General features: G+C 40.6%; 3 protein-coding genes across 6 annotated transcripts; 1 reads left to right on the top strand and 2 right to left on the bottom strand.

Moving 5' to 3' along the window:
• Nucleotides 1-11,062: 11,062 nt before the first annotated feature.
• SNAP29 (synaptosome associated protein 29) lies at nucleotides 11,063-20,979 on the bottom strand. Of its 2 annotated transcripts, none has more exons than XM_074843993.1 (5): nucleotides 20,575-20,979; nucleotides 18,823-19,019; nucleotides 17,974-18,059; nucleotides 16,802-16,906; nucleotides 11,063-15,085 (listed from the first exon to the last, which is right to left on the bottom strand). In XM_074843993.1, exons 1-5 carry the CDS (start codon nucleotides 20,794-20,796, stop codon nucleotides 14,928-14,930), a joined length of 768 nt encoding a protein of 255 aa, XP_074700094.1. In that variant the 5' UTR covers nucleotides 20,797-20,979; the 3' UTR covers nucleotides 11,063-14,927. The 2 variants fall into 2 exon arrangements, with proteins under 2 accessions (XP_074700094.1, XP_074700093.1); XM_074843992.1 differs by having other exon boundaries at nucleotides 16,802-16,909; nucleotides 20,575-20,978.
• Nucleotides 20,980-21,306: 327 nt separating this feature from the next.
• On the top strand, nucleotides 21,307-83,609 carry PI4KA (phosphatidylinositol 4-kinase alpha). 2 transcript variants are annotated; one of them, XM_074844469.1, is made up of 55 exons: nucleotides 21,307-21,528; nucleotides 24,122-24,238; nucleotides 25,437-25,530; nucleotides 26,223-26,311; nucleotides 26,793-26,865; nucleotides 27,193-27,452; nucleotides 28,126-28,192; nucleotides 30,185-30,333; nucleotides 30,945-31,010; nucleotides 32,043-32,139; nucleotides 32,532-32,723; nucleotides 33,468-33,568; nucleotides 34,288-34,417; nucleotides 35,471-35,603; nucleotides 36,267-36,362; nucleotides 37,108-37,291; nucleotides 38,024-38,127; nucleotides 39,083-39,251; nucleotides 42,378-42,428; nucleotides 55,023-55,131; nucleotides 55,664-55,800; nucleotides 56,719-56,852; nucleotides 57,891-57,973; nucleotides 58,250-58,320; nucleotides 58,439-58,563; nucleotides 59,032-59,113; nucleotides 59,823-59,906; nucleotides 60,271-60,360; nucleotides 61,545-61,664; nucleotides 63,216-63,308; nucleotides 63,660-63,816; nucleotides 64,092-64,219; nucleotides 65,466-65,624; nucleotides 65,884-66,035; nucleotides 66,551-66,658; nucleotides 67,318-67,445; nucleotides 67,526-67,645; nucleotides 68,293-68,372; nucleotides 68,513-68,706; nucleotides 69,441-69,531; nucleotides 70,330-70,497; nucleotides 71,044-71,097; nucleotides 72,343-72,463; nucleotides 72,760-72,889; nucleotides 74,810-74,880; nucleotides 75,721-75,793; nucleotides 75,903-75,973; nucleotides 76,565-76,674; nucleotides 77,276-77,380; nucleotides 77,848-77,973; nucleotides 78,295-78,415; nucleotides 79,090-79,249; nucleotides 79,970-80,059; nucleotides 80,934-81,017; nucleotides 82,919-83,609. In XM_074844469.1, the coding sequence occupies exons 1-55, from the start codon at nucleotides 21,307-21,309 to the stop codon at nucleotides 82,968-82,970; spliced, it is 6,375 nt and encodes a 2,124-aa protein (XP_074700570.1). In that variant the 3' UTR covers nucleotides 82,971-83,609. The 2 variants fall into 2 exon arrangements, with proteins under 2 accessions (XP_074700570.1, XP_074700571.1); XM_074844470.1 differs by having other exon boundaries at nucleotides 21,338-21,528; nucleotides 35,474-35,603.
• Nucleotides 45,370-53,663, bottom strand: SERPIND1 (serpin family D member 1). Of its 2 annotated transcripts, XM_074844471.1 has the most exons (5): nucleotides 53,549-53,663; nucleotides 51,428-52,299; nucleotides 47,381-47,654; nucleotides 46,273-46,417; nucleotides 45,370-45,876 (listed from the first exon to the last, which is right to left on the bottom strand). In XM_074844471.1, exons 2-5 carry the CDS (start codon nucleotides 52,281-52,283, stop codon nucleotides 45,685-45,687), a joined length of 1,467 nt encoding a protein of 488 aa, XP_074700572.1. In that variant the 5' UTR covers nucleotides 52,284-52,299; nucleotides 53,549-53,663; the 3' UTR covers nucleotides 45,370-45,684. The 2 variants fall into 2 exon arrangements, with proteins under 2 accessions (XP_074700572.1, XP_074700573.1); XM_074844472.1 differs by lacking the exon at nucleotides 53,549-53,663 and having other exon boundaries at nucleotides 51,428-52,425.
• Nucleotides 83,610-122,664: the final 39,055 nt, after the last annotated feature.

Here is a 122,664-nt window from a genome sequence, read left to right as displayed (position 1 = left end):
CACTCCCAGCTGGTCAAATCCTAATTACAACATCCCATAATTTCCGTAGTAAAAAAAGCATCTCACTTTATGTAAAAGTGCTTTGCCACACTTTCATCTGCTGATGTCTTTCTCATTTGTACCTTCTTTACGCTGTTGTGTTTAAGTATCTGTTCTAACGCCTGGCTTTGCTGATCACAAGGGCTAGATTCTTTGCAAGCGTGATCAGCTCTGAAGAGCTGATAGCATTTGAAGTATTGACACAAATCAGAAAAATGGGAAAAGTGTTTTCCCATCTTTTCTCCACTTTGCAACTAGCTGAGCTTCCATAGCTAAAGAAACTGACCTCTGTACAGTCACCTGTGTGCATGGATGTTTTACCGGAGTCTCTTAACCTTGTTTTCTATATTTAGTTTGAGATCTCTCAATGGAAAGGCACTACTGGCCTTATTTAAGGTATTTCTCCTACAGTCTATAGTCTGTTAAAAGGAAAGGGCCTCAAGTCTCTAATTGTTCACTGTGCTAGTACCCCTCTGATTACCTAACTGCTACTCTCTCCCTCCTTTATAAAAGGCAGAGCCATGGCACTTAGCAGATGAGAACGGTGTAATCCCTAGCAATCCTTTAACAAAGCAAAGGGAAAAGCTCCTAGTAAATGTTTCTCTTTTTTCAGAGGTTGCTCTCCTCCAGATGTTCGGTTTTCTGGCTCCTCCTATGGATGGCAGCCTGATGCTTTCTTTCAGTCTTTGAGAACAGCCCCAAGAAGACCTGCATTTTTGCCTTGGAGAGGGTGTTATTTATATGGAAAAATGTTGTATGTATTGTGCTTGTTCCTAGTCTTCTTCCCACAGAATCAGCTGAGGAAGCTTCACTGGAAAAGCAATGTGCATTTCTCTTAAGTGTTCCTCTCAGAGTCTTGCTCCACAACACCAGTTCAAATCACAGTTTAACTACAAAAGTGTTCAATTTGCAAATGTTTGGCCACTTTACTGTTTTGATTAAAAAAATAAAATGGCACTAGCACATACTCAAGCCTGTATGAGAGAGCATCTACTTGCTGACAACAGGAGAGCTGCCAGAGGGTGAATAAGTAAAGCTTCAAGTGACCTGGAGTGCGTGGGTTGGACTTGCACGTCCTTGCGGCTGACCACTACAAACTGCTGGAGAGCTGATGTGCGTGGCACAGCACTGAACGCAGAATGTTTGATCCCCATCTGTTCCCAGCTGTACGCTGACTGGTGCCATCTGAGTGTCAATGTTTTGCCTAACAGATAAATGCAAACCTTAGGAATGCTGTATCAGCAGTTGCAGCACGAAGATGTTGTGGTGCAGCAAAGACAGAGCATCACAACAACTCCAAAAGTTCTGATTTGGTCTCTCACACAGAAAATTGACATTTCGTACATCTTAAGGCCCTCACTGACTGCACTGTTTGCTTCAGGATCCAGTTTGAAATTGTACTCCTTGTTTTTCAAACCACACCCTCACTCGTTGGACTTCTTTCCAGTTTGTCTCCTGGAGACCGTGGAGCCCTCCCCTTTCCTCCTGGCTGTCTCTTCTCTCTCATTCCAACAGGCTCCCCACTGCTGAATCAAGAACTGGCTCCTCTCGTCGTCTCCCATCCAGAACTGACTCCTTGTACATGTCCTGCAGTAATTCTCCATTTTAGTTCAAAATTCCATTCAAATAATGTTATTTTCCCCTGTAATTCAATTCTCCTTTTCCCATCTGTTGTTCTTACTGAATGCATAACTCTGGGTCATACAAAGCACTCTGAGGCTCTGGATGAGTTTCTTCTGTGGTTTTTGTTAAGTCATTGCGCAAGCTCCTGGAAGCAGACTGGTAAAAATTGTAATGTTTTTGAAGAAATTACTTAAAATGTAAAGATTCTGTTGCAGAGTCGTATAATATGTAACTGTTTAGTGTTTAGATTCCCTCTAGTTCATTCTCTGGCAGGAGAATATCTTCGTACACGCTTTGCATTTAAAGGAAATCCCCTGCTATGGTGGATTTAACTCCTGACATGTTCTTGATAAAGGTCACTTTATGAATTTTGTTGGTATGTGAAGCCCCATCCTGTATTCCCCACGCATGGAAAGCTCTGCTGGAGATGATAAATTCTGATGGCATTTAATGTCAAAATGAGCAGAAGTGTCTAGAGGCAGTAGCAGTGCAGGCTGGAGGTCTTTAGATTCCCCACAGAGCTAATGCCATGATGATACATAATTTACTTGTAACTTGCAAACAATATGCCTGTCTTTCCTCCCAGAAGCATTTCCATTTAAAGAAGCCATTTCTGTCTGTCTTTGTGCAGTGCGCTGACATTCACGCTCTCTGTGCATTCATACAGTCGTTTGGTCCTTCTCTGGATGCTTGTGTTCTCCAGGGTTTGCAACACAGATGCTGAATTACTTGCACAGTAGTATATTAGCTGAAATTGCAACTCCTCCAGCCCAGCCTTGTAAAAACAGAGGTCTACTGGTCAGTGACGCAAAGCTGAATAAAGGGCATGGGAGTCAACGTCTGTCTTCAAAATCATGACAGATGGGTCAGGGCTGCTTGCTACGTCAACCTTTTTAGAAGCTGAATTCCTCCAGAGTGTTTTCTCTGGCAGCTCATCCATCAAGCGGATAGAGGGTGAACATATTCTTTGAAAATATAACTAATGGAAAGAAATGAGGTAGCTAATATAAATCAAGTGTGCATCTAATGCTAATTTCACTAGTTCTGGAGTGACAGAAAACAAGCTACACTTATAAATAGACCAAGTAAAATCTAAGCCTAAATGGTCTGAGTGGTTAAATATTATTTAGGAGCATAACTAGTAGGTGTACATAAATAGGATATGAGAATAAATGTCTGGAAAGGACCTGAAGGGGTCTTCTGGTTATAACCTCCGTCCTACAGCAAGACTGAATGAGCCAATGTTTTCTAATTGCAGATTAATAGGGTGATTTGGGAAATGCTGAATATATTGACTGTTAGAGCCTTTTAGCTATTTCCTTTGAAATATACCCTTGACAGGGAAACCTCAGTGTTCATTTTCTTAACATTATTATATTATCCAGGAAATAGAATAAAGCCAAGAAAAGCAGAACCCCATTACATTTTAGAGTATAGTGGTGAACCATGCAGATGGTAAACAGACTTTTAATTCTCTATATGGCCTTTACAATATATTTCCCCTTCTCTTAATCCTGGAAGGAAGCACTCTCTAAATTCATAAGCTACAAATTTCCCCCATCCCCAGAAGGAAACAAGTCTTTCATGACCATGCTTTCCCTATGTTTGCCTGTTTCCTTTTCCCCACTGTAGTAAGTTTTGAGACTGTTGGCCAAATTCAGCCATATGTGATGAAGAGGAATAAGCTCAAAGATACTAGATTTCTGCAAGTTTCATGAAAATAGGCAGCCAGAGAGTGGAGAGGGACTTTTATTTAGAAGGAACAGCTGAAGTGGGAGTTCAGCCCTTACTGGCAAATCTATGAAGCAGTCAACCCAAATCATGGAAAAAAAATCTTTGACCACAGTCTGCACCTTCTTGAATTAGTTTTATTGTTCATGAAATATTTTTGTTCCCTTTCTTTATGCGCAAATTCCTGCTTTTGTATGAATCTGTACCTTTGTCTGCATTAACTTTAAAGACAGGTTCAGAAATCCCCTCCTAAAAACACCATTATTTCCTGAACTATGTTCTCCCCTTCAAAAACAGGTTTTTATTAGACCCTGTAATGTTATTTTATGTAACACAAAGGCCCTGGGTTTTTTTTTCTATCAGCTTGTAGGATTTCAGGAAGCTGAAGATAAAAGTCACCCTAATTTTCTTTCTCACTCTTGGCTTTCACTGTCTTGAATTGTTTGTGGAACAGGTTTTAATGGAAGTTCTCTACATTTCATTGTTCTTAATGACAACCTGAATATTACAGACTGGCTTTTCTGGAACTTCAGTCTTAACTAGAATTTTCAAGACACAAATACAACAGAAAGATGTTTCCCAGAGAGGTTCAACAACCATACATGTTTGCTACCTTTTAGATTTTTGAGAAAATAACAGGCAAGATGGCCAAGCTAGAATAAAATGTAGGTAAGCACAGACTTACATGCTCAAAGTCCTCATAATAAAATGTCTAAATTACCTTTTAAAAAATTCCTACCAGTGCTTGTAGAAGCAATATATAAGCACTTTTGCTACCCTGTCACTAGAATGAATTTAGATGACACAAGATTGAGACAGCTGTGCCCCTTAATGCCAGTGCTTTCGGTGTAACTGATACTACTTGTATGAGGGATGTTAAATAAAGGGAGAAAACTTCTTGTGCAGAGGCAGCCTTAACAAGCACCAGAGGGAATTTACACTCCTATCTTTTTAGAGTCTAGTTAATCTTTTTAGAAAGATCTTCCTGAATTTAAAGAGTATTTGGTACTTTCTGCTTTTCTAAAGGCCTGAGAGGTGTCCTATGACATAAAAAAAGTGACATCAATTTTTGGCAAACTGTGCTGTTCCAGATGTGTAGCATATCTTTAGCAAACGCAAAAATTAAAGGGGAAACATACAAGGTGCTAGTTAAACCACTTATTTAGCATTTTGTGGTCATATTTCTTTGCAGACTTTTGATCCTCATCATGGAAAAATATGATCTAATAAAGTACTGATTTCAAAAAGAATGTGTGGAGGTCCAGTTACGCAGTAGCTTTTAGTTGCCTCCCTCTTTCTGCACCATGCAATATTGCATTCAGGAAGCAAAAGAATGATTTCTAGTCCCAGTGTCAGAGTTTTCTCTCTTCCATCCTAGCTCTCCACAAGTCATTTACTCCAACTCTACCAGAGACTAGTGTGAACATGTTTAAAAGTCTGGATCGAGTAAGGCTCTGTAGCCAGAGCACATCAGAATTGAGTCGGTTTTGTGTGTTTCTATCCATTTCCATTTCATAACTGTTAAGAATAATAAGCAGCCCTTCTTTTGTGTCTTTGGTTGTGCTGGAAGAGGAGAACTAAAGAATTGAAAGAAACAAGTTTAGTGTTAAGAAATAACCACTTTCATGGGCCCTTCCAAAGGTCCTTAAATATCTGCATGTTTCTCTTCTAGCTCAGGAGGTGACTGAGGCAGCACATGATGCCTGATGCAAGAACTATGTTCAGTTAATGCATATTGCCAAGTTTGTGTATGCAAACAGGAGCTTGATTTGCTATGTCTGGGCTGTGACTGATCATACTCATTCACAAAGCGAGCAAACAAATGGTTTTATAAGTGTCTGGTAGAATACAGGAAATGGTGTTGAGCTTTTTGATCAATTATTCCAAAACAAGGATGATCAAATATAGGCCATAGGATTAAAACACAGCCTGAATCTGTCCTCATTTGTAATACAAAGTTAAATATTTTGGAATGATCTATCCCTTCCCAGTCCACCCACTCTTGTTAAAAAATGTTGCAGTTAGATTTGCTGGTGAACCAAAATTCTAGTAAGCTATCGGCATGGTCTCTGTGGTTAGTCAGGGCTTCCTGATTTGTTTCACTGGTTTGTTACCTCCTCAGCTGTTGGGTTACGAAGCAACAAGGCAGCATCTATTATACTGCTTCTCTCAGATATCACTTCCTCTCTATTCATCTCCATTCATAGTTACATACGACATGCAATATTATTTTCAGCTATATTTGGCTTGCATGTAATCCAACTTTCCAGCTCCTCTCTGTATTATGTAAATACAACAGCAGGGAGAAGCAGCCTTTTGTCCCCTTGTGCCAGGAGGATATGCCGAACATCAACATGGACATGTTCCTGAAGACCAAACTGTTTTCTGGAAGTCTGCACACAGATTTCATAATCCATCTGTTTTCTGTAGAATGCAGTTATTTAAAGCAACAAAGTTCACTTCAGAGACATTGTACAGTAGCTGCTGTTTATGTTGATATTTCTGATGAGACTCAATATTGTCTATTTTCCATTATATCTCAACACTGCCTTTAATTGCCTCTTTCCACCAGATTTACATATTATCCCTCCCGGCTGTTCACACACAAGACTTCCTTTACTTGGCAATCTTCCAGTCACTCTATACTACAGACAGAGGTACTAAAACAGCAGAGCAGTTGATGAGAGTCAAAATAAAACTACATTATGTTATAATACATAGCCTACAGATGACTGAACAATTAAACCACAGAGCATCTGAGACTGTCATCAGAAGTTGTCTTCCTTTTCTTAAGACTTCATTTTAAGTATTTTCAGGCACGTATGTAACAAGGTTGTAGAGGCTTAACAAATATTTCTTCAAATGTTAACTAATTCCATTACTTATCACTACTCCAAGGAAGGGTAAGTCAGAATTAATGATTCTCTCGAATACAAATGAAAATTGTTCTTACAGGAATTGGCTTCATAACCCTAACACCTGAGACACCTGGGGAAGCAGAGACATTCCCTGGAGATCCACACAGATCATTAACACAGCCAGACTGACTCAGCAATACATCTACATGTGCCTAACTGCAAAATTATAAGGAAGCTTAATGGTTTTAGTGTGACACTCCACATAAATATATGCCTATTTCTTGAGTAGGTACATTCTTGAATTCAGGCTCTAGCTTCTTGCTTTCTAATGCACCCAAACCCCACTGCTCTGTCATTGCCACTAGCTGCTGGTGTCCAGTGATACATGGAAACCAGCAACATGCTGCTGTACCCCACAGTGAAGAGCTGCTTTGGCTGTGCTGTTCCTCTTACCTCACTCAGGCACAGGTGAAGCCCCCAGGCATCTGGCAAGCTGCCACTGTAAACCCAGCATAGTGCATGTTAGCTTGAGTGGGGAATAAGGCCTCAATATTGCATTTCAAACACTGATTAGTAAAGCGGGCAATTGAAAAAAAGTGTTTATTTAGCTTATGGAAATTGCAGAAAGGAAAACAGCTCCAGAAATTCAAAGCTAGAAATGCTAGAGCAGTGTGGTACATCAGATTCCTAAGAATGAGCTTCCTTCCCACCACCTGCAGCTGCAAGGAGGACAGTCTGACCGCAGTGTCTTTCTCAGACACTGTGCTGGACAAGCAGTTGAAATGCAGCTCAACAAAAAAAAAAAAAAAACATTCAAAAGGGTCAAGAGCAAGGATTCAGGCAGAAAAATAAACACCTGGAGATGGAAAAATCCTTCTCCATTTTTCCTCCCACATATTTTGGAATCATTGTGCCAGGAAATTATTAAATCACACAAATTTCAATAATGAATGCATTGCTTGGATGGCACATGAAATTGCTGAGGAGTATGGTTAAGGAAAATAAAAACTTTCCAAAGTCAGTAGTGATGAAAGATCAGACAGAGGGGCTAGACTACAACTTATATGGACTTCTGAAAACAGTGCTGGTATGGGATGATACTCCCCTGCTTGATACAAGTGAGCATTAAGAGGAAGCGTGTGCATAAAAAGCAGAGGAATCTGTTTAATATTTCATGCTGTAATTCAGCACAAAGGTTCCCCATGGTATTTTTGCTCAACTGAGAAGACTCTGCCACCTAGTTAGGAGAGGGAGAAAGCAGACCAGCTAAATCACTTCTGCATCTAGAAGGCCATTTTTATGTCTTTTGAGAACAAAAGTAGCTTTTGAGCTACTTTTGCTGTGACACAAATGCCAGTTTGTAGCATACTAGAGTTGTTCCATGGCTTAAGGTTGGTGCATTGGTAACAGGACCCTGACAAGGGTTTTCTCACCTGCACTTTGCTTAATGTTGCAGCTCAGTTTTAGTGCATTAGATCTTGCTAAACATGTACTAATAAAAATTAACCCATCACTGAATTATTGCAACTATGTCATTTAAGAACGAACATCCTTCTCTCCGTATCACAATAGAGTATGTTCTAACAAATATTTTCTATCTGGCTCAGTCACCACTGAACACAAGCACGTGAAGGCGAGGTGGGAGGTGGCCCCTGTTTGCAACACAGCAAAACAGGCGGCTGCGTTGTCACTGACTGTGCTTGTGTTGCCGTTCTGAAGCACATGGGGTGAGGTGGGGAGAATCCCAAAGGCGGGCACTGAGGATTAGCACTCGCAAATGCTGCTAGCTCCTATCTATACTATATGACTGCATGCAGTTTGGGGAATAAAAATAAATGCCAGAAATGTCAACAGCCTGTAACACAACAACATATGATTAAGCAGATAAAATGACTCACAGGTCTCCTCTGCAGTGTGGTTAGCAGCCTAAATATTTTCAGGACAGAAGGCTGCAGAGCTTTGAATCTTGAATTGTCTCAGTCTCCATCAAATTCCTGCCTTTTAAGGGTTCTTGGCTTTCCACAAAAGTCAAATTACAAGTCCTCAGACATTCAGTCCTGGTCATCCTGCATGCATTATTCCAGGAGGAAAAATACAAGCTGATGCTGTCCCTCCCTCACAAAGCTTTCTCCATGGGCAGGTGGATGCAATCAAGTTTTAAGCTTTGCTTTCTTACATGACAATTTTGTAACCTTTCTATTTATATTGTACTGCTGGATTTCTTGGCTGCCTCTCTGCCTAGACTTCACTCAGAGAGGAAAGGAACATCCTGTCATCATCATCCAAGAGGACCAGTGGACAGAGATGTAAACAGATTGGCCAATCCAGACGCAAGGCAATGGTTAAAATAGGGCAGTAAAGTTAAAAACTATCAAGACATGATGTTATGAGCGTCCTTATGCAGTAACTTAGTACTGACATTACTGTGGGTCTTACTGGAAGCCAAGAGCAGACTGCATCTCCACCCTTTTCAGTTGCTTCACACAAGGGAATTCCTGCAGGAATTTTTCTTCAAAGGCACCCAAACATGCTAGCCAGTTAACACCCTCTAGCCAACAAACATCAGATGCAAACACTGGGGTGGCACAGTAATTCCAAGAGAAATCTGGGGCTCAAATCTTAGGACAAAGCGAGTCAGATTTTAGTACCTAATTTGAACTCAATTAAGACTGGCAAAATTAATACTGATGAGAGCTTATTGAAGAAAAGCTCTTCCCTTAGCTTTTTCTTTCCCATAGGATGGAGAGTGAGTGAATTTAAAGGGTGAAAGTACAAGGAAGAAACTGGTGAAGACACAGGAAATGTTCAGTGAGACAAAGCAAACTGATTAATGTCTTGAACGTAGGGAAAGACTAAAAGTCAGGAACGAAGAACCTAGACTTGACCTATTTTACAAAATACATCATGTCAGTAAGAAAGTTTGAGTCAAACCAAAGGAAAATAAACTGTATATTTTTTCCCAACAGATGTAACATGCCTGTCCTTAAATTGTAAACTTTTTTGGGCAGTGTCTCCCACTCTCTAGGGCTGTCAGCACCCAACATACACATTCCAAGCTGTATCATTTTCTTTCTACACTGAAGGGTTAATACACAGAGCATGGCCTTGGTGGCACACTTCATACTCTTGCTGTCCTAGCTGACCCTGGAAGGCTGCAAGACGCACTGGAGCAGGGCAAAGGTTTCTTCTTCCAAGCGACAGAAATTCTAGCAGCTTTTCAGAGTACTGATCTGCAGACAGAGCTCACCATCGGCAGATGACTGCTATGCATTAACAGAAAGAGCAGATTTACAATTAATGTGGAGGAAAAAGAAGGATCATCTAGAATGAAGATGCCAAGGAGATCCATTGTTTTCCCAAAAGTATCCACAGCTAGAGCTGGAAGCCCATTTTCTAGAAGGTTCTACCTCACCAACAGCAAAGTCACAATCCATCTAGACTTTTTATAGCTGAGGCAGGGCTCCAAAGTCACTGTATTTAGAAAACCCTGCCTGGCATTCAGGGATCTTCCTGATTTGGCAGTCTGTTTATTCTGGGGGAACCTCCCTGCTTTCTTTCAAGTGAGCCTTACCAAGCCTTGAGTGCTGGCCCTAATGCAGATCTTCATATTTTCCCACTTTGGGAACATGTAACATTTATTTGGAAGAAAACAAACCAACGAACCACCTACTAAAATTAAATGAAAACTGTAGAACTCCCTCCTAAAAACAAACCTCTGTTCAGAAGCAGGGAAAAGGGGGAGAGGCAGGCAGAAGCATGAGGATCATTCATTCCAACAGCACCTGCTCTTCCTGCTTTTACATGCATGAGCATCTTTTACCTCCCCTTCCCTCTCTCACTCCCCAGAAAGGCAGGGACTGTGCTGTAAGCAAGAAAGTCCTTGAGAAAATGGGTTGAAATGCCTGACCAGCCATAAACAGATTTGTGTTAGACACTCTCTCTTCTAAGACCCAGAAGCTGATTCTCCATGCAAGCAGAGCAAGCTAATAATATTCCCGGCAGAGATCCAGAATCCACTGCACTGCTCCATTCTCTACCATCTTCACTGTGCTCTTTGCATTATTTTGATTTTTCTATTTGCAACAATAAAGTGCAGAGATGGAAGAGCTCTCAATTCCCTTTTGTTGAAGAACTCTTAGTACAAAGGCAGCAAAACAAAGTTATCTGGATTTTTAAAAAAAAACTGTCAATCTCTTTAGCTTTTAGACTTTCCCTTTTCAGAGCTTTTGTACTAGCACTTCTGCATCTCTGCTTTATGGTATCAAACAAAATTAAAATCCACTACAAAAAAAATTTGAGAAGCCAAGTTCTTCCCTTCATATACAGAGGAGAACCTAACTGAAAGTCAGGACATTCTGAAGTTTTCTGCCATCACCAAATCCAGGACCACACAGGAATATTACATACCTGTTGGTTTAAGTTTTCAAGCAGGTAAACATTTTTTTGCCTTACTCCTACTCCACCTGCTTTATTCATGCATACATCCAGTTTAGATTGTTCCTGGTAACACCAAGCACTATGGCAAGATTACTTTTCAAGCAACATCTTGAATTATTTTATCATCACAAGTTTTACAAAAATAAATGTCTGTTTGCATTCCTCTTTCCGGATCTAAAAGAATCTACTCAAGAGTCAAGTAGAAATGTAAATACCCTCTTTTTATTCTCAGAAATCAAAACCCACCACCTGCAAACTTATTTCCATTCTGGCACAAACTTAAAGTAGGTCCAGCATTCTAACAGATCACAGGAAAGAAGTGTCAATGAATTTGTAGTCAAAGAATGTTGGGAAATAAATGCAAAAACTCTCCATTAACAATAAGCACCTTTATTGACCGTCTTACCATTCAACATTCATTTAGTTCAATCTCCTAAATTGCTAACTACAGTCCAGTTTAGCATTTAATTAAAAGATTTCAGTTTGACTTGTATAAAAAGTGTCATACCTGGGTGGCACAGAATTAAAGTACTATTCAAAAAAGCCACAGACACAAATAAATAATTGCTACCTGTGATTTTGAAAATTAAGCTCCATATATTTCAAAGTCAAAATTAACACATATCCTCCATATGATGTTATGCTTGTAAAAATGCCTACAAAAATGTTTGTTCAGAAGGCAAAGTGGTTGGAAAGTATTTTCTATTTCACCATTTAACAAATGACATCACTTTACAAAAACTACTAGGCAGCAAAATATTTCAGATAGATTTCACACATTAAAAAACCAACCCAACATCATACGGTGTCCCAACAATTTCCATAGGCCAGAGTTCAGCATAGCAACAAATCTGTGTAGTACAGACTAAAATTCAGCTATGCATCATGTTACAGTAATCTAACGCTCAGGAAATTTAAAAATTAAATCACCTAGGAATCTAGTGGTCAGATAATGGTTATTCCCACCTCTTTTTTTTCCTCGCTGTTTTTAGAGTATGTCTTCTTATATCTTATGTTAGGAAGGGTATGTGACTTCCTGGCATTTAAAACCGCTTCTAAAATTTATTAGCAAGTTCTCTGAGAAGAAAATCACCTTTTATAGAGATGACTTAATTATTTGGTTTTTTTGCTATCTTCTGTCCTCAATATTAAACTTCTACTCAAGCCAATAAGAATAAAATCAGAGCTATTTTGCTGCAAGGACACCAGTTTCTATGCCAACATGAGTATTTAGGCAAAATCATTTAACTTATCAAGTTAGCGGTTGAGTATAAATTAAATTTCTTCTGAAAGTCCTATAACCTTACACAAGGTAAGTTTTTCAACAATATCCAAGAATTAAAACTCTATCTCAGGAAACAGTAAGAAAAGCTACTGAATTAAGTCCTTCATAACACATGCAAAATGACAATTCCTTTAAATTCCCCCTTTCTGCAGGATGGAAAGTTACTCAAATAAGAAAAAAGAAATTCATCACTATTACAAAATAGTGTTGTCTCATGTCAAGTTCTTTATCAGCATAAAGCATCTGTATGAAAGCTGAGAAAAGGAATTCAGTTTGTAGCAGGAATTCATTTATACCCATGCACAATCTTTTTTCCCCCCACAAAAGAAATCCAATGTGGGAAATAATCCTTTAAAACAAGGCCATTAAAACAAAAATAATAAATAGAGCAGGAAAGCCTAAGCAAAGACCTATATTACTGAGACAGTGAATGGGATCATTAGAAGAGATGAGAAGTTAGACCTCTGTATAACTTCCACACAGCTGAGATCCTGGTTTTCTAGGCTGCTTGAATCATGAGGTTCTTAAAGCAGAAACAGGGTTTTAATTTTTTATTCCCCTTCCCTGCCTGTGTTTCTGAAGGCATCAGAGATCTCCAGGATGCAGTAAACATTTCATAAGGCTAATACAACTAAACAGTTGACCAAAAACTTGAGTTTGTTTCATGAAATAATTTATACTAAAAAAAAAAAGAAATAGCTTATATCAAAAAGGCTACACGCTTCACTCTTAAATCAACAAAAAATTTGGCCTGGATTCAAGCTCCACTTTTCTTACACATAACACAACCAGATCTTCCAGCTACATTTTTCCTCCATTAGCCATAACTTAATGTAGAAAGTCTCAGTGTACATCCTAGTTACTAGTCTTACTCTGGAAAAAATTTAGTTATGACATAGTTGCATTCAGGTGAAGGCAGATTTCACACTAAAAGGAGTAAATTACCAGCAATTTTTGGTATTCTCTGTTCTGGAGAGAATTTAAAGAGCCTTTCTAAGGTGTAAGCGTTTCTGTTAACCAGCACTGGGATAGGAAAAAATACAAGTCTTTTCACCCTTTTTATTAAAAGGAGAAAGTCAAATAAGAAACTAAACCAGGTATAATTAAAATGTCAATCTTCTTTCACTGAGGTACTTAACATTTTGAAAACTAATGATTGTATCATTTACTAAATAAATGTTATCAACCATCCTGAGACATCAAATCATATCATAAATACTCTAACAGAGTAAGAATTAATCATGGTATACACCCAAAAAGTTAGATGATACATTGATATTAATAAGGTTTTTTATGGTTCCAAATGAGCATAAATGACACAAAGTGAAAATTAAAAAGCAATTAAACATACTCAATAGCTCAAAGTTTTATGCCCCTGCAAAACACATTTTCTTAGAGGCTGAAATCAATGACATCAGTAACACAAGGCGAAACAGAGGCTCACCTTAAATCTAATTCACAACTCTACTTTGCTAGTAATCCCAGGAATAATAATTTTTTCCACAATACCATGTCCAAGAACTGTAGCTTTTTTAGCTATTTACTTTTGTTCAGGTGAACTTTCGTAAGATGCAGTAAAACAAGAAAGGCTCAACATTTCTTTTATCTCCTTACCACCTGGGTGCGCTTTGTAGCAAGTGAGCTCAAGGCAACAAATCCCTTGAAAAAAGGGAAACGGGAGGGTGTGCATGTGATGTTCATGAAGGATACAAGCTTGATAGCCCTGAACACCAAGGTCATCCTTTAATTCACAAGATAATGTGGCACCAGCTCAGGAAAATAACTCTCCTCTTAGCCACTCATTATAATTTGTGATAGCGAGCGTTGCAATACTGACACAGGTCCCTCGGTCTCTCCAAACCAAAATAACTTACTTGTTTTCAAGACAGACAGCAAGTTCTCATTGTCATGTCTTCAAGCTGGAACAGAATTGTAATTCTTAAAAACAGTCACGTTACCTAGGAAAACGCAGCATCTGCTCAATCCCTAATCACATTTGAAATAAATGTTAAAGAATAATCTCCTATGATCTGTTTGTGCAGTATCAGACCAACTCTCCATTTCTAAAATGGAATCTATTTTTCCAATAACCACCTAACTGAATAAGCTGAGGAAGAACAGAAAACAAAAAACCAGATGCTGACAAGTTCTACAAAAGAATCTTTAAGAGCACGTATGTTTAAGTCCTCATTTGTTATCCAAACTTTTTGGATCACTGTCAACCAACATTTTTCTCAGACTGTAAGATACCCGTAGAGATCTTCACTGAAAATACTGTAAAGGTGATAGCATTTAGTGACCCAAACACAAAAACCACAGGTCGTGGATCTACCGTTTGGCAGAAGTCATCTTCGGAAAGGGAACACCCACAGAATATTATCATTACTGCATGACACCCTTGATATTTTACAACTTCCACAGAACAGTTCGTTCCTTAAGCCCCAGAAACGCCAGAGAACAGTCACTTCGAATTATTTTTACAGCTGGATATCGGCATTTTTTCAGAATTTAAAATAGCTGTAGGTAAACAGAATTAGCAACATTTGTTCTGAACAAAGAAGCACATTCTGTTCCCCCTGCCCCCTCCCCAAAACAGAGGCAAAATGCAGTTACTTTTCTCATGACAGCTCCCAGGCCAAGGACACTGAAGCTTTGTAGATTGCAAATTCCTCCATGCACATGACACACAGTTATACAATTGAGCAGGGTATCCAGCACAAAAGCATTTACCAAGTGCTGAGAGATTTTACTCAACATGCACTTTTCCCATGTACATTAAGAAGAAATTTAAGGTATTATGCTGCACTTAAGATTATGCAATTTTAATGACAACAAAATCAATAACTTAGCAGAAAAAAAGAGAAACAGATACTGTCCAAGATTTTTTTAAGAGATTGGTTGAGCTAAGACATCCAAGAAGAACTGACGCTGGACAAAAAAATTTCTAAAAGCTTTTAAAGTTGTCGGACTTTTTTATCAGTGCTTTTAATATTGACGTCCAGTGTCTCTACTTTTTTTGTTAGCCGATCGAGCATATCATCTTGCTCATCTATTTCTGTCTGCAGACCAAGGGCTAGGTTTTTCAGACGACTCAACCCAGAAGACATCTCATCTGTCAACAAAGAGAGGGACCATAAGGAATCAAAGCAGTATAAAGCATGTTGTTTAAATGGACACGATCGGGATTCCTCCTTCTCCAAACCCCCGGGTTAGAAAATGTTAGTTACAACTGCGCAAGTCTGAGTGTTCTTCAATAGTGGAAGCACCAGTATTTTAACACTTCTACTGCATTTCTACCAGAAATAATCGCTTCCTCCTTTTTCCATTACAAGTTAACTACAAATGCTTAAAACCGAACTGGATCGCAAGTGACATACCCTGTAATGCAGTGTTTACTTTTTTTCAAAAAACGTATTTTATATAAAATTAGGTACATTGTTTCTCAGCTCAGTACATGCAATATGCTCATTGCCTCAATTGTTTTTCTTTAAACTTCATGCAGAGACGTGGGCAATACACTGAAGATTTAAGCAGTCAGTTATTTAACATAGATGGAAAAATCCCATTTCCAGATTTTCTCATCTGGTTACAAGGAAACCATTTCAGTGCAAGGCTGATTGGTATAAATGCTTCTGTAAGCATAGTAAGTTTTGCACAGCTTTGGAGTAGAAGAAATGTGCTTCCACTGACTCTCATGCTTGACTATTTCTCTTTGATCTATTCCTTTCTGATTTCTTTCCAATCTCTTCTTTCTAGGTCAGCTAAACAGTGACACATGTAAGCAAAGAGCCACTTTGTATATATGCTGCAGAACAAAGGAAGAGAAAGTCAGCTGAATGGTTTGGGGAAGTAATAAAAGAAATGCAGCAAATTCACAAATTAAATATTCAGTGCCTTTCGATTCTTCTATTTTCTGCAAAACATGTTTATTTCAGAAGCTGCATGCAGTTGTAAATTCTTTGGGTCCAAACTGATGTACATTTTAATATCTAACTATCAGGTAAGCTGAATGCATCCTTTGATGTAAGTGGTAAGCTTTAGAAAAAGAGGTAGTAAATATCCATACCGGTATAACCTGATCAATTTGAAGCAGTATTTCCTTATTAATATCACTAGTGCCTGCTTAATAAGATTTTTCAGAATGGATGGATAAGCCTTGTTATCCCAGTGATATTCCAGTCAACTTACAGAACGAATCAAATAAACATTTTCATATCTTGAATGCAAGTGTTTTGGGATACTTCAGCACCGTCTCCTCATTCAAATGACGGAGACTTGTTAGCATACTCACATTTGGTAAGAGCGTTTTTCTTACTGTCAATATATGATCTATGGGGACTCATGCTTTTAGTGTGGGTCTTTTTCCCCTGGTCTCTTTGTTCAGGGACAGTTCAAAATCTAACCATTTCTAAAGCACAAGCATGTTGCAGAAGAGTTGAAGTATTGATGCCAATCATGTATTAGTTTCCGCAGTAGATTTATACTATTCCAGGCATCCTAGCCAGTTTGTTTCCAGCTGGTTTTGTGTGAAATGCATTTCTAAGTCATATGTGTTATTAATATTTGCAAGTAGTTGGCCCACAGACATCCCACAGCATTCTACCATTCAAATAATGTAGATTTCAATCAAACTCTGAATTCGGCCATGTAGATAGTTCTGAAATGCAGAATACAGGCAAATGATTTTTTTGGTTTATATTATCAAATTTCACATGTGAACTAAACAAAGAAGTGTTGGTTGGCAATAATTACTTAGTAATTTTCTCTGGCTTAAGAACCAAATACTGAAAATTGTATTACATCAAACAGCTTCAATTTTCTCACTCACCTAAGTTGTTATCAATTTTCTGGTGGTAAGCTCGCAGGTGTTGGTTCTTTGGATAGGAATCCCTTTGCACCGAAGAAACTACATCTGCTTTGTTGAAATCATTGTCTGCTATGAGTATAAAATACAGAATATTATATAATAAAAAAGCTAGCAAAAAGAGGCTTTAAAGTTTTAGAAGGGCTACTAAAAATTAGTCTGACCACAGCTGCCATGTAATCACGTAACTTGCTAACAGGAGTATCAAAAGTAGCCCAACACCACTATCTATAGGGCACCCCTCAAGATGAACCATTATTAAGCTACAGTTATTCTCTTTTGGGATGCCTTTTGTAGTTCTACTAGGCAGTTGAGAGAAAAAAAGAAAAAAAACAGCCACCCAACAGAGCAGGTAGGTTGGTAACCTCTACCAGCAGTTAAATGTTCCCCCAGGTCAAGCCACCAGAGAGTTATTTGTGCCCTCTACTGTACAGACTTGTAATATTATGGGGAGTGGAAGTGATACTAGTGTCACCAAATAGCATTTCTTTACTTATAGAACTACAACTATAAATATATCCTACTGCCTTCTCACTCTTTAACTAAGTAATTGAACCTCACTTAAGGAAAGGAAATTATTTTGTACATAAAAGTCACTACAGACGTTAACACATTGTGAGAATGGGGAACAAGACCAAACCCTGTGCGCTTCCTTGCATATATCAAGTAATGACTTCTGTATGAAGGGTTAGAGTCTGTGCTTGAAATAACAAGGAAAACATATCTGAAAATGATGGTTAAAAAGGAGAACCTCTGAATGTGTAAGTTAACATTTTGGCAAACACAGGACAAGGTTGCCTGCACATTGTGTGGATTCTTGATTATAGTCTTCTCTGTGCAAATATAAGCATTGGCTGCTTTTAAAGGCTTTAGTGGATATAGCATAAATCCCCCACAGGAAGGGCTAAGTGAAATCTGTTTCAAAGTAAAAGTTTCACAACTTCACTATGACTATAAGGAGTTTTAGGCGAAACAATTCCCTAGAACTCACAGCCATGAAGGCTGGGATACAAATCTCCAGATGTTAGGCAGCTACATAAGTCAGCAGTTGGGCAGGCTGAAGGGTCTCTGCCTTCACCACTGCGCAAGTTTGCCCCATGATGATAGACATTCAGTGTAAAATAAAGTTGACAAACCTGAATTATCCAGCTTCCTTAAATTTGGATGAGTTTCTTGGTATTTTGACTCTTGTTCTTTGCTAGACATCATTGCTTCTTTTAATCTAGTAATAAAGACAATAAAAAGAAAACATTCCTATGGGCCACAGGCCTCATTCTGAATCTGTTAAACAAGAACAGGTTCAAATTTATACAATAAGAGCAAATTTGTTTGACCTGATCCAGAATGTTCCTTTAAAATGAACTACTGGCATTCGTCATCAGTGAAAGCAGAACTGGTCACTTTAGTGCAAAAATAGCATATGGAAACTTTGATATCAGAACTAAAACTGTATCTTCCATCTTGGAGGCAACATATTCCTTTCCTCTAGTGGAGGATGGAGGGAGGAGGGAAGGAGGAAATCAATCCATGCAGCATTACCAGGTTTTACATAAGTTTCTCAGCTAAGACAGACAAGTACTGTTAAGACACAGTAATTTAACTGCAATTAATCTTTATTTTCAGCTTTTAATAGAAGCTAGAGAAATACACATAATATTTAACTGGAAGCATGTCAATGCTATAAATCATGATTTCCTGATAAGACTCAAGTAAGCATAATAATTCAGGAGACTGAAGAATTACTTGTGCAATTTTGTGTAATTGTTGTTTGAAGTAATTCCCCACAAATACGCAGTTATTCTTATCACTACAAATATAAAAAAGTAAAAATATTTTTCTCAGAGTTAAAAGAAAAAGGGAGCTAGACACTATCTCAGGACTTTACTTGACAAAATCAGATCTTTTAATTTCTCTTCTGATTTTCTGGTGACATTTCAGAGATGCTGTGGGAGATAATTCCCAAGCAAAATGTTTATTTTACTCACCTACTGTTAGCATAATATTCAGGGGTTCCATTCTGCTCTGGCTTGCTCTCTGGAGGTTTGGCTTTGAAGTAGTTTACCAAGCCCCCCCAAACACTCTTAATGCTGTTTATGTGCCTTTGACTAGTCTTCAAGTCCTGGTCCATTTTATCTACCATCTGTTCTGTGCGCTTCAGTGCTTCTCCTTGACGTACAAGCTCCTAACAGATATTGAGAGAAAAAGACAAGCTAGTAAAGCCAAGATTAACTGAAACATCAAACATTTAACAGACGCTCTACAAAAAAACAACAGAGTTCCTCCATCTACATAGATTATTTCTGAACGCATATAGCTTTTTCACCCGCCCCTCTTCCTCCAGGGCATTTTAATTAAGAGCTGCTAGTCAGCCACAGCATTAACCAGCTATAAAAACCTCATCACTCCACAAAGGTTCCTGACACCTACCACAAACAGCATCCAGGAATTTTCTGTATTGGCCTTTTGTCAGGTTGACATTTGCATCTCTTCTTGATGGAACAAGCATGGCACCAGATGGGTGATGTAGTGAAAATGCAAAGGTTTGTCACAGCAAAATGAGAAAGCAGAACTATTTTTAGGTGTGAATGACACCTTCATTGGGAAGGGATACTATTTTCACATTACTGATGTTCCCAATAATGATGTTACAAACAGAATAATCAGAGAAAATAATCACAAATAGAATTTTTTCATACCGCAGGAATAATCTTTTAGCTAATACTAACAGGGCAGGATTTAGAAGTTTTGATATATACAACTAAGTTATTTTCTATTTCAATAGCACAAACACTATTCCAAAGTAATCCCAAGATTAATTCTGGCAGGCAAGTTACCTGCAGCTAACGCTAGCGCAAAACAAAGAACTTGTGTTCGTATTCTCTCTAAACTTTGGGGAATTCTAGTTTAAATTGCCCCCCCCCCCCCCCATAGAGCAGCAAACACATACAGTTCAAGTTTCACCACGAGCCCTGTGTTAAGTCTAAATTCTTGATTCCTCATGTCTGCTTTTCCAGAGAGACAAATCACAAGCCCGCAAGTTTGCAGAAGTGCTACCAAGAGCCCTCTTCGGCATAAGCACCTACTGCAGCTTCTGAACTCTCTCGGGTTAATTTAGGCAACCACGTTACTAAGGCTCAATGAAACCTCCCATTAGCAGGTGACACAATGGACAAGACCTTTACGATGTCTCTAAGTATAAACTCTATTCTGAAACAAGGCCAAAAGAATGAAGGAAATGATTAATCAGGATGAAGCGAGCACATCACAAACAACTAACAGGGCAGTTTCATCAAGAGAACTGCTGAAAACTTTTTAGTCTGATAAAAAGAGGCATAAATGCCATTGATAAGACTTAGTAAGAGTTGTTAAAAGCAGATGAAAACACAGGCAAGTCCTAGTCTCAGTATTATACAGAGAGGATCTACCTGTGATTTTTTTCCCTCAAAAACCAAACCGCCTCCACCCAGAAAATCAGCCTGCAATAACCCAGAGGGATATGTTGTCTCCGAAACACTGAATAACTCTAAAAAGAGATGTTTCGGGAGACTTTCGGGGGAAAAGAGAAAACAAGACACGCATTCGCATTCCCCAGGAGGTTTACCCCGGACACGCCCGGCGGGCGGCGGCAGGCGCAGGGCAGCCCCTGGGCCGTACATCGCAGCCGCCCCAGGACAAGGCTCCGTTCTCGGCTCGCCCCCCTCCCCCGAGCCGCGCTGTCCCGCGGGGCCGCGACCCACCTCGGAGGCGGCCACACCGATCCGCTCGGACTCGTAGAGGAGCGAGAGGGAGCGGGCGGTGCTGTCGGCGGTGGCGGCGGAGCGACGCAGCACCTCCTGCTGCAGGTACCGCTGCCGCTCGGCGCCGCTCGCCTCCCCGCTGCCCCTCGCCGGCTGCCACGCCGCCGCCTCCTCCTCCTCCTCCTCGGCGAAGGGGTTGTAGCTCTTCGGGAGGGCCGACATGGTGCCACCGACAGCGCGTCGCGAAGAAAGCGTCCGCGGTGAGCGCTTCAGGGAGGCGACGCCCTCAGCCCTCGCTCCTCAGAGGCCGGGCCGGGCCTGCCCCGCCGCTCGCTGCCGAGCCCCCGCCTCAGGCCGCGGCCCAGCTCCTTCCGCCCACAGGCCGGCACCGCGCGCCGGGCGGAACCACCGCACAACCCCCCCCAGGGGCGGGGCGAGCGCGCGGGCTGCCGCGGAGTAATACGCGGTTACTGGGCGGGACCACCGCGGCGGAAGGGGCGTGGGCTGGGCTGGGCGCGCCCTTCTGTAGAGCGGGGCGAGGGGCGGGCGGCGCGGCGGGGAGGGCGGTGCCGCGGCGAGGGGCGGGGCGGGCAGCGAAGCCGCTGCGGGCGCTGCCATCTTTGCGGTGTGATTGGTCGGCCGAGATCCCGTGGGAGGGGGCGGTCTCGCGAGAGGGGGCGGGGCGGGGCGGGCTGGCCGGCGGGCGAGCGGACCCCTGCATTCCCCCGCAATATGGCGGCCGCGGCAGTGGCGGCGGCAGCGGCGGCTGCTGCGACGGCGGCGACTGCAGCGGCGGCTGCGGCGACCACCACTACGGCGGCGGCGGCCGCCACGGCTCCCTCCGCGGGCGCGGGGCGGGGGAGCAGCGGGGGCACCGCGCGCGGCTTCTACTTCAACACGGTGCTGTCGCTGGCGCGGTCGCTGGCGGTGCAGAGCCCGGCGCCGCTGGAGAAGGTGAGGGGCCGTCACGCGTGGGGGGGGGACGGGACTGGGCGAGTGTCTCGTGGGGGGGCCGCGTCTGTGGGGGCTGCGTCCGTGGGGACTCTGGGGTTTGTCACGCGTGGGAGCCGGGGGGTTGCGGAGGGGCGTCATGGGAGTGGGAGTTGCGTGTGTGTACGTCACGCGAGTGGAGTCTGCGTGGAAGGGTCGGCATCATGGGCGCCGTGGCAGGGGGGTAGGGAGCCTTTCCTGTGGAGAATATTTGTGTCGCGTGGGTGGGGAGGGTGGTGGTTCACGGCCGTGTGTGAGGGGCGGGTGTCTGGGACGCCTCGCTTGGCCCTGTCATGCGTGGGGACCTGTGACGCGTGTGGGAAGCGGGTCAGAGCCAGTTTCCGTGCCCGCGGGTGGGTTTGTGCCCTGGTCCCGTGGGGGCTGTGGCTGTGTCCGTGGGAGGCCGGGCCTGGCGTGTCCACCTGCACCCAGAGGATGCTGCCACCTCAGGTGGGGGCTGTCCTGTGGCCGTGGGAGTGGACTCCAGCACACCAGCCGTGTCCGTGTGTGCGTGGCGACTCTGGGCCTACGGATGTTTGCGTGGCCCATCTTGACCCAAAAATACTGTCACAGCAGGAGGCGTCTGCACAGCTGCCGTAGCCGGCACCCTTGGAGCAGTGCCCAGTGTCCTTGCGAGGAACGTGGGTCCTCACAGTGGCTGTGTGTCCCTGAAGTTTGTGGAACGTGGTCTTGTAGGTGTAGTTAGTGTCAGCCCAATTAGGGCTCTTTACTCCACGTATCTGGTTAAATCCAAGTGATGCAAACAGCTCAAGGTAAAATCTACTAGGTTGCGATCAATCTCTACTGAATGTAAAACCTGACAGGGGAATCTTCATCTGGGCTGTTCCCTGCGTGGGTCTCCACTGCTGGCACAGAGCAGCTGGCATGGCCAAGTGGTGTGCTGCTGCGGGGAGGAGACATGGACAGCCTGGTGTTTCAGGAGTTGGCTGCTCTGAGCCCAAAGTGATTGAGCTTCTAAACTGCCTCGTGCAGTGGTGAAAGATGACTAAATTATTGAAAAGCACAGCTCTGTGCTGATGAAAACTATAGTGGTTGTTCTTGGCCAGCTGTTGCAGGGTTCTGTTCTTGGTCTTGTTCTAGAAATCTACCATTGGTCTGACAGCCAACTGTGAATAAATTTTTTAAGCCTTGCTGTTGGCTCACTAATATCCGGGCATTTCTTTTTTTTCTTTTTAGTTTGCGACACTACAGTAGGAGTTAAAAGATATTAACAGTTCATATTTAGCTAAAGTTATTTACTCACATTATTGCAAATATTAACCTGATGTGGGAAGCATGCATCAGAAGTTATTTTCCAAAGTTCATATTTCCTCTACTGTATTTTATGTTGAGCAAGAGAATTATTTGTGTTGTGTTACAGGTCTTGTAATTATGAGGTCTGGAAGTTTAAGAACCAGAATCTTAAATTCCACTGTGCATCCAGTATTCTTCTAATCCTCTAGGGAAATAGGTTCTTGGTTTAGAAATTTCAAGGCAGGGCATTTAAAGAGTTATCTAAATAGGAAGTAACTTGACATTCAAATATAGGTTTTTTATTATGACAGTCCTTTTTATGTAACATCAAGGAGATTTATAAAAATACGGTATGCTTGTTGCATTTTCCCTTTCTTAACAGTTCCATAGGAAAACAAAGTATTTGGGAGATTTGATATATTCCTTAGATAGGTGTTTGTGGGTATGGAGTGAAGCAGTAGGTAAGTAGTGAGAAAATAATAGTTCTGGAAACTTAATCTGTTACGTTAAAAGAATTTGAGCAGAAGTCGTACTCAGCTAGGTGACAGTTTGTTGTTCAGTGCTGTATATGAAGAAGGCATTGGTGCAGCTGTAACCAAAGCTCCATCCACCCGGTTATTGTTTAGAGGGACAGAGTGAATATGATACGTACGCCTGCTGCATCTTTCTTGCACATCCAGAATGCCCAATGACTTAGTGGAAGGAAGGCTTTGTTGTACCAGGGATGCAGGAATGAGCTCTGTGCATGTGATGCTTTGAAAAGTTGCAGAAATTCTCTTCGGATGTGGAAACACAAACAGCTTGATCAATGTTGAAAAAAACTTTTAAATCAACCCATGTTGTGGTAAAAATGTTTGACATCTACTTGAGATTCTTCTGTCTTTTTCTGGTTTCTGTCATTCATCACTCTTTCCTAGCCCCTAGATGGTCTCGTTAACATTGATGACTAAAGGAGGGTAATGTGGCCATCTGTCTTCCAGAAAATGGAAAGACTACTGTCTACTTCAGGCATGGGAGGTCTGAATGAGTCTTGAAAACCGCAGCCTGTCAGCTGTTTCTCTGCTGTGAAAATATTTGCAATTGTGCTAGTGCTACCCAGGCCTGTTGCTTGGCGTGCTTTAGGGCATGGACATGAGGCTAGCTCTGCTCCTTAGGAGAGAAGCTGGGCGCTATTTGCATTGCTTTCCTGAGGTCTGCTGGTGGATTTTTGAAAGGCAGTTTTAACACACGTGCTGTTGTTCCCTTGGATTGTTTTGACACTTTGGGTCTTGTTCCACTGTTCTTTCCCTCTGCTGTTTTTCAGGTACAAAAACTGCTCTGTATGTGTCCAGTGGATTTTCATGGGATTTTCCAGTTAGATGAACGTCGCAGAGATGCTGTTATTGCTTTAGGAATCTTTCTAATTGAATCTGACCTTCAGGTATTTTTCCACCTTAGGCTATCTCTATTTAACTTGAAAGATTTTGGATTAATTCCAGTTTAGTTGTTCAATGAATGAAAATTTGGTATTTACTCTTTATAAAAATAAATAAAAAGATCAAATATAATGGATGCAGGCAGGAGAGCACAAGGAAACAAGGACAGTACTGATGGGCATGATAGCTGTCATGGCACTGCTATAGCCAAACTGCTGTCGTGGTTTTTGGTCATCATAGCTTAAGGAGAGAAAGGAAAGGCTATTCAGGAGGATTTGCTCAAGCCATATGTGTTGTTGGGTGTTCTTCCCCACATGCTTCTGAAGGACAGGTATGTTCCAACATACTCCTGAACATCAGGTTTGTAATAGGCCTTTTCATGCTTGGCACTAGCTGGGATAAAAAAGCAAACAGTGCACATAGGCCACATTGTATATGAACATCCCTTTTGTATCTCTCAGCCTGTTTATGACAAGCTGGTTCTCTTCCCTTTGAACTCTGGACATGGTATTGTTTCGTCCAAAGTCATTAGACCTCACTTTAAATCCTTTAATAGGCTTGCATCAGGCCTGAGTTTCCTCCTATTTAGTATGTATTTATTATGATACAGCTTACATGCGTATTTTAACGTTATCCTTTTTGTGTTTTTTGTAGTATGAAGTTTAAATAAGGTAGCTGTTTTCACATTTCTTAGCATTTTAATGATGTTTTTAAAGCCAGTGGTTAGTATTAATAAATCCAACTCTATGAGGAAGGAATGTGCTATCCTTTGATTTGCAGATTAGGGAGTTGAAGTGTTAACACAAATGTGTTAAGTAACTTGCATAAGGCAGTGGGATGGATCACATGTACTGAATTGGGACTGGCACTGAATTTCTGGATGCCTTAAAATTATTTTGTGACCTTGCTGTAAACTAGTAAATTGTTTGGGGTCAGTTACTGTTCTGGAACATTTTTCTCCAACTTCTGTGGAGAATGAACTGTTGCCTAGAATGAAAGGATTGGATTTATAGCACTGAATTGGTTTACTTTCATTTGCCTGTGTTGAAATCAATTTTGCAATATTCCAGAAGTAATTTAGAGTGATCATTAGAAGCAAGTTCTGTGTGTGGTTAGTGTAGTCTTCCCATATCTCTAAACTATCTTGAGACTGTACAGTTCAGCTTTTCTTACCCATTTTAAATATAGTATCTTCCTTTTTAGCACAAAGATAATGTGGTTCCTTACCTCCTCCGGCTTCTGAAGGGTCTTCCCAAAGTCCAATGGATAGAAGAAAGCAATGCACGGAAAGGCAGAGGTGATGTCTGGGTTTTTTGATCATTCTCATGGAATGCCAGCCAGGAAATAGAAATAACAAAGGTCATTCAGGACATGATACAAGGGGAGATGATAGGTCCAGCTAGGTTCTTAGATACTGACTCGACAGCTTTTAATATTGATTTTCTTTAGAAGCGAAGAGGAAGTTGAATAGCTCCCAGCTTTCTTGCTTGACTGCTTTCTGATAAATTGCACTTTTCAAATAATTCTGCACTCAATATATTTTGTTACTAAATTGGAGAAGATTGTGTAGTGGTTAGAGCAAGAGAGTGGAACCCAAGATCTGTATGCTCTACTTTTAGCTTTGATGCTTAGTTGCTATTTAAACCACTTCATTTCTTGTTCCCTTAATATCTCTTAAAATTAATTTAAGAATATGTTTTCACAAAGGATATTATAAAATGTCATATTTTTTTCAACTGCTTGAAAGCCTGGAAAAGTGTTTAATTATTAAAGTTATTCTTTTAACATTTCATGCTGAAATTATGATGGTTAGAATATACTTCTAAATTTTGTATGTAACACTACATTTTAATTTATATTTATATTAATCTCAGAACTGTATGACATGGGATTCACTTATGTCTTCTTGCGTTATTATTATTTGCTCTTTGTATGTTGATTCTCTGTAACAGTGCTTAAGTGGTTTATTTTCTGTCCGTTACTTTGCAGGCTTACTTCCAGTGGCAGAAAACTTCAGCTTCTGCTTGGTAACGTTGTTATCTGACGTTGCTTACAGGGATGCATCTCTCAGAGAGCAGGTAGAGTTTAAGTTTGTGCTAATGTAGTACCCAATTCTCCAATGCTGCAATACTGACAAATACCTAGAGTACACCACAGCTGCTTCTTTCTTGCAAAGGGATCGATCGCTTTAACATGTGTACTGTTGCATTATTTTGCTTGTCTTAATTAATAGTCAAGTATCTGGAAGATATTTGTAAGTCTGCTGTTACCTGTGGGTGTCAAAGGATGTCAGTCGCTGAGCCCAGTGTTTTAGAATTCAAGTTTTGACACTGAGATTAGGACTGCTGCAGTTTTATTCTGCTAGTACCTACCACCTAACTGCAGACTTTGCAAAAGAAGCTCCATAAGTTGAGTGAGGGCACTCAGCATTAAAAAAATCTTGTTTACAGAGGTGCTTACATTAATATTTGCAAGTTTCATTTGTATAGTGATCCAGTATAAGATAATGATACCTCTTTGCCAAAAGATATTTTTGTATGTCTGTCTTGATTACTTTAGATTTTGGATGCAATTCTACAAGTAATGCAGTTCCTGTTGGGAATGTGCCAGACCCCGCAAATGCATGATAAAGGTAGGATTAAAATTATTACTATATTTGTAACTCCTGTTCTCTGAACTTCTCCCGTGTGTTCTAATTATCAGGATCACTCCTGAAAAGTGAGTAGCTTTTTCTTTCAACTTCCCCTAGCACATATTTATTCTGTTTGTTGCTGAATGGTAAATACAGATGCAGAAGTGTATTAATTTGTGATACCTTCATAGTTTTTCCTTTACTTGCACAAATAAATCTTTGTAAAGCACATGAGGCTAAAACAGTTTAGTGAAGTGGTAGCAAGACCATGAAGAGGAAGTTCTAAATTACTGCTGATATACTGTTGTATGTGTTTTTCTTTTCCAGAATATTTATGCAAGTATGCAGTCCCCTGCCTGATAGGAATTTCTCGAGCCTTTGGTCGCTACAGCAATTCAGAGGAGGCTCTCCTTTCAAAGCTTTTTCCAAAAATTCCCCCACATTCCCTGAGAGTTCCAGAAGAGCTTGAAGGAATTCGCCGACGATCCTTTAATGATTTCAGATCAATTCTTCCCAGTTCTCTACTCACTGTTTGCCAGGAAGGAACACTAAAGAGAAAGGCTAGCAGCGTATCTAGCATCTCACAGGTTTGTATGACTTTCTCTATGTTGAAGTCAGTGCTTAGATGATTTTGTGGTCTTGGTGGAGTTAAGACATCATTAAGGCTGGATATGCAGTCTCTTAACACATTGTTTGACCATATACAGAGATCTTTATTTTGGTTTTGTAACTGGGTTTCAAAATAATTTTGTAGTTTCTGAGCTACAGAAAAATCAGTGGCAATTAAACTAACAACTGTACTAATAAGTCTTCACATGGAACAACTGGCAAATCCTATTTGTTGTGTTATTCTCATGAGAAAACATTGTAATGTGTATCTGAGAATTTGGGAAGCTGACACTTAATGACTAAAGTTGTCAGAAGTACTGAGGATAGATGAGCTCTCTGGTTTCACCAGGAGCTGTGGTTGTTTATTGTCTTAGGGGAAGAATGGATGTAGATGCTAGTTTTGAAACACAGATTAGCATCGTTGCATACAGTATAGGAGTCATCATTTTGAATTCTTCCCTTTAGTCAAAAGCACTGAACTAGCTTTTTTAACTTCCCATTTTGGGTTGAAATTGTTAGGCCCAGCAATATGTGGTTCCTCTTAGTTTTACTTGAAGCTGTGTTTCATTATAAAGTGCATGAACCATTCTCTGAAAAAATTTTTAATGTTTTATAAAGTTTTTAAATTATGTTTTTTGTGTGATGTTTCAGGTTAGTCCTGAACGTGGAATTCCTCCTCCCAGCTCTCCTGGAGGATCTGCAATTCATTACTTTGAAGGTAAATTATTTTGCAAAGGAACAGTTTGTAATTTGGGAGTTTTGTGACTATTTATGGGAAATTGAAAACCAAAATCCTTTGACCCCTTTTTCTGCCCTCTCAAATTCTTATAGTAATTCTCTGGCACATACCTGCTAGGATTCTGAAAAATTTGGGGGTATAAAGACAGTAGAAAGTTATTATTAACAGCAGTGGTTTCCAGGCTCAGTTGTTTCTGGCAGGCTTCTGAGAGAGACATGATTTCCTGACTGCTAGGCTGTGCCTAGTACTGAAGAGCTTAATTCAACTAAGCCAAAAATATTTCAGGAGATTAGGCTGAGGAACTTTGAGGAACAAGTGTTAATGTTATGTTTCACTAGACAACTAAATTGTTGGACTAGGGTCTGGAATTTTGGGACCTTTGTGGCACATTGTATAAATCTAAAACAACTGTTCCACTTGAAGTAAATATGATGTGGGTTGTTTGGTAAGATCTAGTAATTTGCTGAAGTGAGAAATAATAAAGGAGACACTGAAATGTATGTTAATTACTGTGTCATAAAAGGCAGAAATATTAAAAATCTGCGTGAGTTAATATACAAACTCTTAGCCACTGGGTTTTGGTAGAGCTCTAGTTGTGAGTTCTATGTCAAAGACGGGCTTAAAAGTAAACTTTCATGAATGGAGAACTAGCTCTGCATCTGAGGTGTTCTGGTGTCTCTGGTTTTGTCTGACTGTTTGAGGTTTTTGACAGTTTGGGCATTCTCTGTTTCTGGGTCATTCTCCTCTCCAGAGCCCTGGCTTAAATGACTTTCTTCCACGTTACTTTACTTTTCTTTTTCTTTCTTGTTACTATTTGTAGAGGAATTTGTCTTCCTCAATCATACCATGGAATTGCAGGGTAATTCAAATACCATTCTTAAATTGCCAAGCAAGAAGAGACCTGTTTGTCATCCGCCTACCCTGTTGAACCAACCTATACTTCTTCAATTTTATGGTCTTCATGTTCTGAATTAAAAAAAAAAAAAAGGGCTGCAGGTTAGAGAGAGGCTGTAGTAGTAGAACAAAAATAATCTTAAGTAAAACTGTAGGTGAATAGTGGACAGCTTTATAAAAATTTTGGAATCATTTTAATTGTGTCTCTGGCAGAGTTATGATTATTCTAATCGGGAATTTGTTTTCAATACTAACTTCTACCAGATATTTCAGATACAGGCAGCCCTTGTATTATTTCGAATAATATAGTTTGTGATTATTTTCTGAAGAAGATGAGTAATGGCCTTCTTTTTATTCTGGCCAGGGCTAATGGTTTAGGGAAAAAAGGCTGAAAACATTTTTTTTTTTTATAGTTGTTGTCAATAAATAGGGTCGCTTGAAAGCCTATTAATCACAAGAACATTACTTTAGCGCAGGCAGCTGAGAACTTTAAAAAGGTAGCTGTGTAATTTCTAAAGTGGAAACAGTGCCAAAAGCAGTATGCTTAGCAAGTTGTTTATGTAATAGAATACTTGAATCTGAAAAATAATTTGATTTCTCTTTTTACCTTCAAATTGCAGTAGTGGATTGGTGCCTCTTCTAAGATGAAAGCTGTGCCACGTGTTCATTTGATCTAATATAGGGGAAAACCTTGAAAAATAGTTTTGACTTAACCTGTTCTTTGTACCTCTATGCTTTTGAGCAAAGTGGCACTTACAGATGTTTTTAGGTAAATGTACATCAGTAGTATGGGAAGACTTCTAGTCAGGAGTGTCTCTGGCATGAGCACAAGTCATTGAAATTAGTTCTTCCATTGTGATTGTAAACTTCTAATGAACAAATGCATTTTTTCATCATAGTTTCCTGTCTTGATTTACAGTAGATTATCTGAAATACACCTCTTGATAGCTTGCAAAAGTTGAAGACTACCTGTGTTGAAAATAACTCTGTATTAGTAACTAAACATTATCATTAAACAAAGTTTATATATCCTCTCTCTCCCTAAACTTTTATTTCATTTTTTTTTCTTCTGATGAGGTTCGTATCTTCCTGATGGGAGTGCACTGGATCCTGATTATTACTTCTGTACAATCAGCTCCAGCTTTTCAGTTTCTCCTCTCTTCAATGGCATTAACAATAAAGAGTTTAACATCCCACTGGAAATGCTCCGCCAGCTATTGAACATGGTATGTGATGGGTTCTTATGAAGACTGCAGTGAGATTGCGTTCTAGATATTCATGCTAGAGGTAGATGCAGTTTAAGTTTTTAGAATTGCAAATTAAAAGGCAGTGTTTGTCTCTCAAGCTTTGTGTAATGTTATTTTTATGGCATTTAACTTCATGCTTCAGTAGTATTGCTAAAAAGCTCTCATATGAACCATGAAGAGTTTGGAAAAATCAAAAAAACATATACGTCGTCTTCTTCCTGTTTGACTCTTGCAGACCACTTAATCTGAGCTAATTTACATACTTGTAGTTGCTGAAATTGAAGATTGTTTTTTGCTGTGAGAATGAGACCCTTTTCTAGAAGTGTTTAGTTGCTGGGAATTCATGCAAGTGACAGAAACTACTGGTCCTTTCTGCTTCCTACACCAACTATTTTGGAACATCACACACAGGCTCAAATGTATTTGTTCTTGTTGCAGCCAGAAATTCTTGTAGCCTTAATTTCATCTGACATTTTGCGGTCAAGTGGCTTGTGTTTTCTGTGCACGAGCAAAATTGTATTGTCTTCCTATCTAGAGTCATCAGCAGGAAACATGCTTTCCTTCTTTATTTTTTTTTTTTTCCTCTGTAGGTGAAACAGATCGTTGGGGATTCTCTGCTAAAGACCTTAGATGCAGTTGTAGCTGAAGTTGCAGAGGTATGTTTTATAATTCCTTTTCTAATGACCTAAATACTTTATTTTTTTGTCTTAACAATTAATACTTGGAAAATTAGTCTTTTACCTATGTAAGGTATGCCTTCTCTGCAAAACAATACTAATTTCCTGTTTGACTGTTCTTTCAGTGGTTTCAATCTAGCCTTGGACTGTGCAGAAATGGGGGAAGGAGGAATGTTTTTCACTACCATAGAAGGAAATAGTTATTCTCTCTAAAAAATGAACCCTTTTCTTACTTTATCTCTGTTATCCTACCAAATTACAGCATTGGTTGCCCAAAACTGATTTACTGTAGACTAGGGTCTTTATTGCATATAGCAGTAACATTGTCTTTTTTCATGTTGATAAAATGTGTTGGTTCTTTTCTTTTTCTGGCTTGGAAATGACTGCTGCTCTTCTGGGTGTCATTTGTACAAGTTTAATACTGTTACAGTTTGTGGGCTTTACTTTCAGAGGTGGCATACTTATTTCTCTAGATCTGTGAGTCCTTGCTCTCCCCTTCCCTGGGTGCAGTTCTGAAACAGCCTTCACCACAATTTGCAGAGTTAGCCTTATCTCCGTGGGGGCGTAAAGCTGTGCTGAAAAGAGTATCTGTTCAGTTGTGTGGGAAAATGACTTTGCTGTTCTTTCCAGCCTTTCTTCAAGTACTGCCATATTTGAAACGTAGGCCTAAGTGGAGATAGGTTCGGTTTCTCTTTTTGCTATCTCGGTAAAATGATAGGTTTGAATCCTCCTTTTGTTTGGTTGTTTTTTTTTTTAACATCACTGTTAGAGAGAACATATATGTGCTCTTCGGATTGAAAGTGTGACTGCATCTCGTGAAATGCACTGAAGGGCTGTACTTTTGATAAAAATAGGGGGGAATGCTATGAGGTTACTTCTGGTGCCTGTTTTAAATGCTTGTTTACATTGTGGAGGAAAACAATTATGTGACTGGAATAAGAAGCTTTATTTATCCATATAATGGAAAAGATTTAATTTTTAATCTAGCAGATTGCTTCTTTTCTCTTTCAGACGGGTGCTAATACAGATCTCTATTATAAAACATTCAGTGACCCCCTTTATCTTGCTCAGTTTAAAATGTTGAGAGACACATTATACTATATGAAAGGTATAGTATTTGTAGTTTTTTAAATTTTTCCTTCTTTATGTTTAAGATCCAAAGTGTTGTCTGCATTATATTGAGTGCTTGAGCATTGGGGTTAGCATTTTCTGGGAACTCCATGTATGCTACAAAATTTATATTATGAAATGTTTCTGTATAAAAAAGGTGCTATGGAAATAGAAAAATAAATATTTTGAGCACCACTGAAAGGATTAATAGATGACATTTCAATTCTCTGCTTACGGGTGAACTTTGCTATGAAATGTATCTTTAGGTAGGAGATAAACTTCATGAAATCATTTAATTTATGACATAGCAATGAATTTTGTATATGTTGTCATTCTGATATACTGACTCCCATCCTTCTAGTATAATGCTATTTCCTTTTATTTCTTTAGACCTTCCCAACTCATTTGTGAAGGAAATCCATGATTTTGTGCTAGAGCAATTCAACAGCAGTCAATCAGAACTTCAGAAAATCCTTCATGATGTGGATCGACTGCACAATGAATTGAGTCCTTTAAAACTGCGTTGTCAGGCTAATGCTGCCTGTGTGGATCTCATGGTGTGGGCTGTGAAAGATGAGCAAGGTAGAAAATGCTCTTCAGTCTTTGGAATGTCTGTCTTTTTTTTTTTAAAGTTGTAGAAATACTTGTAAGTTCTCTGAGAGTAGATGATGCTCAGAGAAATATAAATTTGGATATAATACTCTGCTATTAGAATACAAGAGAAAAACTTCCATCAAAAAGTTGTCAGATTAGTGGGCTAGGTAGTTAGACATCTCTTCATAGAAATGCAAGCAGAAAACATCCTATTGGCTTATCTACAAGAGACGGGGTAATTGCTGTATTACATGCAACTGCTTATTTTATGGTTTATTTTATGTTTTTATTTATTGTTCTTAGCATCTTAAATGTTTCTCAGTCATCTTTTGAAGAAAATGTTTTGGTTGCTAACAGGATTGGGAAGCTCTCACTTTTTCTCTATCTAATTTCTTGTATAATTCTTACACATTATGAATATGTGAAGGATTTTTTCCTTTGGACCTTGCAATACTTCATTTCTGTCAACTGTGAAGTACACTTAAAATCAACTTTAAGTACTGTAATTCTTTCAATCATAGTGTTTGACAGAGGCATTTGGCACAGATACTAAGTTTCCAAAACTGTTTTTTACAGAAGCAGACTAAATCTCTTTGAGGAATTGTAGTATGAGGAGAATGAAGCTGATATATTTTCTTTGTTGTTTTAGAAATTGCAGTAAGCGTTGCATTGTGTGTGGCCTAATTATGAATCTGATAAACATAAGTTTTTCTATTGGATTTTTCGTTTAAGGTGCAGAAAACCTGTGTATCAAGTTATCAGAGAAGCTGCAGTCAAAAACCTCAAGCAAAGTCATCATTGCTCACTTGCCACTCTTAATTTGCTGTTTGCAGGTCTGTCTTCCCAGTATTTGACATTACTGTATCAGTGAGTGAGAGTTTGGGGAGTTTTACAGGTTGCTAGAATAACGCTTTTTATCTGCTATTTGTGTTACTTTCCATCACTGTGTTCTACACTTGAATTTTAGAGGTCTGGTGTGGTAGAACTGCAGTAGAGTAGTGCTTTCAAAATTTTCTTAGCTCAGCTACTTCTCAAAGAGTAATGAGGTTTTCTTAACCAGTATTTAATTTCTGAAATATTTAGCTTCTTAGTCCATTACATAAGCAGTTAAAATACTGGGATTGACACATCACTGAGTTTTAAGACTAAGGCTTGGTTATTCTAATATTTATGTCGTCTTATTGGGCATTTATTCATAGTCCTACAAATGTGGTGTTTTCCACCACATAGTAAATAACCAGGATTCTCTAAATGTTGGAACTTGTCCATTAACTTTATTTTTAGAGAGTTCATTTCATGTAACTCCTGTGAAATCACCCAGAAAGAAAGCAGCAAGGCTTGACTGGCATGCAGCACTCCAGGATAACCTAAAAGGATTAGAGGCTTGAAGTGTCTAAATCTTTTGCTAAAAATTGAATCTCAGAACTATGTATAGCTTGTTTTGGTTTGTGTTTTTTCTTATTGAGCTGAAGTTGCAAGCTTAGTTGAAATAAAAATTGTGCTGTTATATTCTAAAGTTTTGGTGTGGGTTTTTTTTTTTTTTCTCTTTTAGGGTCTAGGTCGTTTGTGTGAGAGGTTCCCGGTGGTGGTTCATTCTGTCAATCCATCCTTAAGAGACTTTCTTGTGATACCTTCCCCAGTGCTTGTGAAACTTTACAAGTATCATAGCCAGTATCACACAGGTAAAGGAAAAAAGGCCATATTGCGAAGGATATGCTAGTAATGGATTTCCAACTTGTATAGCTTTTTGATGCTTTTGGATATTTTGTGTGATATAGCTGTAGTGGGAAATGGAGATGCGTTTGTGTTTTGTTTGTTTGTTTGTTTTCTGGAGGTGAAGAGGAGGAATGCAAATCAAGTTCTGTTAGAAGTGTTTCTGAGGGCAGGCAATATATATAGAACTGCATTTTATCCTAGCAGCAGTATTGCTGTGCCTGTTCTGCTGAAACCAAGATAGTCTTATCTCAAGCACTTTTGTCCTGAGTGAGATCGCCAACAACTGTAGCGTGATACTGCAGTATTGAAGGTTGTATTATGTGTGTCAACCTCCTGCACATAATTCAGAGCAGTTTGCTTAGGGCTTTGTCCACATGGGCCTTCAGAAACCTTCAAGGACAGAGATTCTGCAACCAGAGCCAATGCATAATTATCCTCATAGCGGAGGAAAAACCATCACACATCCAGTTGGAACCTCCCTTGTTTCACGTTAAGGCTGTTATGTCTCATTCTCCCACGAAGCCTGCTTCTGTCTTTTTGATAACCTACTTTATGCTTTGGAAGGCAGCTGTTAGGTCTGTCCAAAGCCTCCTCCAGGCTGAACGAGGCTGTGTTACTCAGACTCCACACAGCTCCCATGCTCCAGCCCCATGACCATCTTGATGGCATTTGGCAGGTTTTTTGTTGCTGTTTTTAAATTATAATATCAAGTTATGATTTCCAAAAAAGAAAATGTTCAATGTAAATCACTTGCTAATGCAAAAGCAGTATTGTAATGCTAAAGCAGAATGGGTAAAATGAGAACTGAAGGTGTCTAAATTTAGGAATAGTTAAATGCAGTAACAACTTGCATAGCTACTGACAACACATGCATTTATTTCCAAAGTTCTTCAGCTCAACTCTCTGAGCTGTAAAGTAGGCTGTTATGCACTCACCAGATACTGCGCTGCCTGTGTGCTCTTATCTTGGGGAAAAAAGCTGTTTCAAATGGTGTTGATTTTCATACTCTGTGTTCTTAGTAGGTGGTAATGACATCAAAATTAGTGTAACCAATGAACATTCAGAGTCCACTCTAAATGTAATGCCTGGCAAGAAAAGTCAACCATCCATGTATGAGCAGCTGCGTGACATTGCCATAGACAACATCTGCAGGTAAGAGAGCGACTTGCACCATGTTGGAACACATTCCGTTTCCCCTAGCGGAAAAGTACTGTGACCGTTTAGAAGGTGCTGCTCTGTGCTGCTGTAAAGGCTTTTTGCCTTTTTTGATTGTGACTTCATTTTTCTTCAGACATCTCTTTCTGTTTATGTCCTAATTGTAAAATGATAATTAAAAAAATAATAATTTTTTTGCTTCCCACGTATGTAATTCATGCTAGTCACCATTTTGATACTCAGCAGGGTTTTTGTTTTCTGCTTAGATTATCATGTCGAGTGAGCTTCCCGTAACAGAAGGATTGTTACGTACTCAGATGTGGGCAGTGTAATGATTATTCTTCCCTTCTAGACACCTACAAAGAGCTGGAGGGAAGACAGATAGTTGGTGACTGGAGACAAGGGAAGCGATGGATTCTGAATTTACCTTATTGCATATCCCCATCTTTATTGTTGCTGGAGAAAGCAGCAGTAGAAACTCAGCTCAGTTTTTAAAATACATCTGCAGCGTTCCTAGGCAATCAGTTCTTATACTTCAGTATAAACTTTTTTCCCTTATATCGGGTGTGCATTTACAGTAGTAAAAAGTTAAATGTTTCATTCATGCCTTTTTTTCCCCTCTAGCTGTTCTAGCAAGTTTTCTGTTCATTGTTATTCCAGGTGCTTGAAAGCTGGCTTGACTATAGATTCGGTGATTGTTGAGGCCTTTCTTGCCAGTTTATCTAACCGTCTGTACATCTCTCAAGAGAGTGATAAGTAAGTTGTTAGTCATCAAACCAATTTTTTCTTTCACTCAGTGAACCTGAAGCTTATTCTAAGATATAAGTACAGACAGCATTATTTTAGAATTAAGTGTCTCAGAGATTAGTGAGCTTGGATGTGGGGTCAAGATCTTCCCATGCAAATCTCTGCAGAGCTGAGCCCTTGTTTTCATACTGAGAAGTATGGATTCATTTTTATCTGATTGAACCAGCAAATCTTTGGTGAGTATTAGCCAATTTTGAGTCCTAGATTGAGTGATACCCTCTCTGCTGTATCCTTCAGGCTTCAGCTATCTTTTATGTCTTGACACAGCTTGTCACTTGTGGCGTTTGACTTGCCTTATTTTTAAGAGACTCATCAACCAAGAAACCTCCAAGGGGATGTCCTGTCGTAGCTGGTCTGACTGTCATGTCTTAATGTTTTGCAGATCACTTTTACCTCTTTTCACTGTTGTTTCTAGAACAGTTTGTTCGTGGATTAGTGTAGGTTTCTTGCATAGTGTGTTTTTAGGGGTTTTTTTTGGTTTTTTATTTTGAAAACCAACTTGTGCAAGTATATCTCTGATGTTAATGTTGGAAGTAGATGGGTATATAAAGTGGCAATATTAAAGCTGTTAGTAATGTTTAAATTTAGCATATGAACTCTTTCTTACGTGAAATATAAGCATGCTTGGAGGTCTTGATAACTGTTGAACAGTTACATGTATGGTTTGGGGGTTTTTTGTTTGTTTTTGTAACAGGGAAGCTCATTTGATTCCTGACCACACAATTCGTGCTCTAGGGCACATTGCAGTGGCACTGAGGGACACCCCAAAAATGATGGAACCCATCCTACAGATCTTACAGCAGAAGTTTTGCCAGCCACCTTCTCATCTTGATGTACTCATCATTGATCAGCTGGGCTGCTTGGTCATCACTGGAAATGTAAGGAGAGAACTGGCCAAGAGAGTTGCCAGTTCATGATCCCTTTCCTTTAGTTAAAAGGAGACATATTTAGAAACTGCATTGGCAGAAGTTTTTTAAGGTTTTTCTTTCCTTTTTTTTCACCACAGGTATGTGCCTGTACAATCCTCATGTTTCTGGGACATGAGAAAACAAAAGCTAATTAATAATGTGTAAGATGATGTCCCTGTAAAGAAGATTAGTCCCCATAGAAAATAACAAAGTAAAAACCCCACCAAACTCAATGTTTTCAAAAGTTATTAAGAAGTTTATGAATTTGACCTATGTCCTGAATATGTACACACTATCTTTTTTTGTATCAGTAATTACCTTTCAAAATCTTGTAGGTCCATACATTTAAAAGTATAGATTGCCTTCTTCAGTCATACAAGGACTAACTGGCTTACCTTTTCCAGATATAATTTGTGCCTCTGAGTGAGCAATTAATTGCCAGAACTCAGAGGCCTGAAAAAAAGTTTTCCATCAGGAAGGTGGAGTTAAATATTAAATTTTGTGCAACTTGAGCAATTAAAAACACTAATGAATGCACTTCCACGGTGTGCTTTATGGAAGCTCAAACCGTTGCTCAGGCTATGACTAGATAGCTGTCTGAAGAACTTCGTAATACTTTGTGTGTTATACAGGGTTGTTCTTTAGAGAGATTGTATCTAATAAGCTCTACTTAGTGGTTTGGTTTTTTGGGTTTTTTTACAGCAATATATTTACCAGGAGGTGTGGAATCTGTTTCAGCAAATCAGTGTTAAAGCAAGCTCAGTTGTTTACTCTGCCACAAAAGATTATAAGGATCATGGATACAGGTAACACTTAGCTGTGTGCCTTAAATGTATGAATATTATATCCAATATCCTTTATTTTCACTTTTTCCCAATATAAGTTTTATAATGAGGTTATAAATAGTACTGTTCTTTTTTCTTTTATAGTAAAAAGTAATATGTTTAAAAATAGTAGCACTTCACAATGTAGAGATTCCTAAAAATTTTTTTTTTTCTATGTTTTTTTTCCCTCTGTAAGGAGTTAATGTTTGTCAGTGATAATTGACATAGATGACTTACGTTACCTGTAACTAGAGTAATTAATCTCTTAGCCTAGAAAAGCTAAGGAGCTTCCATTGGGTTTTTTGTGTGTGTGTGTGTCTGGTTTGGGTTTTTTTTAAATGTGGTCCCAGTACTTTTTAGGGATTAAATGCAAACCTTAGCGATTTAATTCTTAGTATGTAAGTATGCATTTTAGTTCCTGTTATAATTAAAGATTATCACTGACTTCATTGGTAGTTGCGGTAGGCTGGCTATCTTTTAATGTCATATGTGAGTAATCAAGAAGAGTATTCCTGTCAGTGTTTTAAGATACTGTCTGACCCAATGCAATCTCAGCTTTAACAATAAGTGATACTAGTTCTGATTCTGCTCAAGAGCCTTCCCAATCCAAAAGCACAGCCCTTTGCTGCTTCTTGTCTGTAGGCATATTTGCTACCAGAAAGTAATTTCCTTTTGGGTGTGACAGTATCAAAAATGAAATGTCCTCCAGAGGCAAAGTTTACAAATAATTTTTCACTTCAATACTGGTTGCATTTCAATTATAAGTGATGTGCCACTATTCTTAAAAACAAAGAATACACCCCACCCCCCAAAAAAACTCATGAGTGAAAAAATGTCAGTAGCCTTATTAGAAGAGTTACTATCAGCATTATGAAGAAACCACTGAAAATATAAAACTTTGAGGAACTGCTTGTTCATTACTGTCCTTTCTTCACAGACACTGTTCGTTAGCAGTCATTAATGCCTTGGCTAATATTGCTGCTAACATTCAAGGAGAACACCTTGTGGATGAACTACTGATGAACCTGCTGGAGCTGTTTGTTCAGCTTGGGCTAGAAGGAAAGAGAGCCAGTGAGAGAGCAAGTGAAAAAGGACCGGCACTGAAGGTCAGATATTCACTGGCTTTTAATTGTATGCAGCTGTGCATTTATACAGGTGGCACTACTACACACATTCTTCTGTGTGTCTTTTGAACCAAACCCATGCCCTGACACACACAGAAAATATCACGCTTCTTTAAACCCAAGAATGTCTTCTGATTTGGAATATGAGTGCAGATCTAGAATGCCTTTCAAACCCCTAATGAATCTGTGTGTATCTGAGATAGAACAGTGGTATACCTGTTGTTCAGCTGAGTCTGGTTTTGTGTGAGGCTAAGTAAACCGTCTGGAGTGTTCTGCTGTTAGAGGCAGAGCTGCAGAGAAACCCGGAATGTTGACGCTGAACTCCTCTTACTAAATCTTGAAGTGTCTTTGGATGTGACAGAATTCTACTTCTAAATCTAGTGGTGTCATAGGATCATAGGAAAATTCAGGTTGGAGAGGACCTCAGGAAGTCATCTTAGTCCAACCTCCAGCATGACATAGCCAGTTCATGTTATTCTCACTAATCCCGAATTGCTGTTATGACTTGGTGCATTTTGATTTTTTTCCAAGATCCAAGTTGATACAGGCCTATCTGTCTAGGCTTTTAATGGAAACAGTGAAGTGAAAATTAGAGGTTTAATATAAATCTCTGCTGATTCTCAGGAGTGCTTTATTTAGAGAGCAAGTTTATTCAGAAAAGCTTGCATGGGAGAGACTTGTCTCTTAGATTGCTTTGTATGGTAGGAATAATTTGCAGAAGAGTAAATCTGAGTGGTTTTGCTTTAAATAGAGGTATTTTAAAATGCAGTTTTTAGTTTTGATTTGTAAAATTTAATACATACTGGCCTTTAAAAGTCTATGAGAAGGTCTGGAAGAGGACTGTCTTTAAATGCTAGCTAAATTTATATGCAGGAGCAGTTTATATGCAGTTAATTTATTCGCTCAAAATTCTCTGCTTTTTTCCTTATGTGAAGAATTTTTCACCTCACTTCATACTAGCTTTTCTTCCCATTTCAATAAAGTGTCCAGAGTACTCGATGTGCCTGTTCTATTTAAGAAGCAAACAGAAATCTCAGCCTTTCCCACAATACCTGCGTCTCATCTTTGCTCTAAAATATACTCATAAACAAGCTGTTAACCTTGACTTTTGCTCTTGAGATTTATATTATCATTTGAAAAGCAAAATGTGGTTGCTTCCTACTCATCAAAAATCAGAGCCTTCCTCTGGTTATGTTCCTCCCTCGTGTTCAAATGCTGGAACTTCTTGGCATTCTGAGCACTCCCTTAGGACAACTTTTAAAAACTCAATATTTGATAGTGATTTTATATTAAAAAAATACACTTGTATGTTTTAATAATTCAAATGTATTCATAGTCGAAAGTTAAGGTTTTCTTGGAGATGCGGTTTGGGAGCTGTTCCCTGCATTTTAGGGCAGATAGGTAACACTTCCTTTTGAAATAGGCACATTTTCCTAGTACTAAGTGGAACAATTTTTTTTTCTTTTTCACCTCTTTTTTTTCCCCCCCCCCCCCTCCTGTGCATGCTACAGTTTAATAGTACTAAGTTCTGTCTTTATCCTTTTATGGGATGAGTAAAGTCTTTTGGTGAATCCCTCTGAAATTAATCTGTTTGCTTTGAAGGTAGACTGCATTTAATCAAGGATGGCAACCCTTTTCAAAGGGAACTAGGGCATCTCTAGAATCTGCTTTTCATGAAGTCTGTGGTGGAAAATCTCTCTCCACAGGTTTCATAGGTTCTTTTAACCACAGATAAGTGAGCTGAAATGGTGAAAAACAGATTGTAAACATTGCTCTAAAATGACACATCTAAATTAGGTTCCACCCTCCTCCTCCTTTCAGGGATATTTTTCCACTGTTTCAGTTTTGGAATCACTATGGGAAACAAATCACTGCACTGACTTAAAGCTGCCTGCAAACGGAAAAATACGTGATTGATTTAACATGGATTTGAGCTAGGAGGCAGTGTTTCTTTATTATGAAAATACTGATAGCGGTTTTTCTTAGAACATTCTTTATTCAGTTTAAAGTAAAAGGTATGAAAGGTATTCTAAACACTGAGTTACTTAATTTTCAAAAAGAGTTAAAGTAGATAAAACACTGCACATGCACTGCTCCCAGAGAAAAGCAAGTTTTTGTTTGATAGTTGTCGGATAGTTTGCCTATGTCCTCTGCTTCTCAGCATACCTTTTCATGCACTACATTTGCTCACTAACCATTAAAATGCTTCAGTGGCTTATTTGTTATGTTTTAAACCGGATCTTTCAACCATGCAAAAGTAGATTCAGTGAAGGGAAGAAAAATACCTTTTTCTTTTTTTTCTATTGCCAATAGTTACACAAACGTTCCCTAAGTATGCCCAGGGATGGAAATCATTGCATATTCTTCATCCTCAGTGCAAATACAGTGACTTTTTCCAGTTGTTCTTACCCCTTGGAGTGATTTGAGTGGTGTTCTTTTATCCCCTTCAAAAATATTCAAGGGTCCATCTTTTGTTTTGCTTTATCTTGGACATTACAGGAAAGAACTAAAACTGTGTATTAGTTGGGTTGTATCATTATTGTTTTATCTGAGGACTATTTGCGTCTCACCTCTCTCCCTTCTCTCTTTTTTTTTTAAATTGCTTCCTTTTGGTTTATTCCACTTCATGCAACGCTGTACCCTTTTAGCATGTCTGCCTTGTCTCCTCCCTGTGGGACCAGTGGTCACTGTACCTGGTCTCTCTTCATAAGGAGGAAACTGCAGAGTTCTCTCCCTCCCAAATCCAAGGTGGAGAGTATGGGAGGTAGGGAAAGACTTTAGAGGGGAGATATCAATGGTATCAATGAATATTTCCCCTCCTTTAACTCAGGGCAAAATATCTGACTTCCAGATATAGGAGACCCTGGGCTGAAAGGGGCACCCCAGCCTGTGATGAGGTGCCTGAAAAGCTTTGTTGGAAGACTCCTGGGTGTCCCAATCCTTTGGTCTGGAGTGCTCTCTCAGCCACCTTATGCATATCTATTTGCAAGATACGGAGTTGTAAATGGCATAGACAGTAGGAATGTTTGATGCTTGAAATACGTCTTGTAGCAGCTATTTTAGAAATGCTTTTGTAGATGTTTTGATAACTTCCTTTTTCTTTTTCAGGCCTCCAGCAGTGCAGGGAATCTGGGTGTGCTTATTCCTGTTATTGCTGTGGTGAGTATCCAATGGTTGGGTTGTTGCAAACAGAATAATTTTTCTCACATATCTCAAAATATTGATGCTATTTCATGATCAAATGGTTTGATTAACAGGTAGTGCAGAAGTAAGCATCCAAGAGAAATATAATTGTACTGTAAAATAGTATTTCTTGCTCTAAGGGGGGGGGGAACATTTGTTTAATGATGACATATCTCTTAAAATAATGAATCTTTTGTGATTGGGAGTTAGATTGTTGCTAGTCATGAATTCAAGAGATTCATGAGCTAAATAATACCCCAGGGGATATTCCTTTGAATAGTGTTTTGCATACAGTGTAATAAACAGCACGTATGTGTGGCCTGAGGAGAAGTTAAAACTAAGTTAAAAATAAATCTTAGTTTGGCAGCACATTGAATTCTTCTTATTAAAAGGAAAAAAAGAATCATTGAGAAAGGAGGGAGGAAGGGGAGGAAGTATCCTGTGTCTTCTGAAACAAGAATTGGCTGTCAAGCTGAAAGCATTTTAGGAAATGTGCAAGGACACTGATGTCTGTTCCAGACTAATTTATTTTGATGTATATCTGGTTTCGGTCTCAGATGACAACTTTTTCAGGGGAAAAAGATTTTTTTTTTTAACAAAGTATAACTACTAAGTCAAAAATTGGTGTGCAACCATTCTAGAGCTCCAACAGAAAAATTGATATATTCAAGATGGGTTTCCAAGTCAGTAGGACTAGTTGCCTAACTGCTGTAGCTTCTACAAAAAATGTCTAAAAGATCTGTAGATTACTTAAACTTACTGCAGAGCAGAAAACCATCATGTTACTTTCTCCCCTCCTGAAATTGAATTCTTCTGTGGAACTTTTCCTGCTCAGCTAGTGGGACAGAATGGGAAAAAATATTACATACTTGCAGTAGGCATGCTGCTTGTAACTTGCTCATACAGCACAGCCATTAACAAGCAGAAGAAAATCATTCATTTCATACTGTGCCCTCACAGACCTCCTTACTGAAGCTTTTCAAAGAGAAGAGCTTAAATTAGCACTGGTTAAAGATCAAAGAACTGTTCCTTTCCTTCCCCTGTCTTTTCTGCCAGTTTCCAACATAAGTGCTTCCTGAATTCACCAGCAATCACAAGGGCCAGATCCTAGCTTTACAGAATGTGTTTATAAATGTCTTGGATCGCCGTTATTGAATAGGTGCTCAGTTTTTCCATGAACTAGCTAGTAGTGTGTTGAGAGATACGTTCTAGTGGGTAGTAGTTTTCAGCTGTTAGTAATGCCAACACTGATTTGAGTGAGAGCAAGATCATTCCTTGCATATTGAGAAAAGATTAGTGCTTCTTAGAGACTTCATGTAAAAGTTATGAAAGTACTTTTCTGTTGCAAATTTTTATTGATGATATATTTGTTCTGAATAGCTGGTGATAACTGCATTTTTCTTAACCAATGTGACCTTTAAATAGAGTCAGATAGTGCCAGAATCTGAAGCAAGAGTTAATGGTTACATTATGGTTGTTGCAGCAAATATTTGACTTTCTTGCACAATATATGATGATCATAAGGTTTGAGCAGTAGCTGATTTGCTTTTCTGCTTGAACTCTCTCTCTTGAATAATTCCTGTTACTTAGGTCTCAAAACCCCCATGTTTCAGATGCTCCAACTCATTTAATCATTAATAGACTAATTTAAATCTGGGGCATGAATATTTAATCTTTTGAATATGCTTTTCTTTTTTAATATAGATAAAACAGTAAAATGTGTATACGGATGTTAATGATTTCTGTTGTGAATACTGCAAATAGTCCCCCACATGGTGGGCTTATAAGTAAGCACAATGTGAGACAGGAATAGAGAAACAACTGAGCTTCCTAATTGATATCAACTCTTCATCATCCTTCATCATCTAATACTAGTATTTCACTGGCTGTCATGTTAAAAAGCTTTGTGTATCGGGACAAATAATTGTAGTAGATGCAAAATTACAAATGGCACTATATAAAAGCAAAATTAAATCAGTAAGTTAAAAATATTGGAAAACACATTTTTAAGAGAATTCCTAATACTTAACTGTTGGTTTATAGTTTAATTTGCATATTTTTGCTAACATAAGACAAATTTATAATATGAACATATTTAGATAGCTACAATATTTGATATGGCAAATAATTATAAAAATACCCCCACTGGATTGTGAGGCACATTTTTTTTAAAAGGTATGATGCAAAGGAAGGTGTGCAAAGGTGAGTGTGTTCATTGGCTTTAATAACTTGAATGTAAGATGCAACTCTGTTCCTTGTAGCGGGTAGGTAGTAATATGCTGCAGACTGAAGGTAAATTCTCACTTTTTCAAATGTGAAACAGGCTTTTGGTACAGCATTCATGTTGTTACCAGAATGATTCAGAGAGCTTTACAGTCTTAGTTTGACTTGAAAGGTCCTGTCCATTGAATCAAGTATGGAGAGTATATTTGAATTCTCAATAAATGTTGTCATTGCTATAAATCACACTTTTTTGTAGAGGGTATTAGGTGATATCGAGCCAGTGAAAAGAGCATTTTGCTAGCTGCTTTCACTATAAAAGGTATTCTAAGGATCTTTATATAATTTACCTGGCTGGCCTAGTTCTAATACCACTGATGACATAACTGTATTGAAACCATACAAGTTAGGTTGGGGAAAAGTAGTGGATCCATTAGTATTTCATTCCTCCGAGATGTTTTTATTTCCTCTTATTTGGTACACTGGTCCATGAGGTTCACGGTGTGTAAGTCTGCTGAATGTTAAATGATGCAAGCAAAAGAAAGAATGTAGACACCTACTCTTTTTTCAAGTTAGATTATGTAAAATATCCAGGACAGACTTAGGCTTCTAAGACTGGCCCGGTATTCAGGATTTCCTTATTCCTATTTATTATAAATAGGCATCCTAGCACAAATTTAGAGCTAAACTTCAAGAATCCAGATAGTCTAAATATTTTATTGATTATATTTTATACACTGAAGTAGAACACAAAGTCTAAGTTACTTTGTGATTTATTTTTTCTTAATACACTTGTATCGATACCTGGCACTAACCATTTTAAATTGCAGTGAAATTATCTACTGCTATGAGTCCATTCATGTGAAACTACCTGTAGATAATATATTTTCTTTTGATACCAGTGGCTTTTGTATTAGCTAATATGACAATAAAATTTCCTTTACAATACTGGTATATTAACTGGTAATGATACAGCCCACGTATAACAGCGTGTTGGAGGTCTTCTCTGCTTTTAAGACTTGGCTGGGTTGGCAACTCTACCCATGAACAGAAGGCAGCTGGTACGATGTTCATAGATCAGAAACAAAAAGGGGCGGTCGACAATAAAGCGAATCTGAGTAGAAAGAGGCATGAACCCGACGTTGGTTATTGCTCCAGCCTCAGTGCCTTCCTCGTTCACAGTTATTGTGCCTTGATGATTGAACTGTTTAAACAGAAAAAAGAAAACAAAAAAGAATTTGAGGATCTCCTATGTATATTCAAGCGATGTGCTCACAGCCTTCCCCCCGCCACCTCCGTGGCTCCCTTGTGACACTCTTGCTGGTAACTCCTGTGCAGCAGCAATCCTTTGGTTTTGGCTTGTGAATAAACCTGTTCCTGACTGACCGTGATGCTTTTAGTGCCTTTGACGTCTGATTTAACATGTTCCTCATTATATGAATAGACAAGGACATGCAGAGAAACCCACATCCTTCCTATGTCCCCCAGGAAAGGTGAGAAAAAATACTATTTTAGCTTACTGTGAATTATTTTTACTGTGTTGCCATGTTTTGAGGTGATTCAGTTTAATCAGAAAGGGAGTGAAAAGAGGAGTAAATACCCTGTCAATGGTGACTTTCTCATCTGATATACCAGAGTAATCGCCGTTTTCATTGAACAGTTCTTCTATTCCCATGGATCTCAGATAATCAATCAAGTTATAACTCTTCTCCAGCTTAAATTTAGGCAGAACCACTTCTCTTGTTCTAGTAAAAATAAAAACACAAATGAAAAAAATCATTAAGAAAATACATATTTACATGACTCCTTTGCTTTACCTTTCTGTTGTGATTTGGGTTTTTTGCTGTTTTTAGCAAGCAGGACATAGAAATGTACAGGACTGTTTACTGTACTTTTACTTTCAAAACTTGGGCATCATTACTTTTAAGTGGTGTTTTAAAAAATTAATTCACCTCCCAAAACTTAGTTTGTCAATTTAATATTTCACTGATAATGATTTACATTTATGTGTATGAGATATGGCTTTGAACAGTTCAGTACATGGTTGGATATGCTTGTAATAGATGTTCAACTGTCAGATTATCTGGAGTACTAAATTGGAGATTTGTCACGTATTGTATACAATAGAAATAGATTGGGTTCCTGATAGCACATCAAATCAGTTCTTTTAGTCAAGTCTGAAGAGAGATACCACCTAGTCTGTCATCTTGCACAAGAGAAGCTGTATAATTTTTTTCTCTCCCATAATTTTGGTGTCCATTGTTGATTACTGAATGTGCGCCTTTACACAACATATATATTGAAATGCATAATGCTGAAATGAACATAGGCTGCTTTCCATATGATCGAGATTATTCTGCAGAAATAACCTGTTATTATCACACTCCTGGTTTTTGTCCTCATTGTAAACTTTGTCAGTAAGAACTTTTTCTTTAAATCTACATTAAATACTTAATAGAAATAATTTTGGAACTCCCTTAGAATTTTCCCCCTCAATCATCCTTGGTTTCTTGATGGCATTTAAATTTTGAGAGATCACTGGTCCTGATTTTTGATTCAATAGATCAGGTTTTTTAGGGGTTTTTTTTTAGGTTTAATGTTTTTAATCAAAATATCATATGTTATCTTCTGTGCTCTTCACTCACCTTTGCCAATCTCATCAAGAAAACACATTAAGACTTTAACATGATGTACTTTTCAGCAGATACCTGTTTGTCATGCTCTTCTGCCATTTTTCCACCACATGAGGTGTTATCTGCTTCTCTAGGGCTTTCATGCCGGAGAGTTTGTGTGGAAGTACAATCAGCATACTGATGTTCCCCACAAATGGGAGCTGGATCACACCACAATCTAGCTCAGGGTCTGCAGCAGCGAGGAAGTTCCCTTTAGTCTGCATCATAGGAACCTTTACTGTTTGCTTCTCATTGAGTCGGAAACTTTTCTTCATTGTCATTTCCACTGGAAACTTATTCTCCCAAGTTCCTGTTAACACAATAGAGAAGTCAGATAAAAAAAACACCCCCAAGATCCTTGTTTAATAAAATATTCCCAAAATAACAGTTTACATTAATTCATATGAATTGGGAATAACTGTAGGAGATTGTTGATTTCAATTAAGCCTGAATAAGAAGACAAGTTTTAAAGTGACTTTAAAATTTCTGGCTTTATTTCTAACTTAACATTTGTCTGATTTGAATGTTCTGAATTACAAAAGCAGGTAAACACAAGCTGGAGATTTGAAAGGGCTTGGAGTGTACAATTTTTTTTCTACAAGGAACCTGGGAATTACAAAGTTCAAACAGGTGCAGAGTATTTGATAGAGTTTGCACCTAGCAAAACAACTGACACAGCTGTGTTTTCTGAGAGATCTGATACTTGAAACCAGGCTGTTTCAAGCATCAGAAATGTCAAGGTAAGTAATGGCTGTTTTCATTTTGCAGAAAAAGGTATTATGCTGAAGGTATTACCTTGACTTAGTCCTTTCAAGCCAGTTAACTTTCTATGTTAAGACATCCTGAAGAGTTTGGGTGTTGAGTGCTTAATGCTATGACCCAGTTTGATGTGATTTCAGCACACACCCACGAGCCTGTCATCTGACAGATTTATGCCCAGAGAATACAATTCAATGTATTTTGCAGCCCAGAAAGCTTTGCCATCAGGGTTTGAATCTTTATATGTGAAGATTCTTTGGGTACCCCAGGTATTTATCAACTGTGTAAAAGGTGCTTTTCTAAAGTGTCATGACTGTTGATCTCTTTTCAGAACTGAGGCTCTGGAAAAAGCTCTTTTTTTTTTTCTTAATGGGCAGAATTTTAAAGCTAGACTTTTATAGTGGAAATAGGGTTACTGGTATTTCCTGTTAAAACTCTGGATTTTAGGTCACTGTTGGCAAGCAAGTACCTGGGGACTGTGGCTGTAACTGTGTAGAAAGGCTACAAATTTAACTTTAATTGGTAACCTTTTTTTAAAAGGTTACAAGTGATTCTGAGATCCTTAATCTGACTTTGCCAAATTGACTGTGAAGTAACAAAAAAAGCATTAAATTTAATAGTTTCTTCATATATTGGGCTGATACAGAACAGTTTGAGAAGTGATCAGACTGTGGTTAATATTCTGAAGGGAATGGCATATAAAATGAATTATGCTATTCTCAAATAAATTGTTTCACTTCTGAGGAAAACCCAATATTTGGCAGTTCTTCAAGGAGCAGAATTCCCAGGCATAGGACTAGCTAGCTAAAGACAGGAAGCTGCTGTGGGTCAGGGGAGCTTCAGCAGCACTGTCATCGCCTGAGGAATGGGAGACATTTACTAGCTCCTCCTAATAAAAGCGACGAGCTGAGGAACTTTTTTCTTGAATTCACGTTTGCAGATGTGTTTCTCTTGGGGTAAAATACTGTTCTCCAGCAGGAGGCGTGTGGTCTTCTGGGGTCAGCTGAAACCATCTGGCACTTTGACTTTTGTGGCTTCCTGTTTTGAATCTTCCTACCAAGATGTCTTTGAGACCCATCTGTGGTGGCAGAAGTTACCTCAACTAACTTGTCTCTTGCATTTGTGACTAGAATCTCGTAGAAGCAATTTTGGATCTGTCAAAATTTGTCAGTTATCAAAAGCTGCCATGTTCTACCCTAGCTAAAATAACCAGCTCCTACTTGATAGAAAGCTCATAGTTCAGACCTCTGCAGAATGGAGGGTATATCTCAGTTGGAGGTAAACTGGACACCTGTACGAGATAGAACTTCCTTCTTACCAACATGAATAGTTTCCAGTAGTTTCTTGATGGTAGTTAATATAAAAGGAGCTTGAGTCTGTGGTGTTTGGCGAGTATCCCATTACTCAGTATCATTTGTACTGAGCATTTCTGTGTACCTGAGAATAGTCATAGGCTTCTTAGCTCTGAGTGGTTAACAGAACTTGTCTGCAGTGGTAGAGACTGTAAATATTGTAAATGGAAAGATGTGAACAAAAATTAGCATGTCTGGAAGGACTGGTGGGGAAGGTAGGAAACCAGGAGCAGAACTTGCTTTTAAAAAGTTCAGTTCCACTCGAAATGGCATTACCATGAGATTGTCGCTGTAAGATGAAAGAGTGGGAGACAGAAGTATAGAATTGATCTTTTTGGTTCTGAGGGTTAGAAATTACAGCCTTCAGCAGACAACCCCGAGGCAATTTGGACTAACAGGACTCCATGGAGAGAAGAAAAAGCCAAAAGTCTTTTTGGTCTTGATGACAAGAGTTCCAATACTAAAACCGTTTAATTTTTAGTGGTGTTTTTGTTATTTTGAGATAGCACAAGTATTTTCTAACTTCAGAGTAAAATAAAAAGGTACTTAAATTTGACCAAATTGTGAAAAAATTATGTATCTGTTTCACTTTGCATAATCCTTTTCTTAGGATGGTCTAATGGACAATAAAGCCATGTATTTAATATGATATGATCATCAGAGATATACTTAAGGATACAAAGTCCCTTTTGGATGGTACTTCAGAATAGGGGATTATTTGGATTTTACGCTAGTGACTGCTTCAGATCTTTTAGAGACAAGTGGCATTATTCAAGGAAGTAACGCCTTGCAAGAGAGTGGGAAAAGGTACATTTCATAAACTTAAAGGAATAGTGTTCCCATAAGTTGATATAATCAAATGCTGAGAAGGCAGGTGTAAGAGAGCCCTTGAGCATTTATTTTCTGGAAGCAGGGATGTAATTGGGGAAAAGAAACTCCTTTATAAGTTATGGAAAGGAGTAAGTTGTACTTCCAAAAACATTATTATCCTCTTGTGATAATCTGTTTTCCTTACAAGCGTTTGAAGTCACCTTCATCTGATTTTCATCTTAAACAGTCAGTAACAGTTTTCCTTTTTTCCCTCTGTTCATCTTTCATTGGCACCTCACACCTTTTGCTCGTTTAATACTATTTTTAAAGTTTGTAGAAAAATTAACAAACTTGCAATCTGAGGCAGATAACTAATGTTGAAATTCTCACCACAAACGCTTAGTTTAATTAAATGTAAAGAAATGGAATAAGGATTCATAATAAGAATATATCGTAGTCTTTACTTCAAGCCTCTTTAACTGTTCAGCCTATAGTGATACCTGTAGGAGCCCATATCAGCAGACAGTTCATGCAGGATGAACCGAATCATTCTATGTAGTGAATTTGTTTGGTTTTAGTTGTAGAAGAATACTGGTTTGGTTATTCTCTTTAGTCCCCTGTATAGACTTATTGACAAGGCTCATGCTCTGATGATGTAGAGAAATACCTACTTTAAGCTGAAATTCTTTATAGTCATTCCTATGAATCCTGAATACTTCAGAAATGTTAAGTGTTTTAATTGAAATTAACCTGTACCGTTTCAGTGAGGCCAGTAACTTGAGGCGGGACTGAATGTAACTAATAACTTGCACATCCCTTAATACGTCACCATCTGAGACTCCTACAAAGCTTCTGCTTTCTGAGGCTATTCTGCATTCATACGTTGTTTTTTAGTCTCACTTTTAGACTATAAGATTTTGGATGTAGTAAGCATTTGCTGTATTTGTACAATACCCACTAACTTCAGAGCATGACTGGAACATCAGTGTGCTACAGAAACATGCAATAATGGGCTAATAATATAGATTCTTCTTACTGAAGGAGTCGATAGGCTTTTTTGAACTGTAGACTAGATTTAAGTTCTGTCTGGGTTTTCTAATCAAGTATGCAGTGAATTACAAACAGAAAATCCATTGCCGAGACTGAAATAATAGATTCATACCTTTAAAGTAAAGACAGTTGAGAATCATCATCAGCGTTGTAGGGTTTACATTCACAAGAGCTTCCTTTATTAATCCTTTGGTCAGCTTCAAGATGCGTTCGTTGGTTTTAGTTATGAAAGTGGGATCTGAAAAATCAGCTGGTTGGGCATCAGCAAAGTAGTATGTTTTCATGTTGTTTCTGAAATCATTCAGAATAGAAAAGTCCTTCTGAATGTAAAGATCATTGACAGACCTCAGGGTATAACCAAAATTGCGCCTGAATAACCGATGAGTGAGTTTGCGGAAGAGATTATGAACAGTCATGAGCTCATATTTGGTGCTGGCGTTAATGAAGTCTTGAAAGCCAAGAACAGATAATACTTCCTGTTGAGTTTGATCCTTCAGACCCAGAGAAATCATAGCCATTGCAGTGGAAATGCCAACAGGAGCCATGAGAATATTCTCTGAAGAGTTGGCTTTGTCTGCCACGCTGCGGTAAAGGTCGAAGCCAAAGTTTGCATTGAGGATATTGAGGCGCTGGATTCTGGTTTTGCCTTGGAATAGTTCAAGAATATTTCCTTGCTGAATTTCAGAAACCATGTATGGGCCAGCATCAATAATGTCACTGTAGTCATCTTCACCCAGTATCTTGTCAAGATCTAGATAGTCCTCTTCTTCCTCCTCTTCAGGAATCAAGTCATTAGTGATAGTGTTTTCTCTGTGGAACTCCGGTGGTAAGTTTGGCATATCATAGGTCCCATTTTCATGTGGCTGTGCATCTTTAAGGCTTTCAAAATGCTCAGTGAAGTCCTTGACTCCACAAAATGTGGAGGTTATGGTGAGAGCAAGGGCAAGCAAATGAAATAGGAACTTCATTCTGACCAGTCAAAACCTGAAAGGCAACACAGTTGAGAGAGCGTAGGTTAATTGAATTTTGGTTATCTATTCCCTAATTTTAGGTCCATGCTGAATTCTGTCACAGCAGAAGGTCTATAGTTAACCTTATTCGACAGCATTTTTTTTTTAGTGGAACAGAGCTTAATTAGATGTCTAAATCTGTTTTACTGGTAATTGGTTTTGCTTACATAATGCCTCCAGCCTGCCAAAGACCTCCTCCCATGGAAGTAGTCGTTATTGGCATATTTCAGCAGTAACAAAATCATTATCTAAAACATGTGGGATTCTTTATTTATAAACCTGTCACACTTAAAATGTGTACTGTGTTACTAGTGTGTTCTAAAAATACGACGTGAAGATAAGTTTGAAGATTTGAGCTGGGTAGGAGGAGGGACTAGGATCCACTAAAGGAGCATACCAGAAGGCTGAGATGTACTGAAGAATTTGAAAAACAGACATTCTGTAGCTACAACAAAAAATGGGAGTTTTATGGGAGTATTTTTGGAAGAGCAAAGCTGAAATTTGATGGAATAAAGGAGATGTAGGGATTTAGCAACAAACCTGGAGAAAGATGTGCATTTGCACTAAATACCATTAGTGGGACTGCACTGTTAAAACAAAAATCTTACTACAGTGTTGATTAGAATGTTTTTTAAATTAGCAAATAGTCCAAAATTCTGTTCTGTAGAAGTAAAATATATAGGTATACATACCTGTACATCTGTGAATAAAACCATTGCTTGAAGGAAAATATTTTCAAACACGTTGTAGCAGGACTGAAATAACTGAACTAATAGTTTAATTTTGAAACTCTCCCCCTGAACTGATTAGTCTGAAATTCTAAAAGCATTTAAGTTGATTATCCCGTACAAAAATGAGTTATTTTGCAACAAGGAAGGATCCACAGAAGGTGCTTTTAAAATGCTTTTTACACTGTGACTGAACGACTCAAGTCAGTCTTTTTCTCACTCTTTCTTCATAAATTCCTTACTTTTTTTTCCCCGCCCCCAGAAGTCAGTCCCTTAGGGCTGAGATACTCTGTCCAGTAACCATTGATAAATGTTTTCTGCTTTTGGCATAGAAGAATTTGCTGTCTGTAGTTCCCAACTTTACATTCTCATCTTCACCAACATTCAGTTATTGCTTAGCAGCACTTAACACAGGCAAAACATTCCCCCACTCTACAATATATATGTCTTTGGTCAAATCTACCTAAAATAACAGAAGATGTAAATGAAGCTTACCTTTAAGCCACTGTACAGAAAGGATGTGTTGAATAGCTCAAGTAAGGGGAATGGCAGGGTTTAAATCTGAACTTTGACGCTAGTTTTTTGTGTATCTCCCAAAGTAAACATTCTCTAAACCAAACACTGCTAAACTTACTTCGTCAGCCAAAATCCCTCCCTTGCCTAGTGATCTCTGCTGAATTGTATGTTGTTTGTTGAACTATTTTATGGCTTTGCAGGTACTTGTTCACTTTTGAGGAAGATCTTTGAGCAAAAATTGGTGTGCATGTAAAGTTTCAAAGTCAAGCACACACATAAACTTGGCTGTTAATGACTAGTAAAAGCCATGTCGCTGTGATTTTGTGCTGAAATGGGGGGGCATCTTACTGCAGATATGGTTGAGGCCGCTTTGCTTGTGATGGTCAGGCTTACTTCAGTCAGTGTTACACTGGTGCAAACATTTGTGTTGCACAAGCAACTTTTTACCATACTGCCATTCACCATCTTAAACTCAGATTAATTTTACTATAGAGGGATTTTTTTCTTTTTTTTTTTTTTCCTAAATGAACAATCTGCCTCATAATTTACAAATATATTCAAAGTTGGCTTTATATGAAGTTTCACTGAAATACTGCTGGCTTTCAAACCTCAAGGGAATTATTGTACAGTTAGAGAAAACTTCTTCAAGCTAGACTAGAATCTAACATTTTCTTAATAAAGTTTACAGTGATAATACACAGTCATATTGAATAAAGCTCGCAGTTTTAGTGGTCCATTTCTGTCACTTTTTAAACACTGCCTGTGCTTCTAACGCTTTTTAGGATAACACATGATAAGCTTTGTTACATAAATTTGTCTAAAATTGCATACGTGTTGGCTGGAGTATAAACTATGCTCCTCCAGTAGTAGCAGCTGTTTGTGCAAAAAGTAGCAGAGAATTTTAATAAATGTGTTGAAAATAATGCTCTTTTACTTGCTTGTTTAGATAGTAAATTCTCCAGAACTGATGTAATTGAGTGCGTGGGTGCAGACAATGAAACATCCCCAATTGGTGCCTCAATGTATTTCCACAAAGCCAATAAACAATAGCAACCAGAAGTATGTTTGACTAATGTTTATTTGGTTTTGAGTTCCTTTGCACTGAAGCAAAGCTGCATGACATTGTCTTCAACACAGTTTAAAGGACCGTGTGGCCTCTTCCTCTCTGCACTTGACAGTATACTAATATTAAGTATTCTCTTCAGAGGTTACTGTATCAGCATGGTATTATTCCTGTGTAAAACAAAGGAAACTCTTACTTTAGGCATCTCAAATGTTAGTATTTGAGATATTCTAACAAGATCTAATTTTCTTCTACTAGTTTTCATAGGTGACAAAGAAAATTACCTTCCTAAATCATAGGAAAGAAGGTACATGAATTAATTCCTTAGCATGGAATTAAGTTATTGTAACTCCCACCATTTTCTGATGTTAATTTTTATTTCTTTGGTAGCTCACTAGACGCTTGCCACCCATCAAAGAGGCCAAGCCCAGGTTGCAAAAGCTGTTCCGTGACTTCTGGTTGTATTCAGTGCTGATGGGATTTGCTGTGGAAGGATCAGGTAGTGTAAATTCTAAGAGAGCAACATTGCTGCTCACATTTAAACTTTTGATGAATCTAAGTGTAACTGCAAACTGTTCACAGTAGGCTGAAGAAAAATGAGAGGCATAAGGACATTACAAAACAAACAGCTTGCATGACAGTTCTCTGGTAGGATTGCTTTACATCCTTGCTCTGTTTTGCTGTGAGATTGAGCACAGTACAACTTGTACTTAGGTTTTCTTTTTCTAAGCTAATACAGCAGTTAGCCTTAGTTAAGTACGAGTTTTGATAGCTAACTTCCTGGAATGGAAGATCAGCCATATGGGGTACATTGGTAATCAGGTAGAAACTTCTTACTCATTGAGAAACTTCACTGGGAATTACCTGAACATGTTTATTGTTTGGAACATGGATCACTTGTGTTGAGTGTTTGTGATTAAGTGCATGAAAGATTGGCCCTAGGAAGTAGTACAAAGCTTGATAATGCTAGTTAACTTTGTGAATCTTAACACTGTTTTTCTCCCCCACCCCACCTTCCTCTTGTACTCCAGGTCTCTGGCCAGAAGAATGGTATGAAGGTGTATGTGAAATTGCCACCAAGTCTCCATTACTCACATTTCCCAGCAAAGAACCACTTCGATCTGTTCTTCAGTACAATTCTGCCATGAAGAATGATACCGTGACTTCCGTAAGAGTTAATTTGTTCTGTTACCTCCTTCCATAATGTCCATCAGTGTTAATTGATATAGTAACCATGATTTATTGAAATAGCACAATACCCATTCAACCTGCTGCCTATTAGTGAAAAACAGCTTTTTTACACTACTCTCATGACAACAGTGTACAGAAATTATTTGGGTTTAGTTTTATTGAGTGTTAATACAAGTGTTTAGGCTGGTAGCTACACTATTTTGATTAGTTGTAGAAACTAAGTCTTTGTGGAGATGGAAACCTTTTAATAGTTTTTCACCCATTTTGTATCAGACAGACAAAACTTGCAGTGTTTAAAAAAAACCAAAACAACAAACTTTGGAAGGAAAAACCACATTCAGTCCTTCAAAGAAATGTTCAAAGAAACGTTAAGTGAGCTTTCTCGCTCTTTATCCTCTGGCTTGGTACTGGTATACTTCTCTCTCCCTAGTGTTTGCAGGATAGATTTTACCTGAGGACTACCTGGTAGCAGTGTAAGTGGATTGAAGAGTTGCAGCTTATGAAATGTCTTTGTCTGGCTCCCAAATAATATGGAAATCTGTGACATCCAAGAATGGCACAACAACCCCATGAAGTTTAAGAAGCTGGGCAAGGTTGATGTTGATCAAAATTACATGCATTGAGTGTAGGAACAGTATTTCTTCATTGGTATAACTCTATCAAAAACAGCAGTTACTTCAGCAGGGAGCTTGACTACAGTATTTGAATTCTGTATTTGAAGAATTGTGACTTGCTGAGTCGGAGAAGGTTGGTTTTAGTCTGCAGACAGGGACATCCTGGCATATTGTTTGCTAAGGTTAAAAAATAAGAAGAGTAACAGCTGAAAGCAAATGTTTTCAGAACACAAACTAATATAGTACTCCCACTTCAGATAATTTCATGTATTCATCTCTAGGCTGAATTAAATGAACTGCGGAGTACCATAATAAATCTCTTGGATCCTCCTCCAGAAGTGTCAGCGTTGATCAATAAGTTGGACTTTGCCATGTCTACCTATCTCCTTTCTGTTTACCGCCTAGAGTATATGAGGTATATATATATATATGTACTTTTTTCACTGATGAATTTAAAAAAAAGAATAAAAATTAAAAACTGTTCCAAGTCAGAATTGCCAGACACTAAGACAAATGAGAATCAGTACTTTGAGTCACATTAACACTGAAGATTCTGAGACTGGGAATTCATCCTTGCAAAAATGCCTTTAGGGTAGATAAAAAAGATGTAAGAGTACAGTAAGGCCCAAAAAATGAGATCTCCTCTATATAAGAACTAATAGAAGATGGACAAAAGGGTTCTTCAAAGGAATGTCTTGAAAGTGTAATGTATCCTATGCACAGGGTCTTGTGTTGCATCTCTGAAGGACAGTGTAGACACTTGCCTGTTCTGTAAGATAAGTGTAATGTAGGAGCTGAGAAAAAATTTTTATAGTGTGCTTTTTTTTCCCCTCAGTAGTGTGTATTAGGTTGTACTAATCAAACATACTGAATTCACAGACAATTTTTTTTTCCTTTAAAAGTGTATTTATTACTACTATTCAACGAAGTGTGTAGCTGAAAGCTGAAGTGGAGGTCTAGCAGTGAGCAAAATAGGAAGGAACTTCTCAGTCACATTTTTACTTTGACAATAATTGACAACAGGGACAACCATTTCCAGAAACATCGTGGGTGTATTTTAGAAACAGGCTTTTTAATAAGTGATGTTTCCATCATATGCAAATTCAACAATTGCAAAGCCTATAGAAATGCCAAAGATTGTATCGTGTTTGTATGTTTGTGGTGATTGTATAAGTGCATCATCATCAGGCTTCCCACTCCTGAGGTGTGAAAGTTATTCTCTTCATGACAAACCAGAATTTTTGATCTCTGAGCCCTGTTAGTTGAATGTAGAAACAAATAGCAATATCACACTTACTAGAGACTTAAAATCACCATGAAAGAACAATTACCATGAGTGTGGTGTGTACTGTGACGTTTAAGTACATAGATCTGTGTTGAAGATATTTAAAAGAAAAAAAATAAAACAAAAAAAACCAAAACAACCCAACCCACAAAACTCTTCTTTTCCTAGGGTGTTGCGTTCAACTGACCAAGATCGCTTCCAAGTCATGTTTTGCTATTTTGAGGATAAAGCAATTCAAAAAGACAAATCAGGTAAGATTACCTGTCTAGGTTATTTTGCAACTTGAGACAGTATAAAGTTGTTTCCAGGCATGCAAAACTAAAACAAATCAAGCAACTATATAACAAAAATAATCACGTTCACTAGATTGCTGTTGCTTTAATCTTGCCAAGAATGCTGGTTTTCTTTTAAAGTAGCTTGGTTCAGTGTTGGCTGAGTAAACATAAACACTTTTTAACTGTTAAACATGGTTTATAAAGCAAATGTAATTCTGATAATCAAACCTGTCACTTCTCTCAATTCCTCAGGCATGATGCAGTGTGTGATAGCTGTTGCTGATAAGGTGTTTGAAGCTTTCCTGACAATGATGGCTGATAAAGTAGGTTACATGGAAACTAAAATTTTAAATTTGTACGAATGTTCTCATTTCAATTTATGAAAGCGTGATTGTCTTTTTTCCTTAAGAGCTTCATACTTCTCTTTGGCATGCTTTTTAGCCTAAAACTAAGGAGAATGAAGAAGAGCTGGAGAGACATGCTCAGTTCTTGCTGGTGAATTTTAACCACATTCACAAGAGGATCAGGAGAGTCGCAGACAAATACTTATCTGGTCTGGTAGACAAGTGAGTACAGATTTTGTTTTCCTGTTCTCTTTTCACACTGACTGCCTAGTGATGTCTTATGCAATTGATGACAACAGTCAAGTGGATTTCTTGGCTGATATTTCTGCTGAAACATCTCCTTGAAAAATAACATTCAATAGTATTTTTAACCTGGGCTCTGAAACCCCTGCTTAAAATCTCTGTGTCTGCTTAGTATTCCCATGGATTGAGCAAAACCAAAGTGCCCATGAAATAAATGCAATCTCAATTCCTATGAAATAGCTGTACTTATCTTGCTCTCAGAGAGCATTTGACTCTGTATTGAGCTAGGCTGTTGTGAGCCATGGCAAGCTTTGTGACTTCCATTGAGTGTGAGCTTACCTAGTGATGTATACAGCCAGCTCTTTGAGCAGCTCTGTTTCTTAATAAAATAATTTCCTTCCTCGGCTCTCCATGGTTATTGTGTTTCTGAATCCTGTCTTGTTCTAGATTCCCTCATTTGCTGTGGAGTGGAACTGTGCTGAAGACTATGCTAGATATTCTGCAGACACTGTCACTGTCTCTTAGTGCAGTAAGTTCCTTTTTTTACTAATGCTAGAAGGGAAATAAAATGTATGTTTCCATTTTTCTTTAGCAGAAATGAATTTTTTGCTCTGTTTTGCATCTATTTGGTACTTATTTGAGTTCTTTGGTTTTGCTATCATCACTAAGATTGATAAAAATCTTAAGTTCTGTGAAGTAAGGAGTGCATTTGCACCCTTGTTTCATAGGTAGTAAAACTAGTGCTAGAGAGCTGTTGTCAAATGTGGTTTGGAAAGTCAAATTTAGCATCAAGAATAAAACATAGGATTACCCATTGTGCGTTGTAACTGTTGAACTGTCTCATTTAAAATAAAAATTCAGTGGTGCTTTTTGATTTGTGTTTTTTTAGTGAATTATGGTTGTCAGATTATAGTCTTTCCAGTCTGTGTATGTGTATCTATATTTCTTGGATTTATTACATATTTGTATTTTTTAAGATGGAAATGCTTTATGGAATTTTATTTTTGTACTAAATGTTGAGAAGAGGGCTTTGGATTTTTACAGTTGCTTCTACTGAAAACCAAACAGATATAAAAAGTCTTTCTTAGAGCTGTTCAGGTTGACTTTGAGAGCAAGTATTAGCAAAAAGGTTTGGTAAATCAGACTTCTTGTTTGAGGAGAGTGCTGCTACCTGTGGTGTTCAAGTTCAGTGATGCTGAATTTTATCTTACTGAGTATTGATCATTGTTTTTAATTAGGACATTCACAAGGACCAACCATACTATGACATTCCTGATGCTCCATATAGAATAACTGTCCCTGACACACATGAAGCCAGAGAGGTAGGTGGTCCTCCTTGATTTGTCAAACCACAAAAATAATGCCTGATGATTTTTATGCCAAGGGGATAAATTAGTGAGCTACTCTGAATTGTCCTTTTCTTAAAAATACTTCCCTAGGTAAGTTTTTTCTAATACAGTATGACACTTGGTATTTATGTTTTTCTGAATCTTACTATTTTACTTGACTTGAAGCGTGACAGTTCTTTGCTTGCTAAAGGTAATTTAATTGTTACAGAAAATTTTAACCATATCATGTTGCTGCGACCTGCCTTACTCCCTATGTTACTTATTATACCATTAAAACCAGTGCCTCTTGTTAAATGTCCTGTATTTTACCGATTGTATTGATGCTTTCTAATTCTAGAGTATAGTCAAGGATTTTGCTGCACGCTGTGGGATGATTCTGCAAGAAGCAATGAAATGGGCTCCCTCAGTTACAAAATCTCATCTACAGGTAATGAGCCTGCCTCTGTGAGAGAATTTGATTTTTGCAGATCTTCAAAATGAGTATGAAATTATGTGATGTTTTTTATTTTTTTCAGGCTATCCAAGCATCATTTTAAATTTTTCTGTTGCTCTAAGTTTTCCTTTACAGTATTGGCAGAGAATAACTAGAATTTTGATTTGATGTGACTTTTGATGTAGTTCCAAACCTTAGAATCTTGAGAATAACAAGTTTGTAAACAGTTGAGCATCCTGAATTTACTTCAGAAGTCAGAATTTTGTACATCAGAATCATCTGCCTAGCAACATCTGTTTGATGCAGATGCAGTAGCTGAAAATACCAGCTGGACTGAAACGAATGATTAGGATGTAAAACTTGTTTCTTGTTTCCCTCCTGGGAGGATGGGTTTTTTTCTGTCTTTATGGTTCTTTTTTTTTTTTTTTTTTTTTTTAAAATACAGAGAAACACAGCTAATATGAGGCCACTGTAAACTACAGACTTTAATTTGGGCGTGGGTGTAGTAAATGCTCACATGTGGCAGAGCTCAGCAGAAAGTCACAAGACCACAAACAAAGATTGCAAAAGACTACTTATGATGTACAAATAAAATAAATAAAATACCTTTTATGTAAACAAAAAGTCCACTATAGTAAAATGCAGATCTCTCTTAATCTTTGGTGAGTAGTTGAAGAAACTACATAGTCCAGGTTAGACTGGTATTCTGTCTAGAGGTGCCTACCTTAGTGCTGATAACAGAATTTCTGGGGAGGCTCAAGATCTTGGACACTGCAACGCTACCTGAAGTTTTTATTTCCTTCCCTAAAAAAACCTCAAGGGATTCTATCCTTATGTAAAAGGATAATTATTCATATTCCCTTCTTCCATGGAGTACATTTCCTTCCATAAAGGTCTTTTTGTGAAAAGCGATTCTTTTTAAAAAAGAGTTCAGCCTTCAAGTATTTATTTTGATCACTTTATCCTTTTACAAAATGGAATGAGTCTTACTCTTTACATATTTAGGAGGACATTCAGAGTTTCTTATTGCCAGGGGAGCAATGCCTAAAAGGGAGTAGAGACAGTCTATTTATTGTCAGGTATGTGTGTAATTAAGTTTTCTGGTAGTTTGCAATGATGCAACACTTTCCAACAAACACTTTTTTTGGTTTGGGTTTTTTTTCTTTTTTTCTTACCAGGAGTACCTAAACAAACATCAGAACTGGGTATCAGGTTTGTCCCAGCACACAGGACTGGCTATGGCTACAGAAAGTGTTTTGCACTTTGCAGGCTACAACAGACAGAACACCACTCTGGGCGTGAGTATTGGGCACAATTCTTGTTTGTTTGTGCAGCTGTATAGCGGTCATGTTCATTTTATAACAGATTTTCTAAAATACCTTTGTCCGCAGTACTTGAACATTACTCAGAAAGGTACCTTATTTCTTTCCATCTCATCAAGGTGTCTTCTAATCATGTTGTTCTGTAAAATACTGAAAAGTAAGATGGTAACAAGCAAGAAAATAAAACTGTTATCTAATGCTGTTTAGGAGTTTTCTATAGATGATTTTTAATGATTTGAAAGTAGTATCTTTGTGTAAGACTGAAATGAACTGCTTTCTAGAATAGTAACGTAGGTGAGTGTCGGGTGACACCCATTTGCTCTGAGTTTTACATAGGTTCACTCAAAACATGCTTTTGTATTGAACGTTTCATGCAGTTATATGCAGTTTTTTACAGTTCATTTTTTCTCATTTGTGGTTGTAATTTCTGATCTCCTGAAGAAACATCCAGTATAATCTGTTATATTATCAGCCAGCTTGTTTTCTGGCAACAGCTCTGAATCTGCCCTCCATGCCCAGCTTTAGCAGGATTTCCTTTTGGTTCTCTGTTACAGTCATCCTTCTAGACAGTGCTAGTCATTAAACTGAAATAGGATAAAGAACTCCGAGGACTCCTAAGTGCAGTCACAGAGTTCCCTAAAGGGGCAAGGTGAAAAAACTTGATAGAATAAAGACTATGCTGGAAGAAACTTGGAACTTTACAACTGGAAAGGAAATAAGAGAAACAGCTTTCTTATTTTCTTAATATGTTAACAGTATTTGTTTTGATTAGGGCCCTCCTGCATGTCAAGCAAGTGACAAAAGCTCTTTCAGAAAGCTTTCAGATTGCTAGCAGTTTGTTTTTCTTCCTGCTTTATTCCCATGGACTGGACATTGCTAATACAGAGATGATAGCATGCAAATTTTACATCCAAGACATATAATAAGAATAGTTCTCAAAAGCTTATCCACTGAAGCAAAGCATTGCAGGAGTGTTGAATTTTTAATTGTTTTGCTGGCGTTGTATTTTAGTATTAAATCCTCAAAATAAAAAATTCATTTTACAGTATAAAGAATCATTCTTTTGTTTGGTTTTTTTTGTGGAGAAACCTCATGGTTACTGGTGCACTTTTTGAAGACAGGAACAAAACAGTCTCTCTGCGTTACTGTCGGTTCAGCAAGCTGTTGTGTGGAGAGATCAGAACCAAAATCATATCTACTCTTCTGTCTTCTTCCTTACCTGTTCATGAAAAGGGAGCAGGAGCCTCAGGGATTCTAGCCTTTTTATGCTTTTTTTGGTCTTTCAAAAAGTATATACAAATATGTATATATTTCAAACTGTATACATGGAATGTATACACATGTTCCTTATTTCATTTTTATCAGTCCGAGTACTGTTACATTTAATAGTCATGATACTATTCTGTTTATTAGCATAAAGAAAACTAAACTTAAAACCTATGTGAATGTATAAATAGAAAAAAATAGAAAAAAAGATAAGTGGTTAGATACAAACAGTATGAACAGCTGTATGTGGTTTGGTCATAGGCAACCCAGCTAACTGAAAGACCAACTTGTGTGAAGAAGGACTACTCCAACTTCATGGCTTCTCTTAATTTGCGCAACCGCTATGCAGGAGAGGTAAGTAGAGGATTTCTTGTGAGTATGGAGTGTCCACAAGCTCTGGCATGGCTTTTTAGGGGATGATGTCCCTTCCAATCTAAACTGTTGTATGGTTCTGTATTATTTTAAGCACAGACTCTAAAGCTAAATTCCTTCAAGATAAAGGGTATAATTTTCCTAGGTTATTAAACAGATCATTTTACTTTTGGTCTTGCAGAAAGTTCTTAGATTGCAGATAAAGCTAAAGATTTAGCAAAATAGTAACAAAGATGTCTCTGTTTGTGGAGTTCCTTAATCAGCACATGACCAATACCAAACTAGATTCCTAAAAATACTGTTCTCTGTTGAAAAACCCATTCTATTTTACAGGTTTCTGGAATGATTCAGTTCTCAAATGCTACAGGACGAACATCTGACCTGAATAAACTGATGGTCAAAGAGCTGAATGATGCTCTTGAATCAGGCCACACTGAATTCTACACCCAGGCCATGTTTAAGTTGACTGCACTGCTAATAAGCAGCAAAGGTAATGAAAAACAAATGTAGTTCTACTTTCTGGCTCTGAATACCAAGAGTAATAAAGTACAAAAACTATCTGTATACAAACCCAGTACACATCAGATTGAAGCAAAACTGTGTTTTGAGTTTTTTCAATTAGGCTTATATTGGGGAAAAGCCTTCTTAAAGTAGAAGCTATTTGTTAGGAATTGATTATTACATACTGTGCACACCAATTTCATGCTGATGTGGAAAGCGCTTATTTATTCTGTTGGAGAAATCTGACTGAATGTTTGTTTTCAGACTGTGATCCCCAGCTCCTTCATCATCTGTGTTGGGGACCCCTGCGAATGTTCAACGAACATGGCATGGAAACAGCAATTGCTTGCTGGGAGTGGCTGCTTGCTGCCAAGAATGGAATAGAAGTGCCGGTAGGAAGCTATTTAACAACTCTTCCTCTGCCCCTGCAAGGGGGGAATAGAGAAAATTTTGAGAGATTCACAGCTATTGTGAATCTCTGTCACATAAGGATGTTAAATACATTGTTAATCACTTTAGCCTTCCAGGAAGTCTCTGTTCATGTATTTTGGGAAACCTGAGCACCCTCATGAACTGGACTATGGGAAACGGATCTTTCTCAGCAGCAGGAATGATACAGCAAAGGAAATCTGTTAGGATCTCAGCTGTACGATTTACTTTGCTGCCGAGATGCCTGAGCTGGTCATGAATCAGGTTTTAAACTAACACAATTTTTAGAATGATGATTTAAAACAAGTAGGAATCAGTGTCCCTGCTCATCAGTCAGAGCCTCTGGTGTCTGGCATTGCACCCTTGCATAAAAGATAGGCTTGCAAGTGTCCTAATCCTGTGACAGGCTAGACCAGCTGTATTTTGTGAGGTGGGGATGAATGTTATAGTAATAAAGCAACTCAGCATGGTGTAGTGACAGCCCACACAGAGCTGAGAAAGCTGCCTCTGGTAATTGCTCTAGTCAGTGAGCACTAAGTGTTTCACTTGCTGGAGATAATCATCAATCTGAATTTACATAGGTCGGTTTACATGCACACTTCAGTGTTTAACTTTTTAAGCATCAGTTTCAATTTTTCTCTTAGGCTTCTGGGGAATTTCTTTGTATCTTGTTGAGGAGATCAGATAAGCACCTCTGGTTGCTGGGCCTCCATTCTACCAGAGGATGATGCTCCCTAGAGCAGGTTCACCAGAAGTGAATTATGTGCCATCTTTATGTTGTGCACTTCATCAGCTGTGTGTGCTCATGGACCAGGGTGTGTCCTGCAGCACGTGAGAACCTGGCATACGCTTGTCTCTGCTGTCCTGGTGTTGGGGGCAGTAACCTTTAGTAGAGCAGGGGGATGGATGGCACCAGCTGATCTAACAGTTCAGTCTCCTCAACAAAATACAGCGCTTGTCTGCTGTTGCCCTTAGTCTTTCTGCTACTAGCTGAACTTCTGGGGGAGTCTTTCTTCCCTTTGTAATTTAGGATGTGAAAGAAGCATTTTATTTCAGGTGGGATGTATAGACCTGTCTGCCTCTCTGTTAACATTGCAGTGAATTTTAATTGATGTATTAGATTCTTGTATGCTCTATGGATAAAGATTGTACTTTCCATATAAGAAGATGCTCTTAAAACAAGAAACACGATTACCTTCCTTTTTGCAGTTCATGCGGGAAATGGCAGGAGCCTGGCAAATGACAGTGGAGCAGAAAGTTGGCCTGTTTTCTGCTGAACAGAAAGAAGCAGATCCATTAGCAGCCTCAGAAGAAAGCCAGCCGAGGCCTTGTCCGCCAGAGGTGACCCCACATTACATCTGGATAGAGGTGTGTATTTCTTCTGGAACGTCCCACCTATGACGGTGTTGCAGTGACGCTGTGATTGAGCTACTCTGCACTACTTGTTCTCATGGTTCAGGGAAGGGCTGGAGTCATGATGGTCTGTCTGCCTCAAAGCCAGGAGATAGACTCTTTTAGATGAGCGTAATAATTGAGGGGGAGGAAGGTCTTTGAAACAGAAAAGACTGGTGATTTTTAGAGTTAAAAAGGTCAAAGGAGGCATGGCATGTTTGTCTCTCTTCCTCAGTTTTTGGTGCAGAGATTTGAAATAGCCAAGTACTGCAGTTCTGACCAAATAGAGATCTTCTCCAGCCTGCTCCAGCGGTCTCTTTCATTGAACATTGGAGGGGCAAAAGGCAGTTTGAATCGGCATGTGGCGGCAATTGGACCCCGATTTAAGTGAGTATTTTTGTTTTTTTCCTTGGTGGAAGCAATAAGGTTATAGGGAGGTGGGAGAAAAGAACTAAATGCTAAATGTATAACTTGTCCTTGGCTTCAAGTGGTGAAAATTCCTTTAACAGCCTGCAATGATGTAGAGTCTAAGCTCTGTTTTCAAAGCAGAAGTAGCTAACTTTAGCTTGAAAATAATTTTTGGTGCTTCAGAAAACTTCATGGGGTAATTGCATATAGTGAATTGCCCACATTATGGATCTAGTCAATGTATCAGTTGGAGATAATTTTGCTCCATCAGTTGTTTTCACTTTTTGTGACTTGAAGGCTTTCACTTTCTATGGTTCAGGAGTTGCAGCTTTAGGAGCAGACTGATGATAATGTGAACAGTTTGCCAAGAGCTCTGAAATGGACACTTTTCAATGAACTGAGTGGAGTTACAGCTGTAGCTCTGGTTTGTATGGTGTGGCATTGGTCACCATTTTGGGAGTGCCAAAATTTTAATTCTCTGTTTTGTTTATTAGGTTGCTGACTCTGGGGTTGTCTTTGCTGCATGCTGATGTGGTTCCAAATGCAACTATTCGAAATGTTTTGAGAGAAAAGATTTATTCAACTGCCTTTGACTATTTCAGGTACTTTTTTATTTGCAACTACTCACTGAAAGGGTGTGTGTGGTTTCCTGAACCTTCCATAATACTTCATAACAGCAGCTGTCTTTTCTCTTCTAGTGATTTAACTTCTTTTCCTTTTTCATGCATTTTAACAGAAACTTTCATTTTCCTTGTGCTTTTGTGTGGTTTATAAAGCAGTATTTTCAGGAATGTTTCTTTTCTTTTTTTCCTTATTTTGGCATTTATTTAGTGCTCAAAACTGTACCTAGATTTATAAGATTTAAAGAATTGCAGTTACAGAGTGTGTGGCTGAAATGCAGTTTTGTTGTTTTGAAAATACACCCACACTGAATCTGATGATTACAACATTTGACATGGGCACAACAGAAAAGAATATAATTGATAGGGATGTCTGAATGTGAGGAGATCAGTCAGTCATAATATTAAATTTAAAATGAATCCAGGATGCTGACAGACTGCTGCCTTAATTTTCAGTTATAATAGGAAGTTTGGACTCTTCAGTCAGACATCATAAAGTCATGAGATAAAATGTAGTGATGTGTAGTCTCATCCTTATAGCTTCTGGTCAGAATAAGAAATACAACTTGATTAGATTTGTGGGGGGTTGGGTTTTTTTTCTAATACATTCAACTTCACATTATTTGTGTAATTTTTTCAAGTTGTCCCTCAAAGTTCCCTACACAAGGGGAAAAGAGGCTTCGTGAGGATATCAGCATATTGATCAAGTTTTGGACAGCAATGTTCTCAGACAAGAAGTATCTGACTGCCAGCCAACTTGTGCCACCTGGTGAGTTCCTTTATGTGCTGTTTCAAAAGCCTGTTGTTTCTTTGATTGGATTCTACATCAGATTTGTGCTCTGTTGTTAGATAATCAAGACACCAGGAGCAACCTGGATATCAATGTTGGATCTCGGCAACAGGCTACACAAGGATGGATAAATACTTACCCTTTGTCCAGTGGCATGTCAACCATATCTAAAAAATCAGGTATCTTTTTGATTGTAACCAGCTCCCAACTTTACAGCACATTTTATATGCAGATGTTGCTTAAGGTCAATATTTACCTTTGACATTGGGCTCAAGTTCATCTGGCAGATATTGAATTACCAACGTCAAACTCTGGAGAGGAGGGTGGGAAAAGTCTCACTGATATCAAGCAGCAAAGTTTTTAAATTACTTGCTTTTTTGTTAGAATGTTCAATTCTGTAGTGCAGAAGAAATAAGACTGGAGGTCAAGATGTACTGAAATCCTGTGAGGAAATTACTTGCTCTGTGCAAACATGCCCCTGGTGCTTTTTGGGGGCAGCAGAGTGACATTAGATTGTGGGCTGTATTTTTGTACAGTTGTAAACTATGTGCTCTTTCTTTTTAGTAGGTTGTCGTGTTTCTGAAGTGAATGCCGTACTGGCTAAATTAATATCCCTATAGCCTGTTGTACTCCCTATATTCAGAGAACAACTGTACTATGAGTAGCTGCAGTACTGACTTTCTGAAGTCACTCTGATCTAAATTTACAAGTGTCCTATGGTTAATCAGTTCTTACATGTTAATGTTGCCAGGTGTGGACAGTTTGAAAGCACCATTTAACATACTGATCAAAAGCCACTGAAAACTTTTTTTATCCTTTTCTCAAGGAATGTCTAAGAAGACTAACAGAGGTACACAGCTACACAAGTACTACATGAAGCGAAGAACATTACTGCTTTCATTGCTGGTGGGTCATCAGAAGAATGGGGAAACTGCATGAATTTCTAAAACCCCATTTTTGTTGCAGGATACATAAACTAAAGTATGAAATTGGGAGTGTGTTTTCTTCTTCCAGAAAACACTTTTTTTTTTTTTTGTTTCCCTTAGGCTACCGAGATTGAACGCTTAATCACATGGTACAATCCACTGTCCTCCCCTGAGCTAGAGTTGGATCAAACTGGAGAGAGCAGTGTAGCAAACTGGAGGTCTAAGTATATCAGTCTCAGTGAGAAGCAGTGGAAGGATAATGTAAATCTGGCTTGGAGCATTTCTCCTCATCTTGCTGTACAGCTGCCTACCAGGTGAGATGTTTCAAAAGAAAGAACTGGTGTAATTCCTGCTGCCTTAGAAGCTGAGTGAGTACTTACACTGTAGGAACTGATGGCACTTGCTCCTGTTTACAGCCCCCTTTCACAGCTGGTTGAGACCTTTGAAATGAAAAGAACTACATTCCTTAATACACTCATTTGGCTCAGGCTCTAGTGGCGTCCAGCCTCCTTTCCTGCTGCCCATTCTTCATGAACACTTAGACCGTGTTTTGTTTAGAAGAACTCATGTTTGGTTTTTAATAGCATTTAACCCATTAGCAGGCATAGCATTTAAACAGTGCCAGAAGTGTCTTTGAATGAAGTGTTCTAGCTATATATTGGCTTGTACTTTAATAAGTATTATAGGAGAATTAGCATAGTTGGCTCCGGAAGGGAAAGGAAATTCTTTCCCCCTTACAACAGTGATAGTTTTTGCCAAGTAGAGTTCTGCACACTGGTTTCTGTGGAATCCCAGACAGTATATTTCAGCCAGGAATCCAATAGTGGGCTAAAATACTAGTGGTTTATACAAAAGCATTGGATGAGGACCAGTTGTTCCTGAACCCTCTTTTGACAGTATATTGGTCCCTCAGTGTGCATTATTTCATAGTTGGATTATTTGTTTATTAAGCACATACTTTTCTGCCTTTTGCTGTCCTCATCTTCACATAAATAAAGAGGCTGTCAAAATTTTCTAATAATGTTATTGTATTTCTGGTTATACTTAGATTTAAGAACACTGAAGCTATTGGAACAGAAGTGACCCGTCTGGTTCGGTTGGACCCAGGAGCTGTTAGTGATGTTCCTGAAGCAATAAAGGTACCTGTGAATATTTATACTGTTACAGGGCCCTAGTATGCCTGTTTCATCCAGATAGATTGGAAAATACAGTCTTTACTTAACACAGTATGTTCTAGTGCTAACCATAGCTCTGTAGGAGAGAATGACAGAACAGCTGTGGAAACAGGGTGCTGGGGCAGGAATCACAGTAATGAGTAGGTGGCTAGTTAGCTTATGGTACATCTTGCTCCTGGGAATGTTCTCACCATACACAAAATGTCTCAAAACTCATCACAGCCACCATTTCTGTTCCTTTTGCATAATATGTAAAAAGACCACTGGTGAGTGCTGCTGCTAAAATTATTTCAAGCTTAACCTGTTCTGTGTGTCAGGAGGCCAAGCCTTGTAAAATGGAGGAAACTCTTCATGCTGATCTGCAGTGAAACACTCTAGTCGTGTGAGGGATGATCTTGTCAGAGCTGCATTCTGTACAGTACCTGTAAAATAGATGACAGGAAAAGTGAGCCTTCTTTGACTGTTACAAAAGGACTCATCCTTTCTTCTTTCTCCCTATACTAGAACCCCTGTATTGTGCTTTTAGTAACTTGACTTCACTAGCTTCATCTGGTGATGTGGGAGGTGAGGCAATTCCAATGGTTAGATTTCCATGGAAAAAAAATGCTTTAGATAAAAGAGCTGTGGTTTTGTAAAATAAAATGTAGCATGTATCACTTCCCCTGCTATAGGGTGCTAGGTTATAGCATTACTCTCTGATGTGTATTACCCAGACGTTATTGGGTGCTATAAAATCCTAACATGTCTGACCTGCTTTTTCAGTACCTGGTTACCTGGCATACAATTGATGCTGATGCACCTGAGCTCAGCCATGTTCTGTGCTGGGCACCAACAGATCCACCAACTGGCCTTTCCTATTTTTCAAGCATGTATCCACCACATCCTCTAACAGCTCAGTATGGGGTTAAAGTCCTGCGATCTTTTCCTCCGGTAAGATGAGTTCCAAGAGAGCCTTAAGACCCCAAGTAAAGTTAATGGCCTTAGTCATTGTGGCCACAGACTTCATTTTAATACCATGGAGAAACACACACATGCTAAATGGGCACACCACATTGCAGAATGTGAATATGTTGGGATGAAAAGTTAAAGTTAATTGTCCCACGAATACTGGCTTGTGTACTTGCAACTCTTTTGTCATGAATCTCACTAAGTTGAATTCTTCAGGCTGCTCTTATCAGATTGTCCCTTTCGACTCTTCTCTCAGTGGAAAGGTGTTTCTTCTAAGGTAGCACAAGGCTGGATTTTTAGCACTTGTCAGACTTGTATTAGAACTGTAAAATACATGATTATTAATGATATTTTTGAAGGAAGTAACTGGACAGAAAAATAGTTCAATTTGAGGAGGTGACATATATAGTTTAAAATAAGGAGGCAGTACTGTTTTGTTCACCTAACTGAAGGGAGCTTTTCTCTGTGCATGTGACCTGTCTTCCCTTCGACTACTAAAACAATAACATCCTCTGCCATCTTTTTCAGGATGCCATTTTATTCTACATTCCACAGATTGTGCAGGCACTTCGGTATGACAAGGTAAGGATATGAAACAGCTACATTTGAACAAACCAGATTTTTAAAGCAGCTTTTAGACTTAAAACTGCAAATCAAACAACATTTAAGCTTAAACTAATGCTGCTTATTATTGTCCTATATGTCTAACACATAGAAGAAAAATTATTGTCTCTAGAGGCTGTCTTGCTTTGGATACACCTCTTTTATGAACAGGTAGACTTGAGAAACCAGAGGCTATGTAGCTCATCTGTCAGGAAAGAGATTTTGTTATGGGAAACCACAGATGAGGACACTGTCTGAATAAAGCTTTTGAATGTCTGCATGAGACAAGCAGTAATGAAATTAAATCACTATCCTTAATCATTTTGCTGTGGAGTTAACTGGAGAAGACATCTAGAGATGTCTTGTGCTCCATCACATATATGAAATCGCATCTTGCAGAAGCCAGAAGTAAAGCTTGACAACCAAGTTCAGAGTTCATTAATGTGACATCATTGTTACCTGCCCACAAGGTATGTGAACTCTGGTCAGTGCATTATTTTCAGGTGAAGATAATCCCCAGCCAGTGGAGTAGGTGACTGTATTTAGTTATTCTTTGAGAACTTTGCATAGGTAAGTATCCTCTGCAGTGCAGAGCATGAGCATCAGACATCTTGTCTGTTAATGTCAGTCAAACATAGAAACATCTACAGACTACAGAAGCAGCTGCAAGTAGAGTAAAGGAAATGCAACTTCTGGAATGAGTAGGATTCCCTTGTACACTTCAACTTCTTTTATGAGTTTGTTCTTGCATTCCAGAATTACTCTGGAACTGTGCCAGCACGCGCAGTTCTTGCCACCAAAATGTACGCTCCATATGATGCTGCCTAGATTTCTGGTATTACAGGAGCATTTAGTGATACCAAGCAAGACCAATGGCTCTATTGCACTGTGGCTTGTATACATACTAGGAGATGGCCTAAGCAAAAAAAGATTTTAAATCCAAATAGAATAGATAGAAAATGGCACAGAAGTGGGAGGAAGGTGGGTTAGAATAATGGAGTAAGTCAGTAATAAAGCTGAAAGGAGTTTAGGTCAATTTACTACCTGTTAAAATACACTGTCATTCTTCAAAGGTCTTTTTAGCAATGTGAATGAGAGTGCAGAGGTCTTCTTTCCATCCGTTAAGTATTTTTGAATTTGAAGAATAGCTGTTAGAAGTGGTAGTATCAAGTCTGCTAGATTTGTAATGATCTTTGATCCTTACTGGACTGGATATGGTTGCAGATGGGTTACGTTAGAGAATACATCCTGTGGGCAGCTGCCAAATCCCAGCTCTTGGCTCACCAATTCATCTGGAACATGAAAACTAATATTTACCTGGATGAAGAAGGACACCAAAAAGATCGTGAGTGCTTTAAAATATAATCTAGCTTGGCTCCTTTCCTCGTCTCAGTTCAGACTAAATCTCCTTCCTGCTTCTCTCTTGGCAGGAGGAATCATTTTAGCTAGGAGCTTCTCTTTCATTTGTAGAGGTAGGGCCCATTCCTTAGAAGTTCCTGACAGAACACATCAAAAGAGATGCAGCAATGTTTGCCTCAGTACCCTTTTTTGAATACTGTCTGAAGGCGGCTGTTTCCACTACCCATGTCGTTTAGCTTTCTGAAATACTTCTGACACAAATGCTTCCTTTTTCACATGCAGCTGACATTGGGGAACTTCTGGAGCAGCTAGTAGAGGAGATAACTGGCTCATTATCTGGCCCAGCCAAGGAGTTCTACCAACGGGAATTTGATTTCTTTAATAAAATCACCAACGTTTCAGCCATTATCAAGTAAGTGCTCTACTTCAGAATTGCCCTTTTTTTGGGCTCACTGTTCCAGTGTCCTGATTAAGAGGCTAATTTGCTTTTAGGGATATTGGGATGGTGTGTTCCAGAGGAAAGAACTAATTTATATGATAAGAGATTGATTTTTTTCTTAAAATGTAACTTAATAGTTGTAATAGGATGCAAAGGCTCATTTTAGTTTGACCTTTAGGGATAATTCGTATCTGCCCTGCTCTCAGTGCTCATGCTTTGATCTAGCAGTCCATCTGAAACAGCCAGGTTTTTTTACTTTGGAAGCAGATGATTCTAAACTTTAGTTTTTAATCCTATTTTATCTAAAACACTGTGGTTGGTAATAGTGGAATGAGGTTCCATAGAAAAATGCACTGATACATTATAACTTGTTATCAACATTTTGTGTGGAGTTTAAAAGCAAGCAAGGAGAACAAAACAAAAAACCACCACAAAGCTAAAAAACCTCAGGCATGGGTAAATGGTTTACCTTCTGCTAAAACTCCATGAAATTGTCTTTTCCTCTTCTCAAAGAGATTTAATTGTGCAGTGCAATACAAAGACGATTTCTCTTTTTGCATATGTAAGTCTTTTTCTTCCATTCCTAAATTGTGGTTATGGAGAAAGATTTGATGTCCTAAACATTGGATCACTGATCTCTTAAAACTGAAGGTCCTGCTCATAGAGAGATTCTCACTGTTGACGGTGAAGACTGCAGTAAGATACGTAATTTAACTTTTATAAAGCTTGCCAGTGGATGGCAGCAGCTCAGCACACAAGTTCTGTCTGTAAGTGTGGTTTCATTGCATATTTTTAAAACATTCTCTGTTGTATGAAATTATTTGAAAGTCATATGAAATGTATGTCCTGGAACATGCCTCCTTTAAAATGAAGCTTTGCTAACCACCAGTGTAAGGGCATCAGGCTAAAGGATACTTACATCACAGAAACAATCAAATGCCCCCTTGTGTGCATGTTAAGATGCTTTCACTCAGTAGGATGAGTTAAAAGGGCAGGTTAGGATCTGAGTATCTTGATATTTAGAATTAAGCCAATCCACTGTTTGTTAGTATGAAGTCATAATTAAGCAACAGATAAATGCAATGCTTGTAAAGCACAATTATTTGCACTCCAGCCTTAAAATGAATCTGGGTTTTGTGCATCTCCAATGTAAAAACAACATAGAGGAGATGCTGTTTGCTTCATAGATGGCATAAATGAACAAATGTATCATCTGTGATGATTTCATCAGGTGTTATGTTGCTGCTTCAGTAACCTGCTGTAGTGCTTTAAACGAGAGCATAAGTAATACCTTTCAGTTGCATGCTGCTCCACCAGGTGAGCATGCAATTGTGTGACTGACTTCAATGGATGGTTAACAGGAGTGCCTGTGCAAATTGGGTAATTGTATATACTGATCGTTAACCATGTTACCAATTATCCAATTGACACCTGCAGTCATGCTAAGTATGTGAACAAATTAGGCGTGTAATTGCATAGGCATTTTGCTGGCTTGTCCTTTTTCAGTTACCAGTGTTCCTATTCCAGTGTAAGTTCCACAAGGGAAAATTACATTGATATAACTACAGCTTACAAAGGTGTAATTATGCCCAAATTTCTGTGTAAGGAAGAGCCTCTGTATATTTCATTCATATCTCTTACGCTCTTTGGGTTTGTCAACAACCTGTGTGTCAAATCAATGTTAAATCTACAAAGACTGTAACCTTCATTAAGATAGAAAATGTTTTGGTTAGGTATTGAGCCTATAAGTTCTCTAGAAATGGTGCAGTAAGAGATCTTTGTTGTTACGGGAAGAAACATTTTTAGTGAAGCAAAAATTTGAAACAAATTTGAGACTAGTACATAAAATAATATATAGTATGCAGATAAATAAAATATCATTCATCTTTCTAGGCCATTCCCTAAAGGAGATGAAAGAAAAAAAGCTTGTTTGAGTGCTCTATCTGAGGTGAAAGTGCAGCCTGGTAAGAAGTGATTTAATCATATCATATAGTGGGCTTTTTGTATTCAACATGAGTACTGTATTTTCTGCAAACAAATCTTGAAATCTCTGAAAGTGACAGCTCTCAGTTTTGATGCTGGCAGCTGTTCTTCTGTTACAGTTGGATTATTTTTCTCTTGAAACAATTCAAATATTTTTACTCAGCAAATAATTTGTATATGGTGCATCAAAACTTGCTCAAGAGCACATCACAGATAAAAGTAGAAATGTATGTCTGAAGAGGGAAGATAAATAAGCTCTTTTTCTTTTGACCACTTTCTTTTTTGAAAAGATGAGGTGCTTTTGAGAAGTTATGCTATCTCAAGAATGAAGTGTGTCCAGTTCCTTTCATTCTCCTTTTTCTCCCATCAGGCATTCCCTTGAAACATCATTGCCTGAAGGTCCTTACAAATCTTGAACATAAGGTTTCCCAATCTGAATCTTCTCTTTAAAATGGAGTTTGATGAAAGCTGTCTCTGATCTCTGACTAACAGACCTCAATTCTCCTACCATGTGTTGGTTGCTAAGGGCCCTCCCTAGTGCACTGGGACATACTGCCACATCGTATTAGGGACTATTGTAAGAGAAGTCCTGTCTGGACATTTCTGTGGTACAGAGTCTGCAGTATTAGTTCAAAACTGTATTCTATTAGCTTCTGGCAATCACTCACTAATGCAAAGAATACTGTATCCTTTGTGGCTCACAGACTGTAATCTCCAGTTTAACATTTTATTTAATTCAAAACTAGGTACTGAAGCTATAGACACCAGCATTAGTTATTCTCTAACTTACGTTGTTCTCAGCTGTCTGCTTTGTTTTGTAGGCTGTTACTTGCCCAGCAATCCTGAAGCTATTGTTCTGGACATTGATTACAAATCAGGAACACCTATGCAGAGGTACCATGCTCTTGTAATATTCTTCCATTAAGATAATTAGGTATTTTTCTAGAAATTCTTGTTTGGCTAACTTGCACTCATCATCATCTTTGTTTTTATTACAATTTAGTGCAGCAAAAGCGCCCTACCTGGCCAAATTTAAAGTGAAACGATGTGGAGTTAGTGAGCTTGAAAAAGAAGGTTAGTAACTGTGTCTTAATCATTGACACTACTAATTGAGAGTCAGCAATTCCTTTAAAATTGCCTGCTTTTATGACCTCTACTGCTGTAGTGAAATTATTTCCATGTTGAACTTCATCTGCGGTGGTTCGGCTCAGAAATGAAACTGTATTAGAGGAAGAGAGAATAAAATTCTGGAAACTTAAATCCATTTTTTGTGGTATTTTTTAATTCCCGGGGAGCAAGCCACATGTATCTTGAAGAAAATTTAACAGTTACTTTAGACTAACATATAAATTGATTGCCTTTCCCTGGTTTTTACACTGTAGCAAACTCCACCTTTTGGCAGTTTTTTCTCATAATACATTTTGTGGGATGCTCCAGCTGATTAGCTTAATGCAATTCAGGTATTTATCAGGTAAATCACAAACACTATTTTGATATGTTCCAGTAGACAAAGGGAACTATCTTACGGCATTCACCTTGCAAGGCAGAAGTATCTGTAGTGCACCTGCAGTGAAATGTTGTGGTTTTGAGTGCAGAGGACTTGTCGTGATAGAAAGTTACTAATTAAAGTCTGTGTCTGGGTTTTGCTTTGTACTCTTTTTGCAGGTCTGCGTTGTCGTTCTGATTCCATAGATGAAAGTGCAGAAGAAGGGGTGGACAGTAAGAAAATCTGTTGGCAGGCAGCTATCTTTAAAGTGGGCGATGACTGCAGACAGGTACAAAGCTATCGGGCTTAGCAGTTATAGAAGACAGATTTGTAGGTGACAATATGAAAATTTTAGTACAGAAATATTTTTCTTCGGAATTTTGATAATCTCCACTAGTTATAGACTGAGGGAGAGAACTGTGTTGTGCCACTAGAGAAATGCTAGTTTGGAAACAAAGAGCAATTTTTCGAGACAGTTTACCATGACTTAAAACTCTTTTTTAGAGTTTATTTTTCAATGGAACTATTGGTAACAGCAGTATTTTCCAAGGTGATATCTTGCACATGGAAGTTTGATTGGTTTTGATTAAGAGGGAATGCTGGCTATTATCCCTGGAGTTATTAGTAGCCATCTTATCAAAGAGTGATGGAAAAATTTGGTTTTCATAGGTCAGCAGTTAAATCTTCAGTGTTGCTTCTACACACTTAAACAGCATTTAGCTTTTCCCTCTTTGATTTCCCCCAGAGCCACAGTGCACACACAAGCACACATCTGCAGACCTGCTGGGGTAGCTTAATGTTCACTTCAGAGTTCTCCAGAGCATTTTTGTAATGTAACTTATGATCTGTAACCCCTGTAATACTTGTGCAATTTTTTTCTTGTATAACAGGACATGTTGGCTTTACAAATCATCGATCTCTTCAAGAACATATTTCAGCTGGTAGGCCTGGATCTTTTTGTGTTTCCTTACAGAGTGGTGGCCACAGCTCCTGGGGTAAGTGGACAATTAACTGTACTGCTGTAGAAAATAGTTCCTAATCAGAAAAGACTTTCTCTTCCAGCACACATAAAAATTCCATACTGCAAGGAAATACTGCCCACATCACTTCTGCCAAATATTTGGAGTACCAGTGACAAAAAGAGTCTTTCCTCTCCTGCTTTTCTAAAGCTTTTGGCTCTGAAGTTTTGCAGCCTGTGGTGATTCATGTTTGTTGTTTGATTTTTTTTTTTTTTGGGACTGCATTGTGCAAGTCAGTGGAAAGTCACAGAGCTTGTCTTATGTTGCGCAGAAATCCTAAAAAACTGGAGATACTTTTTTTATGAATAAACTAGAAATTCTGTATTCAGTGATCTATAGGCTTCCCCATGTTTCTCTGAGGACCTGTATGACTGCCGAGAACCATGACCAGAATACATGTTGGGAGTGTGCTTTTCAGACCTGTTTCTCCTCTTCTCCTTCAGTGCGGTGTTATTGAATGCATTCCTGACTGCACATCCCGTGACCAGCTGGGCAGGCAGACAGACTTTGGGATGTATGATTACTTTACAAGGCAATATGGAGATGAGTCTACCCTTGCATTCCAGAAGGTAAAATATCAGTTGGCAAGCACAGCAAAATCTCAGCTGAGAAATATTTTAGCTATAAGAAATAATGACAGATAATTGGATAATGACTACCGTAATGCTATATCTGGTTTCTGATGCTGATAATCCATTTTTAGCTATGAGTGAGTTAGCTAAAGTAGTTACTGCAGCTGTAGATGTGTGGAGAATATCCCTGAACGCTGCTTCAAACTAATCACGAATGGAAAAAAAGAAAATGACTTTGTTCAGCTCTATCTCCTCCTAGGATGGAGAGTTATTAAATTCTCTTGTGTTCTGATTTGTTTTAACTTCTTGTTTGTACAGGCTCGCTATAATTTCATCCGCAGTATGGCTGCATATAGTCTTCTCCTGTTTCTGCTCCAGATTAAAGACAGGCATAATGGCAACATCATGCTGGACAAAAAGGGACACATCATTCATATTGGTCAGTCATATCCACATTCAAATTTCAGTAGTTACCTTTTCCTTCTGCTTAAAGTATTGCTCATAGAAGACAATAAGCCATTTCCCTTTTGAGATCAATCTGTATACTGATTTCACAGTTTGTAAATATACATGTGACTTTTTCATGCCTCTTCAGTATTGTATTATATTTGTGTTGGCTGCTTCTGAGTAAATTTAGCTTTGTAAGTTTTACGAGCTTCAGGAAAGTATATACACACGTACGTATGAATTATGCATGTATACATACTTATGCATGCATACATATATGTGTGTATATATATGTATAAATATATAAATGTATCTTGGGGTTCTTTTTACCACCGTATGGGTATGAATTAAATTTGACAAGTAAATTTATATAATTGTGTGAGGCTGTAACTTCTGCTTTAGGTTTGCTTTTCTGGAACTGCACATATGTTTCAACACAAGGAGTTTATTTGATGTCATCATTCTTATGTCTAGTCTAATGTCATGGTGATGATTCTTTTGTTGGTATTCTTACACTTCCCCAAAGCTTTTTTCCAGTTGGAGTTGAAATGTTGGTAGAAAAAGTAGATATTAATAAGTGAAATCCACCTCTTCTTTCTTCTGTCAGCTTTGACAGTGCACAGTTAACCAACAGAGTTTATGAGGCAGATTATCTTTTGTGCACAGATTTTGGATTCATGTTTGAAAGCTCACCTGGTGGAAATCTGGGCTGGGAGCCTGACATTAAGCTGACTGATGAGATGGTGATGATAATGGGAGGAAAAATGGAGGCAACTCCATTCAAATGGTTTATGGAGATGTGTGTCAGAGGCTATCTGGCAGTCAGGTAAGGTGTTCTTAACTGCTTAAAAGTGCAAGTGCTTGTGTGCCTAAAACCAGATGAGAAGATAAATAATAATAAACATTTGTCTGTAGGGGGTCTGAGCCTGACAGACTGTCTTCTTGCAAATTTTGAAACAACTTAATAATCCTGCAATTTTACAACCTAACTTTGTGGGGTTTTTTCTGTTCTTATGTTACATTCGAATATTTTATATATTATATCCAATTTATAAATGCGTTGTTACACACATTTCATATGCTGTTAAAACTTTGCAGTAAGAATCAAAATCTTTCTTGTTTTCCCTGATAGGACAATCACATTAATCACCATTTCAACTAGAGTTAATTAAGTAGGAGATGTGAAAAAGTGCTACAATTTCCTGTTGTAGTTGCTGGTTTCAGCCTTTTGTGCTGTTCTGATGCACTGATTCACCTTTCTGATACCAAAGAAATATTGTTTACTAAAGCATTGCTTTGCATAATCCTCCTTGAGACTGTTCATCTTGCAGCATTCTGAGTATCCAGGAGTCCAATGTAAAGGAGTGAAATCTAAAGTGACAGATTGCAAGCAATGCTGTAGCTCCACCAGCAAATGTAAGAGGATTATATGTGTTGATTTAGTAACAGAAAAAGGTGTGATCCAGCTCGTTGAACTCCTCAGCTTGCCTGCTTTACCTGCTAAGGCTGCAGAAGTTTGAGTGCTTTTTGTCCTTTTTTTCTCTAGGCCTTACATGGATGCTGTAGTCTCCCTGGTTACGTTAATGTTGGATACAGGGCTGCCCTGTTTCCGAGGGCAGACAATCAAGCTGTTGAAGTAAGTCAGCATATGTATGAACTGGAAAATGTTTGTATGTTCTTCACAGAATGTGTACTGCCACAACTTGTGCAGTGAGTCATGCTACTCAAATATCTTAAATGACTTAACGTTGTAAAAATGGTGACTTTTGTTTCTAGAATATCTCAGAAAGTAGGAATTCCAGAGGCCTTTTCATAGAATTAAATTCAAGCTGTTCAATGACTGTTGCAAGTACATGGACTATCTTTAAATTCATAGGACTAGCAAAATAAGACTGTAAAGGAAAGATCTGCTTTAATCGAGAGGTAATGTGTGGCAGAGGTTGATGTCCTCTGAAATGGTGTTGAACTCTGAAGAACAGCATCTTTAAATTTGTTTTACACATAATGCAGTACTGAATGGGACTATGTTGTAACATACATTCATAACATAACATACATACATAACAGCTTAGGCAAATACAGGTTCTAATGTGACACTTTAGACACACTTATGCCTCCAGAGTTAGCTCCAGAGTGAGCAGAGTTAGCCCAGCATGTCCTGCATATAACTTTCTACAGTTTCCTGAAGATTCCTAAAGTATGATGGACTGGAGCTCAAGGGTACTATGAGGTACAAAGACACTTTAAAAGCAGCAGCTGCCTAGGAAGAGGGATCTTCTGTTCCGAGAGATACCACTAGACTGATGAAAAGTTGAGCCTCTCTGTCTCCACTGTAAGACTAACAGCAAGTGCTTATTTTAAAATGTTACATAGTTTGTACAAGGTAGTCTCACAAGAAGTAGGTACTTGCAGCAAGTGAAATCAGCACTTTGCTGAGCTTGTGCAAAGAGACATTTGTATCGTGCTGAAAGGAAACCTCACTAATTTTACTCTTTATTTTCTGCATATAGACACAGGTTCAGCCCCAACATGACTGAGCGGGAGGCTGCAACTTTCATCATCAAGATCATCCAGAATTGTTTCCTCAGCAACAGGTTTGGCATCTGTGCATGTCTTCTCCCTATGGCTAAAGGAAGGTCATCAAGCTTTGAGCAGAGCTAAAAAGTAGAGTTTTATCAGTCAGATACTGAACCTTTTTGAGTTGTTGCTATTTAGATAAAGCAGGATAGCAGCTTTGCTTCTGAACATGCTGCATCTCTTCCCTTTTACACTGGGAAGGAATGCTTAAGCCCAGGCTGGTCAAACAGCAAGGCCGGCTAGTCTAAAGAATAGAAGATTTTCTATCAGAGTGAATCTTTGGCCCAAAAGTTAAGCATTTTGGCTCCTGTGTTAGAGCATGGCCAACTGTACCATTAGGGTTATATGTCGAGTGGTGGTATCTCCTTTGATATAGGGGAGGGTGACCTCTATGAATAAATGGATAAATAGTAAAGAATAGTATTGAATGGCAACAGGAATAGCATGCCTTCTGGTCAGAATGAAGAGGGATTGATCTTGAAGCTTGTTCTCTTTTATTTTGTAAGGGGAAGGTTTCTTAAAAAACAGTATGCATGGTCCATTGGTCTGAGTGAGAATGAAGCTGAAACAGGCCTAGAGTGACTTTTCAAAATCTTTTTTATAATTGCTTGTAGGCATTAAGTTGCCTGAATATCCTCCTGAAGTTCAAAGCTGCTATTCTGTGCAAAAGTGTATTTGACTCTTCTCTAGAAATGAGTTCTAATCTTTCTACTAATTTTTTCTTCATGACTTGGTACTACATTAACATATTAATAATTTTGCTAGACCATATGTTAATTATTGTGTAATACTGACTAGGGAAAATGCCTGAAGTAGAGAACACTGGCAGTGTGGTTTTTGAGTGTCTTTGTAGCTGGGCCACATTTATTTGTCATCTACCATTCAGTATACTGAATGGAACAATCAGTTCTATGACATAATTAGCAGTTTAAAAATTAACTCAATCACCAGCTAGCCAATCAGCTATATACAAATAGTTTGGTATCTTGTGCAAAACTTTTGAAAGGGAATGACATCTAAAATGTGATTTTATTACATTTAATACTTTAAATGCAGTAAATTTAATACTTAAACATCTTAAGTGCATGTTTTATTATTATCCCAGATAATACAGCTTTTGTGGGATATATTGGAGAGTCTAATACAAACTCGGGTGTAGTTCCATGTGGGGTCAGCTTGAGACTAGTAAGGCTCACTGGCTCAGATATAGCCCTGCTAGAACTGAATTGGATTTTCTAGTGCCTGCTGGTGCATCTCCTCAGAATCTTAGATTAATATCGGGGGTCACGCTGCTGTGTGAATGCCCACAGCCAGCTTAGTTCTGACAAGCTTGAGCTTTTCTACCTGTAGCATGATTAGTCTGTGACCTGGATAAGCTCTGCCCATGGATAACTGAGTTATCTGTAACAAGGCTTAGATTTGTTTGTTCAGTGACTCATCAGAGATGCTGCTATTAACGCTGTTATTTCCCCTGCACTTTTATTTTCATTATTAGCATTCTCCTTCATTACAATTACTTTTATTTCCACATAATCCTGTTCCATGCAGCCCTGATGTTCTTGCTTCATTCATTATGCATTTCCTTCTCCTAAAACAAACTGCCAATGCAATGTGAGGTGCTTCTGGCTTATCCAAACACAGGGTCCACGCTGCTGTTGCTGTTGCCACACTGAGAAGCATGGAAATACATTTTTTTTTTTACCTAGTTTAAACAAGAGCAGGATGTTTTGTGCTTTTCAACTCAGCAACTGGGTGGGCCTTCACAATGCCTTCAAAGCATGTAGGGATAGTTTTGATTAGCAGTTAATTTCCTTCACCCGTGTTTTGTTTCTGTGGGATCTTGATGTTTGTTTCAGTGACAATGGGCGCAGTGTTTTTTTAAACTTTTACTTACCTCTGCTTTGCTTTTCTTCTCTAGGAGTAGGACATATGACATGATCCAGTACTACCAGAATGACATCCCATACTGAGAGACACTAGAGATTCACTGCCGAAGTGAACATGCAACCCTGTGCCCTCGCTCCAAACTTGTAATAAATAGGAGATTCTCAGTCACACCTCGCTATCTTCCATCTTTTGTGTATGTGTGTGTACATGTGGGTACATGTTTCCTGGACATTGCAACAATCACTCTGATGCATTCCTTTCTCTTTACCTGGTTATATATATTTCTGGCTTTCTCTGGATTTTTGGAGTTGGGCTGCAATCACAATAAAAATTGTACAATGATTATGAATATGTGAAAGAGGTAAAGCTTGTGGAGTTTGATAATTTTTCATGCAATGCAAGGATTTTATAATACCTTTAAAAAAAAAACCTTTCCTGCACAATCCCACAAAATGCCATGGAAGGGAAGGGTATGGATTTCTCTTTGGAGGAAGAAATGTTAACTTGTTCTAATTTTACTGTAGAAAAAGCCTGATAATCATCCAAGGTGGTGATGTCTGTGTAGCTGTGTTCATACTTTGCACTGTACATGGTCCCTGCTACGTGGTCAGTATTTCATATGTACATGAAGAATGTATTTTTTCCTTTTGTGTGTTTTAAAAAAGAGACTCTACTGAAGATATATTTAATCTATAAAATGTAATAAAAGACCTTAAACTTTGTGTCTATTGCAAATCTTTTGTCATACACTGAGTTTTAGTTTATACACTACAGCATTTTGCACATTTGTGTACTGTTCATTATATGGTGACCTTTCTTTCTAATGGAGCAATCAGATTTCTTCAGCTTCTTGTCTGTCTCAAATGATGGTTTTTATTCATAAATGTTTTGTGCAAGACTCACGTACTGAGGAGCTGAAACATAGGACCAAGGTATTGCTCCCCCTCCCCTGTTTAACAAAGGAGCCCTACCCCGGGCTGAGACACAAGTCTTGCAGATCTTCTTTCCTTTTCTACACGCTTGTCATTCTACAATGTGCTCTTGAAAGCGCACGCCCCTCTTCAGGGGATTTTTTCGCTACAGCTCCAGGCCGTGGCTGCTCTGGGAAGGGGCCTCGTGCTGCTCCCGCGCGCGGGCAGGCGGCGGGCGGGGCGGGGCGGGGCGGGGCGAGCGGCAGCACCAGAGCGGCACCGCGCCCTGAGGGGGCTCGACGCTGAGGAGAAGCCGCGCCCCGAGGGGCTCAGCCCCAGCCCTGAGGCGGGGCCGCCCTCAAGCAGGGCTCCAGCTCTGAGCAGAAGTGGCGGTCCGAGGGGGCTCAGCCCTGAGGCGGGCTCGGCGCTGAGGGGCGGAGGTGTCGTGAGGGAGACCCAGCCCTGAGGTGGGGCCCGGCCCTGAGGGGGCGGGTGCGGCCTGAGGGGTGCTCGGCCGCGGGGAGCGGGAGGAGCCCGCCTCTGAGGGGCAGCCGTGGCCAGCAGGGGAAGGCCCGGGGCTGTAGTTGCCCAGGCCGGGCTCCTGGGGTTACGGGGAGCTGGGCCGTGGCGGCAGGCCCAGCCTTGCAGGGCGACCTGTGCGTGAGGGGATGGGTGGGCGCCTGCCCTACACTGCCGGTGACGTGGCTGCACCATCTTCCCCTTGGTGCCCTTTTGAGCACCTTTGAGTCAGCACTTAAATCTCCCAGGGTGAGTTTGTGTTTTGCTGAGGGAATTCCCAGCGTGTCCCCTTGGCCCAGGCCAGCTGGAGCCGCTTAGGGGGGCGGCCCGCCCAAAGCCGGGCTGGCTGAGGAGGTCCCTGCCAGCGAGGGAAGGCAGCCGAGGCGGTGGCAGGGAGAGGCGCTGCTGCACTCGCAGCTCAGGGAAGCAGGGGCAGGAGAGGAGGCAGCGAGGGCAGTGTGCTTTGGCCCTCTGCGAGGTGGGGTCTTTGTGTGTGGTGCAGTGGAGGGGCTGACCCTTTCCCAGTATGGAAGGGCTGCAGCCTGCCTGTTTCATTCAAAAATGGCTCAGGCTTTCGCCACGGGTGTTAAGATGGGTTTTGTGCTGCTGTCTGTTGCCTGTGCGGTGGGTGGCTCACAGCAAGGTGGGCTCTGAGCCCCTTTTCAGCAAAATGGGGAGGTACCACTGGCTTTCTAAAAACACTTGGAGGTTCACCAGGGAGTAGTGTGCAGGAGCTGCTTAATTATTGATTTAATTCAGCTTTATTATACAAGCAACTGGGACATGGAGTAATTTTTGTGCTCTGTGCCTGCAGCTAGTTGTACCTACTCAGGCTCCATAGGAATAGGAGCTGATTGACACTACAAATGTGGTATACTTCCTCACACCTGTCCTGTAATGGGGAGCGGGTGGAGTGATGAAATGTGAAGGCTTCTCAGGGGAGGTGGTGAGGAGTTCTAATATTTTGCTAATTCAAGTTAATGCTTGTATGCATTTATTTTCCTTTCTTGCACCTCAAAATAAATGTGCCGTGTAAAATGAAAACCCAAATGAGTGTCTCGAGCAGCCTTATGACAAGATCAATTAAGAGCTATCATAAATGGAGATGGCATCAGAAGTTGCTCTTTTGAATGAGTACAGGATAAATGAATGCTATTAGGTGTAAATTTCCTAACAAACACTTGTAGTAGTATTGTTAGACGTATCTGGGGCTAGAAGTGACTATCAGGTGGTGAATAATAAGCGGAGCTCTGCTAATGCTGGACTTCAGAAAGTCACTCCCAGTTGCAAATCTTAACCCATGCAGCAATTTCTGTGTGTTCTAGCACGTAGAATTTGCTAGAGTGCAGTTAAAGTTGTCCACAGTTTTGTATCAGGAAGTGAATGAGTTTGAGTGTTCCTCACAGTGCTCGCTTATTTTACGTACTTCACTCAGGCTGCCTGGAGAGCTGACGTGGTCTTAGTTTTTTCTATCAAGTTTGTCCAGAGAAATGAAAGCAGCTGGAGCCAACTGCATGTAGAGGTCAACTGGAGTTATCACAAGAACAAGCTGGTTTGTAGTATGCTCTTAAAAACTTTAAGATGACTGCCTTTGAGATATCTTGGTCATATTGTTTCTTCTGCTATGAAGCCTGCAGAAATGTTGTGGATGTGTTAAAACTCCATGTTAGTAGGAATGATGAGCTCTTGTGACTTCTTTTCTCGCTGTGGTAGGAATGATGAGCTCTTGTGACTTCTTTTCTCGCTGTGGTTTCTGGTGATGTGTGCCAAAGTTCACCTGCTGACAGCTGCAGATTTCATTTTCACGAGTTGACTGTGCCTCCTTCCCCTCCCCTCAGGGCTCCTGCCCACAGCACAGAGGTGGGAGAAAACTCCCCTGTAATTGAGCATCCATCGAGGTACAGAGGGGATTAGGCAGTTCACATTTAATCATGCAAGGCAGTACCCTAGAGATGATTCTTCCTAAATGGGATGTGTTCTGTATCTTCCTCCAGGGAGACTGAGGAGGTGAGAATACTAAAATGCTCCAGAATATCACAAGCACTTCAGAGATACTGAACCAGTGCAGTTGGAGACGGCATAGACCTATTTCACCTTCATCCTCCCACCAGGGAAGGATACGACGTTTATGCGAGGAGGCTGGCAGGACTTTCAGAAGCTGCTCAGGTAATGAAGAACAGATAGAATTAAGACCCACATGAAAGGTTTTGTCCCTGAATCTTATGTCAGAATATGTCCTGATGCCTTCACAGCCCTGGGAGAAAAGAGGCATCAAAAAGGGGGTGGGGAGGAGGGGGGGGGAAATGCTCTTTAAAAAAAAAAAAAAAGTTTTATCTAAGAAAAGATGCTCCTACGGTTTCTTCACTCTCAGAAATTCCAGGTCAGGGTGAGAGACAGACTTCCCTGGCTATACTCACTGCAGTTCTTTCTGTGTTGGCTGTGCATATAAAGAGTCCTTAAGAAAGGAGCAAAATTTATAGTGATTCATTTGCATCTGATGGACCCAGGGTTCAGTGCTACTGGTAACTTGATCAGCACTATTCAAATGCTAATCTCATTATGTGTGTAGAGACTGAAGCGCAGCAATCCACCTCCATTAGCACAACGTGCCTGGGTGATGTTCTGGCTGGTGCGCAGGGTCGTGGTACCCCCCGCGGACACTCAGCACATGCTGTACAGCATCAGGGTTGATACGGGAGAGAATGGGAACTCGGTGGAGGAGCCAATGAAATGAGCAAACATGAGAAGAGGAGCTAGAGTCCTCTGTGGAAATGCTGGGGAGGGGGGAAGGGATTGTGGCCAACAGAACAGTTTGTTAGACTTTTTTCCCTTTTAAATATGCCCATCCTTTCTCCTTGCTTCCACATGAATACTGTCAAAAAAAAAAAAAGTAGTAAACAAAAGGATTTCTCCCAAAATGTAGATACAGCTTAAAAGTTTTTGTTCTTTGACCTTATGAAAAATATTGTGCCTAAGCTGTTTGTTAAGACATGGCATTTTTGCTTTTCCCATGTAACAAGCACTAAAAGCTGCTGGGCAGCACGTGTTATGTTCAAAGACATCATGCACAGGGGTTATTTCTAGATAAAGGCTTTCTGACAGAATCTTGTTACTGAAAGCACCTTGAAATAATGTTTGGAGGTGTTGCTGCAGTTTCCAGGCCCGATGTGGAGGATGCCTACCCCAGGCTGTTACCTACAGTGTGTCAGTGGTGCGTTGGTTTAAGGTTTTTTGTGCCTCATCCACTTTTGTAAGGATTGCATTTGGGAGGTCATAGGAGTTATAATCCTGAAGGAGCAAGATTTGTAAGGTGACATAGTGTACTTATTAGATAAGCTACTTAGCTTATCTAATCAAAAGCAGATGAGCTCTGATAACGTGCAGTCCTGGCATCAGCTGGCTTATTAAATAGTGCAACCTCCCCAAAAGGACTGTTTTTCTGAGGGGCCGCTGCAAATGCAGCAGCCCTGTTGCTAGAGCTTTGTAGTTCTAGGTGATGCCTTTGTGTTTATTTCTGGTACAATATCAGTTGCCTAATAGCAGTGATAGTGTTGCTGTGAGTCTTGTTCCTCTCCAGGGTCAACGTGGCCATGGTTAGCCTCAGTGCTTGCAGTAGCAGCAAGAAACTGTGAACATGCTTATGTTAAGGTTTATGAACATGATGCGTGGCTCTGCTGCCTGCCTGGGGAGAGCAGAACAGGGCGGGTGACACAGTGACATAGATAAGCAACCACAGTAATCATGCAGGAGGACAACAATGGCTGGCAGCTCACTGAAGGGAGAAGTTACCTACCTGACTGCATTCAGGTATCTCTTCCCAAGGAAGCCTGGCAGCCAAAAGCGGAAGGGAATTGGGGGTGACTGTTGGGAAAATGGGTGTAAGTACCCACACCAACACTATGTTATACGCCCTGACACCCACACACACCTTTGGGAATTAAAAACCCCTAATTGGTGACAGATACAGAGCTAGGAATGTGTCTTGGTCTGTTCTTAAGCAAGCTGTCTCAGCTTTGCAGTGACAAGCCTGGCAAAACAAATTGTGCTTTGCTGTGGGAGGGAAAAAATGTCTGAATTGTAGAAAATCTAGGAGACAGTCCCAGCTGCATGTATTGATTAGGAGTGAACATGTGGGGTGGTAACTTTGACCCTGATGTAAGAAGGGGTGAGTCATGGGATTCCATCCTTGCGGAGCTATAGGAGTGATACCTCACAGAGAGGAATATGCCTCTGGATAACAGAAAGATAAAAGATAAAATAATATATTGCTATTGTGGAGTTTTCCTCCCCGGTGCAAGATTTGGTGAGTTATATTTTGACTGCCACATCTAAACTTTTTTTAAGATGCTTGCTGTTAGCATACAGATGAAGGCTGTGTGTGCATGTTCACATGCACACATGCAAACCATTTCCTTGCTGACAACTTTACATTACTCTTTAGAGCACAGACCTAGCAGCTTTGCAGTACCCGACCTCATTGCACAGAGGATCCTGCACGTAGTGCAGTACAGTGCTGTGCCTCTGTGGTAGCTGATAGTGCATGAGTGAGTGAGTGATCTAATAAAGCTACTTATGGGTGTTGTGCTTAAAAGAACTTTATTAAGGTAGGTAAGTAACAAATTGCAGGAACGCATTATGTTCTGGCATTGAGAGTCAGAAACATGAATCTTAGTGTCAGGCCTGGCTACCTGCACCAGCTTGAATAGAAGGAGTATTAGTAAGGGTAGGGTAAGGATACTTGGAGCTGTGAGGATAACCGACTGACTAAACAATTTTGCCAAGTATTAGAGGTTGTAAGTTAGTAGAACCTTCTAGAATATCTGACCTCTTACCACCTAGATAGAAACTGTTTCTGTGCAGTTTTCAGAGGCCCCCAGACCCCGAGGGAGATTCCTGGCTCCACATCTTGGCTAGGGCAGGATGAAAGTCAGCTTTCCTATTTTCTTTTGGAGACAGGAGTTTCCCATCACTGGGTGACTTGGGCCGGGTGGAAGTGAAGGGTAAAGCTGCCTCCCATGGCTGCGAAGGAAGGATCCCAGCAGTGCCAGTGCAAGGGGTATCTGCTGCCTTTTCTGCCCAGGATCCCAAATGAAGAGAAGAACTGGGCAGGAGCTCTGTGAGGTGTGGGAGGTGAGATGAGGTACAGTTGCCCCAGAAAGCAGACCTGAAAATCAGTTGTCTCTGCAGCCCTGGTCGGTGGCAGTTCTTTCCAAACCTGTCGCCATTAGATCTCTGGTAATTAGAACCAGATGCTGAGCTCAGGTCTCAGCTCTGCACGGGGCCTCTGAGCTGCCTGTGAGGCTGAACAGTGCTGACTGCTCTCTGTCCTTAACCGAGATCTCGCTAATTTTCTCGGCCTCATTAACTGCAGCCCCGCAGCGCTGTGGGCTGGGCGGCAGAGGGCACTCCGAAACAAGCGATGGTGCCTGGGACACATGGACCGAGCGATTGAGGAGAAACAAATCTGCCTTCCCTGTAAAGCGAGCTAGTCTGGCAGGGACAACCTTGGCGTGACCTTTAGTTGTGACATATCTGTCACGGCAGGCACTGAGTGGTAGACCTAGCGAGTACCTGAATATCAGATATGAAATTGCTCAAGAGCCTGGCAGTTTGTATTCCAGCATATTCTGCTGGGGAGGGTTTTTGACCTTCCAAGGGACATAAAGGAAATGCATTTTGCTGACTCTGCATTGTTGTCTCAGGTGAAGCCTTTAAATATATGGGTGTCCTCTGATATAGCAAGTGTGCAGAAATCCATAGTGCATTTACAGAAAAAGCAGAGGTTTGTTGTGGACAGTGCAGTAGTTCTCTTTGTTATTGCACTGTGTTGAATGAGCAGCAGCTGTATTCAGCTCTAGAGGTGGCTACATTTCTGTGGTTCTGTGCGTGTACATTTTTGGAAAGCTGCTTTGGTGTGAAAGGTGCTCTATATGCAGGCTCTGATGTAAGTTGTCTCTTATTTTAAGGTTCATGAGTACTTACTGAAAAATAACAACCTCCCCATATAACAGTAGTTTAACATTCTCTCTTACCTTTGAGCAGTTCACCTCGGGCTTCACCTTCACAGTAGACATAGTAGGTAGATGGCACTGTGAAGTCTTTAAGCCTCACAGAATAAGCAGAACACAGGTGGTAGGATTGGGGAAGAAAACAAGTCCGGGAGAAGAAAACACTTTGGTGCAGCTATAAAGAGCTCATTGATTATAAATCCTGTGGTCATTTTGAGCCCAGGCAAGTAGTAGTTAATAGTCTTCCCCATGCAGTCTGTGACAAAGGTGGCATCAGGTGTTTGGAATCCTCTGCCAAGAAGATAGCCCTGGTCTGTGCTGTTACCAGGCTTGAAAAGCACTGTCTAGGGATGGATCCCAGCAGAAACCTGGGCTCTGAAAAGTGCTTTCTCCCTCTTACCCCACATGTAAACTGGGATTTGAATTTCAGTGTTTTTAGCATCAAGCCTGGCCTTTAGGCTACAACCCCAGACAATAAAGAAAGAAGCAAGTTCAACTACTGCTGTGGTTGTGTCACAGATCAGAGCTCAGAGGGGCACACAAATATACAGTAATTTCAAACTCATTAGATTGCAGACAGGATGACTAGATCAGAGGGAGGGATTAAGCTCTAGGTAAGAAGACAAACCTGCCAAGGAAACACCTGAGCTGGATCTGTGATGAAACCTCAGGAACCTGAAAACCCAGTTGGTTTCCAGGACAATGCTGAAATTAGTTTTCTCCCTGCCTCTCTGCTGATACTGTGATCCTTCTTCCAATTTGAAGAGAGTTTTCTTTCCTTTGAGATGTAGCTCTTATCAGCTTGTGGGACAAGTGACTCAGCGCAGTGCCTGAGGCTATGGGAACAGGGCTGGTGGTAACTGAGTTCCTACCCATCAGCTGAGCCTGGAAAACCAATCATGTTTGTGTTCCTGTTTTGTCTCAGCTGAAAGGTAAAACTCCTAAATTTTAATCTCACTGAAGGTTTCTTAAAACCAGATCAGGCTTAAGAGCAAGGATATCAGTTCCCAGCTTCACCAAGGAGCAGGAATTCATGTTGTCATAACCCCATTGCATGGGCTATATGGTGGGCCAGATCCCTTTAGAAATGCTTGAACTGGAGCTTGATTTCTTGCAAAAGATGTGCTCTGAATTTGGGAGCTGCTTTGGCTGCTCAATTCTTAGGGGAACTTGAACCCAATAGGATGTAAGTTGGGAATCCAAAAATCGGCTGCCATTTCTTGAGACCTGAGCACATTTATGTGCCTGTGCAAGGGAGCTCTCAAAGTACAAACTGAAATTGGAGTCCTTTTTTCTCTAACATCTATTACCAGGATTTTTGAGCATTATTGCTAACAATATAGGTAAAAGTGGTTATTTCAGCAGATGCAACCTTTATGCTGAGAACAGCTCTCAAATTTAAAACTTGTTTACAACTGAGCCTGCTGCTGATTGCTGTCCCTCAAAGATATTGTGATTTGTGCTTTTCCCAGGAGATTGTGTCTACTAATTGTGTAGAAGTGATAGGAAAAGCAAAGCTTGCCCTTCACTTTATTAGGGAGCCTTTGCAAAAAGTTCTCCTTGAGTTGTGAATGGCTTTCTCTGAAATGGTGGGGCTGTTCTGACTCTCAAAAAGTTAATGTACTTTGGGAGAAAGTTATGTTTGGAAGTGGAGGTGAGTACTGTGTGTATGCCCATACAAGCTGTCACCACTAGATGACACCATGACTCTGGCAACAAGGTCCAGATGAACCCTAAAACCAAGGGCATTTTGCCTGTTTTGGAGGGTTTGTTGCAAACCCAGAACACGGGCTGGATTTGCAAACCTTTCAGTGAACCGGGGTCAGGTTTCCCCCAAATGCAGGCTGAGGTTTGAGCAAAATGGGCTCAGTTCCAGGTGACAGGGTGGGATTTACGATTTGGGGTGGAAACCATCTGAACATTTGACTTGCAACCAGGCTGATCTTGGCTGTGGTTATGCTTGGAGGGCCTGTGTGTATTTGAAACAAAATCTCAGACTGAGGTTCAGGGAATATGAGTCTGCCAAAACCAGAAGGGGTTTGCACGACCCTGCTGAGAACTGCTGTAAGAAGGTTTCACGTGACTTCGCTGCTCACCCGAAGTGGGTCCAAGGCACAAACCCAAAAGCAGTATCCAGACCTGGTCAGCGGTAGCCCCGCTTCCCTTCTAACCTGTTGTCACTGTGGGTGGCAGGTAACTAAACACCTGACAGGGAGTCAGTGAGCGCACCTTGCCGTGCTGCTGCCACACCGAGCTTAACAGCCCACCGTAGTGTAATGGTGGCTCAGCCGCTACAGGGACAGCCTTATCTCCAGGAGCACTTTGCTTTCTGATCAACTGGCTGGTTTGGTACCTGCCAGCAGAAGGTATCTGTTTCTCCTGGAATGTCTTTCTGGGCTCTCACTCTTTAAATTGCACAGGGTCTAGCGGGTACAACTCTGCAACTGATCATCAAGCAGGGGCTGTTGCTTGCTACTTCTCTTTTTTGGCAGAGGAAATAGTTAGTTATTCCCTAGCCTGAAAAAGCTTCTTTCTGCTGTAATTACTGTGTCTGTACAGCTACTCAAGTCACTCTTCCATTGCTTTTTTTCATCCCTTTCAATGAGACTTGGAGGATGTTCACATGAAGCGTGTTAACAAACCAACCTGCATGTCTTCGGCTCTTGCAAAGGGTATTTCTGCTTCCTGAAGTTTGGTAACTATCATGTAATTATGTGGCTCCAAGGATAGATCTAGAGAATTGATAATCTAAAAGATGTTCGTGCAATGCTCTGTTACCTCCTTTGAAATTCATGTCTTTCCACTACCACCTCAGCAACAATCCTCCCATGCAAACCGGTTAGATACCTTGTAGCAAGGAGTCATGACAGAGCAAGGCCATTCACCTAATGAGTATGCTGCGTGTAAGCTACCCCGAAACGCCTCTTGTCCTTGTGTCCCACGCTAGTCGTGGCCTAGAGGGATCCCAACAGTTTGAGAGACAGGTCCTTCTGATAAGACTGTGACTCCCAGTAGTGCTTGGAGATTTGGATTTTATTTTGGTAAACTTGCAGTGCATGGGAGTTTCCTGAGTTAAGTTCATACATTGGTGTTTTCATAGGATGCTCAGATGGCTAGTGAAAACAAACTAGCCATATTAATATGGTTATTTTATCCTAATTTGTTGTTACATCTGTAGAAAGCTCTTTCAAAATAACATTCATAAAAGCTTCATTGCTATTGTAAGGTTAAGCATCACAGAAAACCCCACTACAAATGTTTTGGTTTACTGTTTGTTTTTGTAGACGGAATAGTGGGGTGTTTACCTTGAATCATCCTGAAGCTTTGCTCTGGCTGGAATATGCTTTTTGTGGAAGCCAGCTTTTACATAAGGCTGGAATTTATATTTCTGGTGCTTGATGAGACGATGTCTTTTGCTATATTCACTGATGCAGTCAGAGAATTCCAAAGGATGAATTTTACAAAAACTCTGTTCATAGCCCATCATGGAACAGCAATATCACTATTCCTATATTTAATTAACATCTAAATTAATTTACCAGCTTATATCATTTGAGTCTGTAGCTCTCCAGAAACCCCGAAGGGCCTTTTTGAAATACAGGTACACTTGTTACCTTGCAAGGCTGCAACACTGTAGCTGATTTTAATGACAGATAGCATGTTTTTATTCACAGTTTAGACACTTCTTTCTTAGGACCCTTCACATGATTAGGCATTGTTTGGTGGGAGGGGCAGGACTCTAGGCAGGAGAAATAAGAGGCAAACTCCTTTTTACACTGTGATAGTTCAGCCCAGCGCTCTCTGCCACAAGTGTTGTGTAAAACTGACACCAGGACAGATCAGGGGAGGCAACAGATATGGGTAGGTAATAGAAGTAAAACAAATGGGGGCTCATGGCCTAGAATGCCAGTTGTAGTATGGATATGTTGTCTGTATCAGGTTGTTCCTGGAACAGTAGGAGGGGTATTCAGGTGTGTTCACTGGATTATCACAAGGGGAAGAAAGGAGCTCAGTCTCGTGTGTTACTTCTCCAGGCAGAGTGTCAGGTAACTTTCATTCCTGATAAGCCTTCCAAAATTCATTGCAAATTTTTTTGCACTGAAAGCCTCTTATTGCTTCAAGAAAATTACTGCTTTCCAAGCAGTGTGTCATACTGCAGAGATTTCTTGCTATGTCCAAGGATATAAGATACAGCTATATCCAGCACTCAGCACTATATTGTCTAAACTTATGCTACTTTTAATGTTTTCCTGAAGTCCCGTGTGAGCTTCTGTTGTTCCAAAGGGCCAATATACTACCGGCACAACTGCTTTCCTTCCCTTGCAAAGTACCTCTGGAGCAGATGTGTGAGGGAGCTGAGTGGAGCTGCCACAAGTACCCTCCAGGGCTCCATGCAGCTCTGACTGCTCCAGAATTAATGGGCCATAGTCTCTGTGAATGTTGAGACCATTCTGTAGGTGTTACTTCTAACCTTTAACCTTTCTTCCTCCACTGCCATGGGCAGAGTATGGATGTATGGGGAAAAGAATAATTCCTATACCTCTTAGCCCCGCTCTGCCCCTCATCTTCCAGGCTTACAGTATTCAAGGGAGCTTTTCCCAGTGGTGGAGGATTGACAGCCTCCAGCACAGACATTGGAGTGAGGAAACTCCAAACCTCTGGGCTGGGAGCACTGTACACCTTGAACTATGAAGAACCTTACACCTTGCGGGAAACAGCAATGTTCCTGAAGCATCATCAGTGCTTGTAGATGTGGATTTCTGATTTATTCTGTGAGCGAGTTTTACTTATGAGCCTGGACACCTTCTGAAAAGCCGACCCTCCAGCAGAATGTCTGGGAGACTGAATGGGACTGTCTAACAGGATGAAATGTCACTGCAGCAAGTCCCTTTGGTGCAGATTCCTCTAATGCTTGTAGCTTTCTGTTTGGCTGGGGGTAGGGAATCTTTTGCCTGAGAACTGATACTCTGCAAGTTAGTGCTTGCTGCCCGCTCACTTTCTGCATGCTGATGTGATAGAGAAGTAACCCAGGAAACTGATGGAGAATCAGAGAACTGTTGTAGTTTAGAGAAGAGGTGAGACACTTGTGAGAATCAGTGTGGTCTTCCCTCTGTCCTGCTGCCTGTGCCTGATTGTTTGTTCCCACATCTACAGACAAGATAGCAAAGTGGGTAACAGCTTAGCCTTGCACTGGGTCCTCCAGCGAAAATCAGGAGTTGGTGTTGTCTTTGCTAGCCAATTTTCACTGGTGCTGTTTTAACACCATATTGCATCCACTCTTCAACCAGCTTCTGGAAAGTTAGCTTCCCGCGGGGATGCGAGAGTCCCACCGGTTGCTTGTGCAGATAACCTAAATGATGTGAATAGTGCACAGAGCTGCCAAAAGGAGAAGGTCTTCTCAGCGCATCACTTGATGGGCTGCATTATGTTGAGAAGGTCAGCAAAACAGCCTGGGTCTGTTTGCCTGTTTGTAATGATGTGAAGATGAAATTGCTCTGTGACCACCTGGACTGGAAGTGCCAAGGCTTGGCGTTTCATCAGAACTGTTGGGCTCCTAGTGTTGCTCCTGTTTGTTGGACCTGCTGAGTCCGCAGTGGGGAAGGATTTTCATCTTCTCTTTTACAGCTGGGAAAACAGAGGCCTAAACTGACCTGAGTCAGTGATGCAGACTCCCATGTGCCCAGCTCTAACCCAGGAGCTACTGGTGCCCATCATGGAGAGATTTCAAAGCTGAAGAGATTAAGCAGAGCACTGAAGCTCTCCCTAAAAGTGAAGCAAAAGGCTGGGGGGACGTTTAGTGGGGCTACAGCCAGTGAGTTGTTAGTAAGTCATGGCAGCGTCAGACAGACAGACTCCTTGCTTCTTTAGGGATGAGAGTGTAACTGCAGGGAATGAAGAAGTAGGCACAGCTTCTTGCTTGAAGTCCTGCCTGTAGAAAAGGAGCTCCAGCAAAGGCTGTCACTTTGGTTTTTCTTTCTGTCTCTCATTCTTCCATCTCCCTGTCTGGCCATTTGTGCTGCCTGCCTGTTTGTTTGTTGGCTGAGTGCCTGCTGAATTATTTACCAGCCTGACTGAATTAAGTAGCAGCAAAAGCAGGCGAGTGAATCCCACCTGAGACTCTTCCAGGGAGAGGGGGGTGGAGAAGTGGGGTGTGCGTATGAGGGTGTTGATACATAGTGCTTAATTAAATGTACCAGCCCATTCCAGGCAAAACCTTGTGGGAGGAGGAACTCCTCTGTTGCCCTGAGACAGGGCTGAAGAAAGCTGAGCGCATGGCTAACACACTAGCTCAGGTGGCAGCGTGCCCCATCTCCAAGCTGGGTGGGCATCCTGCCACTGGGAGTTGCCTTCAGCCCTTGCAAGTGTCATGTCAGCAGGCTGGGATGTGGCAGGGCTGTCAAACGGCCATTTCCTTCCACCACATCAGTTACCTTGTTTGTGATGGTTGTTGTGCTGTGTGGGGTTAATTGGGTTAATGAGCACATTGTACCTTATTAGAGGCTGAATTGGCAATTATGCTAATTATTGTGTCTCCCAAAGTGCCACAGTTACTGAGGATGTTTAAAAGGATGGGGCTTCTTGTACCACACACTAAATCAGAGCTGAGTTTCTGGACGCCAGAGGACCTCTCTTTACCAAATGGTGGTGCTCTGGGTGTTTGATATAAGGAAATGTCTCCTGGTTGGCATATCCCTCCCAGCAAGAATGCCCAAGCTTAGTCCACAGTCCTTAGTTCATGCAGTTCCTCTTCTGTCAGTGTGTCTCTCAGCTATGAATTCTTAAGGATGGGGAAAATGAGCCATAGATCATTCTGTGACATATCTGGTCTGGTTACTCTCTCACTAGAGCATGCATGCTCCAGTATGGCTGCTTTCTCCAAGCTGGTGCTCTCTATCCTGTGGTGGGCACCAACTTGTGACCCTGGAGTGTGCCCTCATCACAGTTCTTCAGGCCATAGCACTTAGTTCAAATGCCAGAGATCTTCCCAAGACTGTGTTCTCCTTCCTGTCACGCTCTGCCTGTGCTGAAAAGCAGCCATCTTCCCACAGGTTGCTATTTGCCAAGGTGCAGAAGAAGATTCAAATTTATAGATATGCCAGTTGGGGTTGTTCTCTAGGTTGTGTCACTTTGTCATGTGATTATTACTGTCATGCCACTGTAGTAATGCCATCCTGGCTCTTCCTACTATGTAGGTGTCCCAGTAAAGATAACCCAGGGATGTCTTTGTGCCCTAAAATTAGCTTTAGATGGGTACTGAGCAGTCGCAAACTATAAAGTAATATGGGGTTTCAAAAGGGTTATCTTCCCTGCTTCCATGGGCTCACATGCAATGCTCACCAAGGTTACTGCTGGCTTCAGTGAGAGCAGAACTGAGGCTGAGAACTGAGGAACACCACAATGTGCTCTGAGTCATCCTTAATGCTGATCTGAAAGGTGCCTATTCAAAGCAATATAGTACCAGTGTGTGGACCGCACAGCCTTTCCAAAAGGCTGGTTAGGTGTCTGGTGGTTAACCTGTGCCAGGCTCCATGCTGGTTGCAATGTCTCTGGTTACTCCTTAGGCGTAACCTTGCTCATGTGGTATAGCTATAAGCTGGGGATGAGTTCAGACTGCAGAATTTATGACATCTGGGGCCTAAACAAGGAGCTGATGCACTTTGAAAATCTATAGACTGTTTCTCTCATACTGTCTTTTACCTGAAAGAGTTTTCATCTCACCTGGTTTAGCAGAGAAAGTCATCTGTCCACTAAGCGACTTGTGAACCTGGGAGTGATTTAGTTGTACAGTACAGAGCATCTTTGTCTTAGGCCAGCTGATTGAGAACTGGTCCCTGTCAGCCCTTTCTTCCACATATGGATATACATGCTTGAGTATATTAGGAGAGACTTAACCCTTCCAGTCAGGCTGCTTGCACTGCTCTCTCCCAGAGTTCTGACTTCTTAAGGCATCTCTTCCCTTCCAGAATGTGGCATGTCAAAAGAGGCAACCAGTGCAGGCTAGTCCTTATTGTCTGTAGCATCAATTTACCATGTGAGGTAGAATACTGTCTCCAGAAGGTGGATAAAGAGGGAGCTGGAAACAGCAAGACATGAGAAGAGCACTGTGTGATCAAAAGCACATGCCTCATGAATTTATCATGAACTAACTCTGTGGGACTCTTGCTACATAAATCAACTGATAACTCACCGTGTAAAAGATCATATACAACAATTCACCATTTCCTTCCCATTTCTGCTATATCCCTCTTTCTGAAATTCACTGTACAACCAGTGTGAATGTGCTCATGCACACTGCTCTGTTGCGGAGATATGTATGTGGCACGTCAAGGTAACGGATTTTTCTTGAATAACCTATGCAAGTACTGTCATGTTTTGCATCAACAGTAAGTGATTTCATATTGCATAAAGTAAGGAGTTTAAAAGAGTTGATGACCCCTTCTGGCTTTATTCCAGATGGGGGTCATGTGTCTGGGTTACTGTCCAACCTTTTCCAATAAGTTAATTCCCACTCATAGAATTGTAATGGCTGCACTGAGCTGTGCTCCCCTCCATAATGATTACTTACATAAAAGATAAAGTGCTTTTTCACTGGACTCCAGCATTCCTCCTCATGCCTTGCCAGCATTTTGTGCAGGTGCCTGCACTTTGCACTTGCTGTGAAAACTGAGGCATCAGGTCCAGAACTGCTGCTAGTGTGAGCATACGTGTCACGTTCTAAGGCTCTGCAGCAACATTCAAATCAACCAGTTCTATACTGTCCTCCTGTCCACAACTAATTTAATATATTTCTTTAATAAGAAAACTTAACTGTCTTGGATCATCAGCAGACGTCGTCTAGCTGGATTTCAGCGAAGTACTTTATAAGGCATCTCATGGGAGTCGTGCTCTCAGAGAAAACGGGGATTAGCACATGGCTTGTACAGTAGAAGAGAGGTTAACAGCAGGAGACTGCACAGGAAGGAAAGTCATAAGGGTGGAATTCTGCCAGCACAAGGTTGATGTATTTATGAATGTTAATCCTACTACTTACATACAGATTCACTGGACAATATTAGGATTCTGCAGAAGCATCTATATATACAAACGTATCAGAGTTGCTGAGGGCCCCTCTTCCTTTGCCTTTGTACCCATGGAACGGTACTTGCCTGCTCTAGTCTCTGCAAGAGGAAATGACCCTTTCTGGGGCTGCCATCCCCTGCTGTGTTTCAGAGAGATTTACTGCTCTCTGCTCACTGACTGTACTCGGGAGCTGGTATAAAAGCAAATACCGAAGGGATGCATACGTCAGCAAAACTTGTTCTCCCTGATTACTCATGTTAGGCCAGGGATGGGCTTTCTGTCAAAGGAAGGATCGTAAGTCTGGACCTGTCTTCCTCGGGCGAGGTCAGAATTTCCCCCTAAGTCTGTTCCTGTCCACATGTCTGAGCTTGGAAAGGAGAAGGGGATAGTCCTAGGTAGCATGTCAAAGGAGAGACAATGTCCCTGGCTGATACACCAATGTCGAAGGGAGATCCTCTTTCTGTGGTGTGTATAACCAAGCAGATAACTGTACGTGAGCATCAGGGTCATCCTGCCTCACACTCATAATACTCACTGTAGCTGCCTCTGCTGTACAATGGCAAAGTAAATGTCATTTCCCTGCATGGCACTTAGGGAGATGATGGAAGAGACACACCTGGCGGAATAAGTACTTGGGCAGAATGACTGAGGGAGTCCCAGATAGTACAAGAGGGAAAGATTCAGAGATGACAAGGGAGAAGAGATCATATGGGACTGGAAGAAAGGAAGGAAGGTATCCAGAAAAAAAATAAAACAAGGCGGGGAGTACTGTGGGAGGATACAGACAGGGACTTACCTTGACAGCAGTCTGGAGAGGATGTTTTTCTTCCCTTTTTCTTTCCCAACCTCTACCCTTCCTCATCTTTCCCACACAGATATCTTAACCAGCTTCCTCCCATGGCAAGTCAGTCCAGCACACGTTCCACACTGCTCAACTCTCAGCGACTGGTTGATCTGTGCTGTTTCTTTTTGTTGAGATGCTCTTCTCCCTTTTCCATTTTCCCGTGTGGGAATTTCATAGCAAGAACAAACCTTTGCATGGTGACAGGAGGTGATGTGTTAACAGGGAGACGTGAAGGGAGCCATCCATGCCTAGCACTTGGGAGCTGCTTCCTCTCCCACTCACGGATGTTTGCTAAAGAGGTGTTTTGGTTTAACTGTAGCTTATTGGATTATGTGATTATGGCATTTGAATTCTTTATTAGATCTTTTCTATCTTGGTCCCTGGGGTTGAGAGGGACTTGTTTTCTGGCCTTTGATGTGTTTGAAAAGTCAGGCTATTTGTATCACTGCTCCTTTGCTTTGATTCTTTGACTCCTCCTCTGGGGAGCATTCTGATGTGCAGAGCTCAGCTTTGTGTGCGTGTGCTGCATGGGATGTCTTTGTGGTTTGTTTTTGTACTGGGCACAAATCACCCCTCCTGCTCCCTTCTTTGCAAGTTGTCATGAAAGCAGGCTATTGCTGAGCAGTTCTTTTGGAAAACTTGTCTTTGCTGAAAACTGTACAGAAAATTCAGTATTTTAGGAGACACGTGGTATCTTCACTCGGAGAGGGTGGGTGGCATTGCAGCAATGCTCCAATTTTCCCTCAGCCCTTCCCCTGTGTCCAGAAAAAAATCTTATTGTTATAGTTCACTTATTAAAAGAATATTCCTCACGTTCTGCTGTATCTGTTCTGATGATTTTGACTGAGGTGTCAGAAGAGGACAACTCCTAACCCCATAGTGGGAAGTGAGAAGCTTCTACTCCAGTGCTTTGCTACAATGCAGCACCCTGTGAGCAGAGTATCAGAGAAGGGAAATTTGCTTAGCCTGCAAGAAAAGGTCAGGACCAGCCTGGTAAACCCTGCCAAGAAGGGTTAGTGTGGTGAACCAACTTAGGCTTCCTTTGTCACCTGTCAGTGCTGAGCGCGATACACTTAATAGCATGGTAGTGCAAAGGACAAAGGGGATTTCTGATGGGGAAAAGCGAGGTAAGCCATAATTAACTAGAGCGCTGGAGGAAAAACTCTGTCTTGGAGCTGCTGAGTTTCTCTTGTGAGCTCAGATGTTTTCACATGCACTCCTAACACACAGCATAGTCCCTCCTGTATGCCCTAACACCTGTCCATGGTTGCATTCTCCAGTGTGTGTCATATCAGGAAATGTGACCAAATAAAAGGATGGCTGAACCTTTGTGGACATAGGCAATGAATACAGTACAAAAATCTGTGGGGCTGAGTGTTTCTGCTGGTGTAGAGCACAGGCTCAGTCTGAGGTGTTGACTGAAGGAGCAGAGAGGAGTCTCCCATGCTTATGTTAATTCTGGAATTAATCTCTCCACCCAGCGTGGGTGAAAAAGGGGCTCATTGGCCCAAGGGAGGACAGTGGTGGTATTAATGGTCACCCCAGCAACAAGAAACAAGGGGTTTCCCCCTGCCACCCTTCCTTTCCCTGTAGGATGAGCTAATGTCTGTATCTGCAGTGGCTGGTTTGTGTATAACACCTGCTGCATGAATGGTTACTGCTGCACTCCTGCTTTTCCCAACACTGAGAACATGCATGTTTTCTCCTTTTGTTGCTGAGTAGCTTCCAGCCAGTGCCATCTCCCTGTATAACACACCCGCACATACTCCATGGCACAGGCTGCATCAGTGTTGAAGCATATGCTAGCTGGAAACAAGCAATTGGGTGACCTCTTTTTCTCCCAAGGCATAGTTTTGAAATAGCTTTGCACGGGCGGCCAGTGCCCAAGCAGTGGTTTGGTTCCCACATCCTGCTCATCATATGTGAGAGCTGCTCTTGTTTTTGCCTGGTGACAACTGGCAGGGCAGGCTGTGAACACTGAGCCTGCCATTCCACCTCACCCCCAATACTTGTAGCTTAAGTGGACCTGAACTATTTTTAAAGGAAACCTTTCAACTGTTGTTAACAACAAAGTCATAATGGCAGCCTCTGACACAGCTGGAAAGCATCTGCAAACACTTGGAACAGGTAACAGTTTGATGAGGGCAATGTTGTATCAGGCTGCACATGGCTCTTGGGGATTCAAAGCCTTAGCTGGTGGGGTTAGCACCGCCTCTTGTTTGGCTGGGAAGCACATTGTGTTCAGGAAATACTGGTAAATCATGGCAGCTCCTTGCTTCTGGAGAGTGTCAGGATGTAGGATACCAAATGAAAAGATAATTTACCTGACAAATGTAGCCCTACTCTTTATGGAATTTTCTTCTTGAATTTGCTCATTATTCAAAAGTTGTTGGATTTCTGTACCATTTTGAAGGGTGGGGAATGAGCTTTTTGGATTGTCATAGGCTGTCTTTTAAACTGCTGCCTGTGCTTGGTAACTGTGGTCACTGGTTGTGGTTAAATGACTAATGTTTTACATTCCCTAAACTTGAAAATGGAAATGGTGCAGATTTTGCTGGGATTAGTTTTGTTGTTCTGTTTCTGTAAAGTCTTAGGCAAGTGGCTTTCTGCTGATGCAGACAAACATGGAGAGCATCTTTGAAGCTTCATTATTCATGGAAATTATGTCAAGAGTGTAGCAATGACAAAAAGAGTGATTCTCATGGCCAAATAAATATTTGTGATGTTTCTTTTGTACGTGAGCTCTGGGGAGTGTGTGTATGGTCAGGATGTCATGATTTTTATATTCCTGCTATATTGGCTTGAGATCTGTGTGGTGATAGGGACACTCTAAGGTGTGAGGACCACACCATGTTGTGAATGTAGCAAAAAGACAGTGTTGTGTTCTGTGTCCTTTCCACCAACAACCTCAGGATTACCATTGTCTCAACAACATTATTATTTTTAATCATTTTAGTTGAAGTGCCAGGTGAAGTAGATTTGGAGATCTAGGTATTTTTCTGATCATTACAGAGCCATTAAACAACACTGCCCCATACATGATACTATTTATTCCCTGTCAGGAAAGCCACAGGGCATCTTTTTTCTCCTCTCCTAATAAGGCACACTTGTCACTTGAAGCAGACACAGAGCATGGAGCACCTCCTAAATACAAAAAAAAGAAGAAAGCAGAGCTTCAGTGCTCCAGCTATTGCTCATGGTGTTCTTTGGACCTGTGTGGTGCTGTTTGGCAGAGCAGCTCAAACTGCTACTAGATAGGATGTCCACTAGGAAGACTCTAGTTTTATGGGCCTCACATTTTAATTTTAGTAGATATGCTTTACACACAGTAAACAATGTCAAAAAAACCCCTTGTTGGAAAGACCATGGCAAAAGTTCTGTATCTGCACAGTAACCTATGTGTTGGAGACACTGTTAGGGTAAATACAGGATTTACCAAGGTCAGGGTTTACCAAGAAGACTCTTCAGGGTTTGCAAAGAGGACAGGGAGGGGGCTTGGGTTTTTAAGCTTAGCTAAAGGGGAGAAATCAGTTTAAGTATTTTCTTCCAGTTTCAAATCTGATTAAGGTGATCTAAGAGAACAACAAATATTCTTCCTCTTCATCATCTCCTTTTTTAAATTTACTGTAAGTACCTGGTAATACTTTAAGTAACTGCTTTGTGTCTCACTGTATCAATCATCACGGACTAATTCATGAGAAGCCTTGTCTGTGGGATGTCCAATTGACCTCAATTTAAGCATTCTTGGGAGGGGAGCAAGGAGACATGTGTCTACCAGCAAAACAGGAGAATACCAAGCTACAGAACTTGGTTTGTGTGACACTTCTGTATCTACATAAATTCTATTGGTAAGGAGTAGGGTTCTTCATCAAAAGCACTGGGACAGCCTCTAGGCTATATAAAATTATGTGGGTATGGGGGCATATTAACAAATGCAGATGTTAATTCGTTAACATTATTCTCTTCCCCTAAAGAAAACACTTGCATTACAGTCAGATTAGAGGCAAACATTGTCTTCCAGATTCAGCTGTGCTAGTAAAACGTGTCACCAACTGATGTTACTTTCTACACTGATCACCGGAAGAGCCCCAGGCAAAGTTGAGTGTCTGTCTTAAGCAGTTTCAGTTGTTGGCCACAGCAAGCCTACCTGTTGGCTCTGCTTGAAGAATATTAGGGAGTACTCACAAGAAGTGGTCCTTTGGCAAATCGGTAGAAACACAACCTCTGTAAGGATGGAAGGAGGCGGAAGGCATAAGCGAGCAGCTGGGGGAGGTAAGCACTGGTTCTGGGTGAGGATGACTGGCTGTGTTCCTTAAACAGCTTTGTACTGCTGGAATGATAGCAGAAAACTGTCTGCATGTAGACACATCTTTTGTTATTGCTTATAAAGGAAAGTTTCAGCAAATCTTAGATGACTTCTTCATCTGTCTTAAAGAAGCAAACTAGGGTAGGTGCCACTTTTACATAACTTTGGGGCAGGCACCTTAAAGGTTACGTGAAGTCAGTGGCAGTGACAGACCTAGAAACAGAACATAGGAGTCCTGGCTTTTTAGCCATCTTCACTAACCATTAGATGATACTTCCTCCAGATGTTTCAATAAGGGGTGCTATAAAAAGTTCTTGACGTTGCTGTTGCAATTCCTCATTTCCAAAGGGCTGCCTGCCTTTATGTTTTTAATATCATTGCTTTGAAGCACCATAGCTAGAAGTGACAGTGCCAGAAATAATAATAATAATCTGCATAGCACAACAGGCATTTTACCAGCATGTAGGAAGACAAAGGTCTCTGTGTGTTTTGTGTTAGCACACTGAAAAAGTCCTATTGAGTCTATCTGGAATGCATAGGTGGGAACCTTAACCCCTCATATGCTGAGAAGAAAATTGTATGCAGACCTGGGAGCTGAATTGAATGAATAAAAGGGCACATGAGCTTCATTCCTTTGGCGGTGGGAGGTCTTTCTGGACCATATGCCTTGACAGCCTTGTTCAAGCTTATGTATTTAATAGCCATGTGACACCAGTGTAGTTAATTTACAAGTATTCTTCCAGTTTCTTCAGTCATATTTAATTATTCTCTACCATAGACCAGAAAAGACAGAGTAAAGGCAAAAGCTAACCCAAATCTTAAAATTCTTTCTTCCTCTGCAGATTCCATCCTTATTTCTGCCATGGCCCATGCTCAAAACCGAAACAATAAAACATACAGCTGTGACATAGGGGAATTGTCCAAAAAGGACGATGTCTGAAGGTTTATGATTAGGTTTTATATTCCCTCTGTCTATAGAGCAGCACTTCCTGAATGTTTCTGTGGTGGGAAAAGCATCCCAGCCATTTCCCCTTGTGGATGATGGTGTAATTAGAGCTGTAAAGAAAGAACCCATGACACTAAAAGGCTGTAAGTGCTGCAGATTTAGGACAACAGGTTTCTATGGAAACTGAAGTGAAAATAGGACCTCAAATGGGCGAATAACAATAATATAGAGTTCTCAATTTGGATCAGTCTGAAGTTGCACTAAAATACTGCCTGCCTTTCTGGCAGTTACTTGCATAACCTTTTCCATGGTACTCTCAATGAAACCTTTCCCCCCTCAACTCCTAATTTCTGTACAGAAACATTAATTCCTTAAAAAAGAAAGATAGATGAGGAATTTCCAGTGTATGGCATGCACGGATTTACAGATGTTATCAAGAGAATTTGAGCTTAATATAGGGAAATATGCAACATAATAATTTATGGCATCCATTGTCATCATTAGTACTACTGCTGTGGAGTCCTTGGTAGCAGCTGAAAATTTTCCTGCATCAGATAGAATATGAAGTCTTCTTATATCTTATCTTATTCAGTGATGGTGCACTGGAAAGATGGGGCAATACCAATGATACCTTTGTGATACCTCTGTGTAATTCACTGCATGCTGTACTTGCCAGTTGTTGATAGCTAATTGTCTCCTGAAATCCTGCTGGAATGCTTTGCAGTCTGAGACTAGTTCTCGTGACTGCAGTGGGAGATCCTTTCCTTTGGCTGTCCAGTTTCTGAGGAAATTTGGAACAGTCTCTTTCTCAGCAGGAAACCTTTCCAGGATTTTCAGTAGAATATGGTGTCTTGCATTGGCTGTGCCATGCTCTAAGCAACATCTGAAAAAGTCACTGTTAGAAATGCTCCAGGAAAGAATAAAAGGGGACTTGACGTTCTTTGCACTGATTTTTTTTTTTTTTTTTTTTTTCTTGTGAGCATTTAACAGTAGTGGAAGAAATGAAACTGCAACAAGGGAAAGATTGAACTGCTAGTTCAATCACAGAAATACCCATACGGTCCCGTTTGCACGGCTGTTTTTACAGAAACAAACTTTGTAGTAATAAATACACTAACTCAGGGATATTTAGGAGAAAGCTGTTGAGGATTACAGACTTCTCTGCAGCTAACGTATATAGGCTAAATATATAGAAATATATATATGGAATTCTTACTAAAATCAGTGGTACCTGAACTGGTATCTGTGCAGTAATTGATCCTAAGAGCTTATCCCCCTGGCACTCTGAATGGTTCACATTCTCTACAGCCTGAAACATGAATTAATTTTGCAAGCAGTGGGCTAAAAGTCCCATAAACTGCAATTTAACTCCTTGCAAACTGTCCTAGAAGAAGAGCCCGCCTCATAACATGCTGGGGCTCTTTCCCTGCCTGCATTGGTGCAAAACCACTGTTCCAAATGGGAACCACTTAAACCAGTCTGTTGCCAGTCACTGAGTCTGAGTCAAGATCCTGGTTTGTGGGAGTGGGGTCTACAGCAACACCATGTGTCCAAATGCCAGTGATTTTTGGTCTGAAGCTTGTGTCCTACCATTTGAATTTTAGTGAAATAATACAGGCTTCCCTGACTCTCTGGCTTTACATTGCCATAAATGAGAGAGAAACATCTCCTCTGTGCGTGTGTCCAGATTCTCTCATCGCATGGCAAGCCAGGCAGATTCGTGATTCTGGCTGCTCTGATTGCAGGCTCAGGGCATCATCCAGATGCTGACGTGCTGACTCCAGACAGCCTCCCCACAGAATAAATGCTGTTAAATTCTTGATCTGATTGGCAGCCCAGGGAATTCAATTCAAGTCCCTAGGGAGAGGCAGGAGAGCATTTCTTTTCTCTGTGGCTATTGTCATGAAAATGAATAAATCCTTCTCCCTCCCCTCCCCATCCTCAGGTTGTCACTGGCCTGGATTAATTTTGTGTACATTTTTCATATTCTTTCCTAGCTGCTGCTTGAGGATGGGATTGCCTGATTCTCTGTTTGAGTTCAAAGCAAAGCCAAGCAACCTGGTAGATGTGAATCTAGGAAGGGAAGATGAGCTGAAGGCTCCCCAGCCTGACGGCTCTGTGATCGCCTGGTACCCAGGTAGAGAGGCTCATCGGGACCGATGGGAGTGAGACTGGTCACACCATCCGTTTCCTTTAGCACACTTCGTCACCGTTCTCTTCTTATTAAGATATTACGTGACGATATGCCCATGAATTTACCCGTTCTTCTAGGCAGATGTAAGTTATTCACGGCTGGGCTGGGGCCTAGGGTGCTCCCCTTGTCTGCCTCCTATTCATCTGTGTGACATCTAACACAGGGTATTAGCTCACGGCACACACCAGTGAAGAGAGCAAGGCCCCGCGCCGCAGCGTGGGTTAGGTCAGGCACAAATGAATTGGAGGTGAACAGCAGCTGGGACCCAGCACAGGGGCTGGGCTGCAGCATTCAGCAATCCCCGAGTGCCTTGGGGATGCTGCACTGCAGACGGGTAGCCAGCCCACAGCGTCAGAGCAGAGACTACAGGGACCAGCCCTAACATGCCTATCTGAGGAAGCCCTGTCTAGCCTTTGTTTCAGCAGAGCATTTAAGCATAGTTAAACTTCATGCTCACAGAAGAGCTTACAGGGGAAAAATGGAAAAACAGATTTTTGCACTGAATTTTTATTCACTGAAACTTTCTGCTCTGTCTCTTCCAGTTTGAAGGAAAAAATGAACGCAGAAATTTAGTTTTTTGGGAAGAAACTTTTTAGTTTTGAAAATGCTTTTTATGGTTAGTGAATAAACTATTTTAATGGAAATTAAAAACTCCTCAAGAATTTTCTTTAGAAAAGCAACCAGTATTTCTCAGCTGGCTTTATTTATGTGTTTAAAATTACTTACATGCTTAGGCATCTTGCTGAATCAAAACTTTAAAAGACAAACCTTATCTTAGCTACAATACCCATACTTATGTAAGACATTAACTGTAATAGTTATATGCTCTCTCTTTTATGTCATAATTATAGGTCTTTAAAAACCTTTTTTTAAAAAGCATATGTAATTATTTTGGACTTTTTACCTTTAAATGCCATGCATTTGCATAAAAATTTACATATATTAATGCTAATCAGGGACATAGGAAGAGAAACAGAATTTCACTAAACTCCTTGCTCTGAATTAGAACTCCAGTGTCAGAGGTCAGGCTGAAAAATACAGATGTTGACACCAGCTATATTCCCCAAATCCTTGCACAATTGCTAAATTGTCTGATGTTTCTGTTGGTCATCATTCTGTCAGGCTAGTTAGGAGTGCTGACACGGTTGCTGGTGCTGCACTGTAGTGTTAACACCTTGTTGAGCTGAATGAGAAACTTGCACCTCTTTTTAAGGCAATTGATTTAGTGATTTATAATCTGCAGGCTGGAGGCTCCGGGAGGCTCTTCTGAGAGCACCGAAGGAAAGTGAGCCTGTTGTCAGTGTGCTTAGATTTGCTATACAAAGCCTAGGACAGCCACTGGGAAATTTTTAGGGTCTGAAACCTGGAAAAGGTTGATAACTGTTGATTTAGACTGTCAGCGGTCACAGCAGCCAGAGCTGCTCCCGGTTAAGATCTGGACATTTCCTCTGCAGCCTTCACCTCAGGTTCTGGGGCTGATCTCAGTCATTCTGTGTTCACAAAAGCATTATAAAAATAGTGTTGAGGGAGAAGTGATTATTCTTAGAAACCTGAGGCAGCTTCCACAGAAAAAGGAGATTATTTAGGTTGGAGAGGGGCGTAATAATGGAGAGTTATTCCAGAAGCATGTGAAATGAGGACTAGTATGATGATGGTAAGGAACTCCCCTTTCTGTGTTTTATGGTAGAAGAGGAAGGAGATGTTGGATATCTTTGAAAGGCAACATTTTTAAAACGGCTAAAGAAAATGTTCTGTTACATGCTGCAGAACATCTTGCCAAAAGGGAGCACTGGGCTGGGAGTTCAGCAGGATTCAAAAAGAGGAGAATTTTCCAAGGCAGAAAAAACAACCTGAGCATCAACTCCCTGTGGAAATTGATTGAATGCTGAACCTGTATTCATGATCTTGAGACCCCCCTCATTGTCTTTAAATGATGAGAACCTCAACAGTTGAATTAAAAAGGATAAAGAGAAATAAAACGGTAAAGCTACAAGAACCCTGTATGTCAAGACACAAACGTCTAACTTGTGCTGGCTAGGAAAGAGCTTTCCCTCTGGGCAGATTGTTCTGTAATTTGCCTGCTGTGAAGCTCCCCACATTTACATCTTTGCAATGGATTGTTTAACCAAAAGGAAAACAAGGAAAATTCCTGTTTATGAAGCACTGAAATCCCAGAGTGCATGAAATCCTGAGCAGCTGAACAGAATTTCAGTCCCTGTGAAGCGAGGCGAAGGCGCGGCTGTTCCCGCGGGTGGAGCTGTGCTGCGCTGGCCGCCTGCCTGCGGCCGTCCCACCTGGCGCTCGCCAGTGGTGCATTTGGAATAGGAAGGAAAGCTGAGCGTGCTTCAAGGGGAAATAATTTTTCTGAACTTGTTTGAACGTTGATGTTAATTTGTCATGTTTTGTGATAAATACTTGAGTATCTGGAAGCTTTTCTTCTCTGACAGTCAGTGCAACAAACCTGCACTGGCCCAGAGCAGCCTTCCCCAGCACCTAAATCTCTTACAGAAGGATTTCTTTCATATACAGGCCTCTCAGAAACAAGCTAAATGAACATACTTAATTTACGAATTAAGTCAATTATGATGAGCAAGGGCTGAAAAGGAGACAGTTACAATGGAGGCACTGTAGCCAAGTAGCCAAACATTTAGGTACAGCATTTGTATCTGTAGATAAACAACAATGGTATAATACTATTGTTCTGTCCATTTGTGTAACGTGAGCATGGCACATACACAGGCGAGTATTTGGAAGGAAACCATGCTATTTTCTTTGAGACCTGCCTTTGTGCTATTTTAAGATGGCATCATTTTCTAATAGTGATAGCGGCAAGCTTGCTGTGGTTTATAAACCTTTAACTCGGCAGTGGTCTGGGATGGAAAAAAAGCCCACCTACCTGCATAAAAGTCATCCCCCTGCATCTTACTTGCAGTTTGAATACTAGAAAAGCAGGGCTTTTTCTGCCAAATTAATATGTAAAAGCTGAGCTATATCCAGTTGTGAGACATCTAAGGCAATTTTAGTGTCAGTCTTTGGGATTATGATTTACACCATGTATGCCTTTTGACCATGGCATAGAATAGCTTTAAAGTATGCTCTGATTGAACACGTGCTGCTGCCATCTTTGTACTGGTATGGGCACAGTCAGAATCCACAGGCATCTAGAGCAGAGCTTAGTGTCTTTATTAGAATGTACTATTTTTTTCTTTATGACTTTGATTTACATTTTTTTCTCTCTGAGTCACAGTGAAAAAAAGACTAGAATTTTTGATAAATTATTTTTTGTGGAAAAAGGCAAGAAAGCATTATCTTTCACTGTAAAAAAAAAAAAAAAGTGTTTTGGTATAGATGAGACCTATGTACATTCAAGGATCATTTCAGAGAGCTCAGTATATAACACCACTAGAAAGGGTCACAAAAAGTAGAAGAATGTGTTCCACAACTTCCATTCATATTAGCGGATCTGATTCTGCAGCCCTGGGTACCAGTTTAATCCAGAACAACCCTGATTGTCCAGCTAAGGAGGAGAAGTGAGCATACCATCATGTTCATACTTTAGGTGAGAAGGGTGGAATTGGGCCCAGTGAATGTTGAAAGTCAGGCAGAATAAAGGTGGTGGTATACTGCAGGGAGGGCATCTTGAGTTTGAGGCTTCTGTTGACATGTACAGCTACTTTGTGCAATATACTGCAGAGGTTCTGTGCATGTTTTATTGCTATAGAGGACAGTGCATGCCTTGGCTATAAGCATTAGTTGTTTTTACTGCTCAGTGTTTGATTGTTATATTAATTTGCTAGATGCAGAGCAGTTGCTGCAGATTACACTAGTGGCACCTGAACAGATTACTAGCACCCGCAGTTCGCTTCAGGGCAGCAACTCATGTGACAGAGATTAGGGGTCAAATTCTGCTCCCCTGTATACTGTTGTAAATATCAATAATCCAATTGATTTTTATCAAAGTAACTCTGAATTTAAACTGGTGTGATTAAGGGCATCTGACCTTGTTGTTTTATTATGTTTGTTAATACATACAATACTGTACAGCAGCAGTCTGTGTAATGGGTAGGAGAGGAATCGATAGAAGGGATTCCAATATGTTGCTGAGTTTTTTGAAGGAGTCTAAAGAACTGTAACGTGAGCCTTTCATTAACTTCAGTGGTCCCATGTTTAAGTGTCTGAAAATCTCATCCATACAGTGTAAATTGGAGATGCTGTTATAATGCAGTTTTATGCAACATCCTCCAGAGAGAATGCCCTCGTTGCAGCCTGAGCTGTGAGGAAGAACAGCGTGCTGCAGAATGTTGCAGAGACAGCATGATGCACAAGATATATAACGCTGATTATACAAGATGAACAGGCAAGTGAATGCAAGTAACATTAGTGATTACTCATGGATTTAGTACTTGATCTTATTACCGCCAAAGCCTGTAACAAAACTTCCCCCAGCTCTAGGGGGAGGAGAATCAAACCCTGCTGTTATACCAGTAGAGCACAGCCGTCTTGTATGGACTGCAGAGAGAATAGTGCATCGTAATGCAGATTACATTGGTTTGCTGCAGAGTCAGGGAATCTCCCGGTGGTGTGTGCTCTGTAATAGAAATGTCACTTAGCCTGCCCGCTTTTATAAATAAGCGTATTTATTTTAATACTACTCTTGTTAAATTCACAACAGCTAAACCAGCTCTGAGTGGCAGGGATAAGCCAGCTTCACCTGCCGCCACCCCAGAAGGCTGCAGGATTTTGATGCTTGTTCCTCCAAGGAAGACCAGCAATTTTGTTCTCACACCTCCCTCCTGACCTTGCAGTTCCCTGTGGCAGGCAGGCTCATGGTAGGGGTGTGGGACAGACAGATTTCTTCTTGCAATGGAAAGCAACCTTTGCCCACTGTTGCCCTGCAGCTCTGCTACATGCTTTGCCTCCCTGAGCAGAGGGAGCCAGGGACTAGTGCCTCTCCGGGCCTTGGAAGTGGGTGCCATCACTGGCAGTGTAGGTGGCTGCCTGGGAGGCTGGGACTCACAGAGGAAAGAGCAAAGCCCCCTGCTAAACCTGGGTCCAGGGTCTTGTCACCTGCCCAGGGCCACTTCCCAACGTGGGTTGTGTGTGTGTGGCTGCATCCTGCTTTGGGGCTGTTTGCAGTGTGGATAGGCCAGGATGGCCAGCAGCCATTGACTTACTAATGATGCCATAAATAATGCATGTGCCAGAGTTTAACTGGATGGCTACTGGGCCCTGTGTGCGACCCCTTCAAGACAGAGTCTTTCTTTGAGCCTTGTGATCTTTTACTCTTTGGATTTCAGGGTTGCATCAGCTGCTCATTCTTCCTGGGAACTTGGTCCTCCCACAGGTGAGCAGCTATCAAAATGACAGTCACAAACCTGTTGATGTTTATTTTTTTCCTGGTGCTTCATACAGGAGAGGACTTTCCCCCTTTTCCCATTTGCCAGAGGCACTCATTGACAAAACACAGGTTGGGCTGTTTGGAGAAAATGGTGCAGGCCAGCAGTGACAGTATAGTCTTACACTTGTGTTCTGCAAGGCAAAATGTGAATAAGGCAGTGGCAGTGTGGTATCTTGGTGAAACCCTGAGCTAGTACACAAGAGGCTCAAGCTCTTTTCCCAGCCCTGTTTCTGGTCTGTTCTATTGCCTTGTTCTCCACGCATCTGGTGAAATTTTAAGATTTCAGAGCCAAGGACTGTAGCATGTTAGCTTGACATCTAACAAGGAAGGCAGGACTTTAGTGTTTGGCTGGAGTTTTTAGGCCAGGTGCAAATCTGATCAGTGTTTGGTGCCCTATCTGGTTTCTTTTAAAACACCATATCCTCTCTGGGTATGAGTCTGAATTTCTGGCAGTGCCAAGTGTTGCAGCAGGTGGTTCTCTTAACGTGGCTGTAGGTGTTGTCATACAAACAATGAACAGGTCCCACAGATGAACACTGCAGAAAGGGTCCTTTCACTCTTGGATTGTAGAGAAACACGGTAACTGCTTAGAATGCAAAATGTTCTCATTTTATTCATTGCCTTGTCTCCTTCTTCTGTTCCGCCCACCTGTTGTGCCTGTCATTAACTGAGAGTATAATCAGTTCAGAGCAATTGCTGCTTAAATAAAAGCAGACATAAATGTTCATAGAATTTCTAGCATAACAGACAACATATTACTACTTTTATTGACAGTATTAGCTAATAGAAACAACAAAAATAAACTTTTTCCTCTCATCTCTGCATTATCTATGAATCTGGACTGTGCTCTGCTTAAAAATTATCAATAGATAGATTACAGGGTCTGTCCTCTTTGGCCTGTATCCCACTGAAAGCGATGGGGTCACAGTCTTGCGGTAACTTAGACTGAAGGATCTTTTATTAATGGAGTTGATGCACCAGTAGTAAAGAGTCAGAGTTGAACATGTGGCTGAATTTGCCTCACTGACTCTTCATCTTTTTGGCCTAAAAACTGATTGTGTTTACACTCTGGTTTCTGGAAGACAGCTATGTGGAGCCCTGTGCTGTTGATTTTAATTAGCTGTCTGAGTAGAAGCAGCCTCCGAAGGAAGTGTTGAGGCTTTCATTGAGAGGAAAGCTGTTGTGTTGTGCAATGGCAGTGATGAGTGTGCCAAGACTGACTTAGCTTGCAGGTCTGAGAAGTTTCTGTTACCAGTTCCCCCATTCATGAGAAGAAAATCCCATTCATCTTTCTTGTACTCAATTCTACCCTCTGTAGGTTAGAGGGATTTAACCCACAGCATTCAGAGTAGGAATTTTGAGGCAGTCAGACTCATTTGCTTCCTTGACTTTCCCGACATATCACCCTGACTAGCAGCTGCATACTGACCTACTAGGACTGCTAGCCCTCAGTGCATTAGTTTATCTCCCAATTTTCTGCCCTCAAGAGCTAGGCTCTGTAATAGGCCAGGGAGGTTAGAAGATCTGTGTGAGTGTTAAATGGATTTACACAGCTTTGACACAACCAGAATCACTGCTTTTCAGCTCTGCCATTATTACTATAACAACTTAATTATTTGATTTCCAGTTGCTACTGTATGTTGTTGTAGGCACTGTATAAACATACAAAAAATTGTGGCCTCTGCCCTGAAGCTCTTGCAGTCTTGCGTACACAAGGAGACAGCAGACTGATGAAATGAACATGTATTACCAGACAATTAAAAGTATAAAGCAACAGTTGAGTTTTAGCCTCAGGTCCTCATGGCTGTCAGGTGCTGGTCTTGTGGTTACATTCAAGTTTGCCTTCTCGATGCTATGGGGCAGGCTTGCTTGTGTATCACTTATGCAAGTGTATATACTTTGTTTTGTGTTTAAACAATGTAAAACATTGTTTTAGTGCACAGCTTGAATGAGACAAGAAGCCTGAGATAACTAGGGGGGGGGGACTGTCCTGTGCCAGATAGAGCTGAACAGCTGCTGACAAAAGCTGCTGATGGACAGTTGATAGTTTTCATTGTCTGTCCCAGTTTCATCGCAGAATCTGGTATGAGTTATCAGAGTATCATCCCCATGATATCTCTGACTTCCTCTGGCTTCCCCAGGTTCCTCTGACCCACACAGTTTAGTTCAGAGAGATGTTGGGAAAAGGAGACTCTGTTAGATACTTACATTAACTGTGGACATGTGCAAGTGTTCATGTTGAAATAGTCAATAGCTACTGTGAAAGCTGATTTTGATTCTGGGAGGTGTCTAGTCAAGCAGCAAATCCAGAAACATGATCTAGACAATTAGTCGCACTGGACAGATAATGAACTCCAACAAAGAACGCTCAAAGTCAACAATTGTGGCAAGTTGTTAGCAAATATTCCAGATAAGTAAGGTATTCCAGGAAGTATTGGAAGTATTCTGGTATGTAGTATGTTTGCATAAACCATCAGATAAGGCTGTGTCACACTGTTAAAACAATGATTGGAAGTATCTATTTCTGTGGTGGGTTTTTTAAAAAAAATAGTTTGACTTAGGTTTGGCTTGAAATTTTAATAATTGAACTAATTGTGGTTAGGCAATAGGACTTTTCGCTGGTAAGGCTGCAGTGATAAGAAGTCATAGTACAAAGGCAGGTATAGTGATACATAGGTTATTAGTAGGCTGTATTCCAAGCCAGGTAGGAGAGGTGAGGACTGTCTGTGCTCTGGAGGAGCCAGGAGGGATTGCCTTGCAGGGAGGCAAGATACAGCCATCAGCTGCTTCCCGTGAGCAGCCGCCCGGCTCCTGCCTCTGGGCTCTGACTTCCTGCAGCTGATGGGTGGTGTTTTGCTTCTGTGTGAAACTGCAGCCCCTGCGAGGTCCTTCCAGGCATTTAGTGTGCAGCTGTTTGACTAAAAAGAAAAGGGGAGGAGCAGCGTGGTAGTGTTGCAAAGAAGGAAAAAAGAAGGGTAACATGCCTCTGCATATCACTGCGCTCTGGGCAGTGCCGTGGGAGGGACTGTCCCATTTTCCCTATAGGAATAGCGAAATCTGCATAGAATGCCTTAAAGACAAGGTCTCCTGGCTGGGGAGGTTTGTAGGTATCTTGGTATAACAAAGCAGTGCAGCTTTCTAGTGCAGACCGAGCCCCAGGCAAAGCGCCAGACAGGAGCAGTCGTGTTCCTGTTTGACATTCTGTGACTTGCTTTTAGAGATGTGGGGAACCACAAGCTGTATGGGCGTTTGCTTCCTTCATAAAACCTAATGTGCTCTACGTGACACCAATGAACAGGGTTAATGATTTCTGGGAGGTAGCTCTGTGTATGTCAGTACCTCAAGGCACTGAAATCTGATGAGAAGTTGCTCTGATACTTGTCTGTTTAGTGTCAGTGCTGGAGTCTGATAGATCACAGTTTTATAAAACTGGCCTCTCTTATTTTCATGTCCTCTTAAAAATCATTTTTTCTTCCCTTTCTTGCTTTTGTTTCATTGCTGGCCAAAGCATGATCTCTTCAAATGCATCATCCTGCATTGGCATCCAGTCATTTCGGCTGTTCTTGATTTCAACAGACTTTGCAGAAGAAGTTATTTATATCACTGAAGTTTGCAGGATCTGACTTGTCTTCATCCATATGTAACTAGTAACTCTTTGATAAATTAAAGTTCTACCCAAGTAAGCATGTAGAATCTCATAATCTTTGGAGTAAGTGTTCTTACTCCCTGGTTTTGGGAAAACATCAACAAGAAACAGGTTTCTTTTGGTACTTTATTTAACAGACAAAAGAAACAGGCTATACCACCAATCTCTGATTTAATTCAGCCATAAGAGGCAGTGTTTGTGTTTTTTGTTTGTTGTGTGGAATTGCAAACAATTACAAAAGTAGCTTTTTCCAACATGAGAGATCTTTCCTGACACACCAGCCTTTTTGTCTTATCAGACCTTTTTTTGTGGTCTTGCTGCTTTCATGTTATTTTCTTAAGCCCTCTTTGCTGACACTAAACTTTTTGATATCTGCTTTTGAAGTACTAGTTATTATTGCCCATTTTGTTCTGTCTAGTTCTGGCCTTGCAGACTGCTATCCACTTGCTTTTAATGAACCTTCTCTCTTTCTGAAGCTCCTTCAGAAATGATGCTTGATATGCTGTGAGATTACATGTAACGAGGAATCTTTGCCTGTTCAGAGATTTCTTTCTCTATGGGGCAGATTTGTGGCTGGGCTTTGCAGGAATGCTGTGGATAAGGAGATGGTTGAGAATCTTGGATTTCTGTGCTGCAGTTGCAGGCTTTGGTGGGGAAAACATGGAAGGTAAGTACCACAGCAAAGGAGTGTGTGTGAAAGCAGGCAATAAGCCTTGTGAGTTGCATGTAACTTATTTTTAGTTGAAATTAGTGCATTAGCTAGTGTACTTACACATGGCATGGGAAAGATGGCAGAACTGGGACCATCATTTTTTCAGGAATGGCCTTGACAAAAGTAACACTGAACCAAGCAACCCCTTTATAAATGGCCTTTTCAGGTAAGCCTGTGCGAGATAGACCATGCTTCTCAGAAAACCTAATTAGTCCAGGCAGAATGCCATATTAACACAGCTGTATTGCTTCTAGTTCCTCACTAGTGCTGAGCAAGCTTAGCTGGAATTATCTGCCTGGCTCTATGCGGCAGAGATTCATCTCCCTCCCTTCCCACTGCTTTGGTTACTTCCCAGTTCAGGAAGGAGCTGAAACGAGAGTGGCTCTTTCTGTACTAACACAGGTTGCTGGGATGTCCACACTGCCCTGTATTGCTGATCCAGCCCTCTTTGTGAGCCTGGCAAGAATGATGGTTGTCAGCAGAGCCTTGGGACTGCTGTCTTTGGGAATGCTGCTGCTTAGATGCTAAGGAGGGAGTAGAAAGTGCTGTTTCTATGCTGTGGTTAAGCAGTAGTAGGTGTAATTAGATTTCATTCTCTTTGCTTTTCATGGTGGCACAAATAGCTTTCATTTTTAAATAACTAGTTTTGAATCTGGAGCACATACCTCATCAGTTTGCTATGAAGGTGAGACTTGGGGTCTGAAAACTTGGGTGGAGTCTTAAGAAACACCCTAGCAAATAAACGGTTAACCAATAAGGCAGATCATAGAAATAGGATGGAAGAGTGTAATTATCATGGGATAAGCAAATGATTAGAGTGTTATGATGCTCAAAGTATAGCCCTAGAGTCAGGTGCTTAATTATTAATATTATTATTCATGGATGGGTCTTTATGATGTGGGAAATAAATATTTCTGCCACTGGAAGGAGATGTAAGACACCAGTTTAATATGCCAAGCAGGGCGTTCGAGAGAGCGGTGTGCTTCATATAAATTAAATCTGCCCGTTAGCCACGTGCTCTCCACTGGGGATGGAGTCTTCATCCACTTGCTTCCTAAAGCTGCTCATACAATGTGAAATTAAAAAAAAGTATCTCCTTTTAATATTTTTGCAGGTAAATCAAACTGTTCAAAATGGAGGAGAAAGATGGGTGAAGGAAGACATGGGTGAAGGCTCTGGGCTCAGGGGAGGCAGGGCTGAGAGCCTGCTCTTGGTGATGAGCCCAGGTCTGTTTTTCAGGTGGCACTGGCTGTGTTCTCCTTTCATTTAGGTACCTCATAACCTCACAGATCCACAGTGTGCATGTGGTTAGCAGCTCGTGTCAGAGCAGACACTGAACGGCGCCAACACAGCTTTTGTGCTGACATAAGCATCAGCTGCAGTGTCCCCGTGACCAGGCACGCTAATCTTTGTTTTGGAACTGTTGTCAAATCGGATGTTTTGGTGTGTGTTTGTTGTGTTCCTGTGCTGACCTCCTTCATAGCAAAGGCTAGTTTGTCTGGGACTTAACTGTACATGGTAGTGATTTGGCTGATACATCTGTGGACCACTTTGGAGGCCGCTGTGTAAAGGGCTGGGTTAGTTCTTATTTGTACAACAGTATAGACTTGATTCAAATGGGCATCCCAAGCATGTGTGGGGAAAACAGCAAATGAGATTGCTGTAGTGAAATAAAGGGAAAACACTTTTTCACTTGGCCTCCAGTCACTGAGGGCCAACGTCAGCCTTTGCTGCTCCCCCTTGAGGGACAATACGAATAAACATACTGCTTAGGCATTAGATGTCCTTAGAGCAGAGGAGTTGTGTCTCTGTGTGGATAAGGGGGTACTAGGTAAACCCTCGTCTCTAGGCCAATAATACATAATTTAGCAAAGGGAGAAGAAGTGGTGTATAAAGTCTTCCAGGGAATGGAGGCTGTGTGCATGCTGAGCATGCTGCCATGCTTCTAAATGAGCAATGCCTGTTTTCTTCCCTGTAGGTATCTGGCTTTTTGACAGTGTGGCTGTTGAAACTGTTCATCTTTCACTCAGTTTCTACAATGATGTGCTCTTGCAAAGTGCCTGTGTGTGTGGTGGGACAGAAGAGGAGTGGGAGAGATATGCCTTTCCTCCTTCTTTTCCCCTCTTTTTTTCCTTTTTTTTTTTTTTTTTTCGCTTTATTACAATCCTGCTTTTTTGATCTTGCTTCCTGCAATATTATGAGGACTGCAATGGATTGCTATGGCAACTGGCCAACCAGGCCTGCATACTAAATGGAGACACCTCCATGAGGGCTCACAGGGGAAGGAGATAAAAGTGTAAATGATGCAAACAAACAGAACAAACTCCCAACAACAGCAGTAGCACCACTTGGATGTGTTACACTGTGGGACGGGATGGGGGAACATAAAGAATGAAGCCCAGTATTGTTGGCAGCCTCAGGGCTAGAACTTTTTGTCAGGCACCAGCAGGATAGAAACATCATGTTCTTCTGCTCCCCCCTCCCTCTGCAGCCTTCATCACAAGCAGATATCTAGCAGACATGTTGGTCTGTAAATATAGGTAGACTGTTAATTTGTGGGGAGTTGTGGGGATGGCTGTGTGAAATCGGGGATGCAAATATTCAATTATTAGCTTGACAGTGATGAATGGAGAGGGGAAGAGGGGCTGCATGGCTGGGTTCCTCCTCTGGGTACTTCTGTTCTGGTTGGTCTGAGCTGCATCCCTGTCCCTGTGGTGGTGGCTCTGGGGAGTGCTGGGCAGGAGGAGGGAGCATAACAGAATTAAAATGCCTGTCTGGCATGGGGCAGGGACAGCTGACAATAGAGTAGGTCTCTGTTTAATGAAACAGGGCAGAGATGTTGGTTCCCAAGTATCTGGCAGAGGAGGCAAGGAGGCGGAGAGGGTATATGTTGTTCTCCAGCATGCTTGGCTTTATCTCCACCTTCATCTGTCTGCTGTATTGGGTGTCCCTCCAGTCTTCCAGCCACAAGTCCATATGGCAGTTGCCCCTCCCCACAACTGGAAGGAGCCAGCCCTTTTGCCAGAGAAGGAGGAGGGGGTGGTGATGGAAGGGAGGGGGAGGTCCGTGCTGCTGTTAGGGCCAGATGGCCCTGAAGGGCCTCCAGCAGCCTGGGGTGGCTCATTGTACGCTACTCTCTGGCTCAGACCTTATCAGCTCCTTTATCTCTGCCTTTCTCCTCCCAGCTTAATGGGAAATATCTGGTGTAACAGGGACCACTTGAAACTGGCACTACCATTAAAAACTCATGGGCAGTTTCATCCTGCTGGGCTGTGGGATGAACTGGGTGAGCAGGTGCCCCCAGGCCAAGGGAAGTAGAGAGTGTTGGGTATGACAACTAGTGCTTTGGTCATGCTTTTCTTCCAAAGAACTCCATGAACCTTTCCCAGCTTGCCTGTCTTTACTATCTGTGCTTTACTGAGAGCAAACTCCCACTTCTTTTCCATGGGGTTGCACTGGTGCACAGGGAATGAGAATTTTGCCCATCACCCAGAAGGAAAGCCACTGTGTGTTAAAACAATACATTTCTACAGGCAGGGCAAAGTGCTTACCCGGTCACCAGGCAGCTTCTTGAAATCAGGTGCAGAGACACAGATCTGATAAAGTAGCAAGACTCCACAGAGCAGAACAGGTGACAGTGAATGCTGGAGAGAGAGGCAGACCTGCTCTTCCATAAAACATAGCTATCTTTATAAATTAATGAATCCTGCTGAAAGACATTGTGCAGTAAACAAAATGTGCATTTAGCGGTACTTTTACCCAGTTTTAATGATTTGGAGCCCTGCACAAAAAATCAAGCAATGTTGTTCTGGGGCTCTGATTCTGGCAGGTGCTTTCCAAACTGGCAGCCAGCAGAGGGGCTGTGCTGTCCTGCAGTGCACTGCTGTGACGGTGAGAGAGCCAGCACAATGATGGTGTGATTCTGCATACATTGCTTCATATATATCAACCTGCCTTTACAGTATGGCTTTGCTGCAGAATAAATGGGCTTTTTTGTCTTGGCATCCTCCTTGGCCTGTTCTAGATAGCCACACTGCAGAACCACAGGTGAGCCAACTGTGCTGCTTTATTCACCAGCAGCCACCCCTGTGAAGTCTGTGTTCACATCCCACAGCGCTCTGTGCTGTGGTAAGATGAACCACTCCTGAATGAATTTTCCAATGAGTTCATCCTGTTGTGTATGAAGGTGGTGGAGAGCTATTGGAACTTGAGCAATTCAGTGGATTTGAGTTACCAAAACAAGAACACCTGTGGTGTTACATACCCTCCTGAGCTCCACAGTACCATGTTGTTAAAGTCGTGGGGCAGCTCATAGCAGACTTACTGTGTGCGTGTAGCAAGGAATCTCATCCCATTGCTATGTGCACAGCATTAACAGACTTGTTAAATCTGAGATGCTGAGGAAAAGATTTGCGTCACTGATTCTTTCCTCTGCTCCTTGCAGCTATAGTTCACACGTTTGCATTGTATCACTATGGCCTCCCTCCTGCTCTGTGATCTGTGCCCCGTGTTGTCACCATGGTCCTCCCACCATCATGTAACCGGGCACTCTTTCACACGTGAATGAAGACGACACTTCAAAGATTTGCTGAAAGGGTTCCTAATGCATCGGTGGAGTGGCATATAGGGCTAACGTAGGCAATGGAGTCAGCCTCCCGTCTGTTTCTGTGGCAGGGTTGGTAATACTAAGATAGCAGGAAGCATCTCAAATACCATGATTGGTAACAACTACATAAATATATAACTAGAGTTTCTAACTGTGTATAAAGTGCGCTGAAGAGGACAGAGATATAACAAGTGTTCTGTATTAACCTCACTGCTGCACGCAAGCCCCTTTCAGTGTGGTAGCTATGTAAAAATACTAGATTCATCTCTCAACCTCTGCAGAGGCAAGGGAATGCTGATCCCAAGGCGTGAGTCTGAGGAGCTCTGCAGGAGCCAGGCTTTGAATGCCGACATCTTGTTCCCATGAAATTCTGCATCCTTCCAGAAGTGGGCTTCAACTCTGCGGCCCTTCCACAAAATATTTTCAGTTGGTTTTCCTTTGCCAGTTTCAATATGTTGTTATTCCATTCATGGGGCTGTACCAGGCTCCCTGTGGTTGGTAATTAAACACACTGGAAATTCTAGTGCTTTCATTTTTGACCAAAGACCCTAGGCTGGCTGGCACAAAGGGATAAGGTTTGCTGACTTTGGTGTAGGAGGCCCTGAGTTCAGATTCGCTTCCCTTTCT

This window comes from Strix aluco, chromosome 18, assembly GCF_031877795.1.
Source record: "Strix aluco isolate bStrAlu1 chromosome 18, bStrAlu1.hap1, whole genome shotgun sequence".
Classification (NCBI taxonomy): Eukaryota; Metazoa; Chordata; class Aves; order Strigiformes; family Strigidae; genus Strix; species Strix aluco.
The sequence above is the reverse complement of the archived record's forward strand: the minus strand, read 5'-3'. Positions and strand labels throughout refer to the sequence as shown.

Bases quoted from the DNA above. Each gene is read 5' to 3' on its own strand.
- SNAP29 (XM_074843992.1), bottom strand. From the start codon at position 20,796: ATGTCGGCCCTCCCGAAGAGCTACAACCCCTTCGCCGAGGAGGAGGAG. The intron at 16,910-17,973 runs GTTTGTCAACTT...TTATACTCATAG, and splicing joins AAGGAAGCTGGATAATTCAG to CAGACAATGATTTCAACAAA. The intron at 15,086-16,801 runs GTGAGTGAGAAA...CTTTGTTGACAG, and splicing joins GAAAATTGATAACAACTTAG to ATGAGATGTCTTCTGGGTTG.
- PI4KA (XM_074844469.1), top strand. From the start codon at position 21,307: ATGGCGGCCGCGGCAGTGGCGGCGGCAGCGGCGGCTGCTGCGACGGCG. The intron at 55,801-56,718 runs GTAAGAGTTAAT...ATTCATCTCTAG, and splicing joins AGAATGATACCGTGACTTCC to GCTGAATTAAATGAACTGCG. The intron at 65,625-65,883 runs GTGTGTATTTCT...TCTCTTCCTCAG, and splicing joins CACATTACATCTGGATAGAG to TTTTTGGTGCAGAGATTTGA.
- SERPIND1 (XM_074844471.1), bottom strand. From the start codon at position 52,283: ATGAAGTTCCTATTTCATTTGCTTGCCCTTGCTCTCACCATAACCTCC. The intron at 47,655-51,427 runs GTATGAATCTAT...TTGTGTTAACAG, and splicing joins CAACTGTCTTTACTTTAAAG to GAACTTGGGAGAATAAGTTT. The intron at 45,877-46,272 runs GTATTTACTCCT...CTGTTTAAACAG, and splicing joins AGAAAGTCACCATTGACAGG to TTCAATCATCAAGGCACAAT.